Consider the following 144,179-nt stretch of genomic DNA (forward strand, 5'->3'; position numbering starts at 1 on the left):
CAATAAGATTTTAAACAAAACTAAGGCATTTTAATAGCACACAATATAACTTGGCACACGTGGTCATATATAGTGACATGGGAAAATACAGCACAATAAATTCTTTAAAACATATTTAAAACAAAAACGTGATTTTTTTGGGGGGGGGGAGAAAACATTTAATCTACGTATTTCACTGACAGAAACACACAAACTTCCTCACTAAACATAAAACATTGCTTGATTTTGCCTGCATTGGGAAAACCATGTGTATTAATATTAATTCCATAGTCTTGTACTGACATCTAGTGTTTCAATCCTAGATCTGAGTTTACTATGGTGTCCCTGAGAATGTAAATGCAGTTTCCTGCTCGAAATGTTTGAATTTAGACAAATTTCTTATTGCCTACTTCTCAGCAAAAATGTTATGATATATCTATGTTTGTGCAAGTTTGAAATAATTGAAATGATCAAATCATATACTACTAAGCCTATAATATGCTGTCCAGTGCAACAGGGTACTCGTTTAGAGCCATAACTAATGTTGTCTTCATCTGCAGTTTCAGGGCTACATATAAAACCTGGGCAAAAAAGTTAACACCAGAGGTCCCTCTACATAAATTATACTATATGGGCTCCTTGATTTCCAATTTATTTTGCTAATTTGCAGGTACATATGGAAAGTGTGCCCCAGAACTTAACTTTCTAAAAAACACTTGAGATATTACAGCAGCTTACCTGATTGAGACCTACTTGTGATGTCATACCTGATGTAATAGCAGGATACTTGAGAGAAACACATTTGTGATGTCATATTTGCCTGAGAGAAATACACATGTGATGTCATAAGAGGTAAGTATAAAAAGCTGTTATTAAGTATATTTGTATATACTATGTTTAAGGGTAAAAATGTAAAAAAATAATAAATAAAAAAATTATATATATATATATATATATAAATACCATTTTATTAATAGACACCAATGCAGCAGCCAGAGACTCCGTTTTTTTATACTTACCTCTTCTGATTTTTCCGAAGATGCAGCAACCTGGTCTCTCCATCAAGAAGTGTTTCTGCAATATCTGGTGCTTAGGGTGCAAAACGTACTCCAAAAAGGAGCTTCATATACTGGAGACCGTTATTTTACTGTTGAAGGAGCTCCCCACTATTTTTTCACTTGTAATCTAATTGCACGTAACTGAAGAGAAATACACTTGCAATGTCACAGCACTTTAATGGAGAGAAACGCCCTTCTGATGTCACAGTACTTTACTGGAGAGAAACACTTTTGTGATGTCATAGAACTTTACCTGAGAGAAACACACTTGTGATGTTATAGTACTTTACTTGAGAGAAACACAATTGTGATGTCATACCGATTTGCTGGAGAGAAATACAGTTGTGTTCAAAATTATTCAACCCCCACTGAAAATGAGTGTTTTGACCAGTTTGACATTGATTTTGATCATTTCAGTCATCTTGTTTACAATTAAATCAAAGAGGCACTTGTAAATCAGACAAATATAACATAACATTTATAATGAAATAACAACAAATGTCTTTTCTGTGCTCACATCATTATCAGTTTTATTCAACCCCCAAGTGACATTCAAACTTAGTACAACATCCTTTTCCAGTTATAGCAGCTTTTAAACGTGAAGCATAGCTTGACACAAGTGTCTTGTAGCGATCTACGGGTATCTTCGCCCATTCTTCATGGGCAAAAGCCTCCAGTTCAGTCACATTCTTAGGCTTGCGCGCTGCAACTGCTTTCTTTAAGCCCCACCAGAGGTTTTCAATCGGATTTAAGTCTGGTGACTGCGATAGCCACTTCAAAATGTTCCAGCCTTTAATCTGCAACCATGCCCTAGTGGACTTGGAAGTATGCTTGGGATCATTGTCCTGTTGAAAGGTCCAACGTTTCCCACGCCTCAGGTTTGTGACGGACTGCATCACATTTTCATCCAATATCTCCTGGTACTGTAGAGAATTCATGGTACCTTGCACACGCTGAAGCTTCCCTGTACCTATAGAAGCAAAACAGCCCCAAAGCCATGCTTCACAGTAGGCAAGGTGTTCTTTTCTTCATAGGCCTTGTTCTTCCTCCTCCAAACATAGCGTTGATCCATGGGCCCAAACAGTTCTAATTTTGTTTCATCAGTCCACAGAACACTATCCCAAAACTTTTGTGGTTTGTCCACATGACTTTTGGCATACTGCAGTCGACTCTTCTTATTCTTTGGAGACAGCAAGGGGGTGCGCCTGGGAGTTCTGGCATGGAGGCCTTCATTACGCAGTGTGCGCCTTATTGTCTGAGCTAAAACTTCAGTACCCACATCTGACAAATCTTTTTTCAGTTCCTCAGCAGTCACACAGGGACTTTTCTCCACTTTGCGCTTCAGGTAGCGTACAGCAGTCGAAGTCAGCATCTTCGTTCTGCCACGACCAGGTAGCATTTAAACAGTGCCCTTTGCCTTGAATTTGCGAATGATGCTTCCTATGGTGTCTCTTGGTATGTTTAACATCTTTGCAATCTTCTTATAGCCATTGCCCTTCCTGTGAAGAGAAATCACCTCTTCTCTTGTCTTCCTGGACCATTGTCTTGACTTCACCATGTTTGCAAATACACCAGTAAATGTCTAGAAGGAGGTGAGTATCACAGTCCTTTTAAATCTGCCTAATTAGTGCTTATTATGCTTGATTGCTGCTCCTTGACATGCACAGGTGTTTTCAATACCTGATCGAAAACACTTGAATGAACCTCTGTTCTTAAGAGTGGTAGTCTTTAAGGGGTTGAATAATTGTGTCAATGAAGAAATCACACAAAAAAAACATTTAATAATGTATTACAAAAACAATTGATGTAATTTTAGTTACATTTGGTTCTTTAAAAGGTCCTTGTAAGATTTCATTCTGAACACAATTACAAATGTACACTAAATTCCCTAAAACCCTTTACAGCATTGGGGGTTGAATAATTTTGAACACAACTGTACCCTTGTGATATAGAAATTTCCTGTAGAGAAACACCCTTGTGATGTCAAATAACTATATTGGAGAGAAACACTTTTGTGATGTCATAGAAATTTACTGGAGAGAAGCACTTGTTATCTCATAGCACTTTACTGGAGAGAAATATACTTGTGATATTATAGCACTTTAATGGAGAGAAACATACTTGTGACCTCATAAAACCTTGATGTCTTAGCAGTTTACTGGGGAGAAATACACTTGTGATGGCATAGCACTTTACTGGAGAGAAATGCACTTGTGATGTCATAGAACTTTACATGAGAGAAACACCCTAGTAATGTGATAGCACTTTACTCTAAATAAAGACGCTTGTGATGTCATATAACTTTTTTCTGAGAGAAACACAATTGCTTCGCGCATGAGCAGTCACTGGCGCGGTGAAAAAAAAACAAGCTCCCCAGAACCTGTCCTGTTGCAGAGTTCGTACAGGTAGTCGTTAACGGCACATTTCTGCTGAAGCAGCCTATCAAGCATATAAAAGGTGGAGTTGCAGCGCGTCGGGCAGTCACAAATCAGACGTCTGACGGGCAAGTAGTGTCGAGTCCCCCCTTGAATTTCATTCTCTCCCTAAACCTAAACATCTGTCCCAATGCTCCGCACCTCTTCACCAGCTTCCACGACAAGCCATTCCTAGCGAACAGCCTCCCGTGACACTGGATTTGAGCACAGGAAGTCAGATGATCTTTCCCTAACTGGCATTGACATTATATGGGGGGGGACTGGAGGTCATCAGTGCTTCTGATTTGACTGGACTGAAGTTTTCATACAATTTTCCATATTCTTTTGAGTCATGATCAACAGTCACACAAGGGAAAACCAGTCTCAACACTTCCTTGAAATTAATCCAATTATCCTTGTCTTTGAGCTTCACTGTGCATGTGGTCAACAACACTCGGAATGGACCATCAAACCAGGGTTTTAGGACTTTCCTAACTGTGTCTTTTTCTACCACCCAATCTCCAGACACAAGTGGGTGGGTTCCTGGTACTTTATCAAAACCTGGAAGTGAAGCAAAAATTCGAAAATGTACTTTAGTCAAATGCTTATACAAAACTGATCACATAATCTGTCAGACAACCATGTTGCATCTGAAGCTGCTGTGGGAAATAAAATCCTATTCTAGGGGCTGACCCAAAAAGGAGCTTATAGGGACAAAGGCCTGTCTCACGGTTAGGCGTATACCTTACTAAAGGAGGGCTACCAGCAGGCACTCTATTAAGGCTTTGAATCTTTAACTTAGTGTCCCGTTCAGTTCTTTTTCCCTACTCTACTGCTGCTTTGTGGATGGTACGAAGCATGTAAGGCCTGTCCTACACCCAAAACCTTCATCATCCCCTGCATCACTTCACCTGTGTAGTGAACACCTGTGTCACTTTCAATGATCTAAGGTACCCCATACTTGCACACAACTTCGGTCATAATCTTCTTTACTTCTTTGGGTACGGTTTTGGCCATCCTGAAAACAAGTCATCACATATCAATACATACTCATACATGCCCACCTTGGGTAGTTGAAGGTAGTCTGCAAACGTTGAAACAGATACAAAAAGCAAGACGTGTTTCTTGGGTACCTTAACCACCTTGCCCACGTTGTTCTGGGCACAAACCATTTATCCTTGAGTATGTCTGACTGTTACAGTGCTGAACCCTGGGACGTACCATATGCTACTTACTAAATTACACATAGCAGTGTTTGTCTGGTGCGTCACTCCATGGGTTGCCTGTGACATCGTGGAGTAGAGGGACCTGGGAAGGTAAAGTTTCCCTTCTTATTTGTAGTCCCCCCTTTTCCATCCACCAGTCCCTTTCCTCCTTCCCCATCTGGTTCTGTAAGGTCTTAAGAACTTTCGGGAGACAGGAGGAGTTATTTCAGGGACCTGTACTGTGGCCACTTAAGACAAGGGTCTGCTTAGGTAATTTGGCAGCCATTTTTGCCGCCTGATCTGCCGTGGCTTTCCCCTTTGCCTCCTCTGCATCTGTTTACAGTGGCCTTTCGTTGCTATCATCACCCCTCATGTTAGTGACAAGAGGGCTTCCATCAGAGACCTCACTGCTTCCCCATTTTTGATGGGTTTACCTGAAGCGATGAAGGAGTCTCTGGCTTTCCATATGGGCCCATAGTCATGGGCTATCCCAAAAGCACACCTGGAATCAGTGTAAATGTTGGCTGTTTTTCCATCTGCATATCTGCAAGCCATCTTCAGAGTCTTTTAGCTCCACTTCTTGAGCAGACATGTGTGGTAGTTCACGTTTAATCACCACTGCCCAACCTGTGTAGTACCTGCCATCCTGGCCATACCTCGATCCAGCCACAAAGAGCACAGGATCTAGATTACCTAATGGCTGATTTACCAAATCCCACTACCTCTTGTGACATCATCTGCAAACAGTCCGGAGCCTCTTCCTTTGAATCTGGAAGAAAAGTTTAAAGTGCGGTGCCCTAACTCTTCCCTCCCCCCTTGGTCCGGAGGCAACAGGGTGGCTGGGTCCAAAGTATTACACCTTTGGAGAGCAACATTGTCAGGCAACAAAATGGAACACTGCATTCTCAAATAACGGGCAACAAAACAATCATTTGGATTGTACGTTCATGAGGATAGATGTAATATCACCATCACTTTGTGGTTCAGAACTATCTCAGAGCTTTCATCAAGCATAGCTAGTACAACTACTACAGCTCTGATGCAGAATGGGGCACCTCTGGCCACGGGATCAAGTCTGACTGAATAATATGCTACGGGGCGTTATTGCTGGCCATGCAGTTGGGTGAGGACTTCTGAGTCATGGCCACTCACTTCATAACAGTACAATCTAAATGTAATAATCTGATAGGCTCAGTGTGGGGGAACACAAAATTGCCAGTTCTAGGCATAAAAAGCATCTACCACCTCATCTGTGAGGCGGTAGGGACTAAAGGACAAATCAATCACAGTGGAGTGAGTAGGGGTAATGGGAACCTGAGCCGACAAGGTGTGTGTGTGTTGAGCACGATGTGGGTGTTAGAAACTGTGACTTCATTAACGGCATGTAGGTCATGTACCATCCAATGGTGAGTGGTTTGCTTTTCTCAGCTTCTGGGAGTACTGATTCAAACATGGACCAGGGAATTTTATCACTAATGGCCAACAAACAAAGTTCCTGGTCGTTGAGGGCACCTGTAAGCTTCACAGTGCCGTCCTCCTGATGTGAGATACCAGCATGTACTTTTGCAAACAAATCTGCACCTAGGAGGCAACAAGGGGCGTTACCACTGACCAGCAAACGGGCAAGCGCATCTTGGTTAGGGGCAAATCTAATATGGATGGTTTCTGTTGAAAAAGGGAGCGTACTACTTTCCCATCCACTTCTACCCAAAGACTGGTGTCCTTGGAGAGTAAATCAGGGGATGCCATGTTTGCTGTGTACAACTGTCTTGGCTGCTCCAGTATCAATCTAAAACGGGACTACTTCTTTATCACCCAGAGTGAGGGATATCATTAGGCCAGACTGAATCTGCTAAAGATGTTTAAAAGTATAGCCGATACTGGATTTCCTGTTTCCTAATCTTGATCTAACCCCCCCTCCTAATCTGTCTTTGTGTTCTCCTTATGACAAAAAAACATGGGTGTCTGTGGGGACGGACAGTGATCCGGGCATGGTCAACATGGAATACAATCCTCTTGTGTGGTGTGGAAGAGGAGTACCACACACACCACAACACTCTCTCTTCTGGGATCTGGGTCCCACAGACTCTGCAGGCCCACCATAGGGTGGCAGACTTACTTTTTCCTCACTTCAATGAGGCGTTTGACATCAGGGCTGAAGCAATGCCAAAGGAACACTACCTATGGTTGGCACCACTGAACCACCCAATGCTGCTTGATGTTACTCTGCATTTTGGCTTACAGAAGTTTCCAACTTTTCCTATCGCAGAATTAATAGACTGGAAAACAAAACAGAACTTCTCATCTTCCATGGGAGTGTCTGTAACTAGGGGATGGGCACAAGGGCTGTCGTTGTCTGTAACGTCCACCCCTATCCTCCTCTCTCCGCTCTGAGTCATCTAAGTCCACCCCCTTCAGTCGAACACTGTGGTCCTTCTTTTGTCCGTCAGTAATCTGCCAGCTGTCCATTAGAACAGAGCTCTGATGTTTAGCACAACACTTAACATGTAACACGTAACTTCAAACATTGAAACACACAATTAAATAAAATAAACAAAAAAATAAAATAAATAAATAAATATGTACAGATTGATCAATGCTGTTGGCACCAATAAAAACCAAAAACTTCCAAGAAAAATAAAATAAAATTCTCAATGCGCATATTATTAAAAAATAAATAAAAATACCGTACTCCATACGCATTCATATTTTCATGTACTCATTTTCACAAACAGCTCATAATCAGTCTTCACACATATTCGCCTCAACTACAACTCAAAGCCACACCCATTCACATTCCACTGAATCATTTATGTCTTCCAACCCACATTGTTTAATCCCAAAACTTGCAGCACAGACAAACACAGCTTTCCTGAAAACAGATAGCCACACCACACCCAAAATTGCTGATGGTCTGTCGCTGTAAGACAATATACATGTTATAATCATACAGTCATTTTGTTAAAAGCTGGATTCCCACAGTACCCTGCTTGGGAAAGAAGGAAGAAGATTATTGAACAATTCTAATTTTACTTCTATAATAATATTACACATATAACATCACTTACTCTGCATGATTCCCTTGCCTTGCGTCTCTTATCTCAGGAATGTTCAGGCAGGGGAAGTAAAGCAATCCATCACAGGACGCTCAACTATCCTAAATATTCCTCAAACTTTTACTCATTGGAATTTACACTAGATGTGGTGGGGGAAGGGATGCCACATGGCAACTTCTTTGTTCTCTATAGGATTCAAAATCCTCCATCTTGTAATAAGAAATGTACACATTTCTCCAACTTTCAATTTCTCTCAGTTACTTCCATGGACACTTTAAACCATAACTCAGTATGCACCGGCCTATTATTATCCTTCAACCAACTTCTCTTTTCCTTCAATTCACTTATCCATTAACTAACCATTCTTTGTACTGCTGTAATCCCTCATTCTAGGGCTATTTGTCACATTTTTAACTTTCAATTCTTAATATCACATCCTATAATCTCCCTCTTCCCTCGCTACTAGCTAGGGGCTGTATTTTCTCCTTCTTCATAATACTGGGACTGACCCATATCAACAATAGTATTTCAGACTGACACACACACAAAACAGAGGAGTGATCAGCACCTTTAACTCTTTCCTCCGCAGACAAAGGATTCACCCTCCCCTCTGGTTGGCTAAAATCTGACTATCACGTCTGACTAGTCAGCTGGGACTCCCCGCACGTCTTCCCCAAGACCAGGGGTCAGACGGTCTCCGTCGCGTCTTCCTGGGGTCAGGTCAGGTGGAGAATATCACCGCAGTCTTCCCTTAGGTCAAAGGGTCATACGGATCGCACTCGTCTCCCTGGCCAGGTCAGCCGGAGTTTACTTTGTCCCACACCTCGGCGCTACAGCGCCCCCTTCCCAACCAGGAGGTTACTGTCCCCTCCCTTTGTCTGTGGTCTTACCATCTGTGCTCAACTCACTCCTCACATAAATCACAGACACACACAAAACATATACACACCAGAGTGATCTATAAATTCAGACTATGGTTCTATGGACTCCAAGCTTTCTGCATTACAGCCGACTACTATACTTACATCGGTACCACCTCACAGCAGACTGAGCTATCTGAGCATGACGAAGTAAATAGCAGAAAGGCAAATGAGATAAAAAGTTTTCTCACCTTTCTTTGAGGTTGCAATCCTCTCCCCTCTGCTGTTCGTGAAGCTCAGGGGCCCGTCTTGTCAGCTGTCTGATGCTACGTTCGCTCAGAGTCCCATCTGGGGAGCCAGTTTGATAAAACCGCCATAAATTAGGGCATTTAAGATACACTCTGGTGTTCCAAATCAATGTACCCCCCCAGGGGTTAATATCCACGTGTGGCTGAGAGACTGAACACTGACACAGAAGTTGGTCAAAGCAATCTCTAACTTTTATTACATGGGGTAAGCGTATATACATCTTCAGAAGAGGGCAGTCCTCACTGAGGCTTAAAACATTGTTTCATTGGTCAAAAAGGAAGAAGAGATAAGAGAGAGGAGATAGCACCCTGGCTTCTGCGCACTGGGTCCTACTTTGGAATGTGAACTAATGTAAACATCTGGTTACCATCGCCATTTTGTAATGGAGTTTATTCTAACAAGAATACTGCCTACGTCATATGTGACACTTCAAAGAGGTGCTTCTCTATAGGCAGTGAATAATATATACATATCATCGAGCCATATAATTGGCTTATGCACTCCTTCACAGTCTATATGACTCTCTATATAGCTCCCTTGTTGGGACGCCTGTACAAGGATGAGAAAACAGACACCTCTCACAGCACAGCCCTTTGCCCCACCTCTCTTCTCCAATATTGAAACACAGAGGGGGGGGGGGTGGGAACTTGGAAGTAGAAAAAGTTAACTCATTACAATCCTAGATATACAAAATATAGAATAAAATTCACACATCTTTAACACTGCTGCAAGTCAGCAAGGCAAGCCGTGGCCGTGTAAGATCTTCAAAAATGGCCAGAGATTTTCCTGGCCTGCTGCAAGACGTCCTGGACCCTGGGGTACTTGGCAACGAATCGCTGCAAGTCTAGGTTCAGGACGTGTGCCATGCACGGTACATGTGTCATTTTGCCCTGTTTCAGCGCGCTTAGCAGATTGGCACCATTGTCACACACCACTTTACCAACTGTCAAATTGAGCAGGGTTAGCCACTGATCGGCCTGTGACCGCAGAGCTGAAACCAGTGCAGGACCGATGTGGCTCTGGGCTTCCAGGAACAACAACCGCAGCACAGCATGGCATCGTCTCACCTGGGACGTCGAATAGGTTCTGGGGAGCTTGGGGAGCACAGCCGAAGAGGCGGTAGCAGTGGAAAAGGAGGAGTCAGCCGAGGAGGAGACGGAGGATGGAGTAGGAGGAGGCCTGCATGCAATCCTTGGCGGTAACACCAAATCCACACGGAAGCCACGGGTTACATGCTTAATGGCCATCAAGAAGGTTCACCCAGTGAGCAGTAAGTTATGTAGCTTCCCTGACCGTGTTTGCTAGACCTCGTGTCTGTGGTCAGATGTATCTTGGCACCGACACTGTGGGTCAGAGATATATTCACTTGCCACTGAACATGGTCATATAGCTCTGGGATGCCCTTCTGGGAGAACTATTTCCTTCTGGGGACCTTCCATTGCGGTGTGCCAATGGCCACACATTTTCTAAAGGCCTCCGAGTCCACCGGTTTATATGGCAGTTGTTGGTGGGCTAGCATTTCCGACAAGCTAGCGGTCATCCGTTGGGCAAGAGGGTTATCCGGCATCATCAACTTTTTATGCTCGAACATTTGGGCCACGGAAGCCTGCCTTCTGCCATATGAACGTGACAATGGCACAGTGGAAGGTGGAGTGGAGGACAAATGGGAGGAGAGAGAAGAAGGAAAAGAGGCAGGATGTGGAGCGCCGGGAGTGTGGCTTTGTGGGTTCTGACGGCATTGCTCCCACTGGGCTCGGTGATGGGAGGCCAGGTGCCTTCTTAAGATGGTCGTCCCTAGGTGAGTGTTGGGCTTACCGCGACTTATGCATTGACAGAACAGGCAGCATATGGCAACACTATTGTCAGCAGCTGACACGTAAAAAAAATCCCACACTGCGGAGCCATGTGCCAGCGTCCTGGGAACGCCAGAAGTGACCGTACATGGTAGATGGCTCGCTCCAGATACATTTGCCTGCCTTTTGCCTCCTGTGCTCTGCAAGCTCTGCCTGCTTCTCCTCCTTCTCGCCTCTCCCTTTGAACTCCCTTCCTCTTCCTCTCTTGTGGGCACCCACGTGGCGTCCATCGAAACGACATCATAGTCGCCTTCACCCTGCTGATCTGGGTACTGTCGTCAGACCGCTGGGTGGCGGCCATTGCTACCTCCTCTTCCTCATCCGATGTCAAGAATGGCTGCGCATCGGAAGTTTTGGGAATGGATAAGAAAATAATTCCTCTGACTCGAGTGGAGGGGCTATGGTGGTGGTGGTGGTGGTGTCTTTGGGGGTGCACATAGCAGAGAGTTAGGAGGGTGCAGATACAGAGGATGAGAAGGGTGCCGAAGCGGATGGCTGAGTAAGCCACTCAACCAACTGTTGTGCTTCCTTTGACGTAATCGCAACCACCTTCTCCAATTTCCCACTTAGGCTCCAACCTGGTGCACCTGCCCGGCCCCTACCACCCCTGCAGAATGGCCTGCCTCTTCCTCTGCCTGTCATTTTCAAAATAACCCTATGATAAAGTCACTATAGAAGAGCAGTATTTGTGGAAGCAGGTATATAGAACCCCTTAATGTTTATTTGCTGGAAGCAGGTATATCAAATCCCTTAATCTGTTTTTGGGGGGCAACAGGTATTTCACACCAGTTGCAATTAGTTGTTCCAATAGCGTTTGTCCCTCTGTATATCTGCGGTATCGCAGCAGAACCACACACAAATGCTGCACAATACAAATGCACTATATAGAAATAATATTATAGGCATATCACACCCCTGCCTCAATCATTTTTTGGGGGGGGAACTGGTATATATCACACGAGTTGCAATTAGTTGTTCCAATAGCGTTTGTCTCTCTATAGCTGCGGTATCTCAGCAGAACCGCACACAACTGCTGCACAATACAAATGCACTGTATAGAAAGTATATTATTGGTATATCACACCACTGCCTCAATCAGTTTTTTGGAGAGGCAACTGGTATATCACACCAGTTGAAATTATTTGTTCCAAGAGCATTTGCCCCTCTGTATAGTTGCAGTATCGCAGCAGAAATGCACAAAGGCTGCACAATACAAATGAACTATAATATACTTTCTATGTTAGAAAGTATATTATAAGTATATCACATCCCTCAGTAAGTCACACCTAGGACTTTTGTTGCCCTATTAGCTAGTGTTTGGTGTCTCTAACAGTCTGTCCCTGCTCAACACAGCAACCTCTCTCTCCCTACACTGGCAAAAGACTGAATGTAAAATGGGAGCCAGATCGGGTTTATTTCAATGTGTTGAAACGTCTCAATTGGCTGTCCTGTACCACCTGATGGATGTGTCATGGGTTAAAGTTCTGCACAATGCAAAGGAATATGGTGCCGGCGGACATTGCCATATGTTCGCCTGTTCAGTGAATCTCAAATGAGCAAAGTTCACCACTAAAAACCCACCGGGCGAACCGCAAGGCCATCTCTATCGGTGGGTTCGTGTCACCACCAGACATCTGAGAAGCTCTGACAGATACCTTTCAGAACCTCCTCCTTGAGCTTCCTTTGTTTTGGTTTTCAGTTCCTCATCTCGTTAGCCTCTCTCAGCTGTCATGTAGTTGGACTGATTGCATCCCTTTAAATTCCTCCCCATAATGCATTAGTGTGCGGTTTATACAACTTCCTGGAGTGTGTGTGCATGCTGATCCTATTTCCCAGTCTTCTACAAGATAAGTGTTGTACATTCATTTGTGTTTGCTGGATCCCAGGTGACCCTGACTCCCTACGTGTCTAGTGTAGGGAGCCGGTGGTCGTGTCCCCTCACTATTATAGGGTGTTCAGGTGTTATACATTCGAGGTATGAGGATATGCGATCATCTACAATTGGGATTTTCGCATAGGCTGAGCAGTCAGGGAGAGTGCCAGGTCTGATGCAGGGGTCTCCCTTTTTGTTCCTTAGTTTTGGATCCAGTGAGTCATATGTTTATTTTGTGTTGTCTTGTTTCCTGTACACCTTCCGTGACATTATAAACCGCCAAAACCGTCTTAAGCATGGATCCGGTTTCACTTTTGACTGAACGCTTCCAGGGTCTTTCATTGGAGGTAGCTGATCTCCGTAAGACTCTTTCTCAGTTTCTAGTGACCGGTTCAGCTTGCATTCATGGAGTCTGTTCGGAGCCTAAGATCTCGCTCCCAGATATGTTCTCCGGGGTAGTGAGAATTTTGTGCGTTTTAGAGAGGCTTGCAAACTCCATTTTCGCCTTCTTCCCCATTCCTCTGGTGATGAGGAACGGAGGGTGGGGATCATTATATGGCTGCTCAGGGGTAATGCTCAGTCGTGGGCCTTTTTGCTGCCGGTGGGGGCACGGCCCCTCCGTTCAGTGGATAAATTCTTTTTAGCCCTGGGTCAGATATATGATGATCCGGATCGTATTGCTTTGGCTGAGTCTAGATTAAGTCTGTTATGCCAGGGTAAACAATCCGCAGAGATATACTGCTCAGAATTTCGGAGATGGGCAGCTGATACTGGTTGGAATGATGCTGCACTCCGAAGTCAATTTTGCCATGGTCTTTCAGATGGATTGAAAGATGCATTTGCCTTTCATGAGAGGCCTATCTCCTTGGACTCTGCTATGTCTCAGGCCGTTCGTATTGACAGGCGTCTTAGAGAGAGAGGAGAGATCACTCCTTCCTGTCATACTCAATCCCAGGACAGTGCAGCGGTCTCATTCTGTGCGCAGGTGTCTCAGTCGCTGTCAGCCCCTTCTGAGCAGGAGCCCATGCAGCTGGGGTTGATTGCCTGTGACAATAGAAGATTCAGCCCGCATGGGAAGGTTTGTTTTTGTTGTGGAGGTATAAATCATTTGGAAAATGTTTGTCCCTCTAGGAGATTCAGGCAGTTTTTTGGGAGTAATAAAGAAACAAAAAGGAAAAAATCTTTTAAAAATGTTCCATCTGTTACTATTGGCAGGGTTGAGGCGGAAATTGAAGGTTTTCCGTTTGCTTGTAGTTCCCGTTTTGTCCTGCCTGCCAGGGTGGCGCTAGAGAGCAGGAACATTTTTTGTGAGATTTTTGTAGATAGTGGAGCAGCTGTCAATCTCATTAATAATAAATTTGCGATAACTCATGGTTTCCAGGTATGCACTTTGGGACAGGATATTCCTGTTTTTGCTATTGATTCCGCTCCACTTTCTCAGAAATCATTAAAGGGCATAGTTCACAATATCCATTTAATTGTGAGTGATTCGTCCTTAGCGGATTGCCTACTCCTCTTGTGTTGGGGCTACCCTGGCTCACTAAACATAACCCCACCATTGATTGGCAAGCGAGGCAAATAAATGGTTGGAGTGACTTTTGCAGAGAGAATTGCCTCACGACATCTGTTTCTGAGGTTTCTACTAAGACTGTACCATCTTTTCTCTCTGAATTTTCGGATGTCTTCTCTAAGAGTGGAGTTCAGAATTTGCCCCCGCACAGGGAGTACGATTGCCCTATTAATCTCATCCCAGGCGCCAAGCTGCCTAAATCTCGTTTATACAATCTCTCCCAACCTGAAAGGGTCGCTATGCGTGCTTATATCTCTGAGAGTTTGAGAAGAGGACACATACCACCCTCGAAGTCACCTGTTGCCGCTGGTTTTTCTTTGTTAAGAAAAAAGATGGTTCTTTAAGACCATGTCTGGATTTCAGGGAGCTGAACAGTATCACTATTCGTGACCCTTATCCGCTTCCTCTGATCCCGGACCTGTTTAACCAGATTGTTGGGGCTAACGTCTTTTCCAAATTAGATCTAAGAGGGGCATACAACCTGGTCAGGGTCAGAGAAGGAGACGAATGGAAGACGGCCTTCAATACCCCTGAGGGTCATTTAGAGAATTTGGTTATGCCTTTTGGTTTGATGAATGCCCCAGCCGTTTTTCAGCATTTCGAGAACAGCATTTTTTATCATTTAATGGGAAAAATTTGTATTAGTGTATTTGGATGACATTTAGATTTTTTATCCTGATTTCAAAACTCATAAGGAACACTTACGTCAGGTCTTGCTCATCCTGCGGGAGAATAAACTATACGCGAAACTGGAAAAATGTGTGTTTCCGGTTCCAGAAATTCAATTTCTGGGGTTTCTTCTTTCCGCTTCTGGTTTTCGCATGGACCCCGAGAAGGTCCGTGCTGTGCTTGAGTGGGAGCTTCCTGAGAATCAGAAGGCGCTGATGCGTTTTTTGGGCTTTGCCAATTATTACAGGAAGTTTATTTTGAATTATTCCTCTGTTGTTAAACCACTCACTGATATGACCAGAAAGGGGGTAGATTTTTCTTCCTGGTCGGTAGAGGCGCGTAAGGCCTTTTCTAATATCAAGGAGAGTTTTGCTTCCGCTCCCATCTTGGTACAACCTGATATTTCTCTACCCTTCATAGTTGAGGCTGATGCTTCTGAGGTGGGTGTGGGGGCGGTCTTGTCTTAGGGTTCCTCTCCTGCCAAATGGCGACCGTGTGCCTTTTTCTCGAAGAAACTCTCCTCCGCAGAGAGAAATTACGATGTGGGAGATAGGGAGTTGTTGGCCATCAAGTTGGCTTTTGAGGAATGGCGCCATTGGCTAGAGGGAGCCAGACACCCTATTACCGTGTTTACTGACCATAAAAATCTGGCCTACTTGGAGTCAGCCAAGCGTCTGAACCCGAGACAGGCCAGATGGTCGTTGTTCTTTTCAAGGTTTAATTTTGTTGTCACGTTCCGCCCTGGGGTTAAGAATGTGAAGGCAGATGCCCTGTCACGTTGTTTTCCGGGAGGTGGGAATTTTGAAGACCCGGGTCCCATTTTGGCTGAAGGTGTGGTGGTCTCTGCTCTTTATCCTGAATTGGAGGCAGAAATGCAGGTAGCCCAGTCAGAGGCTCCTGATCTTTGTCCTCCTGGGAGGTTGTTTGTGCCTCTCGCTTTAAGACACAAGATTTTTAAGGAACACCACGATACTGTCCTTGCTGGGCACCCGGGGGCAAGAGCCACAGTGGATCTCATCGCTCTGAGATTCTGGTGGCCTGCGCTTCGTAAGTCGGTTGAGGGTTTTGTGGCAGCCTGCAAGACTTGCGCTCGTGCCAAAGTCCCTCATTCACAGCCATCAGGTCCTCTCGTTCCCTTATCCATTCCTTCCCGTCCTTGGACACATCTGTCCATGGACTTCATAACGGACCTGCCTCGTTCCTCGGGGAAGACTGTGATTCTGGTGGTGGGACCGTGCAAATTTCCTGGTTTGCCCAATGCTAAGACGCTGGCGCAGGTATTTATTGATCACATTGTCAAATTGCATGGTATTCCTTCAGACATAGTCTCTGATAGGGGCACGCAGTTTGTTTCCAGATTCTGGAAGGCTTTCTGTTCTCGCTTGGGGGTTCGGTTGTCATTCTCTTCTGCTTTCCACCCGCAGTTGAATGGCCAGACAGAGCGCGTCAATCTGAATCTGGAGACATATCTGCCCTGTTTTGTGGCGGAGAATCAAGAGGATTGGTGTTCTTTTTTGTCCCTTGCTGAGTTTGCTTTAAATAACCGTCGTCAGGAGTCCTCTGATAAGTCACCATTTTTTGGTGCATATGGGTTTCATCCGCAGTTTGGGACATTCTCAGGAGAGGGGTCTTCTGGTTTACCTGATGAGGACAGATTCTCCTCGTCTTTGTCATCTATTTGGCAAAAGATTCAGGATAATCTAAAGAGCATGAGTGAGAGATATAAGCGTGTGGCAGATAAGAGACGTGTGCCTGGTCCGGACCTGAATGTTGGTGATCTGGTGTGGTTGTCTACCAAGAATATCAAATTGAAGGTTCCCTCCTGGAAGTTGGGTCCTAAGTTTATTGGGCCTTACAAAATCTTGTCTGTCATCAATCCTGTTGCCTACCGTCTTGATCTTCCTCAGACTTGGAAGATCCATATAGTGTTGATCACGAATATTCGAATTTCGAATTTTTATCGCGAATATAGGTACTTCGAAAATTCGCGAATATTTCGAATATAGTTATATATTCGCAATTTCGAATATTCGAATTTTTTTCCTTTTTTTTTTTTTTTTTTAATCAGTACCCATGATCCCTTCCTGCTTCTAGCTTGTGGGCCAATAAGAAGGCTGCAATATACTTGACTTTAGGAGTAGTGATGAGCGGCAGGGGTCATATTCGAAAATGCATGATTTTTTTTTCTTGAAAAAATCGGCAAGGTAATGATTGTGTAATATGCGAATTTTCGTCATTCGAATTTTCATCATTCGAATTTTCGGATGCAAATTTTTATTGCGAATTTTTCAACTTTTAGACAAAGAAGATTATAGCACTATATTAGCTAAATTGCTTTATATTCGTTTTTTCGAATTTTTGCTATATTGCTATATATTCTTGTTTTAGAATATTACAAATATTCGAAAAAACGAAGTTATAGCAATATAGCGAATATTCGAAAAAAACGAATATAGAGCAATTTAGCTAATATAGTGCTATAATCTTCTTTGTCTAATAGTTGTAAGTTGAAAAATTCGCAATAAAAATTCGAATCCGAAAATTCGAATTACGAAAATTCGCATATTACCCAATCATTACCTTGCCGATTTTTTGTCAAGAAAAAAAATCGCGAATTTTCGAATTTTCGAATATTCGACGAATATTCTAAAAATATTCGCGAAATATCGCGAATTCGAATATGACCCCTGCCGCTCATCACTAGATCCATAATGTTTTCCATAAGTCCTTATTAAAACCTTATGTTCAACCCATTGTACCCTCGCCTTTGCCTCCTCCTCCGATTATGGTTGATGGTAATCTTGAATTTCAGGTCTCTAGGATTGTGGATTCTCGTGTTGTCCGCGGTTCTCTCCAGTACCTCGTTCATTGGGAGGGTTATGGTCCTGAGGAGAGGATGTGGGTCCCAGTGACGGACATTAAGGCCACTCGTCTCATCAGGGCTTTCCATAGGTCCCATCCTGAGAAGGTGGGCTCTGAGTGTCTAGAGTCCACTCGTAGAGGGAGGGGTACTGTCACCACCAGACATCTGAGAAGCTCTGACAGATGCCTTTCAGAACCTCCTCCTTGAGCTTCCTTTGTTTTGGTTTTCAGTTCCTCATCTCGTTAGCCTCTCTCAGCTGTCATGTAGTTGGACTGATTGCATCCCTTTAAATTCCTCCCCATAATGCATTAGTGTGCGGTTTATACAACTTCCTGGAGTGTGTGTGCATGCTGATCCTATTTCCCAGTCTTCTACAAGATAAGTGTTGTACATTCATTTGTGATTTTCTGTTTGCTGGATCCCAGGTGACCCTGACTCCCTCCGTGTGTAGTGTAGGGAGCCGGTGGTCGTGTCCCCTCACTATTATAGGGTGTTCAGGTGTTATACATTCGAGGTACGAGGATATGCGATCATCTACCATTGGGATTTTCGCATAGGCTGAGCAGTCAGGGAGAGTGCCAGGTCTGATGCAGGGGTCTCCCTTTTTGTTCCTTAGTTTTGGATCCAGGGAGTCATATGTTCATTTTGTGTTGTCTTGTTTCCTGTACACCTTCCGTGACAGTTCGTCAGACACAACCCTTTGTTGGCATGGCCAGGGAGCATGCCCTGTGCCCTCACCTGTCCTCAACCTGCCTCTGTCCTTTCCTCCTCTAGGCGGTCAAGTAGTGATGAGGAAAGTGGCATAGGAGCTTGTGTTACGAGCGGTCAGGCTCCTGACCCAGAGACAGCTGAGGAGGACATCAGTGACGTGCAGACATTATTGATGATGATGATGATAATGATGTAGCTGATTGCACTTGGTAAGCCAGGTAACGAAGGGTATTCATTTTTTAAATTTATATAATAATGTAATATTATAAAATCAGGTGTTACCATGATAAATCTTCAGCATGGGGGCCCCGTGTGGCTTCTACACACTTTCAAAATAATCCTTCAGCGGAGCGAATAGATGCCGAATGACCGGGACGCTCCATGACCTTCCCAGGAGCTTCTGTCTGTAGCAGAGGTTCATTTCTGAGACGTCCGTATAGTGCGGGGTGAATCCAAAAACCCTATCCACCTATGTGCACCACAGGATGTCCTCCTTCCTATCCATGATGACTGGGAACTCGTGATGTTTTCCCTGACGAAGAGACCAGGGGCTGGTAGTTATGGTTTGAAACTTGATAAACTTCACGACTCTTCCGGGCTCCAAGCAATCTAGAAGCTTTGTCTTCTCATTGTCTGTACCTACTAGAGGCCTGTTCATGCCAGGCAGGTTCCCCCAAAAGTATCTGGCTCGATGAGCAGCCGATATAGCACTTGCATCAATCTTGACAGGATTCGTCTCCAGGTGGAGAGATATTGTTTTTTGGAATGCTTTCTCCATCGCAACCACGTTGTCGAATAACCAGAAGACTGTCCGATTCTCTCCTGTCTTAGGCAACACTTAATTTTTTTAAATAAATGTATTAAATATTTAATATTAAATGGAACCAAAACTTGAATAAAATATAAGAAACTAAACTTAAATTCGCCAATATAATATCCCAATCTTCTATGGAAATTACCGGACAATCAATTTGCCAAGCCTTTTGTGCCGGAGAACTTGTATTATTAAATCGTGTAGAGCCGAAGTGGCCTCCTCATGCTGCTGCCGCCTTCACAATCTCTAATATACAGCACAGAAACGGTAATGTAAGTTACGTTTCAAATTAAATATTATTCACAGTTGGTGGAAACGTTGTGGAGAAGTTAAAACCTCAAAATTTGTATTATATATACGTTAAAATAAAGGGGGAGGGTGTGCGAGCCCTACCTTAATGTAAACAAACAAACAAAAAATCAGAACTGTACGGACAAGCCAATGTATACCCCTTGCGTTACAGCACCGGGATAATTGGCTGCCTAGAAGAATATCCCCCAAAGTGTGCGCCACTGGTTCACGCACTATACTCAATAATATATAGCAACCGGTAACAACTTAAAGAGGCTGCTATAGTGCAGTGTATCCATATAATGTTACTAGTCACTATCAGTTCAAGCTAGCAAAATGCCAGACTGCTATAGACTGCAAGGCCAGGATCTGCTGCAGGCTGGTGACCAGATATTAGCCTCCCCACTAATGCTATACCGTCCCCTCAGTGCCTCTGACGTCAAACAGTATAATTGTCTGGCATAGTCAGCATGGCGGCTAAACTACCCTATGTCCCCATAAAGGGGTAGCGCTGAACCTATACCCACTATGCTGCTCTACGTTTCGCCCTGTAGGCTTGTCAGGAGCTTAGTAATTAGGGTTCAGGACAGACAAACACATAGAACGCCGTATGTCTCGTGTTGTGAGGCTACGGCATCAGCGCTAGGGTGGCCGTAATTATGGCCGCCGCTTGTCAAATAGGGGGAGCCCCTCCTCCAAAGGGGCGGATACAGCACTTGCTGGCGAATCAGGAGAGCGGTGGACGTGTCAGAGACACTGACCTCCCACGCTCTCCTCCCCGCCCTCCACAGCGACGCGATCCTCATTAGAGTGTGAAAAGACTCCCATTTATTTACAGGGACCAATCGGTGGTTAGAATCAGTCACAGCGGGCAACAGCAGCATCAGAGGTACTGAGGAGCCGCTGATAGATAGCCCTGAGGTGTATCATACAACTATTAATACTAATCACAGGAGTGCACTACGATCTCAGCAGTGCACAGGAACGCCGCCTGCATGTAGAACCGCAGTGTGTGAATAGCAGTGCACATTCTAGGTGATGTACCATGCATGGAAACACCACTCACAGTATGATGTACAAAGGTAACTGGTAGTGGGATACCCAGAGTGGTCCAGCAGGCCAGGACGTTACCTTCATAAGAAGCATGTTTACGAAATGTATTCATTCAGACCTCCTGGACGTACGGTGCACCTCCCCAATCTCTCGTCGTTGTGCTACTCTTTGGCCTCCTCATGCTGCTGCCACCTCCCCAATCTCTGTTCGTCGGTGCTGACACCTCTATAATTTCTCGTCATCTTGCCACTCTGTGGTCTCCTCATGCTGCTGCCACCTCCACAACCTCTCGTCATCATGCCACTCTGTGGCCTCCTCATGCTGCTGAGACCTTCACAATCTCTCGTCGTCATGTCACTCTGTGGCCTCTTCATGCTGCTACCATCTCCACAATCTCTCGTCGTCGTGCCACTCTGTGGCCTACTCATGTTGCTGCCACCTCCACAATCTCTCGTAGTTGAGAGGCCAATTATCTCCTATTTTAAGAAATATTGATGACAAATAGCTCACTCCTCCACAAATTTGGAATGGGTGCTCTAGTCTCAGCTGATTCACTCTATCAAACAAAGAAAGTATTCACAATATGGTTTGAGACTGGCACTCCCACGTGTGAGTAATGGCAATTATGTCTGAAATGTTCACAATATTTATTTGATAACACAAGATAAAACTGATCTTAAAAAAAACAAAAAAAAACTGTATGGTAACTGCAGCAGATATCCTTAATAAATGGTGAAAAAATAAATAAATATATATATATATATGTGTATACACGAGTTTAGGTAACCGGTATTACAGTGTATACAGTATACAGTGAGTAAAACCGGACCTTCCTCCTTTCTGTGTAGCAGCTTTAATGCCTGTATGGTCTCATCAGAATTGGCTTATGATTTGGTAGCCAAAAGCAGGAGTAGGTACAAAACACAGAAGACATGCAAGTATTTCATTCACGTGTCATCTCTGTTTTAGATCCACTCCTGTTTTGTTTTGTTTTTTTGCATTATTAGCAATACTGATGGATTATTGTTTTTTTGTGGGTTATTGTTCTGACGGATCATATGAAGGGCAAATTAATCAGTAACGTCAATACAAACCTACTGGTGACACCCTCTCCACTCTGTCAGGGGGGCTCTACTTGTATAAGCATTTAATAGAACAGGTTCTGTAGACAACTATGTGGAATCAGCTAACGAATTTGTAAAAGGACTGCACTTCTTGACGCTAACATCGACCTGTAAGGCTAAGTTGATACTTCCGTTATTCTTTCAGTTTTGGTCCCGTAGCTGCCTAAATAAGTATAAGTATGCAGTGAGCAACCCCTTTCCTCTGCATGTCATACTGACTTAGGCCTCATGCACACAACAGTATTTTTTCACGGTCCGCAAAACGGGGTTCAGTTGGTCCGTGATCCGTGACCGTTTTTTCATCCGTGGGTCTTCCTTGATTTTTGGTGTCTGCCTGGCCGTGCGGAGCCAAACGGATCCGTCCTGAATTACAATGCAAGTCAATGGGGACGGATCCGTTTGACGTTGACACAATATGGTGCAATTGCAAACGGATCCGTCCCCATTGACTTTCAATGTAAAGTCTGGAGTCCCTTTTATACCATCGGATCGGAGTTTTCTCCAATCCGATGGTATATTTTAACTTGAAGCGTCCCCATCACCATGGGAACGCCTCTATGTTAGAATATACTGTCGGATATGAGTTACATCGTGAAAACTCATATCCGACAGTATATTCTAACACAGAGGTGTTCCCATGGTGATGGGGACACTTCTAGTTAGAATATACTACAAACTGTGTACATGACTCACCCCTGCTGCCTGGCAGCACCCGATCTTTTACAGGGGGCCGTGATCAGCACAATTAACCCATCAGGTGCTGCACCTGAAGGGGTTAATTGTGCGTATCATAGCCCCCTGTAAGAGATCAGGGCTGCCAAGCAGCAGGGGGCAGACCCCCCTCCCCAGTTTGAATATAATTTGTGGCCAGTGCGGCCCCCCTCCCTCCCTCTATTGTATTAATAACATTGGTGGCCAGTGTGCGGCCTCCCCCAGGCCCCGATCCCTCCCTCTATTGTAAGTAGAACATTGGTGGCAGTGTGCGGCCTCCCCCGGCCCCCCTCCCTCCCTCCATTGTAATAAGAACATTGGTGGCAGTGTGCGGCCTCCCCTGCCCCCCCCCCCCCCCCCGATCATTAGTGGCAGCGGAGTTCCGATCGGAGTCCCAGTTTATTCGCCAGGGCTCTGATCGGTAACCATGGCAACCAGGACGCTACTGCAGTCCTGGTTGCCATGGTTACTTAGCAATAGTAGAAGCATCATACTTACCTGCAGGCTGCCGCGATGTCTGTGTCCGGCCGGGAGCTCCTCCTACTGGTAAGTGACAGGTCTGTGCGGCGCATTGCTAAATGAACTGTCACTTACCAGTAGGAGGAGCTCCCGGCCGGACACAGACATCGCAGCAGCCAGCCGGTAAGTATGATGCTTCTACTATTGCTAAGTAACCATGGCAACCAGGACTGCAGTAGCATCATGGTTGCCATGGTTACCGATCTGAGCCCCAGCGATTAAACTGGGACTCTGATCGGGCCGGGGGAGGCCGCACACTGCCACCAATGTTCTTGTTACAATAGAGGGAGGAAGGGGGGCCCGGGGGAGGCCGCACACTGGCCACCAATGTTATTAATACAATAGAGGGAGGGAGGGGGGGCCGCACTGGCCACCAATGATATTCAAACTGGGGAGGGGGGGCCTGCCCCCTGCTGCCTGGCAGCCCTGCTCTCTTACAGGGGGCTATGATACGCACAATTAACCCCTTCAGGTGCGGCACCTGAGGGGTTAGTTGTGCTGATCACGGCCCCCTGTAAGAGATCGGGTGCTGCCAGGCAGCAGGGGGCAGTCACGTACACAGTTTGTAGTATATTCTAACTAGAAGCGTCCCCATCACCATGGGAACGCCTCTGTGTTAGAATATACTGTCGGATATGAGTTTTCACGATGTAACGCATATCCGACAGTACATTCTAACATAGAGGCGTTCCCATGGTGATGGGGACGCTTCAAGTTAAAATATACCATCGGATTGGAGAAAACTCAGATCCGATGGTATAAAAGGGACTCCAGACTTTACATTGAAAGTCAATGGGGACGGATCCGTTTGCAATTGCACCATATTGTGTCAACGTCAAACGCATCCGTCCCCATTGACTTGCATTGTAATTCAGGACGGATCCGTTTGGCTCCGCACGGCCAGGTGGACAAACTTTTTTTTTTCATGTCCCTGGATCCTCCAAAAATCAAGGAAAACCCACGGACGAAAAAACGGTCACGGATCACGGACCAACGGAACCCCGTTTTGCGAACCGTGAGAAAATACTGTTGTGTGCATGAGGCCTTACAGTATTATTTCACTACCACATTTGCGTGTTACTGCAAGGCACATTGTTCTACACCCCGATTAAAGGCTCTCTGCAGCCCGCAAATAGCAGTTTTTAATGTAATTCGCCGCAAATAAATTCGGATTGAAACAAATTTTTCAGAAAAAAATTGGCGAATCGAATGTTTGAAAAATTTGCTCATCTATAGTCATAACAATTTACTGGAGAGAAACACCCTTGTGATGTCATATCACTTTATTCTAGAGAAACACACTTGTGATGTCATAGAACTATACCTGAGAGAAACACCCTTGTGATGTCATATCACTTTATTCTAGAAAAACACACTTCTGATTTCATAGAATTTTACCCAAGAGAAACACACTTATGATGTCATAGTACTTTACTGGAGAGAAACACACTTGTGATGTCATATCACTTAACTGGAGAGAAATATACTTATGATTAGGGTTGAGTGAACCTGAACTGTAAAGTCAGAGCAGCACGTGACCCAGGCTCTATATAAGCTTGAGTCACGTAGGTCTGCACGTCACTCTGCTGTTACAAGTGTAGGGTAGTGATGAGCGGCAGGTGCCATATTCGATTTCGACGAAATTCGCGAATATTCGATAGAATATTCGTTTTATATTCGTCGAAATCGAATATTCGTCATTATGCTATTTATCGCGAATAAAATGCGATTAAAAAAATCGCATATGCGATTTTTTTTTTTTTTTTTTAAACTTAAAGGCTACTCTCCTATTGAAATCGCAAATGCGATTAATATAACACGAAATAATCGCATTTGCGATTTCAACGTAATTCTCAAATCCGACAGTACATTCTAGTATATGGAGACGTTACCATGGTGATGGGGACGCTCCATGAGCATGGAATATAGCAGGGATCAGCAACCTTCGGCACTCCAGCTGTGGTGCAACTACAACTCCCAGCATGCACACCTCCATGGCTGTTCTCAGGACTCCCAAAGAAGTGAATGGAGCATGCTGGGAGTCGTAGTTTGACAACAGCTGGAGTGCCGGAGGTTGCTGATCCCTGGAATATAGCATTACTAAGTAAAAATCGCAAATGCGATTATTTCGTGTTATATTAATCGCATTTGCGATTTTTTTTTTTTATTTTTTTATTTTTTTTACTATGGTTGGCTTCAATGGTAGAATTAGCGAATATGACGAATATATTCGTTATATTCCACAAAACGAATATACGAATGTATTCGTCATATTCCACAAAACGAAGATAACGAAGTATTCTGCATCTCAGTTATATCTACCTATTCATCAACTTCGCTAATTCTAGCAATCATATAGGACAGTTTACTATAGAGACAGCTAAGTATAATTCGCTATGCGATTATATGACTGCTTTTTTTTTATATAAATAGAATAATTATAATACCTGATAATTATTATAATCTATTTATATAAAAAAGCAAAGTAATATAATCGCATAGCGAAATATACTTATCTGTCTTTATAGTAAACTTTCCTATATGATTGCTAGAATTAGCGAAGTTGATGAATAGGTAGATATAACTGAGATGCAGAATACTTCGTTATCTTCGTTTTGTGGAATATAACGAATATATTCGTATATTCGTTTTGTGGAATATAACGAATATATTCGTCATATTCGCTAATGCGATTAATATAACACGAATATAACGAATATATTCGTATATTCGTTTTGTGGAATATAACGAATATATTCGTCATATTCGCTAATTCTACCATTGAAGCCAACCATAGTAAAAAAAAAAGAAAAAAAAAAAAGAAATCGCAAATGCGATTAATATAACACAAAATAATCGCATTTGCGATTTTAACTTAGTAATGCTATATTCCATGCTCATGGGAACGTCTCCATATACTAGAATGTACTGTCGGATTTGAGAATTACGTTGAAATCGCAAATGCGATTATTTCGTGTTATATTATTTCAACGTAATTATTTCGTGTTATATTATTTCAACGTAATTCTCAAATCCGACAGTACATTCTAGTATATGGAGACGTTCCCATGGAAATGGGGACGCTCCATGAGCATGGAATATAGCAGGGATCAGCAACCTTCGGCACTCCAGCTGTGGTGCAACTACAACTCCCAGCATGCACACCTCCATGGCTGTTCTCAGGACTCCCAAAGAAGTGAATGGAGCATGCTGGGAGTCGTAGTTTGACAACAGCTGGAGTGCCGGAGGTTGCGGATCCCTGGAATATAGCATTACTAAGTAAAAATCGCAAATGCGATTATTTCGTGTTATATTAATCGCATTTGCGATTTTTTTTTTTTTTTTTTTTTACTATGGTTGGCTTCAATGGTAGAATTAGCGAATATGACGAATATATTCGTTATATTCCACAAAACGAATATACGAATATATTCGTTATATTCCACAAAACGAAGATAACGAAGTATTCTGCATCTCAGTTATATCTACCTATTCATCAACTTCGCTAATTCTAGCAATCATATAGGAAAGTTTACTATAAAGACAGATAAGTATAATTCGCTATGCGATTATATTACTTTGCTTTTTTATATAAATAGATTATAATAATTATCAGGTATTATAATTATTCTATTTATATTAAAAAAAAGCAGTCATATAATCGCATAGTGAATTATACTTAGCTGTCTCTATAGTAAACTGTCCTATATGATTGCTAGAATTAGCGAAGTTGATGAATGGGTAGATATAACTGAGATGCAGAATACTTCGTTATCTTCGTTTTGTGGAATATAACGAATACATTCGTATATTCGTTTTGTGGAATATAACGAATATATTCGTCATATTCGCTAATATGACGAATATAATTGAAGCCAACCATAGTAAAAAAAAAAAAAAAAAAAAAAATTTTTTTAACTTAGTAATGCTATATTCCATGCTCATGGGAACGTCTCCATATACTAGAATGTACTGTCGGATTTGAGAATTACGTTGAAATCGCAAATGCGATTATTTCGTGTTATATTAATCGCAATTGCGATTTCAACGTAATTCTCAAATCCGACAGTACATTCTAGTATATGGAGACGTTCCCATGGAGATGGGGACGCTCCATGAGCACGGAAGGCGGCAGAAGCGGCAACGGGCACTGACTGGAGCAGCCAGGAATCCAAAGGACAGGTAAGAACAACTTTAGGGAAGTGGGAAAGGAAAAAATATAACAATTAAAAAAAAAAAAAAAAAAATATTCGAAATAGCGAATTTATAGCACTATATTCGAAATATTCGCGAGTTAGCGAAGTGCCGATATTCGCGAAAAAAATTCGCTATTCGAATATTCGCGCTCAACACTAGTGTAGGGAGAGGATGCTGCTGGACTTGTGATTTCAGGAAGAGAAGAGGAGAGAATCTAACTCAGCGATCTACAGGGAAATTGTTGTGTTGTCAGTTAAGCGGCTATTTTATGCAAGCTCAGTGCACCAGCACTGCATCTGAGCTTTTGGGACATTGCAAATCATCATTTTTTGGGCAATCTTCAACATCTTTATTAGTCAGTGTGCAATTTAAGCTAGAAATACACCCATCATTTTCTGGGGTTCGAAAAACACACTTTTGTGACAAAAAAACATTTGGTGCACCAATATTGAATTCAGGCCTAGACTAGTTCAGGCCTTGTAAGATACACCCTCTACATACAGGTGTTTGATTCAGGCATTTGAAATACAGCGATTTTGTGCAAAGAAATATAAAATTTAGGCCTACACTAGTTCAGGCCCTGTGAGATACACCCTCCACATACAGGGGTTTGATTCAGGCATTTGAAATATAGCAATTTGGGGCAAATAAATCTTTAATTGAGGCCTAGTCTGGTTCAGGCCGTGTGAGAAACACCCTTTGCATACTGTCGTTCTATTCTACTATTAATTAAACACCCATTTAGGGCAAGATCCTAAATTCGAAAAATATGAGGAGAGCGTCAAATAAGGGACGTGGCCCAGGTCGTGGTGCTGCTGGTGGAGCTCCTGTTGCAGGGAAAGGACTTGGTCTATGAAACCCCTTCCTCAGGTGCGAGTAGGCGACAAAACCTGCAGCGGTATTTGGTCGGGCATAATGTTGCTCTACGAATGGTGACGCCTGAACAAGTACAGGCAATAGTAGATTGGGTTGCTGACAGTGGATCCAGTTCTTTCACATTGTCCCCCACCCAGTCTCCTGCTGAAAGACCAGAGTTGGCACCTGCAGCCGATGTCCATCGGTCTTTCACCTCACCCCCTTGCAGGTGAAGGGAAAATATGATAGAAAATATAATAGAACATATATTAAATAGTAATAAAAATAGTAATAAAAATTGTATTATGTAGTAGAAATAAAAATAAAGATAATTATATAGTAAAAATAAGATGAAGGTAAGGTAACCCTATGTGGGTGTTCTCGGCTCTGTGGCAATTGTGAGGAGTGACTCAAAATACTGATATGCTGTAGATGACAGTTAATAATGTTCTTAGAGATCACAGGATAAAGCTGTTAGTGTGTAGTGCTTTCCTGGCTACTTTGTTGCAGTCACTGTAATTAGCCAGAGTCTCCTCCCGGTGGGTTCGTTCAACAGACAGCTACACAGTAAGGTGAATGGTGCTGCGGTCTAGAGCAGATGGTGCTAGCCGGTCATGGATGAAAAAAATCAACAGAATATACAGACCATCGTGTTGTACAAAAAATTGGGGTATAGATGACATGCCAGGATCGGGCAGCCCGGCCCACCAGAATTCGATGTACTGGGCTGTGTTACCTTTCTCGATGTCTGCTCTGTGTCTTGTTTCTCACCGGTCTCCTTTCTCTTTTAAGAGACTGTCACTGATGCTGGAGTGCATCCATATTATCCCTTCACCTCTATCATTCTGTGAGATTTTAGTTCTCATTGGATACTTTGGACTGACCCTCACAAGGTCTTTTTATCAACTATTTTTAGTATTAATAAATCCTGCTTTTTCCTATATTTGAGTGCCGGTCTATACTTTCATTTGCACTTTACTTGAGAGAATTATACTTGTAATCTCATAGAACTTTACCTAAGAGACACACATGACTTAGCACTTTACTGGAGAGAAATACACTTGTGATATCATCGAACTTTATTGGAGAGAACTTCACTTGTGATGTCATAGAATTTAACTGTAGAGAAGCTCACTTGTGATGTCATAGCACTTTACTGGAGAGAAACACACTTGTGATGTCATAAACTTTATTGGAGAGAAATTCACTTGTGATGTCATAGAATTTAACTGTAGAGAAGCTCACTTGTGATGTCATAGCACTTTACTGGAGAGAAACACACTTGTGATGTCATAGAACTTTACCGAAGAGAAATACATTGGTGATGTCATAGCACTTTACTCGAGAGAAGTATACTGGTGATGTCATAGCACTTTGCTGGAGAGAAACACACTTGTGATGTCATAGGACTTTACTGGAGAAAAACACTTGTGATGTCATAGGACTTTACTGGAGAGAAACACACTTGTGATGTCATAGCACTTTAATGAAGAGAAACACACTTGTGATGTTATAATACTTTACAGGAGAGAAACACAATTGTGATGTCATAGAACTTTACTGGCTAGAAATACACTTGTGATGACATAGCACTTTACTTGAGAGAAATATACTTGCGATGTCAGACCACTTTACTGCAGAGAAACACACTTGTGATGTCACAGAACTTTACTGGAGAGAAACACACTTGTGATGTCATAGAACTTTACCCCAGAGAAACACACGTGATGGCATAGCAGTTTGCTAGAGAGAAATACACTTGTGATGTCTTAGCACTTGACTGGAGAGAAATACACTAGTGATGTCATAGATCTTTACTGGAGAGAAACACACTTGTGATGTCATAGAACTTTACCTAACAGAAACACACTTGTTATGTCCTAGCACTTTACCTCAGTGAATCACACATGGTGACATATCCCTTTACTAGATAGAAAGACACTTGTGATTTCATCGCACTTGACTGGAGAGAAACACACTTGTGATGTCATAGAACTTTACTGGAGAGAAACACACTTCTGATGTCATTACACTTTACTGAAGAAAAATACACGATGGATCCAGCATCGCCAGATATTACCAAAATGGCAACCAGCCCCATTTACTATAATGAGATTTGGCTTCTACCCGGCAAATATGTTGGGATTCGGCCAGACAACTCATTTGAATACATGCGCAGAAGCGCTTCTATGAGCTCTCAGAAACAAAGTCCTGTGAAATGCGCAGTGTGGTATCTGAACTATGAGGAACAAAGTCCCGACAAAATGCTCAGCTAAGTATTGAGGCCCGCAACGTGCGATTGAGTTCCTCTTATGGAATATTAAGATTAGAAAGGCAGACCTAGGAAGATCTCAACACCCGAATCACCAATAGAATATGGTAAAAACATTGTTAGTACGTAGTATAACAAGATAGGTATTAATAACAAGTCACAGAGAAGGTTATATAAACAAAATCAATTGCTAGTTAGCATTCACTGCCCATATCCCTAAGACTCCAGAAAGTTAGCAAAACATGTCAGGGGGCAGAAAGTTATTGTATGAATGTTGTTAAGTGAGTAATAGCTGAAAAAATTTGTAATCAAATAGCGAAGTAATAATTGAAAGTGGGAGTGCACACCTCTTCCCCTCATTGTAGCTAGGTAGGTTATATGATCAGTAACAGTCAAGCGCTAAGCGCTAAGTGCTCAGATACTTTTATACTCATTCCCTTTATTTTTATTTGGGAATTCTGAAATAAAAGTTAAGTTTTAAAATACAATTTTGGCAAATGGGAAAAGTGGCATTTAATAGCCAGATGGCTAATTGGAAATATATTTTTGTGTATTTAACCCCTGCCTTAACTTGAGGCACCATGCAGTTGATGTACATGGATATCACATGGACTTAGAAGCTGTGCACACGTGATCACTGCAGGAGCATGGTAGTGATTGACAGCCATTTAACCCATTAGATGCCCTAGTCAAAAGCGACTAATCTGTTCTAGCAATCTGGAGTAGTTTATATTAACAGGAAGAGTAGACACAGCGACCCTGCCATTGTAAGTTCAATGCTGTTTTGAAGGAAAAGGGTGGTCATGCCAACTATTGATTAGATTTCTTTTTTGTTCATACACTTTGCATTTTGTTAGTGGATAAAAATAAACTATAATAAAATACTGGCCATGAACACTCTTACTTTGCATCATTTTTTCCACATTTTTTCATAAAACTTTTGCACAGTACTGTACTTCAGTGCACCGAGAAGCGGACACTAGCACCTCATCACCTCTGCTTTCCACGCCCCCCCCCCCCCCCTTCCCAGGCCAGGCATCAGCTTCCGCTCACCCTATAATAGTGCATCCGAACTGTGTGCTACAATTTCAGCACATGCGCAGTAAGCATCTGTTCAGTTGAAACAGATATACTGTGCATGCACAAAAATTGTGGCATATATAGTGACCAATGTCTTCACCCCAAAAAGATGGACATTTTAGGCCATGCCTCAAACCCACTATGCCGTAGCCTGTGCCCAGCAAAAAATAAATAAAAAATAAGACGGAAAAAACTTAAGGTGAGATGTGCGTGGCCCTGAGTGCTTCTCTCACCCCCCAGTCAGTTACAGAGGGACGTGTCCGCTGGCTCTAGTGACTGACTGCGGGTAGGAGAAAGCCTAAAGAGCCCTTTACATGGGCCGACAATTGTACATATTATTGCTAACGAGCGTTAGTAGTAGTGTACACACGACGACATGTAGCCAAGGAAGGTCAGCAGTCAGTAGAGGATTGCACACACATACATACGAACATAGCATGCCACCCTATCACATCAGATGGTCACTCACAACCAGATCTGTGTCTGTTCATGCGGCAAATCTATCAGTGGTAAAATCAATAAGCAAATATAATCAAAGTATTATATGGTTTGGTCAACAGTAGCTTTAAAAAATAGCATAGGAATTGTGTGTCACCTGCCCCTATTGGAAATCTATAGTCTCCCTTACCAGAGTATCCATCCTGAAAATAAAAAGCCTGCAGTGCTGGCCCTATTGAGCCCAAGTGTTCGCCAGTCCAAAATACTATCTGTTGCTTCCTCTGTGGGACATGATACCAGGGGTTCAAAAAATATGCATAGAAATGTGGCGTAGGAAATCAGTGGCCTGCAGGGAAAAGGCTTTTGTTGGAGATCCGGTGGCATATCGGGGTCTTCATGGGTAAAGCTAAGCGGAGGCTTCCGCCTAACAGTGAGCCCGGTGACGCCACCAGCACTAATGGGCGGGCTGTAGCGCTGCCCTAGCCTGTAAACGGGGAAGAAAGGGATTCTTAGGACTCTCACCCAGTTAAGCCAGCATTCTCTGCTCACATTATTTTCCAATGGTCCTTCAGACCAAAGAGGCCTTTCAATTACATGTGCTATTTTCTACATTCTAAAACATAGATTTTATTGTTATCACTGTCTTAAAACATCTACTGACTAAATACAAGTATCTAAAAATATCAGCTGTGTCACTTGGTTATTTATGTTTGAATATATTTGTAAGACTGTCGCCTTCACAGTGTGATGTAGCAACTGCAGGGATATCGCGAGCCGTGTCCGTGCTTCGCTACAAACTCACTCCTTCTCTGTCCCTGCGCTACATATAAGATCTATCTCATATTATGTTTCTAATAACCAGTTATTAACTGCATAACGGAAATAGAACGGATCCGTTTTGCAGCCCATAGACTTCTAATATGATGGAATGAATAACGGAATGCCTCTAAAGCCATTCCGTTATGCTTTCCGTCATAGAATTGCATTATGGTCCGTGGTAACGGAATTCATAGCGCAATTCACCTTTTACCAGTAAACGAAGCATGAACGAATTTCAAAATATGAAATTCGCTCATCTCTAGTTGCTTGCCTCCATGTATTCAACAAACATAACATGTGGTCAACAGTTGTGCCCAGATAAACTTATTGCTGTGTAAATTGAAGTGTACACTGGATTGAAATTGAATACTTAAACATGGCCAGGAGAAGGACCTTTAAGGGTGTATTAGACAGCCTGATTTAACAGGCGATTGTCGGGAAGGAAGCATTCCTTCCCAGCAATCTTCTGCTCCCTATCAGAGGAGACTGCTGCTATTACATGCAGCGATCTTCTCCTCAGTATAGGGAGGAGTGATCATTGTACCATTGCTCTTCCCTATACTGAATCACTACCTGCCAGCAGCAGATCGTGATTAGACACCACGATCTGCCGCCTGCAAACAATGACTTTTTAACCTGTTAAAGATTTGGGTTGCCTGATGAACGAACGTTTGCTCATCGGGCAATCAGCAGCCATATTAGACTGGTGTAATATGCCCTTAAGGCCTCTTTCACACTGGCGTGTGCGGCCCGTGGTCGTGCTGCGGCCCGCAAAATGCAGCCCTTGGTTCCTTCAGTTAAAGTGTCCTGTATAAATAATGCATGTACACATTGCTTTTATTCATATAATATTGACATTTTCAACATATAGCCCACCCATATAGCTGGACTCCTCATTTCACTCCTTTTCCATTGTTCATATCAGCATGGGTGTGCAAACCACTCATTACACTATGTCATGATCAATATCTCCTAATTTGACCAATGAGATTGATTTTCTTCTTCATTATCCAGATTATTTCTTGTCTTCTTCATTAATTGGTAAATCTGCACTGGGTCATCATGAATGAGCTCTTCTTCAGCTCTACATTCGGCTGTAAGCTGCTCACTGTTCAAGTAAATACTAGATCTAGATAAGATATTAACATTTGCCCTGTCCATCTCCTCAAAACGTCGTTTACTTTTCGTTTTTTGCTTTTTTCTTTCGATTTTTATCAGGTCTCTTTGGTGTTAGATCAAGATCAGCATAGCACATCTGTTCCTCTGGATCCATCTGTTAAAATAATATGTAAAACAATAAATCTCATAGAGATTATTATATGGGCAAGCAAAGTCTCTTGCTATTCTGATCTTGGGCAGCCTGGACTAGAAGTGTTGTAGTGTAAAAGAGGGCATTATTGGCGGGCATTATATGTGCAGAAGACACTATTGGGGGCATTATATGTACAGAAGGAACTACTGTGGCATGTACAGAGGGCACTACAAGAGTGGAACTGAGGCCTAGATGGGATGCTTAATGATTGGGGCAAAAAAGGAGGCCTTATTACTGAATAGTTGTGTTCTGTGTGTCAAATTATGCAAGAAGTTGTGGTCAGGAGATATCATCATAGTGATCTGTGCAGGACTGAGAAAAAAAGGAAAGAGAACGTCTCCAGATCTGTAAATCACTGAGTGGGGACAAGCAGGGTCTCGTGCAAATCCAATCTTTGACAACCTGGACTAGAAGTATTGTTAGCCCTTATGAATTCAATAAGAGCAACAAGAACATTTCTCCACAAGAGCATATAGATGCAATCATGCCGTCCTTAGTTGACAATTTGTAACCTGTGCACCATCACAGGGATCGGTTATCTGTGACCTACAGGAGTGCAGCCAAAGACTGTGCTTCTGCAAGTAGCATTGTGCCTGCCTTCTTCCTGAACAGTCTGCTCACAGTCTGCTCATATCACAGCTTTCTTGAATGCATGGTCAAATCACTAGGAGTAAACTCAACCTTTTTAAATAAGAAGGACCAGTCAGCATTTTTGACTGATAGTTGCTCTTCAAATCAGTGCTCATGGTCAGTACGGTAACAAGAGTGTAATATGGGCACACATCTCATGACCTAAACTAACAGCAGGTATCAGTGACACACAAGATGTGTGCCCATGATACGGATGGAAAAATGCACCTGTAGCATGTTCTTGCCTGTCTGACTTATGGCTGTGTTTATTTGTCCCTACTACACAGTGAGGATGGGGCCACACAGAATACACCTGCACAGTAAGCTGGGTCCCATTATTATTTTGGCAAGGTGTATAATTATTTAATTGGCACAGTATAGTGTTAATCATTTGGGGACATTTATAGCAATATAATATTTATGTTACATTGGCACAGGTAGGATTATTTTTTAAGTGCAGTGAATTATTATTAAAGATGAGCGAATCGAAACTTCGATTCGCAACGAATGCGAATTTCCTCGCGCTTCATGGTAACGAAACGCAATTTTCCTAAAATGGCGGCTACACGTGTAAGGACTGAGGACATGGAGCAAGGAACTCTGGGAAGGCGGGATCACCCAGATTGACATGCTTGCATGCAGCCAATCAGCAGCCAGCCAGCCCTGTGATGTCACAGCCCTATAAATACGGCAGCAATTTTAGATTCTGCCATTTTCCAGCGTTCAGAGTGCAGGGACAGATGTATGAAGGTGCTAGGGACAGCTATTGGAAAAACCTCTATGCAAAAAGGATTTATAAGTGCAGGGAAACGATAGGCAGGAATCATTTCACAGCATCTTAGTGTAGGGAGAGACGTCAGAAGGCGCTAGACATTGATAGGAAAGTGACTTACAAGTGTAGGGAACATCTCTGTCATGCCAGCTTTTTGTTATTGGGCTGCAAGTGTTATGTTGGAAAGCCTTTAGTGGCTTATATCTTAGTATCTTATTCAGTACTACAAGAAAATTATATACACATCTAACTTCTGCAGTTATTTCTGGTGAAAGCGTATAGGGCGTATTACAGTAAAAAAAGAAAAATATATTCTCAGTGCATTTCTGCAGTTAATTATGGTAATAGCTTATAGGGGTGTATTTCAGCAAAATAAGAAAAATATATATGCACTGTACTGTTGCAGTTATTTCTGTTGAAAGCCTATAGGGGCATATTTCAGTAAAAAAAGACAAATATATACGCACTGCACTGTTGCAGTTATTTCTGGTGAAAGTGTATAGGGGCGTATTTCAGTAAAATAAGAAAAATATATACTCACTGCACTATTTATTTGTTTTCTGGTTAAAGCATATAGTGGCCTATTTCATTCCAACAAGAATATATTCTCAGGTCACTTCTGCAGTTATTTGCTGGTGAAAGCGTATAGGGGCGTATTTCATAAAAAAATGAAAAAATTATGTGCACTGCACTGTTGCAGTTATTTCTGTTAAAAGCGTATAGGGGCATATTACAGTAAAAAAATATATATATACAGTACAGACCAAAAGTTTGGACACACCTTCTCATTCAAAGAGTTTTCTTTATTTTCATGACTATGAAAATTGTAGATTCACACTGAAGGCATCAAAACTATGAATTAACACATGTGGAACTATATAGATAACAAAAAAGTGTGAAACAACAGAAAATATGTCATATTCTAGGTTCTTCAAAGTAGCCACCTTTTGCTTTGATTACTGCTTTGCACACTCTTGGCATTCTCTTGATAAGCTTCAAGAGGTAGTCACCTGAAATGGTTTTCACTTCACAGGTGTGCCCTGTCAGGTTTAATAGGTGGGATTTCTTGCCTTATAAATGGGGTTGGGACCATCAGTTGCGTTGTGGAGAAGTCAGGGGGATACACAGCTGATAGTCCTACTGAATAGACTGTTAGAATTTGTATTATGGCAAGAAAAAAGCAGCTAAGTAAAGAAAAACGAGTGGACATCATTACTTTAAGAAATGAAGGTCAGTCAGTCTGAAAAATTGGGAAAACTTTGAAAGTGTCCCCAAGTGCAGTCACAAAAACCATCAAGCGCTACAAAGAAACTGGCTCACATGCGGACCGCCCCAGGAAAGGAAGACCAAGAGTCACCTCTGCTGCAGAGGATAAGTTCATCCAAGTCACCAGCCTCAGAAATGGCAGGTTAACCGCAGCTCAGATTAGAAACCAGGTCAATGCCACACAGAGTTCTAGCAGCAGACACATCTCTATAACAACTGTTAAGAGGAGACTGTGTGAATCAGGTCTTCATGGTAGAATATCTGTTAGGAAACCACTGCTAAGGGCAGGCAACAAGCAGAAGAGACTTGTTTGGGCTAAAGAACTCAAGGAATGGACATTAGACCAGTGGAAATCTGTGCTTTGGTCTGATGAGTCCAAATTTGAGATCTTTGGTTCCAACCACCGTGTCTTTGTGCGACGCAGAAAAGGTGAACGGATGGACTCTACATGCCTGGTTCCCACCGTGAAGCATGGAGGAGGAGGTGTGATGGTGTGGGGGTGCCTTGCTGGTGACGCTGTTGGGGATTTATTAAAAATTGAAGGCATACTGAACCAGCATGGCTACCACAGCATCTTGCAGCGGCATGCTATTCCATCCGGTTTACGTTTAGTTGGACCATCATTTATTTTTCAACAGGACAATGACCCCAAACACACCTCCAGGCTGTGTAAGGGCTATTTGACCATGAAGGAGAGTGATGGGGTGCCTCGCCAGATGACCTGGCCTCCACAGTCACCGGACCTGAACCCAATCGAGATGGTTTGGGGTGAGCTGGACCGCAGAGTGAAGGCAAAAGGGCCAACAAGTGCTAAGCATCTCTGTGAACTCCTTCAAGAATGTTGGAAGACCATTTCAGGTGACTACCTCTTGAAGCTCATCAAGAGAATGCCAAGAGTGTGCAAAGCAGTAATCAAAGCAAAAGGTGGCTACTTTGAAGAACCTAGAATATGACATATTTTCTGTTGTTTCACAATTTTTTGTTATCTATATAATTCCACATGTGTTAATTCATAGTTTTGATGCCTTCAGTGTAAACCTAGAATTTTCATAGTCATGAAAATAAAGAAAACTCTTTGAATGAGAAGGTGTGTCCAAACTTTTGGTCTGTACTGTGTATACATATATATATATATATATACAGACGTGGACAAAATTGTTGGTACCCTTTGGTCAATGAAAGAAAAAGTCACAATGGTCACAGAAATAACTTTAATCTGACAAAAGTAATAATAAATTAAAATTCTATAAATGTTAACCAATGAAAGTCAGACATTGTTTTTCAACCATGCTTCAACAGAATTATGTAAAAAAATAAACTCATGAAACAGGCATGGACAAAAATGATGGTACCCCTAGAAAACACAGAACATAATGTGACCAAAGGGACATGTTAATTCAAGGTGTGTCCACTAATTAGCATCACAGGTGTCTACAACCTTGTAATCAGCCATTGGGCCTATATATATGGCTCCAGGTAATCACTGTGTTGTTTGGTGATATGGTGTGTACCACACTCGACATGGACCAGAGGAAGCAAAGGAAAGAGCTGTCTCAAGAGATCAGAAAGAAAATTATAGACAAGCATGTTAAAGGTAAAGGCTATAAGACCATCTCCAAGCAACTAGATGTTCCTGTGAGTACAGTTGCACATATTATTCATAAGTTTAAGATCCATGGGACTGTAGCCAACCTCCCTGGACGTGGCCGCAGGAGGAAAATTGATGACAAATCTAAGAGACGGATAATCCGAATGGTAACAAAAGAGCCTAGAAAGACTTCTAAAGAGATTCAAGGTGAACTTCATGCTCAAGGAACATCAGTGTCAGATCGCACCATCCGTCGTTGTTTGAGCCAAAGTGGACTACATGGGAGACGACCAAGGAGGACACCATTGTTGAAAACGAATCATAAAAAAGCAAGACTGGAATATGCCAAACTACATGTTGACAAGCCACAAAGCTTCTGGGAGAATGTCCTGTGGACAGATGAGACAAAAATCGAAGTTTTTGCCAAGGCACATCAGCTGTATGTTCACAGACGAAAAAATGAAGCATATCAAGAAAAGAACACTGTCCCTACTGTGAAACATGGAGGAGGCTCTGTTATGTTCTGGGGCTGCTTTGCTGCGTCTGGCACAGGGTGTCTTGAATCTGTGCAGGGTACAATGAAATCTCAAGACTATCAAGGAATTCTAGAGAGAAATGTACTAGCCAGTGTCAGAAAGCTTGGTCTCAGTCGCAGGTCATGGGTCTTGCAACAGGACAATGACCCAAAACACACCGCTAAAAACACCCAAGAATGGCTAAGAGGAAAAAATTGGACTATTCTAAAGTGGCCTTCTATGAGCCCTGACCTCAATCCTATTGAGCATCTTTGGAAGGAGCTGAAACATGCAGTCTGGAAAAGGCACCCTTCAAACCGGACACAACTGGAGCAGTTTGCTCATGAGGAGTGGGCCAAAATACCTGCTGAGAGGTGCAGATGTCTCATTGACAGTTACAGGAAGCGTTTGATTGCAGTGATTGCCTCAAAAGGTTGCGCAACAAAATATTAAGTTAGGGGTACCATCATTTTTGTCCATGCCTGTTTCATGAGTTTATTTTTTTACATAATTCTGTTGAAGCATGGTTGAAAAACAATGTCTGACTTTCATTGGTTAACATTTATAGAATTTTAATTTATTATTACTTTTGTCAGATTAAAGTTATTTCTGTGACCATTGTGACTTTTTCTTTCATTGACCAAAGGGTACCAACAATTTTGTCCACGTCTGTATATATATATATACATACACACTGAACTGTTGCATTTACTTCTGGTGAAAGCATTCAGTGGCCTATTTCAGTACAAACAGAAAAATGCATTCTCAGTTCACGTCGGCGGACGTTATTTGTGCTGAAAGCATTTAATGGCCTATTTCAGTGCAAACAGAAAAATACATTCTCAGTTCACATTGGCGGTTAGATGTGTTGAAAGCATGGCTGGGATTCAGCAGGATGGCAGCATTGGGAGGTTGGGAGCCAAATGTGCCCGGGGTAGAGCACCTGCTTCACAGCAGCCTACCTACCCGGGTAGTAGCAGGGGTTCATAAAAGTAGTGGCGGTAGCAGTCAGTCAGTGTGGCGGTTATATGTGGCAAAATCTTTATTGAAGTATTTAGGTCGAAAAACAAAATGTATTCAGCGGTCAGCACTGCGGTTATATGCAGTTAAATCTCCATGATGTCTCCATGATAAATCTGCAGCATGGGAGCCTTTAGCGGAGCGAATAGATGCTGGATGACCGGTATGCTCCATGACCTTCCCAGGAGCTGCTGTCCGGAACAGCGGTTCATTTCTGAGACGTCCGTATAGTGCGGGGGGGATGTCCGAAGACCCTTTCCATCTCCGTGCTCCGTTATATGTGGTATAATCTTTATTAAAGTATTTTGGTGGAAAAATAAATTATATTCCGCGTTCAGCGCTGCACTTATATGCGGTAAAATCTTTTGTGAATTATTTCAGTGGAAAAACAAATTTCATTCAGCGTTTAGCGCTGCAGTTATATGTGGTAAAATCTTTTGTGACTTATTTCGGTTGAAAAACAAATTTCATTCAGCGTTCAGCACTGCAGTTATATGCGGTAAAATCTTTTTTGAATTATTTTGGTGGACAAAAAATCTTGTATTCAGCATTAAGCGTTGCACTTATATGAGGTAAAATCCTTTTTTAATTATTTCGGTGGACAAAAAATCTTGTATTCAGCATTAGGCGCTGCATTTATATGCGGTAAAATCTTTTTTGAATTATTTTGGTGGACAAAAAATCTTGTATTCAGCTTTAAGCGCTGCACTTATATGAGGTAAAATACTTTTTGAATTATTTTGGTGTACAAAAAATCTTGTATTCAGCATTAAGCGCTGCATTTATATGCGGTAAAAATCATTTTTAAATTATTTTGGGGGACAAAAAATCATGAATTCAGCATTAAAGAGAGTCTGTCACCTCCATATGGCCATATACAGTGCTTACATGGCTCTGTAGCACACCTATACAGGATTGTAACGGTACCTTTGTTCTTTTCTTTAGACTTGTACCAGCAGGAAAAACCAAGTTTAATTCATATGCAAATGTGAACTCGCAAGTGCCGAGGGGCGGTGTTCAGTGTGTAAGTGCCCAGGCTGCTCTGCCTTCTTTTCACTTTACTCCTCCCCAGTCTCTGCCTTTGCCCGCCCTCCAAGTCTCTTGCCTCATCGATAGGTCTGACTTAGAGGGCGGGCAAAGGCAGAGGCTGGGGAGGAGTAAAGTGAAAAGAAGGCAGAGCAGCCTGGGCACCTACACACTGAACGCCGCCCCTGGGCACTTGCGAGTGCTCATTTGCATATGATTTAAACTTTGCTTTTCCTGCTGGTGCAAGTCTAAAGAAAAGAACAAAGGTACCGTTACAATCCTGTGTAGGTGTGCTTACAGAGCCATGTAAGCACTGTATATGACCATATGGAGGTGACAGACTCCCTTTAAGCGCTGCACTTATATGCAGTAAAAGAAATTGGAATTATTTTGGTGGAAAACAAATCTTGTATTCAGCATTAAGCACTGCACTTATATGCAGTAAAATCTTTTTTAAATTATTCGGGTGGACAAAAAATGTTGTATTCAGCATTAAGCTCTGCACTTTTATGTGGTAAAAAAATGTTTGAATTAGGCCTCATGCACACGACAGTTTTTTTTCACGGTCCGCAAAAACGGGGTCCGTGGGTCCGTGATCCGTGACCGTTTTTTCGTCCGTGGGTCTTCCTTGATTTTTGGAGGATCCACGGACATGAAAAAAAAGTCGTTTTGGTGTCCGCCTGGCCGTGCGGAGCCAAACGGATCCGTCCTGAATTACAATGCAAGTCAATGGGGACGGATCCGTTTGATGTTGACACAATATGGTGCCATTTCAAACGGATCCGTCCCCATTGACTTTCAATGTAAAGTCTGGAGTTCTTTTATACCATCGGATTGGAGTTTTCTCCAATCCGATGGTATATTTTAACTTGAAGCGTCCCCATCACCATGGGAACGCCTCTATGTTAGAATATACTGTCGGATATGAGCTACTTCGTGAAACTCAGATCCGACAGTATATTCTAACACAGAGGCGTTCCCATGGTGATGGGGACGCTTCTAGTTAGAATACACTACAAACTTTGTACAAGACTGCCCCCTGCTGCCTGGCAGCACCTGATCTCTTACAGGGGGATATGATAGCACAATTAACCCCTTCAGGTGCGGCACCTAAAGGGGTTAATTGCACTATCATATTCCCCTGTAAGAGATCAGGGCTGCCAGGCAGCAGGGGGCAGACCCCCCCCCTCCACAGTTTGAATATCGTTGGTGGCACAGTGTGCGCCCCCCATCGGGCCCCCCCTTCCTCCCTCTAATGTTAGAAATCGTTGGTGGCACAGTGTGCGCCCACCATCGCCCCCCCTCCCTCCCTCTATTGTAATAAATCGTTGGTGGCACAGTGTGTGCGCCCACCATCGGCCCCCCCTCCCTCTATAGCAGTAACAACATTGGTGGCAGTGTGCAGCCTCCCATTTCCCCCCCCCCCCCATCATTGGTGGCAGCGGAGTTCCGATCGGAGTCCCAGTTTAATCGCTGGGGCTCCGATCGGTAACCATGGCAACCAGGACGCTACTGCAGTCCTGGTTGCCATGGTTACTTAGCAATAGTACAATAGTAGAAGACTCATAGTTACCTGCTTGCTGCTGCGATGTCTGTGTCCGGCCGGGAGCTCCACCGACTGGTAAGTGAAAGGTCTGTGCGGCGCATTGCTAAAGAACTGTCACTTACCAGTAGGAGGAGCTCCCGGCCGTTCACAGACATCGCAGCAGCAAGCAGGTAAGTATGAATCTTCTACTGTTGTACTATTGCTAAGTAACAATGGCAACCAGGGCTGCAGTAGCTTCCTGGTTGCCATGGTTACCGATCGGAGCCCCAGCGATTAAACTGGGACTCCGATCGGAACTCCGCTGCCACCAATGATGGGGGGGGGAAATGGGAGGCCGCACACTGCCACCAATGTTGTTACTGCTATAGAGGGAGGGGGGGCCGATGGTGGGCGCACACTGTGCCACCAACGATTTATTACAATAGAGGGAGGGAGGGGGGGCGATGGTGGGCGCACACTGTGCCACCAACGATTTCTAACATTAGAGGGAGGAAGGGGGGCCCGATGGGGGGCGCACACTGTGCCACCAACAATATTCAAACTGGGGAGGGGGGGGTCTGCCCCCTGATGCCTGGCAGCCCTGATCTCTTACAGGGGAATATGATAGTACAATTAACCCCTTTAGGTGCCGCACCTGAAGGGGTTAATTGTGCTATCATATCCCCCTGTAAGAGATCGGGTGCTGCCAGGCAGCAGGGGGCAGTCTTGTACAAAGTTTGCAGTGTATTCTAACTAGAAGCGTCCCCATCACCATGGGAACACTTCTGTGTTAGAATATACTGTCGGATATGAGTTTTCACGAAGTGAAAACTTAGATCAGAAAAAGCTTTTATGCAGACGTCTGTATGAAAGCAACCTACGGCCACGGATCACGGACACGGATGCCAATCTTGTGTGCATCCGTGTTCTTTCACGGACCCATTGACTTGAATGGGTCCGTTAACTGTTGTCCGTCCAAAAAATAGGACAGGTCATATTTTTTGGACGGACAGGTCATATTTTTTGGACGGACAGGATACACGGATCATGGCCTCGGCTGCAAAACGGTGCATTTTCCGATTTTTCCACGGACCCATTGAAAGTCAATGGGTCCGCGAAAAAAAACGGCACAACGGCCACGGATGCACACAACGGTCGCGTGCATGAGGCCTTATTTTGATGGACAACAAATCTTGTATTCAGTATTAAGCGCTGCATTTATATGCGGTAAAATCTTTTTTGAATTATTATACAAATATTATACAAATTTCCACCTCCTCCATTAACTTCCTCATCTCTTCATTAGCATCGGACACACTAACTTTACACCCCCCCAGCTGTATATATAAGTGGTGCTTGCACCACCTAGGGGTGAATAAGGGTAAATGACACTGCCAGCCTGTTAAAGGGAATTACAGCATGATACCACAATATATTTGATATGACATTTAGCAAGAGTTTAAAGTGCCCACATATAGCACATAGTGGGACACTGCATCAAGATGAATCAGGCGTGGATCAGCCAGGATTTCCACACGCCAACGCCTTATGCATCAGACTAGATCATCCATGGTGCCACACCAACAAATTGACAAAAGAGACCAGTTTCTTCTGGCTACCTGCCTCAGCTACTATTCTGATGCTGTTACCCGCCTGATGCCACACATCTGATGCCAAGTGCTCCTTCTTTCATCCACCATCTCAGCTGGTACTGGTATTGCCACCCACCTCCACAGTATGTCACCTTGCCACTCTTTGGCTTCCTGATACTGCCGCCATCTCCAGACTGTCATTGTGCCGCTCTGTGGTCTCCTCATGCTGCTGCCACCTCCAGATTCTGTCATTGTGCCGCTCTGTGGTCTCCTCATGCTGTTGCCACCTCCAGACCCTGTCATTGGGCCACTCTGTGGACTTCTCATGCTGTTTCTACCCTCCCCACTTCATGACTGGTCCACTATTTTGGCTTTTGGCTTGGCTGACATCATCATTTATTTGACACTTCTGATCTGTCAGAAGGAAGGAAAAACGAGACACACAACGGATCCTGCCTGTGTAGCAGCTTTAAGGCCTGTATGGTCCCATCAGAATTGGCTTATGATTTTGAAGCCGGAGTGGGTGCAAAACACAGAAGACATGTAAATATTCCATTCACTTGTCATCTCTGTTTTAGATCCACTCAGTTTTTTTTGCCTTTAGCAATACTGTTGGATTATTGAGCAAATGCTGACCGAAGGCGTATTCTCCACATACAGGATCAGTTTTTTCTGGGTTATTGTTCTGACGGATCAGAGAATGGGGAAAATTAATCAGTGACATCAACGCAAACTTACTGCAGACACCCTCTCCACTCTGTAGGGGGGCTCTACTTGTATAAGCATTTAATAGAAAAGGTTCTGTAGACATCTATGTCTAAACAGCTTATGAGGGTGTAAAAGGAGTGCACTTTTTCTTGACTCTAACATTGACCTGTAAGGCTGAGTTGATACTTGAGTTATTTGGTCAGTTTTGGCCCCGTGACTGCCCAAATAATTGAAGTGTGCAATGATTCTAAGAGCGATGCCTGTCATCTGCATGTCATATGGACTCACAGTATTATTTCATTACCAAAGCAGACTCCCTATGCGTGTTACTACAAGGCACAGTGTTCTACACCACTATAAAGGCTATCAGCAGCCAGGAAATAGCATTTTTTTTAACATAATTCACATTTTAATACATTCAGCGTATGTGGCAGGAAAGCTGTTAGACAGAACATATCCATTAGGGCCCTATCATATTGGCACACCTATTTTTCACTGAGAGCTGACTACACTATTCCATGTAAAGACATACATTAAAAAATAGTGTGTCACAGTAGGCTTGTACAGAGGTGAAATCCTTACAGAGCAATGGATAGATAGACAGATAGATAGATAGATAGATAGAGAATACCTGATGATCGCCTTCCGTGTTTCGTTCATGAGGAGTGGACATTGGTTCATAACAGCATTCATCATTATTGTGATCTATGTTTTTGAGAAAAATGTCAGAAAATAATAAAGTATTATTCCATAGTATTTCCAAAATGTCTTTAAATTCTGTAAAATGCTTCCTAATGTTATCACTTCCATTTGATGAAACTTTTTAATGATGGTGTTATGTTGTATAATCTACAACTGATTTGGTTAGATTTAGTGTTCGTGAAGAGAGATGAGTAAATCTATCCTAAACGAATTTAATTTTAACCTAAATTTTCCAAATATTTGGGTCAAATTCTAATTTCTCGCAATTCAATTTAGGAAATTTTTCAAAATGGCATCACCATTTCTCAGATCAGAAGGCAGGTAAGATGAAGAAGGAGCATCACATCACCCCAGGCGGTATGTATATACACACCAGCAGGGCTTTGCCAAAAAAAAGCAGATGTCTTTCAATCCAAAAGACATTTGCTTTTTGGTGGCAAAGAGCAAAGGTCTACCACCTAAAAAACAAAACATAAATCCTGCAGTGCAGTTTATTTTAACCCCTTGAAGACCAAGGCAGTTTTTACCAAAAGGACCATGCCACATTTTGCAAATCTGACATGTTTCACTTTATGTGGTAATAACTCTGGAGTGCCGTCCCTGCCTTACACCAGCATGTGTCCCGTAACATTACCCGTGCCCTGACCAACGCAGTTATTGGGAAGGTCTACCTAACGACTGACACATGGACAAGTGCTTGTGGCCAGGGACGCTACATTTCCCTGACGGCACACTGGGTGAACGTTGTGGAGGCCGGGAGAGAGTCGTACCCTGGGATGGCACAAGTGCTACTGATGCCAAGGATTGCGGGCCCTACTTCCATCAGGATTTCCGCCACCACCTACATTAGTGTCAGCAACCTCCCCTTCTCCTCCTCTACCTCCTCCTCTTCCACCTCTGAATTAGCATCTTGCAGCACCAGTCAGCCATCAGTCAGTAGCTGGAAGCAGTGTAGCATTGCAGTGGGGAAGTGGCAACAGGCCACCGTAATAAGTGGGCCAAACGCCTGGGTTCACAGTTTGTGTCTGCGAGTTACACCACTGCCTCCTCTTCCCTGTGTTACATGCTGGCCAATCCCCTGTCGAAGGCGCAGGCCGGGATGCCTCTCGCCCTGCACCTGGACCTTTGCAGAACCATCAGCGACCACATCCCCTTCCATGTCCCAGCGCAGCATACAAATTTCCTTACCCCAGGCATTTGAACGCAAGCGCAAATACCCAGCCACCCATCCACAGGCCATAGCACTAAATGTGCAACTTTCCAAATTACTGGCCCTGGAAATGTTGCCATTTAGGCTTGTGGACACTGAGGCCTTTCACAGCCTGATGTCGGCGGCTGTCCCGCGTTACGCAGTCCCCAGCCACCACTATTTTTCAAGGTGTGAGGGACCAGACTGAGTTGTGGCTCTCGCCACTCCACCTAGAACTAGGCATAGTTGTGTCTGATAATGGCCGTAACTTGGTGGCGGCTTTGGAGCTCGGCAAGCTCACACACATACCATGCCTAGCCCACGTGTTCAACTTAGTGGTTCAGCGGTTTCTCAAAACCTACCCCAATTTGCCTGAGCTACTGGTGAAGGTGCGCCGCGTGTGTGCCCATTTTCGAAAGTAATCTACAGCTGCCACCGGTCTGGCAACGCTGCAGCAGAGCTTGCAATTGACAGCTTACCAACTGTTGTGTGACGTGAGCACGCTCTAGAACTCCACGTTCCACATGTTTGCCAGGCTTTGTGAGAAGCAGAGGGCAGTAGTGGAATACCAGCTGCCAGAGGTATAGTATCCTTAGTCTGTCTATTAAATGTGCAATACATTTGTCAGCATTGTTTTAAGGGAAAATAAATACTCTTACAACATATGTGTGTATTTAACACGTTTAATATGGCAATTACTATGTAAACAATTTTAAGAATAAATCACTTTTCTTTGGATGAACATGCAAACAGTAAAACATAGAAAAATGTAACATAGCATACTGCCTCAACAGTGCATGGAACAGAACAGGTACAAATTGCATTTTTCAAATACCTTAAATAAATAACTCTATTTCTCCCCTACATCTTATTCTTTCTCCACAGGATAGGAGATAAGATGTCTGATCGTGGGGGGGGGGCACCCGGATGTGCTGTCCAGTGCCCAGAACGCCGCTCCATTTATCTCTATGGGAGAGACAGATACAGCGTTCGTGTTTCTCCGACTCTCCCAAAGAGATACATGGAGGGGGCTTGTTGACCACAGCTTCAGGCTGTGGTCAACAGTAATCCGGCAGAGGATTACCTGGGCACCAGGCAGGAGATCGCGGGGGGTCCCAGCGGTTGGACCCCCTGCGATCATACACTTATATCCTATCCTGTGGAGATAGGGGATAACAATTAAAGTACCACAGTTTCCTTTAACAAGAAAGAATATAAATAATTTTAAATACCAAGCATCAAAAGCGTAACAAACTTAACTAACTATATATAAAACAATAAATAACATAACATAAAAGGGGGGAAAATCACAGAGTTTTAAGAAATTATCGCAAAATATGTGCTAAATCACAGTTGGGGCTCATAGACAAGCCTCCTTAACAGTTGTAAACTTTAAAAGGACCACATCTTTGAGTCAGCACAAGCTGAATTTTAAAACATTCTCCTACATTTTGCTGATGTAAATTCATTTGTCACATCTGGATAATTCAATTTTGAAGCCAGATCATGTTCAATGAACAAAATTGCCAGGGCAGATAATCATTCTTGGCTCTTAGTTGATCTGAGGTAGGTTTCTATTAATTTTTGTTTTGAAAATCTCCTCTCTGCCGATGAACAGTAACTGGAATTGTTAAGATGACTCTTAATGCTAAATAAATGTTTGGATAAACATCAGTTAAGTTATTATCAATGAGGTATTTCAAAGACCCGCACATATCCAATTTTTGAGGTATAGTAAGAGTACACATTCGTAGCGCTTTGTACAATTTTAGACCCCGTACGTCAGAATCAGAAGAATTGGGTAAAATAAGTTGTGTTCCAGTTCTTTGCAGTTTTGTAAAAGGTCTTCATCAGATTTCATTCATAAAGATGAGATATCATATAAGAAACCAAAATTGTTAAAATAGCCTTTTAAACCTTTGAAAAGTGGCGCAGCACTAGTGCAAATCTTGTCAACAATAACGTTGAAGTATTCTGCTCTGAATTTGTCTGCGGGTTTAACAACTGGTTCATCTGGGCCCTCATAGTCAAACATTCTTTTGGCCCTGCTTATCCGAATCTGTCGAAATTCTTTTTGAATGTCCAATTCTTCAGCTATTTCGCTGGCAGCAACAACTGCAGAAGTAAAATCATTTTGTCTATAATCTTCTAACCAGCAAAGGAATTCTTCCAAATGCTTCAATGATGTATCTAACTGCATATTAGACTTTTGCCATACCTTGCTGATTATGTTAATTTTCACCAAAATCTCATACCACACAACTAATGATAGTACAAACTGGTATGACAAAATTTCTTCTGCAGAATGCAGGATCATTGTTTTTCTGTGCCATCACTTCCAGACACTCAGCGATTTCTTTTAGTTGGTAACAAACAGCCTTTACACTCTCAACTCTGCATTCCCATCTAGTGTCAGATAATGGCTTGAGGGTGATAATAACCTTCTCTTTTAAAGCAGCCCACCTATTGGATGAGCCAGAAAATAATGTGTACAATCGTTGCAAAACCCCCAAAAATAGTTTTACTTTTGAACAAGTAGCTGCTGCATCGCCAAGTACCAAATTCCAACTGTGACATCCACAGGGTGCAAAAAAGGCTAAATGATCCTGGTTTGGACACCACTTTTCTCTCCCCGCATGTTAGCACCATTATCATATCGCTTCCCCCCTACAGTTTTTGATGTCTAAACCAGATTGTTCAATTTCCAGGAGTATGGTTTTTGTCAACTCTTCAGCTGTAGTTTTTCTACTGGTATAAATCCAATGAAATGTTCTTCAATGTCTCATCACTTTGCATTAACATGGTTCAATATCACCGTCATCTAATCAATGTGACTGATGTCTCTAGGGCAATTAAGAATGATTGAGTAATATATTGCCTGGAGAATCTTTTCAATAATTGTTTGCTTGACAAGTTTGGCCATTAGTGCAAATTATTCATTTTGGATGTTTTTGCCCAAGTACTGTAAGTGCTCACGAAGAACAGGATCAAATCTTGCACAATGTTTAATTAGATCTATAAAATTTCCACTTTTCTCTTCTTCTAAATTTTCCCTGTTATCTCTAAATGATAAGTTATGAGATGCCAAAAACTGCACTGTGGCTAGAAGCCTTTCTAGAATTTTCCGCCAACGCTGTTTTTCAAGCAGTATTTGCTTCTGTATTGATGCATCAATAGTTTTCCCACATCTAAATCTTTTTCCACCTTCCATCCATTTAAGAATGTTCTCTAAATGGTCAGAACTATTTTCATGAAGACTCAGTCGACTGCTGAGGTTCTTCCAGTCACTGCAGCCATCAGACACAAAAGCTTTCCGTGATACTGAGAATAGTCGACAGAGAAAACATAGTCCTTCTGTTTAGAGTAAACCAGCCAGCACCTGTCTTGGGTTTCCTTGTTGCTAAGAATACGTAAGTAATGAAAGTTGGAAAAATGTATTTTTGTACTCTCTAATGGGAAAGTTACATTTTCTTCCCTGATTGGTCCTTTCTGGATATAACATTTTCTGTCTTTATCGTCCACTGGGAAATTCCATACCCCAGGATCATAACAAAAAGGCTGATGACTAGACTCTTAATGGTCAGAACCAGAATCCTGAGGATTTTCTGCAACTCCTTCCTTAGTGCTACACAAAATGTTTTGATGTTCAGTCTGACCAGAAGTGCTTGGCTGTGAATCATCTTTCTCAGCCAAACCGGATTCCACCTGTTCATGTTCAGGTACCTCTTCAACTGCAGTTATCTTCCCTGTCTTAAAAAAATTATGCATAGAGCCATGTAATTCTTCTTTGCATTCTCAAAAGCAATACTCTTTTTCTTTTTTCGTGACCTGATTAAAATTTTCATTCCCTGTCATGCTCTCTCCCACTTTTTATGCATATTTTTCTTCTATCCTATAATGTTAAATTTGACTGGGTCTCTTTTAATGGTAATAACTTTAAAACACTTTTTCTGAGCGGAGCGATTCTGAGATAGCTTTTTCGTGACATATGGTAATTTATATAAGTGGTGCATTTTTGTTGACACATGCTGCATTTTTTGTGAAAAACTCCAAAATATTGTGAATAGGATAGGAAATGATAGGGGACAAGTGTCTGATCGCTGGGATACCTGTGATCTCCCGTACAGCACCCCGGCTTAGTCCTCAAGAAATAAGCTGTGTCAACCACCGCGCAGAGCAATGGTGTGGTGAAAACTCCCCCTCCATGTATCTCTATGGAAGAGTCGGAAATACACAAGTGCTGTATCTGTGGCACTCCCATAGATACATTGAGGGGGAGTATTGACCACCGCTCCGGGCACAAGGAGATCCGGAGTACCGTACAGGAGATCGTGGGGGATCCCATCGGCCGGACCCCCCGATCAGACACTTATCTCCTATCCTTTGGATAGGGGATTTATTTTTCTATCCCGGAGTACCCCTTTAATATGCAGTGACATCACAGTAAAGGGTTAATATGGACAGTGACAACACAGTACAGGGCTTATATTCACAGTGCATATCAACACTTTGCATTAACCCTGGCTATACTGAGATGTCACAGTGCATATTAACCCTGTATTGTTATGTCACATTGCATATTAACCCTGGCTGTACTGTATGTGACATCACTGTGCATATTAACCCTGTACTGTGAGTTATGACTCACTGCTAACAGCCTGTCGTCGGCAGCTGCAGGCCCTAAGGTTTACAGTAGCCAGCAGGCAATGGGTGGGGGGGGGGCACAGCAGCCAGCAAGCAACAGACTGCCTGCCTGCTGCGCTGTTTTTGACTGCTGCTGTGGCCCAACCAGGAGTGAGCACTGGGCAGGGCAGCAGCAGTGAGACACACACAAACACCTTGAGTTTGTATTCACTGGTCGGGCACCACTGTCTGTCTGTGGGCGGAAGCCAGACACTGACTGAGGTGACTGAGCCCTGGCTACTTCTTCTTCTCCCTTGCGTGGCTGCGAAGCGCTCTGGGGGCAGGGCTGGCAACATTCAGAAGACGTGCCTGTGCGGCGGCACGCTCTGAGCCCCAGCAGCCACTGCTCTCTTAAAGAGGCAGAGAGGGGCTCAGAGCGGACGCAGGCTCCGCTGCAGCTCCTCCATTAGTCCGCTTAGGCCACCCGCCAGCCGCTGGACCCAATAATTGTACTTGCGGCGGTGTCGGGTGGGAGCCAGAGCAAGGCCCCCACCAGCACGAGGCCTTAGGCGGAGGCCTAAGTGGCCTAATGGAAGAGCCGTCTCTGCCAGCTGCAACATGGTCGTCGCCTTTCCAGTCAGCTTCCGCTCTTCACAAGCGACAAGTGGGCATAGATGTCTGACCTCTGTGAGGTTTTACGCAACTTTGATGAATCAACACAGATGGTGAGCGGCGATAACGCTATTATCAGCGTAACCATCCCACTTCTGTGTCTACTGAAACGCTCGCTGCTCACTATAAAGGGGGACGCTTTGCATGTGGAAGAGGTGGAAATGGGGGAAGAAAGTACACAGGGTGATAGCCAGACCTCCCTCCGTTCATCTTCTCAGCGCGAATTGGATGATGATGATGAGGAGGAGCAGGAGGCGGTTGCATCGGCTACAGAGGGTAGTACCCACAGCAAATTTATTCCATCTGTCCAGCATGGATGGGCCGAAGAGGAGGAAGAGGATGAGGAGATTAAGAGTCATCCTCCTGATGAGAACAGCGAAGTCTATTGGGACTCTGGCACACATTTTATGCTGCCTTTCCCGTGACCCTCACGTTATGCGCATTTTGGCCAACACCGATTACTGGTTGTTCACCCTTCTTGACACCCACTGTAAAGAGAACTTCTCATCTCTCATTCCTGTGGTGGAGACGACTAGCAAAATGGTGCAATAACAGAAGGTCCTTGTGGAAAAATTGCTCCAAAAATTTCCAGCAAACAACGCTGGCAGCAGAGTACGTAGTTCCTTGGGCAACCGAGGAGGGAAGATGAGGGGAACACACAGCAGTTCCAACACAGGCAAGGCAACATTCTCCAAGGCCTAGGACAGTTTCATGACACCCCGGCAGCAACCTCACCCTGAGGCGCGGCCTAGTGTCACAAGGAGAGGAAAGTTTTGGAAGATGGTGAAGGAGTACGTGGCAGACCGTGTCAGCGTCCTCAATGATCCCTCTGTGCCTTACAACTATTGGGTATCCAAGATGGACACGTGGCACGAACTGGGGCTCTACGCCTTAGAGGTGCTGGTCTGCCCTGCCGCCAGTGTTTGATCAGAGTATTTAGTGCTGCTAGGGGCATTATAACTGATAAGCACATCCGACTGTCAACTGAAAATGCTGACAGGTTGACTCTTATCAAAATGAACAAGGCCTGGATTGCCACTGACTTCTCTACAAGGCACTTTAAATGTGGCTTTCATGGTGTATTGAATACACTGTATTCCCATGCACCCCTTCCACCACAAAAAAGGGTAAATGGTTCAATATTCCTTTTCTCGTCCACCTCCTCCTCCTCCATCATATCAACATGCTTTTTAGGCTGCCCTGGCTCCTAATATTTTAGAGGGTCAGCTCAGCAGCAGGCAATCAACCATAATTTGTTCGATGTTCACCACCAGACATCTGAGAAGCTCTGACAGATGCCTTTCAGAACCTCCTCCTTGAGCTTCCTTTGTTTTGCTTTCAGTTCCTCATCTCGTTAGCCTTTCTCAGCTGTCAAGTAGTTGTACTGATTGCATCCCTTTAAATTCCTCCCCATAGTGCATCAGTTTGCGGTTTATATTACTTCCTGGAGTGTGTGTGCATGCTGATCCTACTTCCCAGTCTTGTACAAGATAAGGCCTCATGCACACGACCGTTGTGTGCATCCGTGGCCGTTGTGCCGTTTTCCGTTTTTTTTCATGGACCCATTGACTTTCAAAGGGTCCGTGGAAAAATCGGAAAATGCACCGTTTTGCAGCCGAGACCGTGATCCGTGTTTCCTGTCCGTCCAAAAAATATGACCTGTCCTATTTTTTTGACGGACAACGGTTCACGGACCCATTCAAGTCAATGGGTCCGTGAAAGAACACGGATGCACACAAGATTGGCATCCGTGTCCGTGATCCGTGGCCGTAGGTTACTTTCATACAGACGGATCCGAAGATCCGTCTGCATAAAAACTTCGTGAAAACTCAGATCCGACAGTATATTCTAACACAGAGGCGTTCCCATGGTGATGGGGACGCTTCTAGTTAGAATATACTACAAACTGTGTACATGACTTCCCCTCTGCTGCCTGGCAGCACCTGATCTCTTACAGGGGGCCGTGATCAGCACAATTAACCCCTCAGGTGCGGCACCTGAAGGGGTTAATTGTGCTATCATAGCCCCCTGTAAGAGATCCGGGCTGCCAGGCAGCAGGGGGCAGACCCCCCTCCCTCCCCAGTTTAAATTTCATTGGTGGCCAGTGCGCCCCCCCCCCCTCTATTGTAATAATAGCATTGGTGGCACAGTGTGCGGCCCCCCTCCCTCCCTCTATTGCATTAACATTGGTAGCAGTGTGCGCCCCCCCCCTTCCTCCCTCTATTGTTTTAATACATTGGTGGCAGTGTGCACCCCCCCCCCTTTCTCCCTCTATTCTTTTAATACATTGGTGGCAGTGTGCGCCCCCCCCCTTCCTCCCTCTATTCTTTTAATACATTGGTGGCAGTGTGCGGCTGAGTCTAGACTACGTCTGTTATGGGCAGCTGATACTGGTTGGAATGATGCTGCACTCCGAAGTCAATTTTGCCATGGTCTTTCAGAGGGATTGAAAGATGCATTTGCCTTTCATGAGAGGCCTACCTCCTTGGACTCTGCCATGTCTCAGGCCGTTCGTATTGACAGGCGTCTTAGAGAGAGAGGAGAGATCACTCCTTCCTGTCATACTCAATCCCAGGACAGTGCAGTGGTCTCATTCAGTGCGCAGGGGTCTCAGTCGCTGTCAACCCCTTCTGAGCAGGAGCCCATGCAGCTGGGGTTGATTGCCTCTGACAATAGAAGATTCAGCCCGCATGGGAAGGTTTGTTTTTGTTGTGGAGGTATAAATCATTTGGCAAATGTTTGTCCCTCTAGTAGATTCAGGCAGTTTTTTGGGAGTAATAAAGAAACAAAACGGAAAAAAATCCTTTAAAAATGTTCCATCTGTTAACATTGGCAGGGTTGAGGCGGAAATTGAAGGTTTTCCGTTTGCTTGTAGTTCCTGTTTTGTCCTGCCTGCCAGGGTGGCGCTAGAGAGCGAGAACATTTTTTGTGAGATTTTTGTAGATAGTGGAGCAGCTGTCAATCTCATTGATAATCAATTTGCGATAACTCATGGTTTCCAGGTATGCACTTTGGGAAAGGATATTCCTGTTTTTGCTATTGATTCCGCTCCACTTTCTCAGAAATCATTAAAGGGCATAGTTCACAATATCCGTTTGATTGTGAGTGATGCTCATGTTGAGGATGTGTCATGTTTCATCCTTAGCGGATTGCCTACTCCTCTAGTGTTGGGGCTACCCTGGCTCACTAAATATAACCCCACCATTGATTGGCAAGCGAGGCAAATAAATGGTTGGAGTAACTTTTGCAGAGAGAATTGCCTCACGACATCTGTTTCTGAGGTTTCTACTAAGACTGTACCATCTTTTCTCTCTGAATTTTCGGATGTCTTCTCTGAGAGTGGAGTTCAGGATTTGCACCCGCACAGGGAGTACGATTGCCCTATTAATCTCATCCCAGGCGCCAAGCTGCCTAAATCTCGTTTATACAATCTCTCCCAACCTGAAAGGGTCGCTATGTGTGCTTATATCTCTGAGAGTTTGAGGAGAGGACACATACCACCCTCGAAGTCACCTGTTGCCGCTGTTTTTTTCTTTGTTAAGAAAAAAGATGGTTCTTTAAGACCTTGTCTGGATTTCAGGGAGCTGAACAGTATCACAATTTGTGACCCTTATCCGCTTCCTCTGATCCCGGATCTGTTTAACCAGATTGTTTTTTCCAAATTAGATCTAAGAGGGGCATACAACCTGGTCAGGGTCAGAGAAGGAGACGAATGGAAGACGGCCTTCAATACCCCTGAGGGCCATTTTGAGAATTTGGTTATGCCTTTTGGTTTGATGAATGCTCCAGCTGTTTTTCAGCATTTTGTGAACAGCATTTTTTATCATTTAATGGGGAAATTTGTATTAGGGTATTTGGATGACATTTTGATTTTTTCTCCTGATTTCAAAACTCATAAGGAACACTTACGTCAGGTCTTGTTCATCCTGTGGGAGAATAAATTGTACGCGAAACTGGAAAAATGTGTGTTTGCGGTTCCAGAAATTCAATTTCTGGGGTTTCTTCTCTCCGCTTCTGGTTTTCGCATGGACCCCGAGAAGGATCGCGCTGTGCTTGAGTGGGAGCTTCTTGAGAATCAGAAGGCGCTGATGCGTTTTTTGGGCTTTGCGAATTATTAAAGGAAGTTTATTTTGAATTATTCCTCTGTTGTTAAACCACTCACTGATATGACTAGAAAGGGGGTAGATTTTTCTTCCTGGTCGGTAGAGGCGCGTAAGGCCTTTTTTAATATCAAGGAGAGTTTTGCTTCCGCTCCCATCTTGGTACAACCTGATATTTCTCTACCCTTCATAGTTGAGGTTGATGCTTCTGAGGTGGGTGTAGGTGCGGTCTTGTCTCAAGGTTCCTCTCCTGCCAAATGGCGACCGTGTGCCTTTTTCTCGAAGAAACTCTCCTCCGCAGAGAGAAATTACGGTGTGGGAGATAGGGAGTTGTTGGCCATCAATTTGGCTTTTGAGGAATGGCGCCATTGGCTAGAGGGAGCCAGACACCCTATTACCGTGTTTACTGACCATAAAAATCTGGCCTACTTGGAGTCAGCCAAGCGTCTGAACCCGAGACAGGCCAGATGGTCTTTGTTCTTTTCAAGGTTTAATTTTGTTGTCACGTTCCGCCCTGGGGTTAAGAATGTGAAGGCAGATGCCCTGTCACGTTGTTTTCCGGGAGGTGGGAATTTTGAAGACCCGGGTCCCATTTTGGCTGAAGGTGTGGTGGTCTCTGCTCTTTTTCCTGAATTGGAGGCAGAGGTGCAGGCAGCCCAGTCAGAGGCTCCTGATCTTTGTCCTCCTGGAAGGTTGTTTGTGCCTCTCGCTTTAAGACACAAGATTTTTAAGGAACACCACAATACGGTCCTTGCTGGGCACCCGGGGGCAAGAGCCACAGTGGATCTCATCGCTCGGAGATTCTGGTGGCCGGCGCTTCGTAAGTCGGTTGAGGGTTTTGTGGCAGCCTGCGAGACCTGCGCTCGTGCCAAAGTCCCTCATTCACGGCCATCAGGTCCTCTCCTTCCCTTACCCATTCCTTCCCGTCCTTGGACACATCTGTCCATGGACTTCATTACGGACCTGCCTCGTTCCTCGGGGAAGACTGTGATTCTGGTGGTGGTGGACCGTTTTAGCAAAATGGTGCATTTCATCCCTCTTCCTGGCTTGCCCAATGCTAAGACGCTGGCGCAGGCATTTATTGATCACATTGTCAAATTGCATGGTATTCCTTCAGACATAGTCTCTGATAGGGGCACATAGTTTGTTTCCAGATTCTGGAAGGCTTTCTGTTCTCGCTTGGGGGTTCGGTTGTCATTCTCTTCTGCTTTCCACCCGGAGTCGAATGGCCAGACAGAGCGCGTCAATCAGAATCTGGAGACATATCTGCGCTGTTTTGTGGCGGAGAATCAGGAGGATTGGTGTTCTTTTTTGTCCCTTGCTGAGTTTGCTTTAAATAACCGTCGTCAGGAGTCCTCTGATAAGTCACCATTTTTTGGTGCATATGGGTTTCATCTGCAGTTTTGGACATTCTCGAGAGAGGGGTCTTCTGGTTTACCTGATGAGGACAGATTCTCCTCGTCTTTGTCATCTATTTGGCAAAAGATTCAGGATAATCTAAAGAGCATGAGTGAGAGATATAAGCGTGTGGCGGATAAGAGACGTGTGCCTGGTCCGGACCTGAATGTTGGTGATCTGGTGTGGTTGTCTACTAAGAATATCAAATTGAAGGTCCCCCCCTGGAAGTTGGGTCCTAAGTTTATTGGGCCTTACAAAATCTTGTCTGTCATCAATCCTGTTGCCTACCGTCTTGATCTTCCTCAGACTTGGAAGATCCATAATGTTTTTCATAAGTCCTTATTAAAACCTTATGTCCAACCCATTGTACCCTCGTCTTTGCCTCCTCCTCAGATTATGGTTGATGGTAATCTTGAATTTCAGGTCTCTAGGATTGTGGATTCTCGTGTTGTCCGCGGTTCTCTCCAGTACCTCGTTCATTGGGAGGGTTATGGTCCTGAGGAGAGGATGTGGGTCCCAGTGACGGACATTAAGGCCACTCGTCTCATCAGGGCTTTCCATAGGTCCCATCCTGAGAAGGTGGGCTCTGAGTGTCCAGAGTCCACTCGTAGAAGGAGGGGTACTGTCACCACCAGACATCTGAGAAGCTGACAGATGCCTTTCAGAACCTCCTCCTTGAGCTTCCTTTGTTTTGCTTTCAGTTCCTCATCTCGTTAGCCTCTCTCAGCTGTCATGTAGTTGTACTGATTGCATCCCTTTAAATTCCTCCCCATAGTGCATCAGTTTGCGGTTTATATTACTTCCTGGAGTGTGTGTGCATGCTGATCCTACTTCCCAGTCTTCTACAAGATAAGTGTTGTGCATTCATTTGTGTTTTTCTGTTTGCTGGATCCCAGGTGACCCTGACTCCCTCCGTAACTAGTGTAGGGAGCCGGTGGTCGTGTCCCCTCACTATTATAGGGTGTTCAGGTGTTATACAGTCGAGGTACGAGGATATGCGATCATCTACCATTGGGATTTTTGCATAGGCTGAGCAGTCAGGGAGAGTGCCAGGTCTGATGCAGGGGTCTCCCTTTTTGTTCCTTAGTTCTGGATCCAGTGAGTCGTACATGCATTTTGTGTTGTCTTGTTTCCTGTACACCTTCCGTGACAGCAGCAGGCCCTCAACCATAATTTTTTGGATGTTCTGCTCATCAGCAGGCCCTTAACCATAATCTTTTCGATGGTCAGCTCAGCAGCAGGCCCTCAACCATAATTTTTTCGATAGTCAGCACAGCAGCAAGCACTCGCCCCTAATGTTTCAGAGAGTCAGCTCAGCAGCAGACCCTCACCCCTAATGTTTTAGATGGTCAGATCAGCAGCAGGCCCTCACCCCTAATGTTTTAGAGGGTCACCAGCAGGACCTTGCTCCTAATGTTTTTGAGGGTCACCAGCAGGCCAGCAATCATAATTTTTCAAGGGTGTGTATAATGCCCTACTTTATGTGTAATAAAGGGTGTATTGGAGTGCCGGTTCCTTGTAATTTCTGGCAGCCCTTTCACTTAGTGCATAGGCTTTATCAGTGTAGGAGTCCCACTACCTGAACAATTGTACCACAATGTGAATGAGGCCCTCCTTTATGTGATATACAGGTTGTATTGGAGTGCCTCTTCCTTGTAATTTCTGGCAGCACTTGCACTTTATATAAAAGTAAATATACAGGAAAGAATGTTTTCTAATATTTTTTCCTCTAAAATCGATTTTATCTTCGGGTTTGTGCATATTATTGTCAGTCTGTAAATTGGCGTACAACTCGGACAACATCGTTCCCAGCAGCGACCTGGGAGTCCAAGATGCATCCAGACATCCTCCCCATGCTGTTCCCGAACCATTTCAGTGGTGTTTCAATCAATTTCTGACATTTTTATGTAAACCAGACACCCTCCCCACTTTAAAGCAGGGGTGCCTGGTTTAATGCTTGGGTTCTCCCATTGACTTAAATTGTGCTCGGGTGCTCGGTAGAGCACCGAGCATCCCGAGGTGCCCCGAGGTGGGGGCTCATTTTTTGTTGGAAGAGGTAACGGTTTGATTGGTACTATTTTGGGGTACGTACAGTATGTCTTTTTGATCGCTTGGTATTACATTTTTTGTGATGTAAGATGACAAAAATTGGCTACCTGAAGTGGTATATCATGTGATATTATTTTATAGAGCAGGTTGTTACGGAAATTTGCACACTAATCCCCTAAAGTACTCCTGTCTAATAAGTACTTGCATAAAGGCCACCACAAAGGCAGTACAGCTGGCACCACCCAGTGGGACCACTAAAGTTTGGGGATAATTTTCCTATAGTCTGATAATGTGCCTCAAATTAATATATTATTATATCAGAAACAACAGTCATGATGGCCGAATCACCGTTACGACTTTCTTTATACAGTCTTTCTTTATACTGTCTATAAAGAAAGATTTTAGGATTGACAGGAACATAACTAGAAAATCCTACATGACAGCAAACGTTTTACACTTTTACAGTTTGCAAATGCAAGGATGTAATTTAAAATCTTTCTTTAACACAGTAGTCATATGGTTTTTCCGCAACGTGTGAATTTTCAAAACCCCATCATGTTGCAAATTTTTATTTTTATTCTTTTCATCTTCACAATTTCCTTTCACAGTTTATGGAACAACATAGCAAAAAATTAGATTTTGCCACAAAAAAAACAACCTGTTAAAGGTAATAGCAGATGTGGTTGTAGCCAAGGGACATTTAATAATATACAGTCTCCATAGCACTTATTTTGGCCGTCTCTTTCAGAGGTACCACTGGTTCTTGTTTCTAACCAAACTGTTTGGCATTCCAGTATTGCACAATGAGAATTTTCCCATTTTGGATTTCATAATTGTATTAGATTCACAAAGGCATAGTCTTCAGTGACAAGTCCAAGCTGCAAACAGCATAACTGATTCAAAATAATATCCAGTTACTTCAGACGTATTCATCTAATAGCCCTTCTGCTGCCCGAGGTGAAAATTTTAATGGTGCCCCCCCCATGCCAAATTCTCAACCTAACCCCTTCCTTCTAGCCTTACTGTTAAAGACATAGTTGGAAAACATTACATACAGTGCAACAAAACATACAGGGTAATGCATCACCACATACCTCTTACATCCAGTGATGTCTGCTCTGATGTAGATGTAGATGTTCTGTTTCCTCATCTTCTCCATTCAGACCAGAATGCCATGATGATTTCCTTCAGGCATCTATTTTAGGCTACTTTCACACTAGCGGCAGCCTTCTCCGGCAGGCTGTTCCGGCCGGTAAACACCTGCCGGATCCCTGCTGCCGCTAGTGCAAGCGTGCCGCCAGGGGTCCGCTCTGGCCCCATTGACTACAATGGGGGCGGGCTGGAGTTCTGGCGGCAGCATGGCAAACATGCCGAGAGGCGGCCGAAATAAAACTATGACATGTAGTTTTATTCCGGCCGCCTCTCGGCTGGAGAAGGCTGCCGCTAGTGTGAAAGTAGCCTTAGACATAGAAAATTATCTAAATCTACGACAGCAAGTAGATTTAGGTCGGCGCCTCTACAAAACATAGCTCCAAATTCACTATTTAGTGCCGACAGAAGAAACAAAGACATTCTACTTTTTCATCTTCCTCCCACCTTCTGACAGTACAAAAAATACCTCCTTACAATGTGCACCAGTACCAAAAATATCCCTTTATAATGTACACCAGTGCATAAAATGCCTTCTGTGTTCTAGTTCAAAAAATTCCCCCTCTTTGTGCCTCAGTAGAACCTCTGTCCCCACAGTACTCCCCATAATGTGTGCCAGTAAAAACGATGCCCCTTTATGTGTGTCACTACAAAGGGGGTCATTTATTATTAGATATACTCCAATTTTTGGTGTACAGGTCCTTCTCAAAAAATTAGCATATTGTGATAAAGTTCATTATTTTCTGTAATGTACTGATAAACATTAGACTTTCATTCATTTTAGATTCATTACACACAACTGAAGTAGTTCAAGCCTTTTATTATTTTAATATTGATGATTTTGGCATACAGCTCATGAAAACCCCAAATTCCTATCTAAAAAAATTAGCATATTTCATCCGACCAATAAAAGAAAAGTGTTTTTAATACAAAAAAAGTCAACCTTCAAATAATTATGTTCAGTTATGCACTCAATACTTGGTCGGGAATCCTTTTGCAGAAATGACTGCTTCAATGCGGCGTGGCATGGACGCAATCAGCCTGTGGCACTGCTGAGGTGTTATGGAGGCCCAGGATGCTTCGATAGCGGCCTTAAGCTCATCCAGAGTGTTGGGTCTTGCGTCTCTCAACTTTCTCTTCCCAATATCCCACAGATTCTCTATGGGGTTCAGGTCAGGAGAGTTGGCAGGCCAATTGAGCACAGTAATACCATGGTAAGTAAACCATTTACCAGTGGTTTTGGCACTGTGAGCAGGTGCCAGTTCGTGCTGAAAAATGACATCTTCATCTCCATAAAGCTTTTCAGCAGATGGAAGCATGAAGTGCTCCAAAATCTCCTGATAGCTAGCTGCATTGACCCTGCCCTTGATAAAACACAGTGGACCAACACCAGCAGCTGACATGGCACCCCAGACCATCACTGACTGTGGGTACTTGACACTGGACTTCAGGCATTTTGGCATTTCCCTCTCCCCAGTCTTCCTCCAGACTCTGGCACCTTGATTCCCGAATGACATGCAAAATTTGCTTTCATCCGAAAAAAGTACTTTGGACCACTGAGCAACAGTCCAGTGCTGCTTCTCTGTAGCCCAGGTCAGGCGCTTCTGCCGCTGTTTCTGGTTCAAAAGTGGCTTGACCTTGGGAATGCAGCACCTGTAGCCCATTTCCTGCACACGCCTGTACACGGTGGCTCTGGATGTTTCTACTCCAGACTCAGTCCACTGCTTCCGCAGGTCCCCCAAGGTCTGGAATCGGTCCTTCTCCACAATCTTCCTCAGGGTCCGGTAACCTCTTCTCGTTGTGCAGCGTTTTCTGCCACACTTTTTCCTTCCCACAGACTTCCCACTGAGGTGCCTTGATACAGCACTCTGGGAACAGCCTATTCGTTTAGAAATTTTGTTCTGTGTCTTACCCTCTTGCTTGAGGGTGTCAATGATGGCCTTCTGGACAGCAGTCAGGTCGGCAGTCTTACCCATGATTGCGGTTTTGAGTAATGAACCAGGCTGGGAGTTTTTAAAAGCCTCAGGAATCTTTTGCAGGTGTTTAGAGTTAATCAGTTGATTCAGATGATTAGGTTAATAGCTCGTTTAGAGAACCTTTTCATGATATGCTAATTTTTTTAGATAGGAATTTTGGGTTTTCATGAGCTGTATGCCAAAATCATCAATATTAAAACAATAAAAGGCTTGAACTACTTCAGTTGGTGTGTAATGAATCTAAAATATATGAAAGTCTAATGTTTATCAGTACATTACAGAAAATAATGAACTTTATCACAATATGCTAATTTTTTTAGAAGGACCTGTATATCTATCGCAGACTCGGTTGCAAAGAGTATTTGCAGTTGAATTTGCAACTTTTCCCTGCTCACGCCAAGTCTAAAAAAGGGGGTGTTCCGATACATCCCAATTATCATTTTCTACGCCTTTTTTAGGCATAGAAAATGATCTAAATCTACTCCAGCAAGGGATCTGGCATAGATTTAGGCTGATGGTGGATCGCCAGTGCAAGGGGTATTAAGACTTGCGTCTAAAACACTGGTCTTAATAAATGACCCCAAAAATGCCCCTATTTAGTGCCGCAAGTTAAAACAATGCACCCATCATGGTCCTCTCCGCACACACCCCCCCCCCCACCACCACCACCATAGTGGCCCAACAGCATGGTGCCAAATAAAATATTATAAACTCAAATACTTACCTCTATGTAGCTGTCAGCGATGTGGTGCAGACCTCTTCCAGCCTGTTCCATCAGCTGTACAATGCCTGGCTCAGATGGCGCAATGATGATTACATCATTGCGCTGCCTATGCCGGCCTCTGATAGGCTATAGTCACTAGGCCTGAAGCCTATAAGAGGTAACAGCAAGGAAGGGAGGCATCGTTCTCATGCCCGGCCATAGCATTCAACATTATCTCATTCTGAGGAAGCATTTATTTCCCATGGCACTGCCTCCGCCCCTACTTGTCTCCAGGTCACGGTGTGCCTATGGGCTCCCCTGGCTTTGGGGCCTGGTCACAAATGCGACCACTGAGACCCTTACAGTTACGTGACTGGTTACCATTTCATTAAGTCACAAATTTTATAAAATTGATGTCCACTTACCAAGAATTGGATAACTGAGATTGCCATAAATTGGGTTATTTTCCATATACTGCTGGTCATACCTGCAGAAAGAGAAGATTCATATAATTTTCCTTTGCAAAGTTAAAAACATTGAGAGTTATTTAATAGTTACATTCCAATAAGAAATACATGATTCATGTGTACAATGAGCTTTTACTCATGTCTGGTATTTAGTTCCCCAAGTGCTAACCCCTAAAAACACAGCTCTAGGGAACAGATACAAGGAAATGAAAAATTGTCCAGTGTTAGGAAACAGCAACATTAGAAAGGACCCGTTCCCATGGTCAGTGTTTTGGTCAGTATTTTCCAACAGTTTTTGTACGCCAAAACTCAAAACTTCCCATTATACTTCATGTTTGTAAAAGCCCCTCCTGGTCTCAGCTTACAAATTTGGATGAAAGACAAAAAAAAATTGACAAGTGTGAAATAGATCAAATAGGAGCATTTCTGTCAGGTGGCTCTAAGGAGCAGGTGATAGTGGTTTCAGCTGTTGAAAATGCTTCAGGTGGTAATGTGTTTTTTCGAATGTGGCTTTTCTAGTGACTCTAAAATAGAGGAAAAAAGGCCATGTTTTCCAGGATTTGGGACTTGGGGCTCATGTACATGACCATATGTATTTTGCTGTCCGCAAAATACGGATGATGTCCGTGTGCTTTTCGTATTTTGCGGAACGAAACAGATGGCCGCTAATAAACAGTCCTCTCCTTGTCCAGAAAGCGGACAATAATAGGAAATGCTCTACTTTTTTGCGGAAAGGACATACGGAAATGGAAGTAACTTTCTTTTTTTTGCAGATCTATTGAAATGAATGGTTTCACATACAGTCCACAAAAAAAACGGAATGGAAAAAATATGTTTGTGTGTATGAGCCCTTAAAGGTGTTCTTTGAGAATGATTTAAAATTGCCGCCAGCACCCTGTCTTAGGGTACTTTCACACTTGCGGCAGAGGATTCCGGCAATCCGAACGCAAACAGATGGCATTTGTCAGACGGATCAGGATGCAGAACGAAGAAAAACCGGCACTCCAATTTTCTTTTATCAAAAGGATTTATTGGTCACTTATGTGACGCAAAAGACACCTGTGAATGTCGAAATGCGCGTCACATGAGTGACCAATAATTCCTTTTGAGCAAAGAAAATTGGAGTGCCGGTTTTTCTTCGTTGTGCAGACTTCGGGATTACATCCGCAAGACTGAGCACCCGCCGACTAACGTACAGTGCTGCCTGACCTTACCATACATGGATCAGGATGCGGATCCGTCTGACAAATGCATTGAAATACCGGATCCGTCTCTCCGGTGTCATCCGGAAAAACGGATCCGGTATTAACTTTTTTTGCATTTTTAAAGGTCTGCGCATGTGCAGACTGGAAAGCCGGATCCATTTTGCCAGAACACTTAATGCCAGATCCGGCACTAATACACTTCAATGTAAATGAATGCCGGATCCAGCATTCCGACAAGTGTTCGGGATTTTTCTCGGAAGAGAAAACTGTAGTATGCTGCAGTATTTTCTCTGTCCAAAAACCATAAGAGGGACTGAACTGCTGCATACTGATGCATACTGAACAGAATGCTCTCCATTCAGAATGCATTAGGATAAAACTGATCAGTTTTTTTCCGGTATTGAGCCCCTAGGACAAAACTTAATACTGGAAAAGAAAAACGCTAGTGTGAAAGTACCCTTAGACTGTGACCTACAGTAGACTGGTTGCCACCACTTGCAGATTTGCCTAAGGGGTGTAAGTTTGCAGGGCCTCACTGGATAATACACTGCTGTACGATAGATAGTAATGATGCTATCCTGCCTATGATATGTCATCATGGCTATGCAGCCTGACAAGAAAACTCACCAATGTGTGGTATAGTGCCAGTGTGTAGTGTGTAATGAGGCCCCAGCCCCTCGCCCCTCTAGTCAGCCCTGCAAGTGGAGTCAAGTCCTTCTCAAATTCTAGGGCAGGTTTCTGGCGTAATGTTAAATCATTTCCGGAGAACCCATTTAAAGGGTCTTCCAGGATTGCTATGGTAATTAACAGTTATGCTCATGTAGTTACTTATCTCCTACATCTTCCCCGTGTTTTTTTTTTCAATTTGGACTCTACTATGTAAACAAGTCACTCAGGTTTGTTTCCATCCTGTATGCTGTATCCTTTCAAACCCATGATGCACTTCTCCTTCCTCTTCCACAGCTCCAGTACTGCCCTAAAAATGCCCAGCTAGTTTATAGCTCCTTCTATCAAGCTAGTTACATACCGTAGACACTCCCCTATCACTGCCCCTGTTGCTGCTTTGACATGCCCATGGACTTGACATCACAAGAAATAAGAAAGAGCTACATAGACATGACCATTAGTGTTGATCGAGCACCAAAGTGCTCTGGTGCTCTGGCCGAACACATCAGGATGCACCGAGCACCCGAGTATAATGTAAGTCAATGGGAGAACCCAAGCATTAAACCAGGCACCCTCTGCTCTGAAGATGGGATGGTGCCTGGTTCATAGGAAAAGGTCAGAAATTGATTTAAACACCACTGAAATCGTTCGGGAACAGCATGGGGAGGATGTCTGGATGCATCTTGGACTCCCAGGTCGCTGCTGGGAATGATGTTGTCCGAGTAGTACGCCACAAATCGATTTTAGAGAAAAAATTGTTAGGAAACATTGTTTCCTGTATATATACTTGTATATAAAGTGCAAGTGCTGCCAAAAATTACAAGGAAGAGGCACTCAGATACAACCTGTATATCACATAAAGGAGAGCCTCTTTCACATTGTGGTAGAATTGTTAATGTAGTGGGACTCCTACACTGATAAAGCCTATGCACTAAGTGAAAGGGCTGCCAAAAATTACAAGGAACCGGCACTCCAATACACCCTTTGTTAAACATAAAGGAGAGCATAATTTGCAGCCTTGAAAAATTATGATTGATGGCCTGCTGGTGACCCTCAAAAACATTTGGAGCAAGGGCCTGCTGATCTGACCATCTAAAACATTATGGGCGAGGGCCTGCTGCCGCTTTGGTGACTCTAGATAACCTGGGGCCGATCGCACGTCCCTGTGACGGCGACAATCAATTCGGATGTCTGCCCTATCAATTTTCGATGTTATTTTCAGCTCAAACCATGGTGACCACGGGTAACGGTGAATCAGTGTTCGATTCCGGAGAGGGAGCCTGAGAAACGGCTACGTCTACCACATCCAAGCATGGCAGCATGCGCGCAAATTACTTATTAGGCATAATTAGGTGAGGGCCTGCAGGTGATCTGACCCTGTAAAAGATTTTAGGTGCAGGCCTGCAAGTGAGCTGACCCTGTAAAAGATTGTAGGTGAGGTCCTGCTGGTGAGCTGACCCTGTAAAACATTATATGTGAAGGGCATATATGCGAGGGCATTATATGTGACGAATAAGCATGTTGATATGATGGAAGAGGAGAAGGAGGATGAGAAAAGGAGGATTCAAACATATACCGTTGTTTGTGGTGGAAGGGGTGCATGGGAATACAGTGTATTCAGTACATTATAAACAACACATTTAAAGTGCCTTTATGTTCATCAGCTTTCCTCTGGTGGAGTCGAGAAGTCATGGTCAATCCAGGCCTTGTTCATTTTTTATAGGAGTCAACCTGTCTGCATTTTCAGTTGACAGGCAGATACGCTTATCTGTTATAATGCCACCAGCAGTACTCAATACCCGCTCAGAGCAAAACGCTGGCGGCAGGGCAGGCCAGCACCACTAAGGCGTAGAACGCCAGTTCGTGACTCGTGTCCAGCTTGGACACCCAGCATTGAGGACGCTGACATGGTCTGCTATGTACTCCTCCACCATCTTCCAAAATGTTTCCCTCCTTGCGACACTAGGCCGCGCATCAGGTTGAGGGTGCTGGCGGAGTGTCATGAAACTGTCCCAGGCTTTGGACAGTGTCACCCTGCCTTTGTTGGAACTGCTGTGTGTTCCCCTGGTCTCCCCTCCTTGGTTGCCCAAGGAACTACAGAGTGTGCCGCCAGCGTTATCAGATGGAAATTTTTGGAGCAATTTTTCAACAAGAATCTTCTGGTATTGCACCGTTTTGCTCATCCTCTCCACCAGAGGAATGAGAGATGAGAAGTTCTCTTTGTAGTGGGGGTCAAGAAGGTTGAACAACCAGTAATCAGTGTTGGCCAAAATGCGTATAACTCGAGTGTCACAGGAAAGGCAGCATAACATAAAGTCAGCCATGTGTGCCAGAGTCCCAACAGACAAGACTTTGCTGTTCTCATCACGAGGATCACTCTCAGTCTCCTCACCCTCTTCCTTCTCTTCGGCCCTCCATTCTGAACAGATGGAATACACCTACTGTGGGTACTACCCTCTGTAGCGGAGGCAACCGTCTCCTAATCCTCCTCCTCATCATCATCCAATTCGCGCTGAGAATACAAACGGAGGGTGGTCTGGCTATCACCCTGTGTACTGTCTTCCCCCGTTTCCACCTCTTCCACATGCAAAGCGTCCTCCTTTATTGTGAGAAGCGAGCGTTTCAGTAGACACAGAGGTGGGATGGTTACGCTGATAATAGCGGCATCGCCGCTCACCATGGAATACACCTGCTGTGGGTACTACCCTCTGTAGCCGATGCAACCGCCTCCTGCTCCTCCTCCTCCTCATCATCCAATTCGCGCTGAGAAGACGAACGGAGGGTGGTTTGGCTATCACCCTATGTACTGTCTTCCCCCATTTCCACCTCTTCCACATGCAAAGCGTCCTCCTTCATTGTGAGCAGCGAGCGTTTCAGTAGACACAGAAGTGGGATGGTTACGCTGATAATAGCGGCATCGCCGCTCACCATCTGTGTTGATTCCTCAAAGTTGTGTAAATCCTCACAGAGGTCAGACATCCATGCCCACTCGTCGCTTGTGAAGAGCGGAAGCTGACTGGAAAGGCGACGACCATGTTGCAGCTGGTATTCCACTACTGCCCTCTGCTGCTCACAAAGCCTGGCCAACATGTGGAACGTCGAGTTCCAGCACGTGCTCACGTCGCACAACAGCCGGTGAGCTGGCAATTTCAAGCACTGCTGCAGCGTTGACAGACCGGCTGAAGCTATTGATGACTTGCGGTAATGTGCACACATGTGGCGCACCTTCACCAGTAGCTCAGATAAATTGGGGTAGGTTTTGAGAAACAGCTGAACCACTAAGTTTAAGACATGGGCTAGGCATGGGATGTGTGTGAGCTTGCCGAGCTCTAAAGCCGCCTTCAATTTACGGCCATTATCAGACACAACCATGCCTGGTTCTAGGTTGAGTAGCGAGAGCCACAGCTCAGTCTGGTCTCTTATCCCCTGCCAGAGCTCTGCGGTGGTGTGCTGTTTGTCCCCTAAGCATATCAGCTTCAGCAGGGCCTGTTGCCGCTTCCCCACTGCAGTGCTACACTGTTCCAGCTACTGACTGATGACTGACTGGTGCTGCACGCAAATAATTCAGAGGTGGAAGTGGAGGAGAAGGCGGAGGAGGAGAAGTGGGGGTTGGAGCCATTAATGTAGGTGGTGGCGGAAACCCTGATTGAATTAGGGCCCGCAATCCTTGGCACTTGTGCCATTCCAGGGTACGACTCACTCCTGGCCTCAACATTTACCCAGTGTGCCGTCAGGGAAATGTAGAGTCCCTTTTGCCAAATTCACTTGTCCATTTGTTCGTGGTTACTGCGTTGGTCAGGGCACGTGTGATGTTACGGAACACATGTTGGTATAAGGTGGGCACGGCACACCATAAAAAATTGTGGCGGCTGGGGACTGCGTAACGCGGGACAGCCGCCGACATCAGGCTGCGGAAGGCCTCAGTGTCCACAAGCCTAAATGGCAACATTTCCGGGGCCAGTAATTTGGAAAGCTGCGCATTTAGTGCTATGGCCTGTGGGTGGGTGGCTGAGTATTTTCTTGGCATTCAAATGCCTGGGGTAAGGACATTTGGACGTTGCGCTGGGACACAGAAGTGGATGTGGTCGCTGATGGTGCTTGCGAAGGTCCAGGTGCAGGGCGGGAGGCATCCGGGCCTGCGCCTTTGATAGGGGATTGTCCAGCATGTAACACAGGGGAAGAGAAGGCAGTTGTGTGACCTGCAGAAACAGATTGTGGACCAAGGCGTTCATACCACTTATTACGGTGCTTGGATGCCATGTGGCGGATCATGCTGGTGGTGGTGAGGTTGCTAGTGTTCACGCCCTGGCTCATTTTGGTACGGCACAGGTTGCAAACTACTATTCTTTTGTCGTCCGCACTTTCCTCAACAAAGCGCCATACTGAGGAACACATACCCCTTTCCGCAAGGGGGTGCTCTGTGGAACAATTGTGGGCCTGTTTGGTGTGGCCCGCCTTTTCTCTTTTGACATCAAACTACCTCTTCCAGCCTGTTGCGGTGCTGCAGATCCCTCCCTCTCTGTACTGCTGTCCTCACTTGGCTTTCCACCTTCCCAGGTTGGGTCAGTGACTTCATCGTCTACCACCTCCTCTTCCACTTACTAACTCTGATCATCATCCTGACTTGTTGACCTAACCACTACCTCAGTGATTGACAACCGAATCTTATCCTCTTCATCAACCTCTTGAAACAGTAGTTGCTGTTGAGTTATTGGCAACTGTGTCTCATCATCATCCACCTCATTAAACAGTAATTGCCGTTCCCCACCGTCATCTTCCTGTGATTGTGGATGCTCAAGAGTCTGGGAATCAGGGCACAAGATCTGTCCGTCTTCAAGCGTGCTTGGCGAAAGGGCCAATTCAAGGAATAACACAGAAAAGAGCTTCTCAGAATATCCGAGTGTGGGATCACTTGTTTTCCCAGACTATCCATGGTGGGAGGAAGGAGGATCAGGGTGGGGATTGGGTTGAGCAGACTCTTGGCTACTGAGACTGGACTTGGTGGAAGACAGGGTGGTGCTTAACTGACTGGAAGCATTATCTGCTGCAATCTAACCGACCACCTGGTCGCACTGGTCTGACTGCAAGAGTGGTGTCCTGCGCCGCCCTGCAAACTGGGACATGAAGTTAGGTATCGTGGATGATTGTTTTTCTTGTGCTCTGGCAGCAGGCACAGTTTCACCGCTCCCAGGGCCACGGCCTCTACATGGACCATCAGCATCACGGCCACTGCCACGTTCCTTACTGCTCGCCTTCTTCATATTAAATGTTATCTATGATTGAAAGTCTTACACGTGCAGTAGCGTAGGATTTAGAAGTGTATCTGCAAACAAATTTAAAAAGGTATTTGGGATGTGGAAATGCCACACAGGAGATATCCTGCAGGTAATGTCAATGCTATCATCAGCGGCTAATGAAAAATTACAGGGAATGTCACAGGTATTTGGGATGAGGAAACATTATACAGGAGAGGTACCACCGGTAATGTCACTGTCCACAGGGTCTACGCAAAAAAGTACACTGTATGTCACAGATAAATTTTTTAAGTGCACACATTACACTGCAGATGTTGCCCTGGTAATGTCACTATCAGAAGCAGACACCGTCTATTGACAAAGTACACTGTATGTCACAGATATTTTTCGGGTGCGCACACTTTACACAGCAGATGTGGCGCAGCTAATGTCAATGTCCGCAGTGGACACCGTCTACGGAAAAAGGACACTGTATGTTACTGATACATTTTTTCAGCGCACACGTCACACTGCAGATGTGGCACTGGTTATGTCAAAAAGGACACTGTATGTCAAAGATAGTTTTTGGATGTGCACACTTTACACAGGAGATGTGGCACAGCTAATGTCACTGTCAGGAGCGGACACCGTCTATTTAAAAAAGTACACTGGATGTCATATATTTTTGGGATGCGCACACTTTACACTGGAGATGTGGCGCAGCTAATGCCACTATCTGCAGCGGACAACGTCTACTGAAAAACTGGATGTCAGATATTTTTTGAGTGCGCACACTTTACGCTGGAGATGTGGCGCAGCTAATGTCACTTTCCGCAGCGGACGCCATCTACAGAAAAAGGACACTGGATGTCACAGATTTATTTTGGATGCACATACTTTACACTGGAGATGTGGCACAGCTAATGTCACTGTCTGCTGCGGCCTAACTATTGTATTCTATTCAGCGCAGGATGCGCTAAAAATAGATATTGCCGCCACACACAATAGTCCTTAGAAGGACTTTTGGGTATGTAAAGTTTGAGCAATTTAGCGCAGGGTGCGCTAAAAATATAGATTGCTCTGAAAAGGTCTCTGAAACGTTTTGGTGGTAAAAATATTCTTAAATCACTCCCTACACTGTCTGTCCCTTCCTCAGCACAGTTCTCCCTGACTAAGAATGAGCCAAACATGCGTCATTGGGTGCTATATAGCACCCGATGATGAGTTCCGGCCATCCAATCAATGTAATGCCAGCAGTCAACATGGGTACAGCTTTACAGTGAGGGCATTACTTATCTGCACGTTTATTGGCTGCACAACAGTCAAGAAACGTGCGGGGCGGAGACTCAAGCATCGCGCTCAAGTAGATGCAGTATTCAGACGAACACCGCCATGTGCCGAATTGGTGTTCGGCCGAGCATGCTCGATCATCACTAATGGCCATGTGAATACAGCCCAGAACACAATTTCATAGCAATAAAAGCCAGCACTAGGGGGAGCTCAGTGCATAAGAATTTATACAATCACCAGAGAAACTGTAATAATCTCTTTGCATTGAGCTCCCCTAGTGCCAGCTGCACGAAAATGTAGTGTTTTCATGTTGAGTAGAGAAAAAATTGCACAATGCCACCCCCCGTCCCGGGCCCTATATAAGTTGTGTGGTCCACCATTGAATGTAGCCATGGACTAGTGTGGCTGTATCCTGTTTAAGACTCCATTGAAGGTATGCCACTGACTGTGCCTCTTCAGCTTTCATCGGTTCTGCTCTGCTCTTATGAGAACTGAGCATGTATATGTGTATCAGAATGCCCCTAATCCAGACATGCATGGGATTCTAATATTAACTTTATTAGAGAATTGCTTTTTGCGCAGCATTCGAATAGTGAGACCATACATTGTGGTGTTGAGGCAAATGTTTACTGAGATATTCAGAAAAAATCTTCCTCACAAGCCCAACTGTTATATAACAAAATGAAATAAAACAATGAAATACCATAATTACAATACATACCTCAAGGTGACCTGGCTGCAATATTTCATAGCTTTTACTGTGTTCAAATAAAATAGAAAAATTAGGAAATGTGGATATTAAAGGATTGTCAGTTTTTTTTAAAGTTATTTTTAAATTCTTGGTCAGATCATTTTTAGTTAATACAGAAATAGCCCTCTTTCAGCATTTCTAATAACAAGGTACATAAATCCTGTGTGGCACTGGAAAACCTAATACGGTAGATCCATGCATTGCAATACATCATTGATTTTTTTAGTGGCACTACGCAAAAATTTAATACTTGCTGCAGAGTTACCCCACAGATCAGATGAGGCTTCCAGAAGGACAGCAAGTGGTCAGCACACAAGCTTCTTCTATTCATACCATATTTAAGGCCTAGGTTGGCTTTGGATAGAAAAAATGATAACTTTATATTCTGGGATTTTTCTATGGCCCAAACATATGTGAAAAGATTTATCTTTTGGCATAAGTTTAAAGGGGTTGCCCAAGGAAGATATTTTTGAAAAGGCCCAATTGGTTAAAAAAAAGTAATGATTACTTACCTCATCAATCCCCAACCGCTGCTGTTTCAATTTTGCTCTAGTCCCTACTGCGATCTACTTTTTAGTCCCGGCTGGAAATGCCCACTCAGGCAGTCACTGGCAGATGTGGGCCTGGAAACCAGAGCAGCCTCAGAATGACAGAGGTAGGGGATCAGTGAGTTGCATACTTTTATATTTTTATTTTCAACCAATTTTGGTCCTTTTAAAACAAACATTATCCACACACTTACATGCACTCCTCACCTGGTACAACCCCTTTCATAGTTTAATATCTGGACGTGTTTATTGACATAATTTAAAATCTTGGTCTGCCACACAATTCTACCCATACATTTTTCACATACAGCTGACCATACTATTTAGAGGAGTGAAAAAGAAAATGCACCAAACTCAGTATGAATAGAGCCTTAAAGGAGTTTTCCGGGAAAATAATATTCAAGACCTATTCTCAGAATGGATCATCAAAATTAGATCGGCGGGGTCCCACACCCAGAGCTCCAGCCAATCAGCTGGTTGAAAAGAAGACTGCCCATCGTAGCAGTGCAGCCTTCCCTTCACTGTTAAGGGGGTTGTCTGGGTTCAGAGCTGGACCCAGACATACCCATAATTTCACCCAGGCAGCCCCCCTGATGTTAACATCGGAGCAGTTCATGATCTGATGCGCTCCCTTGCCCTGCACTGGATAGCGCAGGGCTTGGGCTCTATAATTTACAATAACACGCTGCCGGAGGCTTCCACCCAGCAGTGTGTTCGGTGACATCACCCGTTTTACAGGCTGGGGCAGCGCTAAAGCCCCCCCCATCAGTGCCAGCGATGTCACCGGGCTCACTGCTGGGCAGAAGCCTCCGCCTGGCAGCCCTAAGAAGAGCCCATTCCGTCACCGGAACTCCAGAAAATGCCATTGTCCTGCGCGATTCAGCTCTGAACTCGGACAACCCCTTTAACCTGCTCACCATCAGCATCACAGCGGTGAGCCGGTGTAATTACAAGCCGCCCCATTCACTTCTATGGGACAGCTCGCTCTTATACACTTAAACAGGAAAGATCCGTACATGCACATAGCAGTGTAGTGTATGCAGATTTCCTGTGCAAATTTTTAGGCAGATTGTGTTTGCATAGAAGATTTCTTTATTCTCTTATCTGACCAAAAGTAGCAAAGTTCGCTCAACAATTTCTCTTAGCTACACTGTAAGGCCTCTTGCACATGACCGTATGGCCTCCGAGACATACGGTCCGTGAGCGGGCCATATGTCCCGGAGCGGCATTGATCGTGCGCTCTGGAGTACACAGCATCATAGATTACACAATGATGCTGTGCACGTTGGGCCGCCCGTGGGACTATTGTCCTGCACTCATAAAATCATATGAGTGTGGGACAATAGCCCCGCGGGTGGCCCAACGTCAACAGCATCATTGTAATCTATGATACTGTGTACTCAGGGCCTGCGCTACCATAAGGCAGACCAAGCGGCTGCCTTAGGGCGCGCCCTGCGCAGAGAAGGGGAGGGCGGAAGATTGAATGACCTTTTTTTTTTTATCACTTACTTGCGATTGAATTTGTGCCGCAGCGTCGCCGCCCGCCCGCCCGCCCAGCCTGCGTATGGCGGCAACACGGTCACGTGGGCTCAGGCGAGGAGGGCGTGACTGGTGAGTGGCACCGCGGCGGCAGGAAGCAGGGACTAGAGGCGAGCTGACTGACTTTGTCTGACTCACACAGCCATCAGCCAGATTGCAAACGCAGCCAGCAGGACAGGTGTGTTAGGGTAGGTTATCAATGATGAGATGAGCGCTGGCGCACTAGCGCCAGAGGCTGAGCGCACCGCATACATGTTTTTTTAAGAAAATTATTATACAACAACAATCATTAATATTGGGGGGGGGGTGACCATGACATGATGGAGGGAGGGGGGACAATGTAAATGTCTGTACAGTTGTACTCTGTAGTCTCATGTGACTGTGACATGGGAATGGGGCCTGGGCCAGGGAGGGTCGGCCAGGGAGGATGATGTGCCATGGGGGGGAGATATGTGACACAATAGGGGGTGATGATGTGATCATGGATGGGGCCGGGTTGGTTGATGTGCCATGGGGGGGAAGAGAAATGTGACAACATGGATGGAGGGGGAGAAATATGTCAACATGGATGGAGGGGGAAGAAATGTGACAACATGGATGGAGGGGGGAGAAATGTGACAACGTGGATGGAGGGGGGAGAAATGTGACAACGTGGATGGAGGGGGGAGAAATGTGGCAACATGGATGGAGGGGGAGAAATGTAACAACATGGATGGAGGGGGAGAAATGTGTCAACATGGATGGAAGGGGGAGAAATGTGGCAACATGGATGGAAGGGGGAGAAATGTGGCAACATGGATGGAGGGGGAGAAATGTGACAACATGGATGGAGGGGGGATAAATGTGACAACATGGATGGAGGGGGGAGAAATGTGGCAACATGGATGGAGGGGGAGAAATGTAACAACATGGATGGAGGGGGAGAAATGTGTCAACATGGATGGAAGGGGGAGAAATGTGGCAACATGGATGGAGGGGGAGAAATGTGACAACATGGATGGAGGGGGAGAAATGTGACAACATGGATGAGGGGGAGAAATGTGACAACATAGATGGAGGGGGAAGAAATGTGACAACATGGATGGAGGGGGGAGAAATGTGGCAACATGGATGGAGGGGGAGAAATGTGACAACATGGATGGAGGGGGAGAAATGTGGCAACATGGATGGAGGGGGATAAATTTGACAATATGGATGGAGGGGCGAGAAATGTGAGGGCTGATGTGACACAGGTGATTTGACAGGGAGGGGTGAGAAATGTGACATTGAGGTGGTGAAATGTGACATGGGGGCTTATGGCTGACATAGGGGGCTGGTGGCTGACATGGGGGGCTGATCTGAGGCATTGGGGGGCTGATCTGAGGTCTGATTAACATTGGGGGTCTGATTGCTGGTCTGACCTGAGGTGTAATGGAATATTTTTTTTTTATTGTTCTCCTCTAAAACCTAGGTGCTTTTTAGAGGGCGAAAAATACGGTCCTCAAACCAGCGATTGTCTGAGGCAGAGCAAAGATACCAGGACCACACAGAGGAGAAGCCAGCTGCTGCAGACGGGACCAGGGCCAGGTGAGCTGCTGGGGGGGTGCACCAAAATGTAGCTTTGCTTGTGTTGGCAAAAATCCTTGCACCGGCCCTGTGTGTACTGCTATGCGCACGATCAATGCCGCTCTGGGACATATGGCCCGCTCACGGACCGTATGTCTCAGAGGGCATACAGTCATGTGTAAGAGGCCTAAGTAACATGTATCATTGTATGTGACCATCCAGGGTGATGCCACATTTGCAAGCTTTATGATGCAGTTGTTTTAAGCCAAAATCATGAGTGGATTATAAAAGAAGAGAATTTATAAAAGAAATACAAGTTCTCTGCTGTTTTAAATTCACTCCGGGTATGTTTTCAAAGACTGCAGGAAAAACATGCACATGTCACAGTACCCCCAGGGTGTAGAAGACCATGTAGACCCTAATCAGCGAAGAGATTCAAATTTTGAACAGGTTCCCTACTTTGCGTGCAAGATGTCCGCTGTGTAGTGCACCTAAAAAAAATATTCCTAACCTAATGACCGATTTCATACATTATATGAAAGTTGGGTCTCACTCCCCTTTTTCTAAAATGTCCCCTCCCATCCTTGGTTGAGCTTGATGGACGTATGTCTTTTTTCAACCATATTAACTATGTAATTACTATGTAACTATATATTAACCTTCAATTCAAATACATTTTTTTGAAAGCAACAGTGCTTTCCTATACATTTTGAGGTTACCCCACATAAAAATTAAAAACATCCATTACTTATAGATTTATATGTGCACATTCATAGGCAGGCATAGACCATTCAGTTAGATTGTGTCAAAAAGGAGAAGATATGTGGTTTGGGCACCACACCACAGTAAGTCCACTTTAAAGGGGTTGGCTAGTGGCCACTTTGTTACATGTTATGCTTATTTACATATATTCTGGGCAGCTTCTGTTATCTTGTGGTGTTTGCATCCCTGTTCTTTTTTTTTTTTTTTTGGGCCTTTGGCTGCTCCTGTATAAAGTGTACGTGCATTGTGTTGGCAGCGCTGGCCCCCCTTATAGACGTCATTCAAAATGGTTCCTCTCACAAACCCCCATCTTTACGGCTGTGCGTGCTCCTCCTATCTGCTCTAATGTGCAGACTCCATGTCCAGAGTGCTGCGCCTGCACTGTGGAAGTTTTTTTATGCCGCAGATGTCCCCCTACTATCTATCTCGCCCGGCTTCAGACTGGAGCGTGCGCACTGGCATTCGGTACTCCAGTGCTCTCTCCTATTCAGCACCTGTGGATCATTATCCTCTTCTTTATAATGTGGTTGTACTGCGCAGGGAAAAGAAGATGCCGGGAATCGTTGCCTGCACAGTACAACCGCATTGGCCAGCATCATAAAGACGAGGATAGACCCACAGGTGCTGAATAGGAGTGAGCACTAGAGCAGATAAGAGCAGTGCATTAGAGCAGATAGGGGGAGCACGCACAGACGTGAAGATGGGGGTTTGGGACAGGAACCATTTTGAATGACGTCTATAAGAGGGGCCAGCGCTGTAGCCCCAGCCAAAAAGAGGCCAAAAAAGACAGGGATGCAAACCACAGAATAACAGAAGCTGCCACAGAATATATGTAAGTAAGCACAACATGTAACAAAGTTGCCAACTCTTTTAAGTCCTCTTGAACTTAAAGGGATATTACGGTTGTTACAAGTTATTCCCTATCCAGTATTAGATCAGTGGGGGTCCTACCACTGGGACCCTCACCAATCACGAAAACGGGTACTCCGTACCCCCTGAAATAAACACAGCATCAGATCGAGCAGGCAAACTGCCGCTGCATTCATCTCTACTGGAGTTCTTAAAGGGAGTCTTTCACCTAATCTGAGCGTTTTAGACCTTTGACCCTCATTACAATGTTACCTTTGTTTTATGTGTCCCTCATCCAGATATTGAAAAAAAAACACTTTTTAAACGTATGCAAATGATCTTCTGAAGGTGCCCAGGGGCGGCGTTACTGTACCCAGAAAAACACACCTCTTTCAGCCCTCTGGCCCACCCTTCTGTCCTATTATTACCTCCTGCTCTGCCTCCAACCGGCGAACGTCACAAGTGGCAAGAGAAGTCAGGCTGGGAACTGGACCGCACCTGCACACTGCTCTGCCCATTATGAGCAGAGGAGCAGCTTTTCATATTGCGCATGCGCCGGCCAACTAAAGACAGTCAACCGATGCATGCGCAATATGAAAAGCTGTTCCTCTGCCCATAATGGGCAGAGTATTGCGCAGGTGCGGGCCAGTTCCCAGCCTGACTTCTTCTCTTGTCGCTTGTGACGTCCACCGGCTGGAGGCAGAGGAGGAGGTAATAATAAGACAGAAGGGCGGGCCAGAGGGCTGAAAGAGGTGTGTTTTTCTGGGCACATCGCCCAGTATCGCCGCCCCTGGGCACCTTTAGAAGCTCATTTACATACGTTTAAAAAGTGTTTTTTTCAATATTTGATCGAGGGACACATAAAACAAAGATAACATTGTAATGAGGGTCAAAGAGACCATGTTGTCTAAAACGCTCAGATTAGGTGAAAGACTCCCTTTAAGACAACCGAGTATGGTGCTCAGCTATTTAAGGAACTCCCATAGAAATAAATGGAGCGGAAGTTCAGGTACCTGACCTGGTGCTCTATTGTTGTGGGAGCCCCAGCAATTGTTATTACCCCTATCCTCTGGATAGGGGATAACTTTTAACAAGCAGAATACATCTGTAATCCAATAGAAATGTTGTGGAAGGACGTGAAGTGAGCAGTTCATGGGAGGAAACAATAACAGAATTTAAACTTTTATGGATGAATGGGCTAAAATTCCTCCAAGCCAATATGCAGGACTAATCAACAACTACCGGAAATGTTTCGTTGCAGTTATTGCCACACAAGGGATACTGAAATTAAAGGTTCACATACTTTTTCCACTCACAGATGTATGATACTGGATCATTTTTCTCAATAAATTAATGATCATGTCTAATATTTTGACTCATTTGTTTGATTTGGTCATATTTATCAACTTTTAAGACTTTGAAAAACTGATGTGGTTTTAGGTCAAATTTATGCAAAAATGTAGAAAATTCTAAAGGGTTTACAAATGTTCATGAACCACTGTATGTCACTGTAAACAGCCTGCAAATACAGAACAAGAGGCAGTGATGGACAAATGCTGTGCCAGTACTGCGGATCTCATCTCAAGAACAGCTATAGGAGGAGGTGGGAGAAAGAGGAAACAACATGGATAAACTGTGAGCTGTCTCCTTCTCATTCGGAACAGACCTTCAGCAGGAGGAGTTACAACACTAGTTCTATTGTAAGTGCAGGAGCAACTTGGGAGCTGTAATCAGCTGTGGCACTGCGGATAAAATAAAAACTGCTGGACCATATCGGGAGCACTGCTTCTCCCCAGTTCTGCAAACAAGCTGTAATTTTAGCAACCTGTTTGGCAGAACCAGGGAGAACCAGCTGGATCCTACCCATCGCCATAATAACTCTCATGGCTGAGAATTTGTATCTAGTCTACACATATCTTAGAGACGTAATCTAGACTGGATACAATTGTATACAAAGTATTAGGTCTGTACATCTCTTCAGCCTCTGGATGTTTATAAATATTTTCATATGCACTGACAGCAAATATAAATCTGGAAAATAGTGAGAAAGTACAGTGTAATACATTGTCTAAAGTAAATGTTAAATAAAGACTTACCTTTTCTGTGTTTTTTTGCACACTGTGCAATATTAATCATTAACGATAATATGAAAGCCAATGAAATTATCACCAGTGGCACCAGCAGCTCCACACAGTATGCTAAAGATACAAATAAAATGGTACTTGGTTATGTTTACACTGTTATTTGTCCTAAGTGAGTCTATTAATCGAATCTTTATCCAGGGCTATATGGACACTTGTATATATGCAGCATCATACTGGCCCACCAGAGTATTAGAGGATCCCCAGGTGGCCAAGGCTCTGATACCATAGTAGGCCCCAAAGGTCTGGAGAAAAAAAAGTGGAGCCTTTGAAGCCAATAACTTGCCACTATGATCTATTTCTATCAAATTAAACCAATTACATTTCATTGATTATATGGGGGTTGGGCCCCTCGAATAATTTCCTCTGGTGGTCCCAAGGAATCCCAGTCCGACTCTCTATATATGACATGTTCATCAGTTGTCAGTCTCATTACTGAGTTGTTTCACTCCAAAGTTGCACAAACTGCAGCTAAAGTAATTTGTTAACCATACTCTGAGCTGTAATAGGGCACGCATATACTTCTGTGGGGCCCTACTATACTTCCATATTTCTATAAGGAGGCATGCAGATGCAATAGTATGACTATATATATGAATAAACTTATAACAATGGACTCTCCAATAGAAATACTAATGATGCCATGTTTTATGGGATGGGAAGATTTTTATACAAAAACATTTTCAGAGACCCAAAAGTCCTTTTAAGAACTATTGTGTGTGACAGCAGCAATATATATTTTTAGTGCATCCTGGGCTAAATACAGTGTAATAGACCGCTGCGGACAGTTAAATTATTCGTGCCACATCTCCAGTGTAAAGTGTGCGCATCCCTAAAATATCAATGACATACAGTGTACTTTTTCCGTAGTCGCTGTCCGCTGTAGACAGTAAAATTATTTGCGCCATATCTCCTGCTTAAAGTGTGCGCATCCCTAAAATATCAGTAACATCCAGTGTACTTTTTCCATAGACGGTGTCCGCTGAGGACACTTAAATTATCCGCGCCACATCTCCTGTTTAAAGTGTGCGCATCCCTAAAATATCAGTGACATCCAGTGTACTTTTTCCATAGTCGCTGTCCGCTGCAGACAGTTTAATTATTCACGCTATATCTCCTGCTTAAAGTTGCACATCCCTAAAATATCAGTGACTTCCAGTGTACTTTTTCCGTAGACACTGCGAACAGTGACATTACCTGTGGTACCTGTCCTGTATAACGTTTCCTCATCACAAATACCTTTGTAAATTTGTTTGCGCATACACTTCCAAATCTTATGCTACTGTACGTGTGACATACATTCAAGCATATATCACATTTAAAAGGAAGAAGGCGAGCAGTAAGGAAGTGGCCGTGATGCTTATGGTGCACGCAGAGGCCATGGTCGGGCGCAGAGAAACTGCCTGCTGCAAGAGCACAAGAAAAACAATCATCCACGATACCTAGCTTCATGTCCCAGTTTGCAGGGCAGCGCAGGACAACGCTCGCAAAGTCAGCCCAGTGCGAGCAGGTGGCCAGTTGGATTGCAGCAGATAAGGCTTCCAGTCGGTTAAGCACCACCCTGTCTTCCACCAAGTCCAGTCTCAGTAGCCAGGAGTCTGGTCAACACAATCCTCACCCTGATCTTCCTTCCTCCCACCATATACAGTCTGGCCATACAAGTGATCTCACACTTGGATATTCCGGGGACCTCTTTTCATCGCCATTACTTGATTTGGCCCTCTTGCCAAGCACGCTTGAAGAGGGACATGAGATCTTGTGCCCTGATTCCCAACCTCTTGAGCATCCACAGTCACAAGAACATGATGGTGGGGAACGGCAATTAGTGTTTAATGAGGTGCATGATGATGAGACACAGTTGCCAATGAGTCAACCGCAATTACTGTCTCTAGAGGTTGATGAAGAGGATGAGACACAGTTTTCAATCATTGAGGAAGTGGTTAGGTCAACAAATCAGGAGGATGATCAGAGTGAGAAAGTGGAAGAGGAGGTGGTGGACGATGAGGTTACTGACCCAACCTGGGAAGGTGGAAAGCCGAGCGAGGACAGCAGTACAGAGGGGGAGGGGTCTGCAGCACCGCAACAGGCTGGAAGAGGCAGTGGGGTGCCAAAAGGGAGAAGGCGGGCCACACCAAACAGGTCCGCATCTGTTCCACAGAGCACCCCCTTGCTGAAATCTCCCTTGCCAAGAGGTAGATGTTCCGCAGTATGGCGATTTTTTGAGGAAAGTGAGGACTAGAATAGTTTGCAACCTGTGCCATACGAAAATGAGCCGGGGTGTGAACAACTAGCAACCTCACCACCACTATGATCCGCCACATGGCATTCAAGCACCGTAATAAGTGGGACGAACACCATGGTCCACAATCTGTGGGCCACACCACTGCCTTCTCTTTACCTGTGTTACGTGCTAGCCAATCCCCTGTCAAAGGCTCAGGTTCGGATGCCTCCCGCCCTGCATCTCGACCTTCGCAAGCACCATCAGCGACCACATCCACTTCCGTGTCCCAGCGCAGCGTCCAAATGTCCTTACTCCAGGCATTTGAACGCCAGCAAAAATACCCAGCCACCCACCCACAGGCCATAGCACTAAATGTGCAGCTTTCCAAATTACTGGCCCTGGGAATGTTGCCATTTAGGCTTGTGGACACTGAGGCCTTCCGCAGCCTGATGTCGGCCGCCGTTCCGCGTTACTTAGTCTCCAGCCACCACTATTTTGCAAGTTGTGTCGTGCCCGCCTTTCACCAACATGTGTCCCATAATATCTCACATGTGCCCTGACCAATGCAGTTACTGGGAAGGTCCACTTAACCACAGACACATGAACAAGTGCATTCGGTCAGGGACGCTACACTTCCCTGATGGCACACTGGGTGAATGTTGTGGAGGCCGGGAGCGAGTCGTACCCTGAGATGGCACAGGTGCTACCGACACCAAGGATTGCGGACCCTACATCGATCAGGGTTCCCACCAGAACCTACGATAGTGGCTCCAAACTCCCTTTCTCCTCCTCCGCCACCTCCGAATTATTCTTTTTCAGCACTAGTCAGTCATCAGTCGGTAGCTGGAAGCAATGTAGCACTACAGTGGGGAAGCGGCAACAGGCCGAGCTGAAGTTGACGGTTGACGGTTGACGGATCCGCACCAAATGCAAGTGTGAAAGTAGCCTAACAATTTAAGCAGTGTGGTGTGTTACAAATGGCACAAGCTGGGCACAGCATATTGGGAACTAAAATGCCATATCTGTGGAAAAATCTCAATTTTCATTTTGCATCGTCCCCTACATATTTATTTATACAAAATACCTGGGATGTCAAAATACTCACTACAACCCTTCATAAATAATTTCCAGGCCGTAGTTTCCAAAATGTAGTCACTTCTCAGAGGTTCCATTTATTATTTCACCCCAGAGCCTCTACATTTTTCAGCACAATCTGCTGTAATTACCACATTGGGCCTCAATATGTGCTTGATGCTCTTTTACTCCTGAGCCCTATCATATGTTGAGTCAAAAGATTGGGGTCACATGTAGGAAATATAGCATGATAATAAGAGGGCTTACATTTGATGCACATGATGGGCACAAAATATTGGGCACTGAATTGTCATATCTGTAGAAAAATAGCAATTTTAACTTTGCACCATTTGCTGTGCATTCATTTTTGCAAAACACCTGTGGGGTCAAAAGCTTCATTACACCCCATAATAAATACCTGGAAGGGTAAAGTTTACAAAATTAGGTCACTTCTTGGGTGTTCTATTTATTATTTTACCCCAGAGCCTCTACATTTGTCAGCGCAAAATGTGAAAATCACCACATTGGGCCTCAAATGCACATGATGCTCTTTTACTCCTGAGTCCTGTTGTATGTCCAGGCAAAAGATTAGCGACACATGTAGGGTGGTATTAAAACCAGAAAGCATAGCACAATAATAAGAGGGCTTGCTTTTCACACTGACACATGATGGGCACAACATATTAAGCACAGAAATGGCAAAAATCTGTGGAAAAATTGCAATTTTTACTTTTCACCATTTGCTGTGCATTAATTGTTGTGCACTACACATCTTGGCAAATTATGTGACAGGTATGCATTTTAACTTGGGGTCATTTTTTTTAACTTCAGCGCAGAACATCTACAGTTGTCAACCGGTGCTATATAAATCACCAAACTAGGCCTTCTGAACCCAACACTGACCACATAGGTCCTATTGCTGTACGCAGAAAAATGTTCCAAAATTTAGGGTGCATTTTCTGCTATTGCCACTTGTGAAACTGAAAAATCTGTTTCCAAAGCAACATTTTATTTGAAGAAATTATTTTTTTCATTTTCACAAATAAGTACTTGTAAATTCTTTAAAAAAGCCTGCAGGGTAAAGCACTCACTAAACCCCTCAATAAATTCCTTGAAGAGTGTAGTTTCCAAAATGGGGTCGTTTCTTAGGAGTTTCCACTGTATAGTTACCTCAGGGTCTCTTCTAATGTAACACGGCAACTAAAAACCATTCCAGCAACATCTGCCCTCCAAAAACCATATGGCACTCCTTGCCTTTTGAATCCTGCAGTGTGCCTAAACAGCAGTTTATTACCATATATGGGGTGTTTCCATATTCAGCAAAAAATAAGTAATACATTGAGGGCTGATTTTCTCCTGTTACCCCTTGAAAAATGTAAAACTTTGGGCCTAAACCTATTTTATTGTAAAACAAATCTGTATTTTTTTTATTTTCACAGCCAAGTGTTTTTAAATTCTATAATATTACACCCCTTGATAAAATTCTAGGGGCCTTTAGTTTTCAAAATGGGGGTCACTTTTTGGGTTTCCATTGTAGGGCCAAATGAGACATAGTGCCCAAAAAGCATTCTAGCAAAATGTGCCCTTCAAAAACCATAAGGCGCTCCATTCCTTCCTGAGCCCTGCTGTGTCCCCAGACATATGGGGTGTTTCTGTAAACTGCAGAAAATAAAAATAAATAAAATTTCACCTCCATTTTGTTTTCATCTCTGTGGAACACCTAAATGGTTTTTAAACACAGTTTCTAAAATCAGTTTTGAATAATTTTAGGGGTGCATTTTATGAAATGAGGTAATTTTTGGTTGGTTTCTATTATGTAAGCCCCTGAAAGTGAATTCAGAACTGGTCTTTTAAAAATGTTGATTTTGAAAGTTTTTCTTGAAAATGTAAAATATTGCTTCTAAAATTCTAAGCCTTTTAACATCCGAAAAATGACATTTGCAAAATGATGACAACATAAAGTAGACATATTGTAAATGTTAAATAATAACTATAAGCAGAGAAATTCATTTTTAGAAAATTGCAAATTTTGCCCAAATTTCTGTAAATTTAGAATTTTTCTTAATAAATAAAGATAAAACATATCGACCCAAATTTACCACTAACTTGTAGTATGTCACACACAAAAAAATATCAGAATCGCTTGAATAAGTAAATGCATGTTATTGCCATATAAAGTGAAACATCAGAATTGCAAAAATAGGCTCAAATGCTATTTCATATGAACTAGTGATCATTTTCATCAAGTTGGTAGACATTCTAAAAGAAAACATAATAAAATGCAGAATAAGGTCACTTCCTGCAGAATCCTTCAGAACAAGAATAAAAATATAAATACAAGACAGCACAAACTATTTCAATTAACCCCTTCCCAACATCCGCTGTGCATGTACATGTGCCATAGCTAGCTGGTGCCTGTTGTTTCACACAGCAGACACCCAGGGCGGTAATGCCGATCATAGAAATTTAACCCCTCAGATGCCGTGGTCAAATGTGAGCTGAGATCGGGGAATGCGTTCTGTTGAAGTAATAAGCTGGAGCTTGTACTAGGCTTCTAAGCGTATTACTGGCCTGCAGGCGGCAGCACTGTATTGGGAATATACTGATCTTTGTATATACCGATGTTGCAAAGGATAAAATTCCATTACTTTATACAAATTGCAATCTAATGATTGCTTGTTGAGGTCCACCTGTGGGCCTAAAAAAGTTTTATAAAGTTTTTAAAAACATAAATATATAAAAAGTATAAAAATTAAAGTCAAATCAATAAATAATAATAATAAAAATAACATAATAGGAATTGCTATGTCTGAAAACATAAAAATAAAAAAAAAAGAAATTGCGTAACGATGAAAAAATCTTTATGGCCGATTTGCAGTTTTTTTATTACTTCACCTCCCACAAAGAATGTAATAAAGTAATCAAAAAGTCATACACACCCTGGCTGACATGATGACGTAGGTGTGGCTGCGTCGTGCCCTCCCCCCTCTCCCTCTGCCTCGCCACACACGGCGCTTGGTCTAGCTTCCCAGCTGGAGCGGCTCCTAACTGCTGAAGAAGCTGCACGCCACCCGAGCTTGATGGGTACCTGCGGGGGTGTCGTGCACTGAATTATGGATCCCTGATTGGTGCTTCTGGACGGACGATGTTCTCGGCCCTCTCTGGCTTTTGCTGGCTTTCTCTGCTGTCTGTTTGTGCGGGCTCTTGAAGAATGTTTGAATGCATTTGAAGCATTCCTACTCCTGTCTCCATGTTTAAGCCACTTCTCCTCCGCTTGCTGTATGTGCCTCCTCCGTCCTTCTGTTGATAACCAGTTAGCAGCTACTGATTGCCTCCTCTCCTCTATGGTCTTCTATGCTGTGGTGTTTTTTCATTCTGCTACTGGACCAGTGTTGGTGCTACCCTAGATGAACTTCCGCTGTGTCATTGACCAATATAGGAAGACTGGTGAGATCTGCCCATAGTGGTCCTATTTTATTGTATTTTTTGTGTGGCTTTTTCCTTTTTTTGCGTGTTCATGTTCCCCCCTTTCTTTCCGTTTTTTTCTCTGAGAAATATGATATAGTGAATGAGATAAGAGAAACTCTCCCTAATTAAGATGAAAAATTGGCGCTGTGGACTTGTTAAAGTGGAAAAAAGTTGATAAGTTAAAAAGGGGGGAATGAGAGAGAAAGGGGGGGAGAGAAGAAAGGAGAGAAAGAAAAAAAAGAAGAAGAAGAAGGGGAGAAAGAAAGGGGAAAAAAGAGGAAGGGGAAAAGAGAAGAAAGAAAAAAAACAGAAGGGAGAAAGGAAGGAAAGAAAAAAAAATAGAAAGGGAAAGGGAAAACGGGACAGAAGCCTCTTGAATCGTCAAAAAATTATCAGTTTTTGAAATCTCCTAATGTAATCACAAGAGTAGGTCAAAAAGGGTTGCAAGATCATAGTGTTAAATAAAAGAAACGGCTGCAAGAAAGGGACATTAAGTACTCATTTGTTTATCCAGCTAAATTTCGGATAATTTTCAATGGAGAAACTCATTCTTTTTTACACCTGACCGTGTGACAGATTGGCTTGATCAGAATAATATTTAAGCAGTTGTTTTTTATATGCTTTCTTGTGGTGGTGGTGGTGGGGTTGGAGGAGGGGAGGAGGGGTGGTCTTAGATGAGAGATCTGGTGCAGTAATGTGGCGGATGAAGAGGTTGGGGGGGGGGGAATGGGATGGATTGCGATGTGTCTCCTAGGAGCAGGGGATGGGGGGTGGAGATGGGGATTTGTTGTTTTTTGAGAAACTAATGGTTGATTTGATGTCGATTAAAATTTTTACTTGGAATGTTAGGGGCCTGGGCGATAAGCTAAAAAGACAGGTGGTTTCTGATTTGGTCCAGAGACACTTACCAGTGATTGTTTGCCTAGTGGATACCCATTTCAATGAGGAGAAAGCTATACGGTACGGTAGAGGATGGGCCCTGCAGACTTATTATTTCACTTTTTCCAGTTATTCCAGAGGAGTGACATTTTTAATTCACAAGAGAATAGGTTTTGTCTGCGAGGCATCTTCTATTGACAATCAGAAGAAATTATTTTCCTTTATTGAAAGCTTGTTGGAAGATTTTGTATTTTGGCCTTTATTTATATTCCTCCACCTTTCTCTCTCTATGTACTTAATTGGTTGCTAACATTTATGGATCAATGGCCTTTGCTGATGTATGGGGGCGTTTAGGGAAGGGGAAAAGAGCGTTTTCTTGTGTAAGCAAATCTGGAAATTCCATGTCCAGGATAGATCTGGCTTTGATAAATAAAAATCATCTTAGTTGTATAAAACGGATGAAATATGAGGCCAGGGCTCTATCGGATCATGTACCGTACTCGCTGGAGGTATCTATGACAGATAAAAAATATAGGGCAAGAGCCCCATTTAGACTAAATCCCCATTGGATAGCCATAATGGAGATTTATAAAATTAAGGAACAGGAGATTGTCCATTTTTGGGATTCTAATTTTAACTTGGCAAAAATTAAATTAGTATGGGATGCATTCAAGTCCTTTATAAGGGAGTTATTTATTAGCAACATTTCTAATTAAAGAAAAGGGTACGATATCAAAGAGAGGGAATTAAAAGAAGTAGCGGCAGGCGCCATGAAGGAATTTTCTAGGAATAAAACAGAGGAGAATTGGAAAAAGCATGAAGAATGCAAGCCAGGACTATTCCGCTTTCTTATTGGACAAGGCCCAGCAGAGGCTTTTTTTTTAAGGGACAAAAATATTTTACTGAATCTGGCCGTCCAGGGAAATTGTTGACTAGGGTGATCTCGAATCAGGATCCAAAAAAGATAGTAAACATTTGTTTACCTGAAGGTAGAATTATTGAAGATCAAGATAGCATAAAAAAATTTTTTGTTGAGCAAACAAAAAATAAATCAAATACTAATATTCCAGATCAAGTGATCGATTCATATTTGGAAATCATCTCTCTTCCAGTCCTTACAGACACTCAAAGAGAATTTCTGGATGTTGATCTTTCCCTACAGGAGCTAGAGGCTGCAATAAAGGCCTGTTTGGGAAATTCCTCCCCTGGTTCAGATGGATTCCCATACCAATTTTACCATAAATATAGGGAGGTTATTCTCCCATGTTTATTGAGGGTATTTACTGAATTATTGGAGTATGGTAACCTTCTGGAATCAATGACAGAAGCTGTGATAACACTAATTCTAAAGAAGGGCAAGGATCCTTTAGATATGTGGTCCTATAGGCCAATATCTTTGTTGAATACGGATGTGAAGCTTCTCTCAATGGCTTTGGCTACAAGGTTTGCTAAAGTTATTACAATAAATTATACATCCAGATTAGAATGGCTTTATTCCGAATAAAGGTGCTCATTAGTGTTGGGTGAGCATGCTCGGCCGAACACCAGTTCGACTCGAGCATCGCTATGCTTGGCACATTGCGGTGTTCGGCCGAATACAGCGTGTGCTCGAGAGCAATTCTTCGAGTCTTCTCCCCGCACGTTTGTTGGCTGCTACACAGCCAATAAATGTGCAGGTAAGTACTGCCATGTTGGCTGCTGGCATTACAGTGATTGGCTGTTCGGAACGAGTCATCGCTATGACACATGTTCGGCTCAGTCTTAGTCAGGGAGAGCTGGAGAGCAGAAGGAGAAGAGAGATGTGTATAGAGTGAAATAGGAATATTTTAGCTTTTATACTTGTTAGAGACTCAAAAGTCCTCTTAAGGACTATTGTGTGTGGCAGCAATATATATTTTTAGCGCAACCTGCGCTAAATAGCTTGCAATTGTTTGGCCGCTGCAGACAGCGACATTATCTGCGCTACATCTCCTGTCTAACGTGTGCGCAGCCTAAAAATATCTGTGACATCCAGTGTACTTTTTCCGTAGACAGTGTCCGCTGCGGACAGTTACATTACCTGACTACATCTCCTGTTTAATGTTTGCATATCCGAAATATCAGTGACATTCAGTGTAATTTTTTTTTTATTAGCTGGTGGTGACAGTGACATTACTTGCGCTATACCTCCTGTATAACGTTTGTGCATCCTAAATATCAGTGACATTCATTCAGTGTCATTTTTTATTAGGCGGTGGTGACAGCAACATTACTTGCACTATACCTCCTGTTTAACATGTGCCCATCCTAAATATCAGTGACATTCGTTCAGTGTAATTTTTTATTAGGCGATGGTGACAGCGACATTACTTGCGCTTTACCTCCTGTTTACCATGTGCGCATCCTGAATATCAGTGACATTCATTCAGTGTAATTTTTTATTAGGCGGTGGTGACAGCAATATTACTTACACTATACCTCCTGTTTAACGTGTGTGCATCTTAAAAATATCAGTGATATTCTGTGTACTTTATTTGCACATACACTTACAAAACCTGCGCTACTGTACGTGTGACATACTTGCAAGCAAATATACCATTTAATATGCGCAAGGCGAGCAGTAAGGGACGGGAGTGATGATGATGAGACACAGTTGCTAATAAGCCAACCGCAATTGGTCTCTCAAGAGGTTCATGATGAGGATAAGACACAGTTGTCAATAACTGAGGTTGTTGTTAGGTCAACAAGTCAGGAGGATGACCAGAGTGAGGAAGTGGAAGAGGAGGTGCTGGACGATGAAGTCCCAACATGGGAAGGTGGCAAGCTGAGCGAGGATAGCAGTGCAGAGGGGGAGGGATACGCAGCACCGCAACAGGCTGTAAGAGGCAGTGGGGTGGCAAAAAGGAGAAGCCGGGCCACAACAAAAAGGCCCACAACTGTTCCCCGGAGCACCCGCTTGCAGCAATCTCCCTGTCTCGACTGAGGATGGGGAAAACCCTCAGCCGTGCGATGCCAGAAGATGTTAGTCGCCACTTGGCCAGGAGCACAGGATCAGGGAGCAGGTCACCTCCTATAACGTCCCTAATCTGACACTGACTCCTAGCTGTATGAGCTGACCCTGATGATGGGATGGCTCATACTCCGGAACCTTTAAGTCCCTTCTAGCCCTCAGGGTGGCCCTTACTAGGAGCAGGGTAAGACAACCTGTTCCTCCTGGATATGGAGAAACGGGAGTCTCACTGGCCAAGCTGCAAGGAAGGGGAGATATATACAGACATATAGATATGGCAGGTGAACAACACTAGTTCCAAACTAACCTGCCACAGCCTTGCTGACTGGAACCCATGCACCAGGTATTGCTGTCCACACAAACACTAAGGAGACAGAACACACAAAACACACAGGGAACCAGGACATCTATAGCTGTAAAAAACATAGAAAGGAACACATCAACTAGACATCATACATGGGTTTTATGACCACACGGGTGGCCCTCACTGGCAGATGGAATAGGATACTAGGAGGATGACTCCAGCAACATACCTGGAGTACCCTCAGACTTCTGATCTCCACAGAGGCTTTATAGCCCAAAGTGGCCACACCCAGACAGAAACACACAAGAAAGGGAAAAAGTACAAAAAACTTTTATTTAACTTACAATGATAAAAATTGTTACATATCCATACATATAGATGAGCAGCACAATGCCACACAGGATAACGTTATGTTGGTCTGTTGTAAAACAAATAACAGAAGACAATCCCAAACCGTGCAGAGTATATTCTTACACGGCTAACAGTCAATACAATGTAAAGTGCATAGTGCAAATTATAAACACTGACTACGGGAAATACAAAAATCAATACAGACCAAGTCCTCCTGGATCCCTACACGTGTTTCGCGTTTTGCTTCCCCTGAGGGAAGAGTCGTGACACTCCCTTGCCAAGGGGTAAGTGTACTGGGTGAACGTTGTGGAGGCAGGGAGCGAGTCGTACCCTAGGATGGCACAGGTGCTACCGACGCCAAGGATTGCGGGCCCTACTTCCATCAGGGTTTCCGCCGCCACCTACATTAGTGGGTGCAATCGCCCCTTCTCCTCCTCCGCCTCCTCCTCCACTTCCACCTCTGAATTATCATCTTGCAGCACCAGTCAGACATCAGTCAGTAGCTGGAAGCAGTGTAGCACTGCAGTGGGGAAGCGGCAACAGGCCGTGCTTAGACTGATCTACTTAGGTGACAAACAGCACACCGCCGCAGAGCTGTGGCTGGGGATAAGGGACCAGACTGAGCTGTGGCTCTCACCACTCAACATAGAACCAGGCATGGTTGTGTCTGATAATGGCCGTAACTTGGTGGGGGCTTTGGAGCTCGGCAAGCTCACATACATACCATGCCTAGCCCACGTGTTCAACCTAGTGGTTCAGTGTTTTTTCAAAACCTATGTTTAACTGCCTGAATATACGCTTAAAAGAAATTTTATTATTCATAGATTAAAATCGTGGCGAGCTTGCCACATGTAGAATTCGTCAGGCTAAGCCTGGATGGGTGGCTCACTCCACAATTGTATGGGTATAGCCACTCAGACCAGGCTTGTAAGACGTGCAAAACCTACCCCAATTTGCCTGAGCTACTGGTGAATTTCCGCCACGTGTATGCCCATTTCCTCAAGTCATCGACAGCATCCGCTGGTATGGCAATGCTGCAACAGCGCTTGCAATTGCCAGCTCACCGACTGTAGGGCGACGTGAGCATGCGCTGGAACTCGACGTTCCACATGTTGGCCAGGCTTTGTGAGCAGCAGAGGGCAGTAGTGGAATACCAACTGCAAAATGGTCATCACCTTTCCAGTCAGCTTCTGCTCTTCACAACTGACGAGTGGGCATTGATGTCTGACCTGTGTGAGGTTTTAACGAAACTTTGAGGAATCAACACAGATGGTGAGAGGTGATAACGCTATTATCAGCGTAACTATCCCACATCTGTGTCTACTCAAATGCTCGCTGCTCACAATTAAGGTGGACGCTTTGCATGTGGATGAGGTAGAAATGAGGGTAGAAAGTACACATGGTGATAGCCAGACCACCCTCAGTTCATCCTCTCAGCGCAAATTGGATGATGAGGAGGAGGAGGAGCAGGAGATGGTTGCCTCCGCTACAGAGAGTAGTACCCATGGAAGTTTTATTCCATCTGTTCAGCGTGGATGGGTAGAAGAGGAGGAGGAGAAGATTGAGAGTTATCCTCCTGATGAGGACAGCAAAGTCTTGTCTGTTGGGACTCTGGCACACATGGCTGACTTTATGTTAGGCTGCCTTTCCCGTGACCCTCATGTTGTATGGATTTTGGCCAACACCGATTACTGGTTGTTCACCCTTCTCGAACCCCGCTACAAAGAGAACTTCTCATCTCTCATTCCTGTGGTGGAGAGGACGAGCAAAATGGTGCAATACCAGAAGGTCCTTGTGGAAAAAATGCTCCAAGCATTTCCAGCTGACAACGCTGGCTGCAGAGTACGTAGTTTCTTGGCCAACTGAGCAGTGGAGACAAGGGGAACACACAGCAATTCCAACAGACGCAGGGCAACACTCTCCAATGCCTGGGACAGTTTTATGACACCCCGCCAGCACCCTCACCCTGATGCACGGCCTAGTGTCACAAGGAGGGAAAATTTTTGTAAGATTGTGAAGGAGTATGTAGGAGACCGTGTCAGCATCCTCAGTGATTCCTGTGTGCCTTACAACTATTGGTTGTCCAAGCTGGACACGTGGCATGAACTGGTTCTCTACGCCTTGGAGGTGCTGGTCTGCCCCGCCACAAGCGTTTTGTCAGAGCGTGTATTTAGTGCTGCTAGGGGCATAATGACTGATAAGCGCATCTGCCTGTCAACTGAAAATGTTGACCGGTTGACTCTTATAAAAATGAACAAGGCCTGGATTGCCCCTGACTTCTCTACTCCACCAGAGGAAAGCGGCTGAACATAAAGCCACTATAAATGTGGCTTTTATGATGTATTGAAAACACGGTATTCCCATGCACCTCTTTCACCACTAAAAAGGGTATATGGCTCAATCTCCCTTTTCTCGTCCTCCTCCTCCATCATATCAACATGCTTAGTAGGCTGCCCTCGCTCCTAATGTTTTAGAGGGTCAGCTCACCAGCAAGCCTTCAACCATAATGTTTGAGAGTGTTTGAGAGGCTCAGCTCAATAGCAGACCCTCACCCCTAAATTTTTTGATGGTCAGCTCGGCAGCAGGCCCTTGTATCACGATCGGCGTGCCTATCACATACGTGACACAGAGGGAGGGAAAGAGGAAGGCCCTGCCCAAGTGAGAGGGAAGGTGGTGACCCCTGACTCACCTTGCGGCTGGCACCTGGCTGCCCTGACGTCCCTGGACGGGTTCCTCACCCGTACGCCGATCACGTGCCTAAAACCCTGGCTTTCCCTAAGATGAGCCCTAGATAGTGAACAGGGCGGTGGGAACACTAGTCCGCACCACTAGCTCTAAAGGAAAACACCAAGGGGAGGACAGACAATACAGACTAAACATATAATCCCAGGTGGGCGACAACAGGAGACAACAAAAAGCCAAACAGGGATCCGGAGGGTAGCACTCTGGAACAACAACCAGGATTCACAGCTCCAGTGGCTCAGTATAGAAGTCCAGGCAGGAAGCTCTATAACTGGCAACTAGAGAAGTGTGAGAGGAGAATATAAGGAGGTTGGGAGTGGCAGACAAGAAACAGCTGAGGAGGAGAAGCTACGGATCCCTGAGTGAGACAAAAAGGATTGCAAGGCAAACACAGAAAACAATCACTAAGAAACAACGTGATCTTTAGACATAGAGCGCGCAGCCACCCGCTGCGACTTCCTGACCCCGGGTATAACGGAGTCAGACGTGGCTCTTGACACCCTCGTGACAGTACCCCCCCTTTCACGAGGGGCCTCCGGACACTCAGGACCAGGTCTCTCAGGATGAGAGGCATGGAAAGCCTGAATTAACCTGTTGGCGTTTACCTCTGACGCTGGAACCCACATTCTTTCCTCGGGACCGTAACCCCTCCAATGCACCAGATACTGAAGAGAGCGGCGGACCCGACGAGAATCAACAATTCTGGATATTTGAAACTCCAGATTACCATCCACAATAACAGGAGGAGGTGGCAGCGGTGATGGTTCTAGAGGTGGAACATACTTCTTGAGTAACGACTTATGGAAGACGTTATGGATCTTAAAAGTCTGAGGTAGCTCCAGGCGAAAAGCCACCGGGTTAATGACGGCTACTATTTTATAAGGACCAATGAACCTAGGGCCCAGTTTCCAAGAGGGAACCTTCAACTTAATATTCCTAGTAGACAACCACACATAGTCATTCACTCCTAGGTCCGGACCTGGCGACCGTTTCTTATCGGCCATGCATTTATATTTACCACTCATATTTTTCAAGTTAGCTTGCACCTTCTGCCATACCGATGAAAGAGATGAAGAAAACCGTTCCTCTTCGGGAACCCCAGAAGACCCCCCCTCTTTGAAAGTACAAAATTGGGGATGAAAACCGTATGCACCAAGAAATGGTGACTTGCCAGTGGATTCCTGACAGCGATTATTTATGGCAAACTCGGCTAACGGTAAATATGATGACCACACCTCTTGGTTTTCAGACACAAAACACCTTAAATATGTTTCTAGGTTTTGGTTGGTACGCTCAGTCTGTCCATTCGACTGAGGATGGAAAGCTGAGGAAAAGGACAAGTGTACCCCCAAACGGGAACAAAAAGCTTTCCAAAACTTAGAAATAAACTGGGTTCCCCGATCCGAAACCACATCGGAAGGGACCCCGTGAAGCTTCACGATTTCACTGATAAACACCTGAGCAAGAGTCTTAGCATTAGGAAGTGCGGGTAGCGCAATAAAGTGTACCATTTTGCTAAACCTGTCTACTACTACCAAGATAACTGTTTTACCCGCAGACAACGGTAAGTCAGTGATGAAATCCATTGACAGATGTGTCCATGGCCTATTGGGGATGAAAAGTGGCAATAAAGACCCTGCTGGACGTGTATGAGAGACTTTCGCGCGTGCACAAGTAGACACGAAATCCATTACATCCTGACGCAACCTTGGCCACCAAAAACGATGAGACAATAGCTCCAAGGTTGCTTTACTACCCGGGTGCCCAGCAAGTGCCGAATTATGATGTTCCTTTAATAATTCAAGACGCAGGTTTAACGGTACAAACAATTTCTCTGAGGGGCAAGAGGCCGGTGCGTCCCCCTGGGCCTCTAACACCTTTCCCTCTAGAACAGAGTGTACAGCAGAGACAACCACTCCTCTTTGTAAAACGGGTACCGGATCACTAACATTACCCCCTCCAGGGAAACTACGAGATAATGCGTCTGCCTTGGTATTTTTTGCCCCAGGACGATAGGTGATTACAAAGTTAAATCTGGTAAAGAATAGCGACCACCTAGCTTGTCTAGGGGTGAGACGCTTAGCCGATTCTAGGTACAGAAGGTTTTTGTGATCCGTAATCACCGTGACGGGGTGGATTGCTCCCTCTAAGAAGTGACGCCACTCTTCAAACGCCAGTTTAATCGCCAACAGTTCCCTATTTCCAATATCATAGTTCTTTTCTGCTGTAGATAACTTTTTGGAAAAGAAAGCGCAAGGACGCCATTTGCCAGGAGACGGACCCTGAGACAATACAGCCCCCACTCCCACCTCTGACGCATCTACTTCAACAATAAAAGGCTGGGAGACATCAGGTTGAATTAGAACAGGTGCCGAGGTAAATCTCTCTTTTAGAGAGGAAAATGCAATTTTAGCGGCGTCAGACCATTTAGAAAAATCAGTCCCCTTCCTAGTCATGTCAGTAAGGGGTTTAACGATCACTGAATAATTTTTAATGAACTTTCTATAGAAATTTGCGAAACCCAAAAACCGTTGTAGAGCTTTATGGTTCTCAGGAAGATCCCAATCTAAAATTGCCTGGACCTTCCTAGGATCCATACGGAAACCTGAAGCAGATAATAGATATCCCAGGAACTGTATTTCTTGAACGGCGAAGACACATTTTTCAATTTTCGCATATAATTTATTCGTCCGTAGGACCTGCAGTACTTGCCTGACATGTACTTCATGTGTTTTCAGATCAGCCGAATAAATTAAGATATCATCTAGGTATATGACTACAAACCTGCCGATGAGATGACTAAAAATATCATTAACGAAATGTTGGAAGACAGCAGGGGCATTGGTCAGACCGAAAGGCATGACTAAATTTTCATAATGCCCCTCAGGGGTGTTAAAAGCTGTCTTCCACTCATCCCCTTCCTTGATACGAATCAGATTGTAGGCCCCCCTAAGATCAAGTTTGGAGAACCACCTAGCACCTGCAATCTGATTAAAAAGGTCAGGAATGAGAGGAAGAGGGTATGGGTCTCGGATGGTTATCCGGTTTAGCTCACGGAAATCTAGGCAAGGACGCAGGCCCCCATCTTTCTTTTTAACAAAGAAAAACCCTGCAGCCACGGATGAAGAAGAGGGTCTGATGTGTCCCTTAGCCAGACTCTCGGAGATATAATCTTTCATGGCTTGTCTCTCGGGACCCGAAAGATTATACAACCTGGACTTGGGTAATTTTGCACCGGGAATCAGGTTAACCGGGCAATCATAAGGACGATGAGGTGGTAGCTTCTGACAACCCTTTTCAGAAAAAACGTCCTCAAAGTCCGAAATAAATGTAGGTAGGGAAGCTATGGAGGCGATTAAGCAATTGTTATTTAAGCAATTCTCTCTGCATTGCTCACTCCACTCCAATATCTCCCTGGCCTGCCAATCCACCACTGGATTGTGCGCTACCAACCAGGGAAGACCCAATACCACAGGAGAGGGAAGGCCCTCCAGAACGTAACATGAAAGACACTCATTATGGTGGTCCCCTACCCGAAGGTGTAAGTTATGGACAATGTGAGTGAGGTTTCTCTGAGACAGAGGAGCAGAATCAATAGCGAATATGGGAATAGGTCTCTGCAGCGTACAGAGAGACAAACCCATAGTGCGGGCAAAATGGGCATCTATCAAATTTACCCCTGCTCCACTGTCTAGAAAAAAAGAAATAGACTCCGTCTTAACACCAAAAACAATAACCGCTGGCAACACAAATTGAGATGTTCGTATGGAGGAAACGTATACCCCCCGGCTGACATCCTCCGCACAGCCTGGGGTTAGTAGTTTTCCGACGGTCTTTTGTTTTTGAGAAAGGAGGGACAGACATTAATGAAATGACCCCTCCCCCCACAGAAAAAACAAGCCCCCCACCTACGGCGAACCTCAGGAGGACGGACCTGACGAGAAGTTCCTCCTAGCTGCATAGGCTCATCTAAGTCAGTACAGACTAACTGCTGCTTGGGAGAGGTTACCAATTGCTCAGGAATTTTCGATCTCTCCCTAAGACGTCTATCTATTCTGATAGAGAGGGACATAACAGCATCAAGGGAAAGGGGGGTCTCATACAGCGCCAGCGCATCCTTAACCCTTTCAGATAACCCAGAGCAGAACTGACTCCTGAGAGCCGGGTCGTTCCACTGAGTATCCGTAGCCCACCTACGGAACTCTGAGCAATATTCCTCTGCTGGCCGATCTCCCTGTAGGAGTCTCCGTAACTTCGACTCAGCCAGGGCGACTCGGTCAGGGTCATCATATATGAGACCCAAAGCCCCAAAAAATCCCTCCACTGACCGGAGAGCCTGGGAACCAGGGGGTAACGAGAACGCCCAGGATTGCGGGTCCCCCTGAAGCAGGGAAATAACAATCCCCACCCGCTGTTCTTCATTACCTGAGGAGTAAGGGCACAGCTTAAAATATAATTTGCAGGCCTCACGGAACGTCACAAATTTGTCCCTTCCCCCAGAAAATCTGTCAGGAAGAACAACCTTGAGTTCTGTAACAACCTGGTTACCCATAGCAACCGCTGGGCTTGCGGTCTGCTGCATTTGCTGCTGTTGTTGGAGGACAGACGCCTTCAATCCTGCCACCTCCAAAGACAGGCCTTGAAGCTGTTTTGCCAAAGCAGCAATAGGATCCATATTGGATTCTAAGTAGAGAGAAAAATAAATAAAAAAATAAGGGCCAGTTATAATATCACGATCGGCGTGCCTATCACATACGTGACACAGAGGGAGGGAAAGAGGAAGGCCCTGCCCAAGTGAGAGGGAAGGTGGTGACCCCTGACTCACCTTGCGGCTGGCACCTGGCTGCCCTGACGTCCCTGGACGGGTTCCTCACCCGTACGCCGATCACGTGCCTAAAACCCTGGCTTTCCCTAAGATGAGCCCTAGATAGTGAACAGGGCGGTGGGAACACTAGTCCGCACCACTAGCTCTAAAGGAAAACACCAAGGGGAGGACAGACAATACAGACTAAACATATAATCCCAGGTGGGCGACAACAGGAGACAACAAAAAGCCCAACAGGGATCCGGAGGGTAGCACTCTGGAACAACAACCAGGATTCACAGATCCAGTGGGTCAGTAAAGAGGTCCAGGCAGGAAGCTCTATAACTGGCAACTAGAGAAGTGTGAGAGGAGAATATAAGGAGGTTGGGAGTGGCAGACAAGAAACAGCTGAGGAGGAGAAGCTACGGATCCGAGTCAGACAAAAAGGATTGCAAGGCAAACACAGAAAACAATCACTAAGAAACAACGTGATCTTTAGACATAGGGCGCGCAGCCACCCGCTGCGACTTCCTGACCCCGGGTATAACAGAGTCAGACGTGGCTCTTGACACCCTCGTGACACCTTGCCCACAATTTTTTTTAGATGGTCAGCCCGGCAGCAGGCCCTCGTCCACAATTTTTTTTAGATGGTCAGCTTGGCAGCAGGCCCTCGCCCACAAATTTTTTTAGATGGTCAGCTCGGCAGCAGGCCCTCGACCAAAAAATTGTTTAGATGGTCAGCTCGGCAGCAGACCCTCGCCCACAAAATATTTTAAATGGTCAGTTCGGCAGCAGGCCCTCGCCCACCAAATTTTTTAGATGGTCAGTTTGGCAGCAGGCCCTCACCCACAAATTTTTTTAGATGGTCAGCTCAGCAGCAGGCCCTCACCCCTAATGTTTCAGATGCTCAGCTCAACAGCCGACCCCCACCCCTAAGGTTTTAGATGGTCAGATCAGCAGCAGGCCCTCTCCCCTAATGTTTTAGAGGGTCACCAGCAGGCCCTTACTCCTAATGTTTCTGAGGGTCACCAGCAGGCCAGCAATCATAATTTTTCAAAGGTGTGTATGATGCCCTCCTTTATGTGTAATTAAGGGTGTATTGGAGTGCTGGTTCCTTGTAATTTTTGGCAGCCCTTTCCCTGCAAAGTGCATAAGCTTTATGAGTGTAGGAGTCCCACTACCTGAACAATTGTACCACAATGTGAATGAGGCCCTCCTTTATGTGATATACAGTTTGTATCGGAGTGCCTCTTCCTTGTAATTTTTGGCAGCACTTGCACTTTATATAAAAGTATATATACAGGAAAGAATGTTTCCTAACAATTTTTCCTCTAAAATCGATGTTATCTTCGGTTTGGTGTGTATTATTGTCAGTTTGTAAAAGTGCCGTACTACTCGGACAAAAGTGTTCCCAGCAGTGACCTTGGAGTCCAAGTTGCATCCAGACATTCTTCCCATGCTGTTCCCGAACCATTTCGGTGGTGTTTTCATCAATTTCTGACCTTTTCCTATGAACCATACTCTCTTCAGATAAGGGGGTGCCTAGTTTAAAGCTCAGGTTCTCCCATTGACCTCCATTGTGCTCAGGTGCTCAGTGGAGCACCCGAGCATCCCAAGGTGTTCTACTCGAGCACCTGAGTACTTTGGTGCTCGACCAACACTAGTACTCATTATAATCTTCATCGCCTGTTTGCGAATAACGATCCTCCGGGGGGGGGGTTCTCGCTCCATCCTGTCTCTTGATGCCTCTAAGGCCTTTAATAGGGTGGAGTGGAGATTTCTCTGGAAGGTTTTAGAAAAAATGGGATTTGGAGATAGGTTTATAAGTATGATTAAGCTTTATTTCCCCTAAGGAGAGTTTGAATATTAATGGGAGTTTGACAAATAGCTTTATCTCCTCTATTATTTGATATTTATATTGAGCCTCTTGCGGCTAGGATAAGGCAAGATTCCAGGATCGAAGGGTTTGGCATATCAGGAATAGAGGATCGCATCTCATTATATGCAGATGATGTGTTATTCTATATACTTAATACCAATATTACACTCCCAATAATTATTCAAATAGTTAATTCCTTTGGCGAAGTTTTGGGTCTTGATATTAATTGGGCAAAAACCACGCTTATGCCTATAGATAGATTTGATCTCTCCAGTGAGGGCTCTTTGAGTACATTTAGGACTTCGGATTCTTTTGAATGTTTGGGTATGATGATATTGCCTAAGGTCGAAGATTATTTGCACCTTAACTTGGTTCTTTTGTTAAGTAAATTGAGGTCCAAAATTGCAATATGGCTTAGACTCCCTTTATCCATAGCTGATAGAATATCCCTAGTTAAGATGGTGATTTTACCCCAGCTCCTCTATATTCTTAGGAATTGAGGATACATTTTTAAACTAATGGAGAGAATTATTAATGACCTACTCTGGGGCAGGAAGCGTGTAAGACTTAAAGGGAACCTGTCACCGGGATTTTGTGTATAGAGCTAAGGACATAGGTTGCTAGATGGCCGCTAGCACATCCGCAATATCCAGTCCCCATAGCTCTGTGTGCTTTTATTGTGTAAAAAAAAAAGGATTTGATAAATATGCAAATTAACCTGAAATGACTCCTGTCCCTGTCCCTATGGGGACTGGATATTGCAGATGTGCTAGCGGCCATCTAGCAACCCATGTCCTCAGCTCTATACACAAAATCCCGGTGACAGGTTCCCTTTAAAGTGCAATATCTTTAGAAGCCCATAGAGCAGGGAGGGCTGAATCTTCCATATTTTTAGTTGTTTTTTTTATCTGCACAGCTATGGCTCTACTCGGAATGGAAGAAAAGTCCACTATGTAGTTCTTTGGTTAGTAGTAGATCTCTATATGATAGCATGTTCACCTTATTGGAATCTGGGTAAATATCTAATATAAAACAGGATTATAGAGAGGCTGGGAAATTGTTTACTAAGTCCTGGGACACTATTAGAGGATGGTTGGGAATAAAGGGATCTCTATCTTGTACCCCTCTTTGGTATAATTATTACTTTTAGGTATTGGATGAATTGGTAGGGGATCAGTATTGGCAAAAAAATAATATTGTATATGTTGCACAGGTGGTGAGGAATGGAGAGGTACTTTCGTTTTTGGAGTTAGCACAGAGAGAGACTATCACTAATCTATCTTGGTTTAGATATTTTCAGTTGCGGTCGGCACTTTCTAATTGATAAAAAGTTCTACTAGAGATAGATACTTCCACACTGTTAAATGAATTAATGGGGAATTTAGGTCACAAGGTCAAGAGCGCTCAACTCTAAACTTTTTGTTAAAGCACTATTTAATATTCACTCCCCTGGACAAAGAGCTTGGGGAGCTGATTGTCCAATGATACAAATAGATGATGGGGAAAATATATTGTCTAATTTAAGTTTAGTTTCTCACGATTTTAATCATGTTTTGGTTCAATTTAACATTCTACATAATGTAGAAACTATGTCACGCCAGTATGGCTCAATAAATGTGGGTTAAGAAATACTTCTAATTGTCCATGGTGTTCTTCACCTAGGGCTGATTATTTGCATAATGTTCTGGTTTTGTCCAGAACTAAAAGAATATTGGGGGGCAGTTTATAACTTTATTACCCAAAAATTGAAAGTAGCGATTTCTTTTAGGGTGGAATGCTGGATTTTGGGTGACCTTTTTATAAGATAAATTGCCATTAATATAAAAAGATTCTTCTAATAAAAATAATGTTCTTGGCAACACGGGTCTGGTTTACACAAAATATTACAAATCTGGTTATATGGTTAAACTTGGTCAATAAGACTAACAGATATGAGAAGGTGCTATATAAACAAAGAAAAAGAGGGGAAAAATGGACTAGGATATGGGGTGTGTGATCAAAATTGGAGTAATAGTAACATTTATATAGTCTGTCTATTATGCAATGCCTGGTTCATTTCCCTTCACTGTCTGTATATTGCCTCTAATGGTCCCTAAGAAATAAACAAACTGAAGAACTTTCTTTCCTAAGGTCCCTTTGGCTGATTATAATGCCAATTTTTTGGAAGGTTGATACAAACTCTGATTCCTGATAATTGGCCCCTTGTAAAGGTGTCATTAATCACCCAATGAGCCTGTTCAATAAGTGAAAGCAACATTGATGCAGACACCAAAATCATCTCTGTTTGGCACCAGATCGTCCTGTGTAAACAGTGATCTACTGCACAGATATAATGCATCTGCATGCGGACAAGTGATCAAGGACAAACAGTCCTTTCCTGGTTATTGCCTGTAAAGTCTGCCCATGTAAAGGGGTCTCGACAGATCAGATTAATAAATAATTTTCACCAGATCTTGAATAACTGGAATACATTTGTATCTCCTTACATCACCTCAGCCATTTCTAACACTTCCTAATTGGTATTCTAATGCCGTCAAATCCTGATAATAGATGCTCTTTAAAATGTTTTAAGGTATTTACTATCTACTCAATTCTTTGTTCCTTTTCTACTGCAATGGAAACAGAATAAAATAAGGTTACAAAAACCACTGTTGTTACATGTAATCTCTCTTGTTCCAGATGACATATGATCCAGATAGATCAAAGAAAACCATGCCCGAAAACAGATGTTACATCATGTTTTTTTACTATGGGTTGGCGCTGTAGAAAAAAAAATAACATGGGCGTAACAAAAAATGAAAGAAGTGAAAAATATGTTTCAGAAAAGAATGAAGACAAGTCTAAATGTACTGTAGATCTCAATACCAGTAAAGCGATAAGTTTAGGAAAAGTTTGACTTCAAACAAGTTGTCTGTAAAGATTATGCTCATTTATCGATGTTACAGCATAATGTAATAAATAGCCATGTTACAGCCTATACTGACAGTACGAAACTCAGCTTCAGTTTCAAAAACTGTCCTGAATGACCTATATGTCACATAGAACTTATAGATTTCCTTAAGCTACCCATACACATTAGATAACAGTTCTCCAAAACCAATGATGTTGCCACCAAGGATCTCCAACACAATGTAATGTGCATGAGGATCTCCCAACTGTGACCTGAGGGCAGATGTTAGGGGGGAAAATAGATGAGGATTTCAACATGCCAGGGATAACCTGCTGCTACAGGGCTCTGACAGCGGCTTTCCCTCTACTACTAAAAAAATCTCATGCTCTGCAGGCATGTATGTTTATGGGGGAGTCAGAAGGTGTACCTGTCAGTCGGGAGCTATATCAAGTGTGTGAAGAACTTCAGATATTTCTGACCTAGGATTCTATAAAATCTGTTATGTATCATAATAATGTTGGATTTAGAAAAAAAAAAAACAGGCATATTAACATAATTTATATGTACTGTATAGTATTATGCTGCCGGATAACACAATCTTATTCAAATGTCCCTCTTTTGAGCAGTCCCTATTTTACCCATTTGCTCTGCAAATTATGTCATTTTGTTATATCTACACATCATGGATAGATCATGGAATTGATAAAGTTACTATATGGTTCCAGAAAGTGTCTGTGTCCTATGTACATAATAACATATACTCTGGATAATATCTCAGGATATATGGCTATTAGGTGATTTTGTTTGTACTCTATATTCTAGTTTGCTGTAAATTTTGAAAATCTATTGAAGAGTATGGTCATGCATGAACAAGTAAGATTTTCACACAATAAACGTAACCACATGGTATGGTCGTGTCAAGTGATGAGCGAAGTATTGAAAAATTTGACTTGGCTGCTAGCGATAGTGGCATCTGGCAGCAATATTACAGTGTAAAATAAAACAAATGAATAAAATCATACTTACCGTCATCCATTTGATTGCAAAGAGCTGGCCGCTGCCATCTTGATTGAAGGTTCCACGTGAAAACTCGTGTTCAGTGACATCACCACACCAGCTGACGCGATGACGTCATATGTCACTGCACGTGGGATTTTGTGCGGGATCTTCAATCAAGATGGCGGTGGCCGGCTCTTCTCGCTCCAGTAGATAAGATAAGTTTGATTTTTTTTTTTTACCACCATTCAGAGAAAATCTATTCGTTATAACAAAGCACAAGGAAATTTTGCTTTGCGGTAAATAAACTTTTCCCTAAAATTCTGATCAAATTGCACTTCGTGGACTTTAATTCACTCAACACTAATCGTGTCACTGCTGCAGTCGAGTACAGTGAGGCCAAAAGGGCTGCAGCAGGCTCTAATTTAACGAATGAAGACTACACTGTTCAGAGGGTCTGTGTTGTTAATGGCCGCATGGCATCTTCAATAACACATCTCCAGTAACAATTCAGACTGAACAGTCTTCACTAGTTTCATTAGAGCCCACTGCAGCCCTTTCGGCCACACTTTATTGGAACCCAGCATGGCCACATCACAACTATGACATGACCGCTCCATGTGGTTGTAACCTGAATGTCATCTATAAGTAAGCATGCAATATCTTGAATAATTATGAAATGTACAACAGTCTATGTTCCAACTACAGTACTTCTTACATGAGCCACCAGATAACACACTAGCTGTCTGGTGGCCGTACATATTAGACGTAGCTGGAAAAAGCTGTCGCTACAGTCTAGCGTTCCGAGACATGTGTGTTCGCCCCAGCCCTATGTATGTTTGTACCTCTATGGAGGAATAAAGAAGAAACTTCTGACAGTGGTAAGTGCCGTCTACTTTTATCTTCTACAATCAAGAGTTACACATTAGACTAAGGTTTGGCTGGCCATTCAATGTGCATATTAGATGTTTGGCCAAAGTTTGTTCAGCAGTGGCTTATTCCCCTCTCCCAATTAATAACACATGCAGGCTACTTTCACACTGGCGTTTCTGGGTCCGCTTGTGAGATCCGTTTTCAGTGCAGTTGCAATGATTTCTATTTTAGGGGCAACCAGGAATACTGTAGAACCTACAAAGAGAGGCATGGAAGATATCTCGATTTTTGTAATACCTGTCTTCTAGTAATGATATATAACAAACTGCGCAATCACATTGTGCGGGTTTTACAGTAGATATTTTTTTAATTCGGACGATACAACAAATGAGAAAAAAAAAAAACACATGTAGTAAAACAATCATACATGTAGTAAATCTCTTTATCAATAAGCACATACCTGTCAGTGCTGGCATTGCTGCAGATGCTTTCTGCGGAGTAAAAGGAAACACTAGATTGAGGTATAGTTCTGTCACTGGTAAGTATGCTTATTTGGTGCATCCTACCTTTTGTGCAGTCCTCAAACAGGAAGCAAGATAGTAGGTGAACTATATGATACAACATGTTGCAAATGTGTCTACTTCATCATTGTGATGGCACGATGAAGGCGCATGACAAAAGGAAGGTGTTATAAACTGTTTTGTACAGCCATCATTCTTGCTATATACCAAATGTACAATAACACGAGTGATGCACATTTTATTATTAGTATGGGCCTGATGTAATCCATGGCTTTCACTTTTTGTATATATATATATATATATATATATATATGTCTACATGATGAGGAAGTATGCCCTGTGTCATAAAAGGACATATCCTGTGTAAAGCCCAATAGAGTTTCACACTAGTTTACACATCAAAGAGCAGTCTCGGGCTGGGGTGCTTTGGGTCCACTACTAAAATTCATCCGGGGGCCCACTGTACATACAAATATTACCAGCTCACAGGCAGCAGCAAGACACTACAAGATGATTAATTATTGGGTCTCTGCAGTGACTTTGATAAGGCAGGTCCCTGGGGAAAGAGTATACCACCACCTGAACCATTTATAAAAAGCAGGGTAGTCTGTCAACCCCTTCACCCGGTAGGGTTTTTCTTGTTTTTGCATTTTCTTTCTCATTCACTGTCTTTCCGAGGCCATAACTTTTTTATTTTTCTGTTCACATATCCGTATAAGGGCTTGTTTTTTGCAGGCCAAGTTGTACTTACTAATGGGATCATTTAATATTGCAGACGATGTAGTGGGAAGTGGGGAAAAACATTCCAAATGAGGTGGTATTGGAAAAAAATGCAGTTTTATTTTTTCCCTATGCCGTAAAACTGACTTGTTACCTTCATTCTCTAGGTCAGTACGATTATGGCAGTACCAGATTTGTGTAGTTTTTCTTTAGTTTTAATACTTAAAAAAATAATAAAAGCCTTTTAAAAAATATTTTTTTTCTCTTTGTCGCTATATTATGAACCCTATAATTTTTTTGTAGTTACAGTATGTGTCCGGAGCTGTGTGAGGGCAATTTTTTTTTGCGGGATGATATGTACTTTTCATTGATACCATCTTGGGGTGTGTATGACTTCTCCATAGGAACTTATGTGCGGCAGCCTTGGATACTTTGGGAGGACCAAGGCTGCCGCACACACTATTCGGCTCCGCCGATCCCCACATTCAATGGTACTTGAGAATTTAAATGTGTGCGATCAACATTATCGTGGAAGTCACATACATTATCCCTGGATGTCTGTTGTTTAAAACAGCAGGCACTCAGCGCCAATGGCACCAGCTGCGCTCACAAGTGCCCTCTTTAAAGACCTTCCCTGCGCTGTAAATGTATAACACTGGGCAGAAAGGGGTTAAATAATCTACCCAATTTTTTTTTTTTATAGGGTATTTGAGATTCTGTAAGTCCCATTGAACACAATTGTGAAAATCTACCGCAACATGCCAGGGCATGGTACAGTAGTAATCACAAAAAAAGGTAGAATAAGTCATATAGCAGCAATGACAAGTTGGAGCACTACTGGTGGGTATAGGTGACTCCTAAATTTTATCTGAAAAAAGTGATTAAATGCATATCTGTACATATAATCAACACTTCCAAAGGAAGTGCCCTGGCACTCACAGCTTCTCTAATTTCTTCCCAAGCAGGACAACCACAGAATTTGCAGTAGATTTAATTTTCACAGCACAGTTCATACAACAATGTAGAGGATCAGCAGAAATCACCAAGAAGAGTAGAGCTAAACAACTGTTGCTGAGTGCATATACACCAACAAATTTTAATGGATTGAGAATTAAAGTACATTTTTACTTTGTGCCCTATATCTACTATATTGTCTCGCATATAATTACTGCTTCAGGTTATGTCCTCATTGAGGCGGGGCTTGTCCTCAGGTGAAGGACCTTTCTTTAGAATTTTTCAGGCTGCTTCACATACAGATGTGTTCCAAATCCTGACTTAGGGATCTCACCCAGTTAAGCCAGTACTCTCTGCACTGATGATGAGCAATCACCCAGAAACAGCTGTCTGGAGATGAGATGCTGGCTTATCCAAGTCATGTCTCAAGGCCTATTTAAAGGTTGGAGCATTGATAGCTGCCTTACATCTGGTGGCATCAGATCTTGTAAAGAGCTCATTTGCATTCCTTCTTCCCAATAGTATAAAGAGAAAGACATGGGTAAGAGGAGTAGTATAATGCGGTAAATAAGTGCAGAACAGTTTTTGGTTACTGCTATATATGCCATCCATCAGGTGGTGTAAGGATATGTGTTCAACCTGCCTAGCAAGTTTAGCCAAATATACTATTTATTACAAAGCAGATGTGGGTCCACTGTGCCACTTGAATAGTTTTACTTGAGGCTACTCCCTAGGGCATTATCTAAGTGGCATCCTAATTTTCAAAATTTAAGCCCTATACAGGAATCTGTGCTGCAGGAGAAAAACTAGGCTGCTACCTCTTAGAGTAGTTTCTGTTCAAGTGACATCTGACCCACGAGGATCAGAGGATCAGGCAAACCCAGGTCAAGGATAGGCCAAGATCAGGGCAGCCAGAGTTTGTGCGATCTGATATCACGAGGTCAGGGCAGGCAGCTGAGGGTTAGAACAGAGGTTACATAGTTACATAGTTAATACAGTTGAAAAAAGACAAATGTCCATCAAGTTCAACCAAGTGATAGGTGGGGACGCAAATCCCAGAAGGAAGTAAGACTCATATTTCTACACGTTTTCATAAGCATTTATGTTTTTTACTTTTAAAAATTCGTCTAAACCCTTTTTGAAAGTGTCCACTGTTTCTGCTGTGACCACGTCCTGAGGAAGTCTACTCCACAGATTCACAGTTCTTACAGTAAAGAAGCTTTGACGCTTCTGGAGACTGAACTTTTTCTTCTTTAGCCGGAGGCAGTGCGCCCTTGTCTTTTGAGCACATTTTACATGGAACAGCTTTTAGCCGTATTTTTTGTATGGCCCATTTATATACTTGTATAGGTTAATCATGTCCCCCCCTTAGACGTCTCTTCTCAAGACTAAATAAATTAAATTATTTTAATCTTTTTCATAACTAAGACCCTCCATGCCCCTTATCATCTTAGTCACTCTCCTCTGTACTTTTTCCAGCTGCAGTGCATCCTTTCTATGTACTGGTGCCCAGAACTGAACTGCGTATTCCAGATGAGGCCGCACCAGTGCTTTATAAAGTAGTAGTATTACATCCCTGCCCCGCGAGTCCATGCCTCGTTTAATGCATGACAATATCCTGGTGGCCTTTGAAGCAGCTGATTGACATTGTGTGCTGTAATTTAATCTACCATCCACAAGGACAATCAAATCCTTGTCTATAAGTGACTCTCCCAGTGCTACATCACATAGGACATATGAAGCACAGAGATTATTACTACCAAGATGCATAACTTTACATTTGTCCACATTGAACCTCATTTGCCAAGTTGATGCCCAATCACTCAGTGTTCAGGTCAGCTTGTAGTTTGTGGGCATCTTCCATAGACCGTACATTTCTACACAGCTTAGTGTCATCTGCAAAAATAGATATGGTGCTATTAATCCCGTCCTCAATATCATTAATAAATAAATGCTACTGAACAACTTGCAAGTAACTGTACCTTTGAATCGACTTGACCTTTTGCCAGACCTCGAGATGTATCCACTCCCCAAACATGCCTCCGTTGTTTGTAGCACTATTTTATCAGGAGATTATTGCTGGTAAGGATCACTTTGGTAGACTTTCGTCGACACCTCTATATTCTCAACTTTAGTCGATTTAAAGCAACACACCTCTGGTCGATGGCTGTCGATAGTTAGTCTTTCATTGCAGCAAAAGTAGGGGATGTAGCACCAGGCGCGTTTCGGGGTCCTAGTGTTCACCCCTTCCTCAGTTGTATCCATCCCCCTCTCAAGTCCCCTCTTTTATAATGCACCTCCTGTTGGTTTCATGGTCTCATTGACAAATTGGCAGACGTCAGATCCGGCCTGACGATTTATTCAGGTGTCTATGATTATTAACTGATTTCATGCATAGGAAAAAAGTGGTGGCAGGAACAGAAAATGGACAATATTCCTCCTTTAGCAATCAGCCAAAGATCCAATATTACATACACTTATCCATACCGAACTCATAAATATTCCATTAAAAAAACGCATCTATGCACATAGCGTTTTTGATGCGGCATATATGCGTTTTTTCTTTTTTTGCATATAGAACTGTAGGGCTCCTCATATCCCATTGGTCTAATGAATGTTATAATCAAATGCTTGACATACCTATGTGTATGCACAATCTAGTTACCTAGAATTCCTTCAATCACATGTAGAATACAAAAATAAAGTATTATAAAACCAATAAAAAGGATTATTTAAAATTAAGCATAGATCATGTTAAAATGTATAAATAATTACAAAATAGTTACAAATATTGAAATTACAAGATAGTTATAAAAAGTTCCAAAGACTTGCTTCAAAATATTGAGGGTTGTATATAATATAAGTGGGAGCCCATCTATTAAGGAGAAACTGAGCCCATAGTAAACAAAGGCCCGGTTAATCGTCAACAGATGGGTGCCCACTCTGAGTTCATAAGAATCCAAAGAGCTCAAATTCCGCATTGAGGCCCTTGGGTAACAGGGTACCAAGTTCAAAAATCCTTTTGGTTTCGAGCCTGGACATCTTTTCGATGTGGTTACCGCCCCTCCACTCTTTGTCCACTTTATCTATTGCTAAAAACCTCATTCCTGAAGGGTCCTGGTTATGACTAATTTTAAAATGATAAGATAACGAGTGATTTTCAAACCCTTTTGGTATGTTGTTGATGTGCTCTGAAATACGTTTTTTTAGAGATCTTTTAGTCCGCCCTACATATTGTCGTTTACACGGACATTCTATCACGTAAATTACGTTTTCAGAGTTACATGTCAAACATTCCTTGATTACATGGCGATGATTATTGGTAGTTGATACCAATTTGTTTGTTCTTTTTTGAAAAGACGTTAACCTACAGTTGCCACAATTGCCACACCTAAAAAAAACTTGCAGGCCCATCCCTGTTTGGATGTCTCTTGACTGTTGGGGCTACCTTAAGACCCAAATTGCCGGCTTTAGTAAAAGTGATTTTCGGATTGGGTGGCATTAGTGTGCCTACAACCTTGTCTTTTTATAACAAATGCCAATGTTTGGTAATAATATGGCGTATTTTTCTATAATCATCACTAAAGGGTAAAATCATTCTAAGAACTTCCTGGTTGGGCTCAGATTTCTGAGTGCCCTTCTCTTCAAAGAAGCTCTTTCTATCCATGTCTTTAACCCGCTGGAGTACTTTATCCAAAATCTCCGTAGGGTAATTTTTCTCCAGGAATTTGTCCTCCATTTCATCTACCTCTATATTAAATTGTGTCTCTAATGTACAATTTCGTTTGACCCTTCGAAATTGGCCCTGAGGGATATTAGTTAGCCAACTTGGGAGGTGGCAGTTGTGAAACAAATTGTAACTATTCCTAGCAGTGGGCTTCACAAAAGTGCTACATACCAGATTCTTATCCTTAATACTAATGTTTAAGTCCAGGTATTCTATATTATCCTGACTCGTTGTTCCTGTGAATCTTAAATTCTTATCATTAGAGTTGATTCCTTCCAAGAATCCCTGCAGGCTATCCTTCCCACTTTGCCAGACAAAAAAAGTCATCAATATAGCGCTGCCAGAGCACCAGGTCCGTCCCCATCTTAGGCAGGATAGTGTGTTTCTCCCACTCCGCCATAAATAAATTAGCGTAACTGGGGGCGAACCTGGTGTCCATGGCAGTCCCCTGTATCTGTAAATAAAATGCACCCTCAAAATTAAAATAATTATGAGTTAGGATAAAATCTATGCCTTCAATTAAAAAATCAATTTGGTCCTCACTCAACCTGCTTTCCAATGTCAGTTGAGATCTTACGGCCTCTTTCCCTTTTTCGTGGTCTATTGTTGTGTACAGAGATTGGATGTCCAATGATCCCATAATCCATGTATCTTTAAATTGTAACTTTTCCACCATTTGGATAATTTGAGTTGTGTCCTTAGTATATGATGGGCTGCAACAATTTATCAATATATTGGGACAAATTGGACGTGAGTGATCCAATAGGTCGGCCTGGTGGATTCTGTTGATCCTTGTGTATCTTTGGTACACAATAAAACATTGGAATCCGCAGGGTTTTGTTGAGTAGGAATTTGTACTTCTAATCATTTAAAATACCTTTCTTATATCCTCTATCACAAAAAATCTAAAAGTTCTACATAAAATTGATTGGTAGGGTCATTGGGTAATTTTCTATACGTACTAGTGTCTGTTAATTGACGCAGACATTCTATATTGTATTTAGTTAAATCTTGGACAACAATGGATCCACTCTTGTCTGCCGGACGGATGACTATGTTTTTTTCTTTCTGCAATTCTTTCAGGGCTTTAGTCTCGTCATTAGACAAATTATTCTGTTTGTATCTAGTATTGTTCTTCACCTTTCGTATGTCGTTTTCTACACTTTTTTGGAAACATGCCATCTCTTGACTAATTTCATTTTTTGGATACTTTTTAGATGTCTTTTTACATGTTGTATGTATGAACTCTCCCAGTGACTCTCCCAGTGCTACATCACCTAGGACATATGAAGCACAGAGATTATTACTACCAAGATGCATAACTTTACATTTGTCCACATTGAACCTCATTTGCCAAGTTGATGCCCAATCACTCAGTGTTCAAGTCAGCTTGTAGTTTGTGGGCATCTTCCATAGACCGTACATTTCTACACAGCTTAGTGTCATCTGCAAAAATAGATATGGTGCTATTAATCCCGCCCTCAATATCATTAATAAATAAATTAAATAATAAAGAGCCCAGCCATGAACCTTGGGGTACACCACTTATAACCTAGGACCATTCTGAATAGGAATCATTGACCACAATTATCTAGACATGGTCCTTCAGCCAGTTTTCAATCCAATTACAAACTATACTTTCCAAGCCAATAGACCTTACTTTACTTATTAAGCGTCTATGAGGGATAGTATCAAAAGCCTTTGCAAAATCCAGAAACACTACATCCACAGCCGCTCCTCTGTCCAGGCTACTACTCACCTCCTCATAAAAACAAATAAGGTTAGTCTGACAACTTCTGTCTTTGGTAACCCATGCTGGTTATCACTTATAATATTATTTATAGTCACATACTCCTGTATATAGTCCCTTAAGATTACTTAAAACATTTTTCCCACAACAGAATTTAAACTAACTGGTCTATAATTACCTGGGGAGGACCTTGATCCTTTTTTTGAATAATGGCACCATGTTTGCCTTGCGCCAATCACTTGGCACTGTACTAGTCCCTAGAGAATCCATCTGGACCCGGCGTTTTGTTCACATTTACCCTATTTAACTTCTCTTGGACCATATCTACAGTTAGCCAATTGAGTAGATCACTGGATGTACTAACAGCCCTGGCACCACAGATATCAGCTCCTTTCTCTTCTTTTGAATATACAGAGCTAAAAAACCTATTTAGGTACTCTGCCTTTTCCTTATCTTCAGTGATGACCCCCCCCCCCCCCCCCTTTACCATTATTTAGGAGACCTACCTGCTCAGACCTAAGTTTTTTTGGCATTTATATATTTAAAAAACTTTTGGGGATTTGTTTTGCTTTCTTTTGCTACCTGCTGTTCGTTTTGTATCTTTGCTCATTTTATCTCCTTTTTGCAGTTTTTTTTAAGCCCTTTGTAATCTTCAAACGCTAGAGCTGACCCCTCAGATTTGTATTTTTTAAATGCCCTATTTTTGTCTTTTATTGCTCTTTTTACAGTAGCTGTAAGCCATGGGGGGGGTTTAATTTTAGCCGTTTATACTTGTTACCTAAAGGGATGCATTTTTTAGTGCAATTACTCAATGTGGCTTTGAAGCTCTCCCATTTATCCTCTGTATTAATATGTGATAGTAGCTGCTCCCAGTCTATGCCCTGAAATGCTGCTCTCAGCCCAGGGAAATTAGCCTTTTTGAAATTCAGTGTCTTTGCTCTGCCTGACAGAGTTTGCTTTTTATAGTTTAGGGGGAATATAATTATATTGTGGTCACTATTACCTAGGGTTTCTCGAACAGTAACATTACCAACAAGCTCTGCATCATTAGAAATTACCAGATCCAATAGAGCATCGCCCCTAGTGGGAGCTTCTACAAACTGGCCTATAAAGTGGTCCTGCAGCAAGTTGAGGAATTTTCTCCCCTTTGCAGTTGAGGTAGAACCATGACCCCAGTCAATGTCTGGGAACTTAAAATCTCCCATTATGACTACTGTACCAGCCTGTGCCACCTGCTTTATTTGGTTATACAGCTGCGTTTCTATCTCCTCTGTGATGTTAAGAGGTCTATAGATTACACCAAGTATTATTTTTTTTCAGTGTTTATATCCCTTTGAACTTCCACCCATAAGTTTTCTACATCCTCACCTACAATTGCCTCTTTTACACTTGTCTTCAGATCACTCCTCACATACAGGCACACACCAGCACCTTTTCTATTTACCTGGTCTTTTCTAAATAGTGTAAAACCCTCAATATTAACAGCCCAGTCATGCGAAGCGTCCAACCATGTCTCAGCCACACCAACTACATCTATGTGTTCTTTTAGTACCATATCCTCCAGCTCCCCCATTTTGCTAGCTAGACTTCTGGCATTTCTGAAAATACATATTGAATTACTATTACCTGTAAAGTGATTATCCGGGATTTTTTGTTACCTTGGGCAATTTTTGTATGTAACAGGTTCTTGTTACCAGCAGTTCTATTTTTTATAAATGTATAGTTATGCCCAGTCTTCCCACACTGTCCCCTTCTATAACCCACTCTCTATCTACACTATCTACCCCCTTATTAGTATGACACCTCCTCCCCCCAGATCCTAGTTTAAAAGCTCCTCCAGCCATCTAACAATTTTTTCCCCCAGGGCAGTTGCACCCTCCCCATTGAGGTGCAGCCCGTCCCTACTGTAGAGCCTGTAACCGACCACGAAGTCGGCCCAGTTCTCCATGAACCCAAACCCTTCCTGCACCAGCTTCTGAGCCACTTATTTAACTCCCTAAGCTCACGTTGTCTCTCCAGTGACGCTCGTGGCACTGGTAGTATTTCTGAAAACACTACCTTGGAGGTCATGGACTTCTGCTTCTCACCTAGCTCCCTAAAATCATTTTTAAGGACCTTCTATCTCCCACTGACTTTGTCATTGGTGTCAATGTGTACCATGACCGCCGGGTCTTCCCCAGCCCCACCCAGCAATCTGTCAATCCGATCCGCAATATGCCGAACCCGAGCACCCGGCAGACAACACACTGTTCGGCATTCACGGTCTCGGCGACAGATTATCCTGTCTGACTGCCTAATAAGAGAGTCCCCTACCACCAGCATCTGTCTGACCTTTTCTGCACTCCTTTTCCCATCCTTCCTGCAGCGGTCATCCTCCTGGTTGCTAGGAGAAACGCCCTGCTGCAGTGTTGCTGGCCCTGGGCTTTCATCCCTAATATCAGCCAAACAGGCATATTTACTAGGGCATTCCAGCTCAGGACAAGCCTCCCTGGCACTTTTCCCTCTGCCCTTTCTTTCTACATTAACCCAACTGCTGATCTGATAGTCCTGATCTAGCCCTTCTACAACCACCTCCATTTCACTGACCCCAGCCAGTGCCTTCACAGTGAGGTCTAAGCCTCTCTCCAGTTTTGCAATGCCCCTAAGTTTTTCAAGCTGCTTATTAAGAAGCAAGATCTGGGCTTCCAAATATGCAACATGATTGCATCTAGTGCAAATGTATTCACCCTCGAACAGCTCTTCAAGGCATGCATACATTGCACAGGACACACACAGTGGCTTTGTCCATGGAGCACATGTTTAATGGGGATGAACAGTAAAGAAGGAAAACAGAAAATATGAGTTAGAATTAGACACTGTCTGCTGTAGTTGAAGGACTAGCTAGAATCAAGCCAAAAACACACAAGGAAATTCTATCCAACCTTAGTTTCTTCATCCTTTTCTTTAACTCCACTTAATCAGAAGCCACTTGGTACAGCAAGCCTTAGGAAGAGCAAGCTCTGGGAGAGTTCAGTGGTTCAATTTATAGCACCTGGCTGCCCAAGCCACTCCCTTAATCAAGCAGAGAAAAAAAATGGATTAAAATGGCAGTACACAGCAGAGAAAAAAAAGAGTTTTCAATGGCAGTATTAAAATGCAAAAACTTAACTTTCAAGTATCTATGCTTCAAACCACACTCAGCCACCTGCTATCACTCCCAGGGGTCATGCAGCAAAGGGTCAAATCCAGAAAACATGCATAAGTCAGTACATTGCAGGCTATGTGACCGATGAAGATGATGTCACATGGCCTACTAAAAGCTGGAGAAGGCCACAGCGCTACTGGGAATACTGCTGTTATCTCAAACAGCTGTTTGGCAGAGTCCCAGGTGTCGGACCCCCACCTATCAGATACCGATGACCTTTTCAGACGATAGGTCATCAGTAAAAACTCTCTTAAATTTACATTTGACCCACTTGGTCACTAGGACCACTGGTTGTCTCTAGGTTGACACGTGTTATTAGGGTGTCTAAAAATTTTAGTTTATTATTATCCTTTAAAAGTCGCTAAGACTAACATTCTTAAAACTATCAGCCATGTTTGCACTGTGGCTAGTAATAGTCTGATTTTAGATGTGAGATCACTGGAAGACAGCCTCAGCTAGGGGCTGCCTAGCTAGCTCCACTATCTGCACTCTGGATCTACCATGCTCTATTGGTGCACACTGTTAGTGTCACAGTGCACTACTCACAGATAGCGGATGCTCTCCTAGCGCTCACTATTTGCTCTTAGTTGAGTTTTGACCGAGCTTATTACTTTGCTAGACGACGGCTGGCTAAAATGTAACATGTATCACTCTCTGCCCCCCGACATGTTTCGTCAAACACTTGGCGTCTTCAGGGGTATGGGCAGTGAGCTGAAATCAGACTATTACTAGCCACAGTGCAAACACGGCTGATAGTTTTAAGAATGTTAGTCTTAGATAGAGACTTTTATTATAATAATAAACGTTAATTTTTAGAAACCCTAATAACACGTGTCAACCTAGAGACAACCAGTGGTCCTAGTGACCAATTGTAAATAATCAGTAAAAACAACTTTTGGAAAACCCCTTTAGGCAACATGGATCCATTAAAGAGCTGAAAAAAGCAGACCAAAATTCCATCTAAGCTTGTTAGTGTGATAAAGTATTAGATGACTGAAATCTAACTAAAATAAATTCTATGATTTTACTTCTAAACTCCAAGAATCATCTTTTTTTTTCTCTCTCAGCACAGAAAGGAAAATGAGAGAATGAGTAGAATTAAAGATATAATTGCTACCACCACTTAAACCACTTCTATGAATAATCAGAAAAAAGACTAGTGCACAGAAGACTTTTGGAATAGGTATTTTAGGCATTTTTAAATGCCAATATTGTGTTGAAAATGTACAATTTATGGAACGCTTCTATTAGATAGATGACTAGATAGAGTGATGGACGAACATTGGCCAGGACGATTTGCGAACGCGATCAAATATTCGCGAACCGCAAGTTCGCTGTGGGCCCCATTCACTTTAATGTCAGGTGAACCTGAAAAACCTTCAGGTCATATTTGCAGCCACCAAATACTTACAAGAAGCGCACAAATCATTCCACAACATGGACAGTGACATACCAGAGGAGGATCAATGGCAAAAATTCCCCCAAAAAATATGTATTTTAATAAGGGGCCATTTTTATGCGTCTTAAAGGAAAGTTCTCAGAAATGTGCCCTGCTGGAGCCTAGAAGATTTTTATTTTAGGCCACAGGAGTACGGTCATTAAAAATTAGGAATTCACCTGACATAAAAGAAATTGTGATTATGTGGCTTGAGGTACATTATGGGGTCAATGGATAAAAAACTAAATGTAGGGCACTGGAGTACAAGTCCCAAACATTAGCCATTTACCGGACAGAAAAGAACAAGTAATTATGTTGTGGCTGGAGGTATATTAGACGGTCATTGAATATCAATTTTACTGCAGGTCAGTGGACTACAGGCCCCAACAATAATTTATTCACCGTACAGAAAAGCACAATTGATAATGTGGCGGAGGTAAATTAGGTGGTCACCGTATAACAATTTTACTGTTGGCTAGTTACACTCACCTAAAGAATTATTAGGAACACCATACTAATACGGTGTTGGACCCCCTTTTGCCTTCAGAACTGCCTTAATTCTACGTGGCATTGATTCAACAAGGTGCTGATAGCATTCTTTAGAAATGTTGGCTCATATTGATAGGATAGCATCTTGCAGTTGATGGAAATTTGAGGGATGCACATCCAGGGCACGAAGCTCCCGTTCCACCACATCCCAAAGATGCTCTATTGGGTTGAGATCTGGTGACTGTGGGGGCCATTTTAGTTCATGAACTCATTGTCATGTTCAAGAAACCAATTTGAAATGATTCGAGCTTTGTGACATGGTGCATTATCCTGCTGGAAGTAGCCATCAGAGGATGGGTGCATGGTGGTCATGAAGGGATGGACATGGTCAGAAACAATGCTCAGGTAGCCTGTGGCATTTAAACGATGGCCAATTGGCACTAAAGGGGCCTAAAGTGTGCCCAGAAAACATCCCCCACACCATTACACCACCACCACCAGCCTGCACAGTGGTAACAAGGCATGATGGATACATGTTCTCATTCTGTTTATGCCAAATTCGGACTCTACCATTTGAATGTCTCAACAGAAATCGAGACTCATCAGACCAGGCAACATTTTTCCAGTCTTCAACAGTCCAATTTTGGTGAGCTTGTGCAAATTGTAGCCTCTTTTTCCTATTTGTAGTGGAGATTAGTGGTACCCGGTGGGGTCTTCTGCTGTTGTAGCCCATCCGCCTCAAGGTTGTGCGCGTTGTGGCTTCACAAATGCTTTGCTGCATACCTCGGTTGTAACGAGTGGTTATTTCAGTCAACGTTGCTCTTCTATCAGCTTGAATCAGTCGTCTCATTCTCCTCTGACCTCTAGCATCAACAAGGCATTTTCGACCCACAGGACTGTCGCATACTGGATGTTTTTCCCTTTTCACACAATTCTTTGTAAACCCTAGAAATGGTTGTGCGTGAAAATCCCAGTAACTGAGCAGTTTGTCAAATACTCAGACCGGCCCGTCTGGCACCAACAACCATGCCACGCTCAAAATTGCTTAAAATCACCTTTCTTTCCCATTCTGACATTCAGTTTGGAGTTCAGGAGATTGTCTTGACCAGGACCACAACCCTACATGCATTGAAGCAATTGCTATGTGATTGGTTGACTAGATAATCGCATTAATGAGAAATAGAACAGGTGTTCCTAATAATTCTTTAGGTGAGTGTAGATTACAGGCCACAAAAATTATGCATTCACCGTACATAAATGATCAAGTGATTATGTGGCTGGAAGTATATTTGACGGCCATTCATCAATTTTACTGAAGGCCAGTGTAGTATAGCACCTAAACATTAGGCATTCACCGGACAGAAAAGAACAAGTAATTATGTGGCTGGAGCTATATTAGACGGTCATTGGATATAAATTTTATTGCAGGCCAGTACAAATAGATGTCAAATACATATGTTTGAAAGAACAAAAAATATAAAATTTGATTAAAGACATGGCTAACGAAATTTCCCTCTTGAAAAAAAAACCAAATGATAATAGTTTAAATTCAATAACATGTGGTCGTCACAGGTGTTGAATTCCTCCGAGGTCCCAAACATTAGGCATTCACCGGACAGAAAAGGCCTTTTATGCCGCTGTATTTACCTAAGACAGGGACCATAATTTGTTCTGGGTGGTGGCGGATATTTGTGGGCTGTCATGAGGAAATTAAATTAAACGTGGTCATCACAGGTGTTGAATTCCTCCGAGATCCATGCCTCATTTATTTTTAGAAATGTGAGGTAGTCCAAACTGTCCTGAGTTAGGCGAGTGCGCTTATTGGTCACGATCCCCCCATGCTGCGCTGAACGTCCTTTCGGACAGGACACTCGACGAGGGGCAAGCCAAGAGTTCCATGGCAAATTGTGCTAGCTCTGGCCACAGGTCAAGCCTGCACACCCAGTAGTCAAGGGGTTCCTTGCTTCTCAGAGCGTCTACATCGGCCGTTAACACTATGTAGTCGGACACCTGTCGGTCTAGGCATTCCCTGAGGCTGGATCCAGAGGGCGGCTGTCGATGGGTTGGCTGCAAGAATGATCTCATATCAGAAGTGACCAACACATATTCAAACCACCCTCTTCTTGCATGCTCTGTAGGATTGGTACTCGCAACTGTTTCTCTGTGGGTGGAAATTCCTCTGCAGCCAGAGGTGCAGTGGAAAAAAAATAGGCTCCCCAGAACCTCTCCTGCCGCAGAGTTAGTACAGGTAGTCGTTAACGTCATGTTTCTGCTGGAAAAGCCTATCAAGCATATACAAGGTGGAGTTCCAGTTCCACAAATCAGACTTCTGACGGGCAAGTGATGTCACCTCTGAACGTCAGCAAGGCGAGCCATGGCCGCGTAAGATCTTCTAAAATAGCCACAGATTATCCTGGCCTGCCGCAAGACGTCCTGGACTCCGGGGTATTTGGCAACGAATCGCTGCATGACTAAGTTTAGGAAGTGTGCCATGCATGGCACGTGTGTCATTTTTCCCTGTTTCAGCGCGCTCAACAGATTGGCACCGTTGTCGCACATGACTTTACCAACTGTCAAATTGAGCGGGGTTAGCCACTGATCGGCCTGTGACCGCAGAGCTGAAACCAGTGCAGGATCGGTGTGGCCCTTGGCTTCCAGGCACAACAGCCGCAGCACAGCATGGCAACGTCTTACATGGCACGTCAAATAGGTTCTGGGGAGCTTGGGGGGTGCAGCGGAAGAGGCGCTAGCAGTGGAAAAGGAGGAGTCAGCCGAGGAGGAGACGGAGGATGGAGTAGGAGGAGGAGAAGAAGAGGCAGGCCTGCATGCAATCCGTGGCGGTAACACCAAATCAACACGGGTGCCATGGGTTACATGCTTGACGGCCGTCAGAAGGTTCACCCAGTGGGCAGTAAAAGTTATGCACCTTTCCTGCCCGTGTTTGCTAGACGTGTCTGTGGTCAGATGTATCTTGGCACCAATACTGTGTGCCAGAGATATATTAACTTGCTGCTGAACATGGCTATATACAGTAGTTCAGGGATGCCTTTCTGGGAGAAATATTTTCTTCTGGGGACCTTCCATTGCGGTGTGCCAATGGCCACAAATTTTCTAAAGGCCTCCGAGTCCACCAAATTATATGGCAGTAGTTGGCGGGCTAGCAGTTCCGACAAGCCAGCGGTCAGCCTTTGGGCAAGAGGATTATCCGGCGTCATCATTTTTTTACGCTCATTTTGGCCACGGAACCTGCCTTGTGCCAGATGAACGTGACGATGGCACAGTTGAAGGTGGAGTGGAGGTAAAAATGGGAGAGGAAATGAGAAGGAGAAGAGGCAGTACGTGGAGCATCAGGAGTGTGGCTTTGTGGGTTCTGAAGACCTTGCTCCCACTGGGTTCGGTGATGGGAGGACAGGTGCCTTCTTAAGGCGGTCGTCCTTAAGTGAGTGTTGGGCTTACTGTGACTTATGCGTTGACAGCACAGGCTGCAGATGACAACTGTCACTGGAAGTACGGGGAAGGAAAGACAACCAAAGGTAACCACAACTAAACAATAACAGACTAGGCCCCAAACCTAGGGAGTAAAGAGGTCACCTCCTAGCATTCCCTGATACTAACGCTAAGCTGCTAAAAACATATGCAAATCTCAATGGTAGAAATGCATATGCACAGGAACCTGAGACTGCTGAAACAATGCCCCAAACCCTCAGCTTAGGGAACAGGGAAAGAGGCAACCGGCTGCTTCCAAACTGAAGGAGCCAGTGTCTCCCTGTGGCCTAGTCAGGAAAGACACAACAAAAAAAAGGGAAAGGACTTAGCTTGAGATGTAACTGGAACAGGAGAACCACCACACAAGCAGAGCACTCCACAGAAGAGCTATCAGCCGCAAAGAAACAAGTGAGAGGCAGAACATATAAAGAGCCACCTGACTGATAATGAGCAACATCTGCAAAGGGGTGGAAACCTGCCAGCAACAATGAAAACAAGAGAGATCTGTCAGATAGACTCCTGAGTCTCTCCTAATATCTCTCCCAGGGCCGATAGTGACAGTCCCCCCCCCCCCTTCTACGGGTGACCTCCGGGTACCCAGGACCAACTTTATCAGGGTGAACTCTGTGAAAGGCCCTCAGAAGCTGACTGACTTTCAGATCAGTCGCCGGGACCCACATTCTCTCCTCCGGACCGTAACCCTTCCAGGCCTTCCAATGAAGGGTACCCCGAAGGACACGAGATTTAACAACGAAAATGGTGACTTATCAGTGGACTCTGACAATGGTTATTCAAAGCAAATTTAGCCTAAGACAAAAATGAGCAGCACTCCTCCTGATTCTCAGCAACAAAACACCTCAAATATGTCTCCAGATTCTGGTTGGTGCTTTCAGTTTGTCCATTCGACTGAGGGTCAAAAGCCGAAGAGAAGGACAAACGAATCCCCAGGCGAGTGCAGAAAGCCTTCCAGAATCTGGACACAAATTGAGTCCCTCTATCAGACACCACATCAGAGGGGAATGCCGTGTAATTTTACAATGTTATCAACAAATGTCCGAGCCAGAGTTTTGGCATTGGATAAACCAGAAAATGGAATAACGTGTGCCATCTTACTGAAGCGGTCGATCACCACCAAAATCACCGTCATCCCTGAAGAACTGGGCAAATCGGTGATAAAGTCCATGGACAAGTGCATCCAGGGACGGGATGGGATGGAGGAAGAAGAGATCCTGAGGGCTGAGTATAAGTCACCTTGGCACAAGCACAGGTCTCACAAGCTGTCACATAGCCCTCAACAATCTTACGTAAACCAGAATCTCCGAGAAATAAGATCAACAGTGGATCTGCTTCCAGCGTGTCCAGCAAGGACAGTGTCATGATGTTCCTTAAACACCTTGTGACAAAGCTCAGAAGGAACAAACAACCTCCCTGGGGGACAGGAATCAGGTTCCTCTCCCTGAACTTCCAACACCTCCGCCTCTAGTTCAGGATAGAGGGCGGATACAATCACCCCATCAGCCAAAATCGGACCAGGATCCTCAGTATCACATCCCCCAGGGAAGCTATGCGACAAGGCATCCGCCTTGACATTCTTGACCCCAGAGCGAAAAGTGACAATGAAATTAAATCTGGTAAAAAACAAAGACCATCTGGCCTGCCTTGGGTTCAAACGTTTAGCTGACTCTAGGTAGGCCAGATTTTTATAATTGGTAAATACAGTAATGGGATGAATCGCTCCTTCTAACCAATGACGCCATTCCTCAAAGGCCAACTTAATGGCCAGCAACTCTCTATTGCCAACATCTAAATTTCTCTCGGCAGAAGAGAGTTTTTTGGGAAAAAAAGCACAAGGGCGCCATTTGCCAGGAGAAGGAACCTGCAACAGAACTGCACCAACTCCCACTTCTGATGCGTCCACCTCAATAATAAATGGCTGAGACACATCAGGCTGCACCAAAATGGGAGCAGAAGAAAAACATTTCTTTATAGTGGAAAGAGGTTTTACAACAGTGGAATCATTCAAGATACATTTTCTGTAGTAATTGGTAAACCCCAAAAAACCTCATAAGCGCTTTCTGATTCTCGGGCAGATCCAATTCCAAGACCACACAGACTTTTTCGGGATCCATGCGAAAGCCCGAAGCGAAAAGCAGGTAACCACGAAAAGGAATCTCTTGAACAGCAAACACACATTTTTCTAACTTGGCATATAACTTATTCTCCCGGAGGATCAAGACTTGTCTCAAATGATCCTGATGACTCTCCATGTTGGGCGATTAAATCAATATGTCATCCAGGTATACGACAACAAACCTTCCCACCAAATGATGAAACATGTCATTGATGAAATGTTGAAATACTGCCGGGGCATTGGTCAAACCAAAATGCATGACCAACTTCTCAAACTGACCTACAGGAGTATTAAAAGCTGTCTTGCATTCATCCCCCTCTCTGATTCTTACCAGATTATATGCCCCTCTTAGGTCTAATTTAGAAAACACCTTAGCTCCAACAATCTGGTTGAACAAATCTGGGATCAGGGGAGGGGGTTAAGGATCACGGATAGTGATGCGATTCAACTCTCAGAAATCTAGACACGGTTTTAATGTCCGATCTTTTTTCTTTACAAAAAAGAAACCCGCCACCATAGGTGACTTAGATGGTCTAATGTGTCCCTTTGCCAAACTCTCAGTAATATACTTTCGCATAGCAACTCTTTCGGGTTCAGAGAGGTTATATAACCGAGACTTTGGCAACTTAGCTCCGGGAATTAGATTGTCCGGGCAATCATATTCTCTATGAGGGGGAAACTCCTGATCCACACTCTCAGTGAACACATCAGAAAAATCAGAGAGAAACGGGGGTAACATCTTAGTGGATATCCCAGCAAGAGATGTGACGAGACAGTTGTCCATACAGTAATCACTCCAGCCCTTGATCTGTCTCGCTTGCCAATCAATGGTAGGGTTATGGTTGGTCAGCACCAGAGGAGCCGGCAGACCCTTTATTATAAAACAAGAAATACCCTCAACATGAGAATCCCCCACCCTTAAATGGATATTCTGCACCATGCGAGTCAAAGATTTTTGAGAAAGGGGGGCAGAATCAATAGCGAACACTGAGATCTCTTTGTCCAGTGCAGATTTAAAACCATGCATCAGGACAAACTGGTAATCCACAAGGTTAACCCCTGCCCCGCTGTCCAAAAATACCTCCAGATCAATATTTTTGGAATCTAGCCCCACCCTGGCAGGCAGGAGAAAACCGGTACTACCAGTAAAAGACAAGAGCATGTTCTCAGATTCCCCAACTACTCATCCAAGAGAACAAAACTTATTGGTAACTCATTTTTTTTTATTCTCGCCTTGATATTTTACATAGGGACAAACATTAACAAAATGACCCTATTTACCACAAAAAAAAACAGAGTCTCTTTTTAGCCCTGAAGTTCTTATCACCAGGGTCTGGAGAGACCCGTCCCAATTGCATAGGTTAATCTCCAAACATGGGCTCAGGTGTCTCAGTACCCTAAGTGTACGGGGGGACCGACCTCCCTTCAGGTATGCAAATGCAAAGAATATGCCAATGCAAAGAATATGGCGCCGGCGGACATTGCCATATGTTCGCCTGTTCGGCGAACAGCGAACGAGCAGAGTTTGCTGCGAAACGACCGCCGGGCGAACCGCAAGGCTATCTTTAATAGAGAATGGAACATTGGAGCAGATTTTTTAAACCAGTAGATGGCATAAACTTACACAGGCTCTCTAGACCTGCACCAGATTTATCACAAGTGGTGCAGGGATAGATACTTTTGCCTAATGCTGTACCAACTTGAGAATTTTACCAGAATTGTGGTCTAATTAGGATAATAAATTTGGTCACATCCCCATTTTCACATTAGGCAATTATCATTTTCTGGTAAGCCACACTACCTTGTCAGACAAGGTGCAGAATATTTCTCAAAATCTAGATTAGGCATCCTCAAACTGCGGCCCTCCTGCTGTTGTAAAACTACAACTCCCAGCATGCCCGAACAGCCTACCGGTATCAGCCTACAGCAGGGCATTGTGGGAGTTGTAGTTTTACAACAGCTGGAGGGCCACAGTTTGAGGATGCCTGATCTAGATGCACAAAATTTGCCATTTTGTGTCAAATTTTGGAACAATTTACAATAGTGTCTAGGTGCACCGACATTAGTAAATGTGGGCCATTCTTTAAGTAAGTTCCAATTCTAACCTGAAACCTAAAAGTTCTTTTAAGAAGCTAGAGATGATGATGCAGCAAACACAGACTAACAATTAACACCCTTTTAAGAATCAAAGATTAATATGATGAAAGACGATATTAATAAGACAAAATGAAACCTTTAATTTGTATATTCTTTAGCAATACAGCTGAATTAAAGGGGTTGTACTATATTGCCTGGGATTAACCCCACGTGGCCTGTCTTCTGGAAACTGCCAAAGGGGCCAGCACTCCACTGTTATTGTATCTTCCATTGTAGTAAATGGAAGCTACGTAAACAGCATAGCAAAACAAGCTATACTGCTTCCATAACTCCAGATTTACAGAAACATAGCATAGCTTCCTGTTTGTGCAGCTCCAATTCACTGCAATGGGAGTTAAAGGAACAGTAAACTGCCAGCCCGCTCTGCTGTTTCCGTGAGCCCAGCCACCTGGGGTCGATGCTTAGTCTCATCTTGCCATAGAAACAACCCTTTTAAAGAGGACATTTCACCACTCCTCACATTCCTGTTTTAATAGCTACATGCATTCCCCATGGAGCAGCTATTCTTATGTCTGTATGTTGTGCCATTCCTTTATTATTTATACTAGAAGTGTAACATCCCAGAGTTATGTTACTAAAGTCTGTTTCCCCGGTTGGTTGGTAACATGTGCCTTGTCATCTAATGTGATTTATTCCTCACAAATGTGCATATTCTAAGCCTGTTACATATATTTGCTGTAATTTCCATGTACACCAGCAGGTGGCAGCAATGTCAGCAGCAGGACCTTAGTGTCAGTTTAGTGTTTCTAAACTGGAATAGTTTATTCCAGTTTAGCTCCCCCCTCTTTGAGGAGGTGTGGAATGTTCCCACATCCTGCCTCATGGGGAGGAAAGGAAGTTAAAGTTAGTGTGCCAGCTACCCCGGCTTGGGGAAGGCTGTGCAAGTAGGAGCTCCCAGAAATAGGGATCCCAAACCAGGATCTCGTCTCGGTTGAGACCAAAGATCACCATTCCCAGTCTGAGCCCTTCAGCCTCAACTGGTGACCAGCAAGCAGCACTTTCAGAACTCCAGGACGAACCATTCCCTGTGAGCATAACTGTGAGTAACTATCCAGAGACCAGGAGAAGCCAAATTCCTCCTCAGCTAGTCAGTCCCATACACAGCATAAGATAAACAGAGCAGAAGACAGATTCCTGCCACATATTAGATATTACAGAGCCATAAGCAGACGACTAATCCTGCAAGAGAGCTCCAGGCACATGCTAGATGCAGAAGAGATATTGATCCCTGCCATACATTGCCAAATACCTGCTGGGACCCAAAGACTAATGCTGTATCTCATATGGATTAATGCTGCCCTCAGTAAAGACAAGTTGAATTATATTTCAAGTCTGGATCTCATTTACTGCTACCAAAACCCTCAATTACTTCTACTAGCAACACACTCATTTATTGCAAGTGAGCAAGCCGTACCAAGGTAGGAGACACCGTTGACACTATTACTACTCTACACAGAGAGATTACCCCACTCTGGCATTCCTCACCTGGTACGTGAGTTGCAACACCTTAAAGGGCCCTGAGACTGTACCCTGCGCACGCTGCAATTGGCTTCACGACAAAAAACTATTAACTATACCCATATCCGGACCCACTGCATATTTTGGCATCCACCTAAACGTACCACTGTCCTGCTCATTGCATAAGTTATGAAAGAATTGCTAGCAGTCTGCAGTAAGGGTATAGGGGAGGTAACCAGTTGGGGGGTGTCCCTGCACAGACTGACTCTATCCAATCAGTGCTGCCATTTTCAGACTGTGGAGGTACACCCCCCAACTGGTTACCACCCCTCTGTACCCTTACTGCAGACTGCTGGCAATTCATTCATAACTTCTAGCCGAAATAATACAGAAATGGCACAAAATAGAGCCATAAGAACAGATGCTCCTGAATTGTTACTACATGGGGAATGCATGAAGCTATTAAACCGGCATGTCAGGAGTGGTGACAGGTGCTCTTTAGGTCACTTAGATCATTATTAAGTCAAGAATAATATGGTTACAAGAAATAGCAAGTAGAAACAATGATTGTGATTGAAAATATTACAATGATGGCTAAATTACAGAGGTTCTACGGCTCCAGAAGGAGCCCCATGTCTGGCATACTGAGAAAGACTTTTTGCCAAGCAGCTCAAAAAGGACACAAACCATCAGCCTGTGAGGCTCAGCTAGATGGTGCCTCTTCTATACAAATATTGCCTACAATGGCTTGTCTCCTATTGATTCAATACTAATCAGATTCTGCCTTTCATTTTCCAAAGGAGCTGTGAAAAATGAAAGGTGGAATATGATTGGTTGCTATGGGCAACTAAGCCAGTTCTACAGTTCTACTTTACACTAGTTTGATAAATAACCCCATTAGTGGTTAAGATATCTTCCCAAAATTAGCATTCATACTCTTTCTGGGAATATGGCTATTTTAACAGTTCACACCACCATTCTATGTACATAGAACCCTAATTGATGTCAGCCGGGGCTGCGAGGTGCAGTATTCATCACACTTTCCTACATCTTCTCTTGTTTTGTTTTTTTATCTGTTCATTACTTTGGCTTTAAAAACTGCATCTAAAAACCTGCAGGTGAGAAAAAGTTGATGTCATATAGTGATTATCATATGCAGGTGTGTGCCATGACGGTTAAGGATCTCTTTGTGGCACACTTACAAAAAGACTCTTATTTGGTTCGGAGATGCATATCTTTCTACACTGAGTAGATCTTTATCTGTAAACACGTTTTACAATTAACAATGAATGTAACCGTTGAAAAACTTCAACCTTATGAATACGCTACATTGAAAATGCAAATGGTCAATGCAAATATTTAGAAATGGTTTTAAAAAATGTATTTATGACACAGTTTATTAATAGGTCAGCACTTAAAACACCTAGAATAAGATACAAGGCTATGTGAAGTTCACTGCCAGGTCTTCCCCTGCTGAGATACTGTTGAACCAACATCGATATTGCTTCCTCCAGCCTAGGGTGGAAGTGCTAGTGGTGTCTATGTGTGCTATTAGCACAAGCAGTGATTGTTGGTGACATATTTAGATCTCAACAATAGCTAAATGTGTCACTTACATGCCGCAGCCTGCTCTGAAAAGCAATGACCTAAATTTATTTTGCTAAGGCTAGATTCACAGCTGTGGTAAAGCTATCTGGTGGGCTGTTCTGGCAGAGGAACAGCCTTCTGTAGTCCACTGTATCTTGCCTAGCCACATACTGCTGTGCACCGCCAGACCGCCAACAGGATCACGGCATCTGAGAGCCGAAAACCTGGAGGCGCTGCACTTCCGGGCCTGGAAGGCTCCCCCATGAACAGAATGGCGAGCTGGTCATTCACTGTGACAGGCCTGAGGCTGCTGGTGACTAACAGGCTTTTCACAGGAATATTCCAATGTAGGCCTGCAGGTGGTAGCACTATATGGGAATCTAATGAATTTTCTATTTAACAATGTACTGAATCTGGTGAATGCATGTTGTTAGGCTCTTGGGGGCCTAAAAAAGTAGAAAAAAAAAGATTTACAAATATAAAAAAATATTAAAATTTAAATTATTCCCCTTTCCCAATAATAAAAATAAAATATTAAAAAGTAATCATCATAGACAACGCCACATGCCAAAATGACTGTACTATTAAAATATAAAAATATTTATTCTGTATAGAAAAAGCCATAACAGGAAAAAAATAAAAATGGATTTGCCATTTTTCAGCACTTCACCTATCAATTTTTTTTATTAAAAGCGATCAAAAAGTCACACATTCTCCAATATGGTATTTACAAAAAAAAACTGCAGATCATCTTGCAAAAAATGAGCACCACCTGTCATACATATAAAAAAGGTTATGAGTATCAGAATATGGCGATGAAAATCAAAACTTTGCTCATACAGGCATGAGCCCTCTCATTGCACCTGATTCGCACAAGAGGGCCCAATATTCCTAATTAACATACCACACATCAATTCAAATATCTACTTCTTTTGTGAATGCATGAGTGCCATGGGACTTGTTACAGCGTCCTACAGATAAAATATGTTCTTTAAATTTTAACGAAAACCTGACCCTAGAATGGACCTCTAAATCACAGCCCAATCCCCACAGAATAACCAACCTTAGGTCAAACAGGGATCTAAAAGTCATGGGTCACAAGATTGTGCTGAGCTAGATAGCGGTTCTGAAAAGGATTCTATGACATTCCAGGACTCCTCAGAAACAGAAGCCTCAGACTGAATCACATGAGTCTTTCAGAGCTTCTGGTTTGGATGGTTCACGTGCCTTACCATGAAACTCCAATCAGAGGTCCTTAGTTCTATAGGTCCTAATAGCAGATTCTCTTTTGCAAACTGTTAATTTTACTAGACTACCTAGAATCTCTTAATTTTCTACCTAAAGATTTATACAGAAATGTATTACTGGATTATAAATAATGTTCACAAAGAAAATGTCACAAACATCGACCACCAATTTGCAGCATTTTCAATTAGTTTAAACCAGGAAACCTGTGGCAAAAACCAAATCACCTTTTACAAGCGTTTTTATATTTAGACTCAACCTCAGATATCCGGAGTGAACAAAAACAGGAAATGTATAAAGGTTTTATATCTCGAATGCATCTGAACTGCAAACATTATTCATCTGCACAGCACAATGAGACTCATGAATAAAAAGTAGTGCAGACAGAAGAAAATCAGAAGATGCCCTTAGATTATAAGGTTTTCTAGTGCAGGTGATAAAATAAAAGTTTTAATCTGATTGGCTGTGATGAGTAATTGCCGCACATATACTGTACCCCCTTCCAGTGATGATACTAATGTTACTGCATTTGAGTGGCAGCCAATTCAAACTATGTAGCAAGAATTTCTGGCACTTTTCTATTTATCTTGATGAGACTTACAAAAATCTGCCACCAAAATTTGATTTGTGCCGAAGTCGAATTTCCTCGCACTTCCTGCTGCACATGTTTCAAAGTAAAAGTAAGAAGCCCGGGAATGAGGGATCACCCATAATGCCATGCAGACAGCCAATCAGCAGATAGCCAGCCCCTGTGATGTCACAACCCTATAAAAAGCCTCTTCCTGCCCGGTGTCTACCATTTTGCAGTGAACTTAGTGCATGGAGAGACGTTACAGGCGCTAGGGACAGTGATTAGGAAAGACTTTATTTAAAAAATTGATTGAGCAGTTCAGGGAAAGATTATTCATAGTGCAGTGTCCCACTACCCACATGGGCAGTGCAAAGTCGTAGTGTTATGCTTTGTACGCTTTATATAACCTGTTTTATGCTGCAGTGCATCTGTATGCATAATCCCTGCCTACAGGTGTGTTATATTCCATTACACTGAGCCTACCACTAGGGGGAGACAACACATCCCATATATATAGCCCAGCTCAGGCCTAGTCTTAGGGAGTAGTAGTCAGTCTTCAGCCCTGAGCTAAAGTGGTCCACATCTTGCTCAGAACTCTAAGAGTTAGTGGACATCAGCTAGAAGTTTAGCTTCAGAAAAGGATATTAATCCAGAAAGCACTAAGGAAACAGAGACCCAAAGGGTTGCGGTCATCGCTATATGTGCCTTAGGACCTTTGGAGTTAAAAGTGAAGGATTTACCGGCCTCCAGCTGCCTCACTATCCTGCACTGGGATAACAGGGACCAGTCCTCTACCAGTAAGCATAAAACTTATATTATTAATAGCCTGAGAGACAGACACCACACCTGTAAGCAGTGAACCTCTTGCAGCTTTACCTCTGTCCCTCTTAAAGAGACTGTATTTCATATCTGGATGTACTAGAGACTGTTTTATACTTGGATGTAACCGTTATCAGGAGCAACGTTCAGTAAAAGTTATAAGTTGGATTGCACCATCCTTGTCTCAGTCTCCAATTCCTCAGTTACCACTACAGTAAATGGTTGTACCACCATAAAAGGTACTGGCGTCACGACTACAAGGGACTTTGCCATAGGCACATTAATACAGACCATCAAGGGCACCTCGAACCTCCTGTGTCCCTTACACCAGAGTGTGCCCCAGAGAATTCCTGTGCCGTTCTCCTCATCACTTATACAAGCCTGCCCAGGGACAACATAACCGTGAGTAACCAGAATAGTATTTACCTCGGCCCACCTAATGCTTACACCGTGACCTCACGTATAATTCCCCTGTCGGTCTGGCATACTGCAATAGTGTAGGGAAAGGATCAGGAGGCATTATCTACACTGTAGGGAGAGAGCAGGGACCAATAGGAGAGTGTAAAGCCTGGGTAATAGGAGCTATTCTATAACACCTTGCTGCACTAAATGGAATAACTAAAAGTAATCTATTACTACATATTTTAGTTTTTTTCAAACAGTAATTGCAGTAATCCTAGCATCTGTTATTGGGTTTAAAGTGCTGTCTGATACAACCAGTTTTCGGGTGTGTTAATTTCATATATAAAATTACTTCCATTCATCCTTGCTTTTGGGGAGAATTTGCTTCCTGATACAACCAGTTTTGGGGTATGTTTATTTCATATATAAAAGTACTTCCATTCATCCTTGTTTTGGGGTGAATTTGCTGCCTGATACAAAAGTTTTGGGGTGTGTTAATTTCATATATATAAGTGCTTCCATTCATCCTTGCTTTTGGGGTGAATTTGCGGCCTGATATAAACAGTTTCCGGGTGTGTCTATTTCATATATAAAAGTACTTCCATTCATCCTTGCTTTTGGGGAGAATTTGCTTCCTGATACAACCAGTTTTGGGGTATGTTTATTTCATATATAAAAGTACTTCCATTCATCCTTGCTTTTGGGGTGAATTTGCTGCCTGATACAAAAGTTTTGGGGTGTGTTAATTTCATATATACACTGTATAAGTGCTTCCATTCATCCTTGCTTTTGGGGTGTATTTAGTTGATATATAAGCACATCCATTCCTCCCTCATTCTGTGGTGAAGCTGTGCTCTGATACAAACAGTTTTGGGATGTATATAGTTAATAGAGTATATAAGTACTTGAGGTCTGGCATGCTGCACGGGTGAAGAAAGCACGCTCCTTGGGCTTAAGGAAAAATAAGATACTAGAGGTGATCACACCATAAAGGCCGAGAACAGATAACCCGAAAAGGGTTAGCCGCCGAGGCCACCGTTCGCCGAAGCAGAACACTTCTTTACACACACTTACCCTGGGTTCACACCTGAGCGTTTCTGAGACGCGCGTTTTACGCACGTATTTGTCGCGCGTTTTTATGCACGTTTTTTGCAATAGTAAACGCGCGTTTGTGTGATTGACTGCAGTGTTGTCCAATGAGTCTATGGGCCAAAACGCGCGACAAATGCCCAAAAAAAAGCTCAAGAACTTGTTTATGCGTCGGGCGTTTTACAGCACGCGCTGTAAAACGCTCAAGTGTGAACCAGGGCCATAGGGAAGCATTGGTTTTCACGTGTTGAGCGTTTTACAGCGCATTTGAACGCGCTGTAAAACGCTTAGGTGTGAACTTAGGGTTAATTCGATACCTCAATCAGTAGTTGTGGAGTTGGTGTGAAATAGCGGCCTGATACTACACACTTTAGGGTGAGTTCACACTTCAGTTATTTGATCAGTTATTACTATCATTTTTTGAGAGTCAAAACCAGCAGAGAAGGTGTAATGAAAAGATCTGCATCTGTTCTGTGTTTTTGACCCAAACCTGGTTTGATACTACACTTTTAGGGTGTTCAAATTCTTTTACACTTAATTCACTAGTTGCAGAGTTGGTGCAAAATTGCAGCCTGACACTATTGCTCTTTTACCCTTGCAGTTAATGTTACAGTACATTATGTCCGACAGCAGGTGAGGAGGACAGAACCACTGCTTCCTCTGGTAGGCCGGCAAGTCGCGTGGGAGCTGGTGTTGCGAGCTATCAGGCATGTGGCCCTGAGACTGGTGAGGGTGACATCGGTGACGTGGAGACAGTCACCAAAGACAACATCTGACGTGGAGACAGTCACCGACCAAGGACAACATCTGCATGGAGTTTGTATGTTCTCCCCGTGTTTGCGTTGGTTTCCTTCGGGTACTCAGATTTCCTCCCGCACTCCAAAGACATATTGATAGGGATCTTAGATTGCGAGCCCTATTGGGGACAGTTGGATACTAATGTCTGTAAAGCGCTGCGAAATATAGCAGCGCTATATAAGTGCATAAAATAAATAAGTAAATAAATTACATGAACACAACAGTTTCATAACAGTAGGATCAATGCACAATGGTGAAGGACCTGGAAATAAATACACAGAATGACATGTTTGCAATCAAAGACAGTAACGGAGTGAAAGAAGAGTAACGCCACTCCGGGGTGTTACAAGTGCACAGTGTTCTACACCAATATACAGGCTCTCAGCAGCCAGCTGTTTTTTAATGCGATTCATCATGAATAAATTCAGATTGAATCGAATCTTTATAGGAAATTCGGGAAACTGCCAGAATCACATTTTTGAGAAATTCGATCATCTCTAATGACAAACTTTAGTTCATATTCACCCCCTTTTGTTAATTATGTTGTCTCTGGAGGATGCTTTTTCTGCCACCTGTCCTTGCATCATGTGATTTTTAATTAAAAAAAAAATATGGTTTTTGTATACACAATAAAGCTTTATTATATTTTATGGAATTATGGGTACTGTTTTGGGCTTGTTTCTTCTTTGCAGGTTGTTTGCAGTTTTTGAGCTGGTACCTTGGTCACCATAATAGATGCGATTTAGGTGTTATTAGTGCTTGGCCTGTTTGGTCTTTTTTAGTTTTTAATATTGATGACCTATCCTCAGGACAGGTCATCAATATCAGATCAGTGGGGGTCCGACACCCATCATCCCCGCCAATCAGCTGTATGAAGAGAAGGCATGTGCCATTTCCTATCTCTCTGCTCGCTCCTATCTCTATGCTCACTGCCGCTATGTCTATGGCAAGCAGGAAGAGAGACAGGAGATGGCACACGTGCATGGCGCATGCATTCTCTTCATACAGCTGATAGGCGGGGGTGCTGGGTGACGGACCCCTGCCAATCTCATATTGATGACCTATCCTGAGGATATAAATAATCAAAAACATAAACATCGTAGGCATCACTGTGTCCCAAAATGGCCCACTATTAAAATATAAAAATATTTAACCCATATGACAAAGGGCATGATGTAAAAAAAAAATCAAAATCCTCATACACACTCCAAAATGATGATCGGCCTGCAAAAAATTTGACCCACACACCTCCGTATATATAACTATAAACAAGTTATGGAAGTCAGAGGTTTTTTATTTTCAGCATTAAACACAAGAAAAACTATATAAATGTAGTATCGCTGTAATCATACTGACCCAGAGAAAGAAGAGCATGGGTCAGTTTTACCGGATAGGGAACGCCATAAAAACAAAACCCCATAAAACTGTGCAGAATTTAGTTATTTTTCCATTTTCACTCCTTTTGGATTTTTTTTTCCAGCTTCCTACTAAATCTTGTACAACTTGTTCTGCAAATAACAACCTTAATATGGCTATGTGTATGGAAAATTAAAAAGTTATGGCTTTGAGAATGCAGGGAGTAAAAAACTAAAATGCAAAAATGGAAAACAGCAAGGTCCTGGGGCAACCCAAATCAAAAGTGCCATGATTGCCCTGAGAAGTTGTGTTCATGGACCGACAAGAACAGCACAAAATTTAATTATATATTGAATTGCTTTAAGGACGCACAAGACAATGCACGATACACACAGAGAATACAGACGTGGACAAAATTGTTGGTACCCTTTGGTCAATGAAAGAAAAAGTCACAATGGTCACAGAAATAACTTTAATCTGACAAAAGTAATAATAAATTAAAATTCTATAAATGTTAACCAATGAAAGTCAGACATTGTTTTTCAACCATGCTTCAACAGAATTATGTAAAAAAATAAACTCATGAAACAGGCATGGACAAAAATGATGGTACCCCTAACTTAATATTTTGTTGCGCAACCTTTTGAGGCAATCACTGCAATCAAACGCTTCCTGTAACTGTCAATGAGACATCTGCACCTCTCAGCAGGTATTTTGGCCCACTCCTCATGAGCAAACTGCTCCAGTTGTGTCCGGTTTGAAGGGTGCCTTTTCCAGACTGCATGTTTCAGCTCCTTCCAAAGATGCTCAATAGGATTGAGGTCAGGGCTCATAGAAGGCCACTTTAGAATAGTCCAATTTTTTCCTCTTAGCCATTCTTGGGTGTTTTTAGCGGTGTGTTTTGGGTCATTGTCCTGTTGCAAGACCCATGACCTGCGACTGAGACCAAGCTTTCTGACACTGGCTAGTACATTTCTCTCTAGAATTCCTTGATAGTCTTGAGATTTCATTGTACCCTGCACAGATTCAAGACACCCTGTGCCAGACGCAGCAAAGCAGCCCCAGAACATAACAGAGCCTCCTCCATGTTTCACAGTAGGGACAGTGTTCTTTTCTTGATATGCTTCATTTTTTCGTCTGTGAACATACAGCTGATGTGCCTTGGCAAAAACTTCGATTTTTGTCTCATCTGTCCACAGGACATTCTCCCAGAAGCTTTGTGGCTTGTCAACATGTAGTTTGGCATATTCCAGTCTTGCTTTTTTATGATTCGTTTTCAACAATGGTGTCCTCCTTGGTCGTCTCCCATGTAGTCCACTTTGGCTCAAACAACGACGGATGGTGCGATCTGACACTGATGTTCCTTGAGCATGAAGTTCACCTTGAATCTCTTTAGAAGTCTTTCTAGGCTCTTTTGTTACCATTCGGATTATCCGTCTCTTAGATTTGTCATCAATTTTCCTCCTGCGGCCACGTCCAGGGAGGTTGGTTACAGTCCCATGGATCTTAAACTTATGAATAATATGTGCAACTGTACTCACAGGAACATCTAGTTGCTTGGAGATGGTCTTATAGCCTTTACCTTTAACATGCTTGTCTATAATTTTCTTTCTGATCTCTTGAGACAGCTCTTTCCTTTGCTTCCTCTGGTCCATGTCGAGTGTGGTACACACCATATCACCAAACAACACAGTGATTACCTGGAGCCATATATATAGGCCCAATGGCTGATTACAAGGTTGTAGACACCTGTGATGCTAATTAGTGGACACACCTTGAATTAACATGTCCCTTTGGTCACATTATGTTCTGTGTTTTCTAGGGGTACCATCATTTTTGTCCATGCCTGTTTCATGAGTTTATTTTTTTACATAATTCTGTTGAAGCATGGTTGAAAAACAATGTCTGACTTTCATTGGTTAACATTTATAGAATTTTAATTTATTATTACTTTTGTCAGATTAAAGTTATTTCTGTGACCATTGTGACTTTTTCTTTCATTGACCAAAGGGTACCAACAATTTTGTCCACGTCTGTATATATATATAGTGGTCGGATGTGCAAATACAGGTGTTATGTTACAACAGAGTTAAACACAGCAAGGGTCAGTTACAAGGTGGACGAGTAGTCCTTTGGGTTATGATGAGTTCTGGGTTGCTGTAATGCTTGGCTGTAGTCACAAGGGGGCAGTGATGTCAGCAGTTTGTCCACGGTCACTCCAAACACATTACCCGATGTGACCCCCTCCAGAGAAAGATGCTGACCTCTGGCCTACATGAGCCTTTTCACTTGTAGTCGGTCAATCCCCTCTCTCCCTCTGGAAGTAGACCAGCCTACCTTCCTTGTCCTGGTAGCCAAAGACCTACAAAACCCATTATGACCCATAGGTCCAGACCAGAAGGTCACAGGAACATGGTTCTGGGACCAACGGATCCCCCTGGGTTCCAGCTACAGGTGGAGACCAAATATGGCACCATTATTAGGTTCCTGCAGGGAGATCTCTATATCTCCCCTTCCTGGCACCTGAACCCCAAACGACAACCAGGGGCACGTCCACCTTCGTCCCAGGGTCGCAGATATGAAACCGGTTTATGCCTGTGATGGCAGGCAATTCATAATTCCTTATAAACCCCCGGTTCCATGATGTCTGATGGATTATTTTGTTCCGTTGACCAGCTCAGCCCCCTCACCGGCATTTATCCAGCCAGAGTTGAGGTGCCATTGGGGCTGACTAAGGTGTGCACTGCAAATATGTGGTCTGCTTTGAAGCCAGGCCACCCTGTGGAGTTCACGCCCTCTGCTATCTGACAGCAAATAGCTGGAATTCGATCATGGCTGGCATTACATCATAATTCCACATTCTTCACAGTATACTATTAGCATAAAGATTAATATTGTAAAAGGATGGCATTTGTGATTGTGTATTATGTACATTGGAATGATATACATTAATAAAATTGAATGGTAGAGCTTTAAATGCTGTCGCTGGACTCATGGTAGGTGGCTAGTTGTCTGAGTCCTAAAGTGGTGGGAGCCCTTACACGTTAGCTGACTGTTGAACATAAACATGTGTGTGATTCCCCTCCAGATCTGGACTCAAATAATAGTTCCTAGTTCATATAAAGAAAAGTCTAGATACCAGATTTGATGGTCCCTAATGTGTGCTATGTTAACCATTCCACCATTGGTGAAGCCAAACATATTTACATTGATAATATAATGCTTTTAACATACAATATTTGCAGATTAATTAGAGAGAATTAGCAAATAATCCACACTGTGAGAGGGTCAGAAAAGGTGGTCTGGACTCACTTGGATATTGTTTAATCAGGATTGGATCATTGAGGAAAGTTTGAGTATCACCTCTTTACCCCATTATGTTCATTATGTTGTAAGTTGTGTCCAAATTTCACTAACAATGTCTTAAACAGATTTAATAGCTGGCTGGTTTATAGTATACTGAAAGAGTAGCAACCTGCTTAACAGAAGCATTAAGCAATCAGAAAATGTTTTTTCCACCATAATGTGTATGTAGTGTGTGAAATGGATGCATATAGATGGCTGCCACCTCACCACTCAGGAGTCTGCACCTTAGCTAATCAGCCCTGAGGCTTGAGTCTGAGAACAAAAAGGTGTTCCTTTTCAACAGGTACTGAAACAGATTTTGTTGGGAAAGAGAAACAAAGAAGACTGAGTGTTTGATGCACATGCCATGATGAGGATGGTATGGTTTGGGTGGCTGCTAATGTGGAACATGCTAAGAAGTTAAGGGAAATTTATAGAGCCGCTAATTCTAATGAAGAATGGCCCACCGACTAGACTGATTTGCTGTGTTCGTTAAACCCAGTTAACTGGTTTAGTTAAATAAAATGATGGGTTGGTGGTTGATGTTATCTTTGTAAAAGGATTGAGATAATTGTGGCAATTCTAAATTTGTTATTTCTGATTACAGTAAGGTCAGAATTGGCAGTAAGATCAGGAAGAAGATGTTATCACCACAACCCAACTGTAAATACAATCTATATACTGAATGTGAATCATGGAGAAGCTACAAGAGAGGAATATATATATCAATGCAACCTGCGAATACTGAACCTGGCGATTCAGCGAAGAACTATGGAAGCTACTATAGATGATGAATGGCTTATTAGCCCTGATCTAAGCCCAAATCCAAAAGAAAAATGGTGCCAAAACAGCATTTTTTTGTTACTTTGCCTCACAAAAAAACGTAATATAGAGCAATTGAAAATCATACCCCTATTAGTACCCAAAAAAATGGCAACTTATCCCGTAGTTTCCAAAATGGGGTCACTTTTTGGTAGTTTCTACTGTAAGGGTGCATCAGGGGGGCTTCAAATGGGACATGGTATCTAAAAACCAGTCCAGCAAAATCTGCCTTCCCAAAACCACATGGCGCTTCTTTTCTTCTGCGCCCTGTTCTGCGCCTTTAAATCAGTTTACGACCACATGTGGGGTGTTTCTGTAAATCGCAGAATCAGGGTAATAAATATTGAGTTTTGTTTGGCTGTTAACCCTTGATGTGTCAAAGAAAAAATTGATTAAAATGGAAAATCTGCCCAAAAAGTGAAATGTAGAAATTTCATCTCCATTTTCCATTAATTCTTGTGGAACACCTAAAGGGTTAACAAAGTTAGTAAAATCCGTTTTGAGTAACTTGAGGGGAGTAGTTTCTACAATGGGGTCATTTATTGGGGGTTTATTGTGAAGAGCTGGAATTCGTTTTCTTTTTTCATTTTGCTCTAGACTGAGTCCAGGTCTGTACATCCGTGCTCTGCTTGGTGTGAGGTGAGAGCTGCAGCAATCTCTGCATTTGTCTACCTTCAAGCTTTCTGGACAGCGTGCACTCCCTCCACAGTGGCTATTAGTTTGTTTGTTTCACTTCACTGATCCAGTGTGTTATACGAAAATGTCCGCAGCTCTGCGATCCGTTGATGAATACGAGGATCGGCTGAAGAAAATGGATAATATTTTCAACACATCTGATAAGCCTGCACTGGGCGAAATGGATCTAATCATAAACATGACTTCATTGTCACAAAAGAATTGCGCACATGGTGGGACTTGACTTCCCTGAAAAGATATCTAGAAAAAGGTATGATACCACGGGGTTTACGTTTGAAAAAGAAACCCACCACTGCCTATTCTGATGTTTTTATTACACGGTGGCATGACATCTTAACGGAATGTTCCTTTCAACTGATGCGGCTCATTGTAGAATATGAGGAAATCGTACTTTTCCACAAGGAAATTAAAATACTTCAGGAAAGCAAGGTATGAATTTGATCCGAAGTTCGTGGATTTCAATTTGAAATTGAAAGACAGCCTGAATGAGCTAGAAAAAGGTCTTATGGACTTTAAGCAGGGCAAGTTTAATCGAGATTTATTGGATTATAGTACCAACACTGTATATACATGGTCCAACAATAAATCGGGCACCCCTCGATCTATTCTGAAAAAGATGAATCGCTCCAGGAGTAGACGAGATTCAAGGGTATCCTTTAGTTCAACAGAAATGGACCCTCAGGATACAGTCTCCGATCGTATGGAAAACATGGATGTCTCTGCAGCCTATGAAGGTGAAAATTTGAGGAATCCTGTTCCAGCGGCTGGAGAGAAGGAGAATGTTGGGCATAGGATACAGGCAAAAAACACAGGGCGGGGAGAAAGCATCACAAAAGACCGACGCTATCCTGCCCGTCGAAAATAGAGTCGGATGACATACAGGTAATTAATCTTTCTTCTAAAATTATTTAATCAGTACAGGAGAAAGTATTATGCAAAGGTCTTTCTTTCTCCCCGTCCTGCCATTTTGACCTTTATCGCACAATTATAGATGTGAATCGTCTGGCAAGAAACCTCACCTTAAAGAAGCATTTTTCCCACATGGATGAAAATGTTGATGGGGGGCATTCAACAGCCCCAGACGATATTTCACAAATCATGATTTCGTCTCATGAAAATAATATGTGTTGTAATCAGAATGTCTTAGATTTTTCTGAGCTTGTTCTTGTGTCCTCACTGCAGGGAATGTATCGAGAGCCAGAGGATACTCCTTTACAGAATTCTTCTGTTGGTTTTAAAACCTCAAATAGGGATTTTTATCCCATACAATCGAGGTCCCTGGCCCTCGATAGATTCCAAGACTTAGTGGAGAGAGATCTATGCACTCTTAGGGATCATATCAGAAGTAATGACCGTAGGAGAAACCTATCAAAGGAAGAATATACGGCTCTCAAAAGTCTGTCTGATATGAAGGATGTTGTCGTCCGGAGGGCTGATAAGGGGGGAGCGGTGGGGTTGCTAGATAGTGAGATATATAAAACACAAATTGAAAATATGTTAAAAGATAGTGAAGTTTATTTACCTCTGGCAACTACCCCTCTCCCCCAATATCAGTCCAGGCTGTACGACATCCTTCAAGAAGGAGTGCACCTTGGCATCCTATCTGAAAAGGAGAGGGATTTTATATGTGTTAAACATCCGAGTACACCCATATTCCATGCTCTTCCGAAGGTGCATAAGGAGGGTTTCCCTCCACCTTTAAGACCGATTGTTGCTGGAATTGGATCGTACACAGAACAACTGTCAGAATGGGTTGATTCCTTGTTGCAACCCCTTGTACCCCACATACCTGGCTATTTGAGAGATACATGCAGTGTACTTCAGAATTTCCAACAATTCACATGGGAGAAGGAGTTCATGTGGGTCACTGCAGACATTAACTCTTTGTATACCAATATCCCCCACCACTTGGCAATCTCAGCCCTTACATGGTTTTTAGATACATTTAGCAATTACACCTTGGAACTCCGTGATTCTATCTGTGTATGTACTGATTTTTTACTTAAGCATAACTATTCTATGTTTAATGGTTTATACTACTTACAGATATCCGGAGTTTCAATGGGTGCTAAATTTTCGCCTTGAGTGGCAAATGTGTTCATGTCATGGTGGGAAATGAATTTTTTATTTTTGGACCATAACTCATATTTAACATCTCTGAAATGGTATGGGCGCTTTATTGATGACATGTTGTGGGTTTGGCAGGGTGATGCAGAAGACTTGATAATATTTATGGATTTTCTGAATGGTTGTATTCCATCGATAAAACTGACTATAACCAGCGATCCTACCTCAATTGTCTTTTTGGATTTAGTATTATCAGCTGATCATATGACCAAAAAAGTTGACACCTGTACCCATCGTAAGGTTACAGCTGGGAATACATTGCTTCATGCATCATCCTGCCATCCCCCACATGTGGCCAAGAATATACCCAAAGGGGAGATGTTAAGGGCACGTAGAAATTGCTCATCTTTCGATCTATTTGAGAAGGAGGCATCTGACATTTCAACCAGGTTGCAGATCAGGGGATATTCGAGAGAAAATATTCGAAAAGCCAAGGAATATGCAACTTCGGTGAACAGAGAGTCACTTATATTTACTCGAGCTAAGAATGTGAACAAAAAGAAAAGAAAAAATCGAGGAAAAAATAATAACACGCAGGTCCGCAGTCGGAATTCGAGCAATCCTGCGACTTTTGTCACTAATTTTAGTGTAGAGTATCCCCTTATCTGCAACATTTTACGTAGACATTTTCCGGTTATAGGTTTTGATGAGGGTTGGGGGGACATCGCGGAGGCAGGTATTAGATGCATCGCAAAAAAAGCACCAACTGTAGGACAAAAAGTCAGTCCTAGTTTATATATGGAAAACGCAGGGTGTGAACCAGTCTGGCTGAGTACTAAAGGAAACTTCAAATGTGGAAGCACAAAATGTATATGTTGCACACACATGTCAGTGAGTAAAGATATTGCTTCTACATCGAACAACAGCATACAAGTGACCCCATTTTGGAAAGAAGACACCCCAAGGTATTCCGTGAGGGGCATGGCGAGTTCGTAGAATTTTTAATTTTTTGTCGCAAGTTAGTGGAATATGAGACTTTGTAAGGAAAAAAAAAAAATCATCATTTTCCGCTAACTTGTGACAAAAAATAAAAAGTTCTATGAACTCACTATGCCCATCAGCAAATACCTTAGGGTGTCTACTTTCCGAAATGGGGTCATTTGTGGGGGTTTTCTACTGTCTGGGCATTGTAGAACCTCAGGAAACATGACAGGTGCTCAGAAAGTCAGAGCTGCTTCAAAAAGCGGAAATTCACATTTTTGTACCATAGAGTGTAAACGCTATAACTTTTACCCAAACCATTTTTTTTTTGCCCAAACATTTTTTTTTTATCAAAGACATGTAGAACAATAAATTTATATATGGATGTCTTTTTTTTGCAAAATTTTACAGCTGAAAGTGAAAAATTGCATTTTTTTGCAAAAAAATCGTTACATTTTGATTAATAGCAAAAAAAGTAAAAATGTCAGCAGCAATAAAATACCACCAAATGAAAGCTCTATTAGTGAGAAGAAAAGGAGGTAAAATTCATTTGGGTGGTAAGTTGCATGACCGAGCGATAAACGGGGAAAGTAGTGTAGTGCAGAAGTGTAAAAAGTGGCCTGGTCATTAAGGGGGTTTTAGCTAGCAGGGTTTAAGTGGTTAAAAAGTGGGTTTTGGAAATTTTCTTAAAAATTTTAAGAATTGCTTCTAAAATTCTAAGCCATCTAACATCTTAAAAAGATAAAATGACATTTACAAAATGATGCCAACATAAAGTAGACATATGGGGAATGTTAAGTAATAATATTTT

At 43.3% G+C, this 144,179-nt stretch overlaps 1 protein-coding gene across 1 annotated transcript; it reads right to left on the reverse strand.

Annotated features, from left to right (window-relative positions):
• Positions 1 to 33,101: 33,101 nt before the first annotated feature.
• On the reverse strand, positions 33,102 to 106,155 carry LOC122933230 (T-cell receptor-associated transmembrane adapter 1). Its single transcript, XM_044288090.1, is given in 8 exon segments — positions 33,102 to 33,788; positions 33,790 to 33,866; positions 45,179 to 45,252; positions 63,534 to 63,595; positions 72,692 to 72,728; positions 80,061 to 80,162; positions 106,036 to 106,066; positions 106,142 to 106,155. Coding segments are annotated over 7 exon segments (591 nt in total). The 5' UTR covers positions 106,052 to 106,066; positions 106,142 to 106,155; the 3' UTR covers positions 33,102 to 33,565.
• Between the last annotated feature and the right edge of the window lie 38,024 nt (positions 106,156 to 144,179).

The sequence above is a fragment of the Bufo gargarizans genome, chromosome 3, assembly GCF_014858855.1.
Source record: "Bufo gargarizans isolate SCDJY-AF-19 chromosome 3, ASM1485885v1, whole genome shotgun sequence".
NCBI lineage: Eukaryota > Metazoa > Chordata > Amphibia > Anura > Bufonidae > Bufo > Bufo gargarizans.